Source organism: Bufo gargarizans, chromosome 5 (assembly GCF_014858855.1).
Source record: "Bufo gargarizans isolate SCDJY-AF-19 chromosome 5, ASM1485885v1, whole genome shotgun sequence".
Classification (NCBI taxonomy): Eukaryota; Metazoa; Chordata; class Amphibia; order Anura; family Bufonidae; genus Bufo; species Bufo gargarizans.
In genome coordinates this window covers 326,589,399-326,733,577 of record NC_058084.1, presented here as the reverse complement: position 1 = coordinate 326,733,577, position 144,179 = coordinate 326,589,399, and the positions used below count along the sequence as shown (strand labels likewise).

Here is a 144,179-nt window from a genome sequence, read left to right as displayed (position 1 = left end):
GGCAACACAGGGACATTCCTTCAGTTTTATGAGGCAGTACTCAAGGCCCTGATCTTTTCGGACCGGGAAAGAGCAGGCCGGAGTATCTCGGGAACTGGAGGCGCCTGGATCGTCCCTGGCCAATACTTTCCAGGTGTGGTCCCCCATACTGGAAAGAAGGGAGGGACCCAAAAAAGGTGCAGAGTGGGTCACAGGAGGGGGATACGGAAGGACACCACAACTCAATGTGACACGTGCCCTGATCATCCGGGCCTCTGCATTATTGGTTGCTTCAGGGAGTACCACACTTCCATGGAGTACTAAATTTATATCCCAATTTAGCCACTGACAATCGGATAAAAAAAAAAAAAAATCTATGGTTCTCAGACTTGACACCAAAAGAAAATGTGTTCAAAAAGTTTGTAAAACTAAAATAATTTTGAAAAAGTATACAAATTAGGTATCGCCGCGTCAGTAATAATCTCCTCTATGAAAATACTCTATGACCTAACCCCCCAGATTAACAGGGTCCCAAAAAAAAAAAAAAAAAAAAAAAACTGTGCAAAAAGAGAACTTTTGTCACCTTACATAACAAAACGTTTAATAGCAAGCGATCAAAGTCATATAGCCCCCCAAATAGTGCCAATAAAACCATCCTCATCCCGCAAAAAATTAGCCCCTACATAAGATAATCAGCTAAAAAATGAAAATAAATAAATGACTCAGACTTGAGATACCAAAAATTATTTTTTGTATCAAAAAGGATAATATAGTCTAAAACCTAAATAATTTTAAAAAATTAGACTTATTAGGTATCGCAGCGTCCGTACAAATCTCCTTTATAAAAATACCCCATGACCTAACCCCCCAGATTAACACGGTCAAAAAAATATATTAAAAATCGTGCCAAAACAGCTATTTTTGGCACTTTTCCATTTCAATCCTGTTTTTTTCCGGTAAAGCAAGGGTTAACAACCAAACAAAACTTATTATTTATTACCCTGATACTGCAGTTTACAGAAACGCCACATTTGTGGTTGTAAACTGCTGTATCACTAAAAGGCAGGGCGCAAAAGGAAAGGACCGACATGGTTTCTGGAAGGCCGATTTTGATGGCCTTTTTATTGACACCATGTCCCTTTTGAAGCCCCCCTGATGCACCCCTAGAGTAGAAACCCCATCTAGTGACCCCATCTAAGAAACTAAACCCCTCAAGGTATTCAAAACTGATTTTACAAACTTTATTAACCCTTTAGGTGTTCCTTAGGTGTTTTTTTAACCTTTTAACTCACAGCTTTTGTTAAAGAGGTATTTTCCTCTTGACTTGGCCAAGATGGGAATAACCTGAGTAAGCGCTGGGCGGCAGAAGTTACGAAGTGTCAGAGTCAACTGTGCTCTACTGTACACCCATAAGAGTATGGTGCATGCTGTGCTAAAAAATCCTCCTCGTTTACTCCAAAGCAGTCTACGCAAGGAGCCTAGAAAAGCAAGCTACACAGTTTCCAGTAACCTAAGAGTTACAGAAACCAGTTAGCTAGGTGTGCTATACTGTTTGCGTATCTCCCATTCACTGCTATGGAAATTACAAAAACAGAGGAGCACACAGCCGGATTGAATGTTTCCATAACTCTGCCTATCTCCTGCAAAGATGGGAATAACCCTTTAAAGAAATTTTTATAGGGAAACCCTGCCCATGTGTCCTATTAGGGCATGTGGATATAGCAGATGGGGGCCGCTACTTAGGATCCTCCACTATGAGCCAGAATTGACAGCAGCTTTGCACAAACGGTTCACATTTAGGCAGACTTTAGATATCCTTATTTGAAGACATGCTTTGCATGAACTGACATCACATAATACTACACTTCTGCAACAGATGTGTTCCCAAGCAAAACAGCTGTTTTCTGGAGCAGGAACCAGGTGGCAGATTTTGAAAAGGGTTGTCCCTAATGAGACAACCCCTATAATATTGCTAGGATATCCCAATTTTTAAATGGTTAGTTGTCAAGTTGCTACATTTCCATCAATCCTAAGAATGAAGGAGTAGCAGCACAGGTTGAATGCTGCTTCTTCTCGGATTCTCCCTGTTCAGGGACACTTCATCCATCAGTTGTGCAGGAATCTACTAGGATTCTAGTGATATGCCATAACATTCTTACAAGAGAATACCCCTTTCATGGTATCAGAAAAGGGCAGAATGTGCACATTTACCAAACATAACTAATATTAACAAGAAAGGAGCATTCCAAAATGAATAAGAAAAAAATATATAATATAATATATATATATATATATATATATATATTACACATACATACACACACACACACACACACACACACACGTGTGTGTGTGTGTATAAATTTACATAATTCATGAGCTAGTTTTGGGCTGAATTCATATTTTTTCTCAAAGTGGCAGGATATTGCACAAAAGATGATGCAGTGTTCCAACGGTTTTCACCAGCTCTACCAAGCACAGATATTGAATATATAGACATTTTAAATGACAGAAATGTATTAGAACATAGAAAAAAAAAAGTATATACGTTACCATCATTTTATTTTTAAGGCCTTCAGTAAAGTTTTCAAAAGATGAAATGAAGCTGCATTCTGTTAGGTCTGATTCATGAGAGTCTGACTTAAATACATCATCTTCCATATCTGCTGAAACGGTGGCTGCATAGATATTAACACAAATATTATAACTCACTTGTGTCAGAGGCTGACATTCACACTGCATTTGTCGTATCTGCCGGAAAAACTCCCTATGCATACCTCAAACATTCATGGCCCTTTTGCATTCAAGAGACCTGTGCTGCTTTTTAGTCCACCGCACTTTTTTTTAAAATTGAGAAAGTCATATGAATTGCCTGTCTTAATAAATTCCGCACTTTCCTCCACTAAGGTGGTGGTGGTGGAATGTCAGTGCATCTTATGGGGTGAATACTAATGAGCGCTTCCATTATGAAAGCGCTCATTAGTACAGGAGAATCAGGGAGCGGCAATGCTGCACTCACTGCTTTCTGGTCTTCCTCGGCCTCACACTGTGCCGTGTACTGCAGACATCGCAAGGACGTCGGTGCTCTGTGACCTCACACTGTGCAGCATCGGATCACAGCACAGCGCGCCAGGAACAGCCAAAAGAGCAAGAGATGGGTCTCAGGAGTGGCAGCATCCTAAGCAGGAGAGGTAAGTTGGTTGATTTAATTTTTTTTCGTCTGATCTAAGGTCTGATTAGTATGGGGGTCATTAACATGGCAGTCTGATACGAGGTCTGAATAAATATGGAAGTCTTATTAACAGGGAGGTCTGAATAAGATGAGGGGCATTAACATGGAGGTCTGATTAATATGGGAGTCTGAATAGGGACCCTATTAACATTGGGAGTCTGATGTAAGGTTTGATTTTTTTTTTTTTTATTAACAATGGGGGTGGGGGCTGTTCTGAGGTCTGATGAAAAACAAATTTTCTTATTTTCCGCCTCTAAAACTTAGGTGCATCTTATGGGCAGGTGTGTCTTATAGTGCGAAAAATATGGCACATAGATAAGAGATAGATTTTAATCCAGTTCACAGCAATGTATTTTTTCTTACCAGAAGTAAAAAGTTTACGTGGTTTAAAAGCAAATTCCTCTTCATCCTCATTGCTTGATCGCTTCCTTTTGTTTTTTAAATCCTCATCTTTGCCTGAAGGATTTCCTCCTTTACTATTCCCTAGCAAGATATAAACAGTAAAAGAAAGCAGTGCTGCTACATTGCACAAAGCAAAACAAAATCAGTTTACCCCCAAACAATACAGTAATACTTGAATACGAGATGCACACTAAATAGATTTTATTTAAAAAACGAATGCACTAGATAAAGGGAATAACATGCACTGCATATACACAAACTACAAAGTCGTTTTCAACAAGGGGTTAGCAGATGGTTTCCTATTCTGAGGCTGTCTAATCAGAGCTTATTTCTAAACATAACTAGAACCACAATGCCACACTGGGCTAGAGGTTGTGTGTGGTACTGCAGCTCAGAACCATTTACCTTAAAAGGGGTTGTCCCATGAAAAATATTTTACATTTTCAAAACAATACTTTTGTACTTGCATGTAATTAAAATTCTGTCCTTTACTGCCACCAGCCGTATCTTGTTAGCGGTTGTAACAGTTACAGGAAGAGGGCTGCAGCAAAAAGGACACGCCCCCTGAAAAAATATGTTCCCAGAGAAAGGACATGCCCACTAAGCTGCAAGTTTGGAATACATCTAGCAGAGCAATTCAAGCAATGAATGGGGAGATATCCAGATGCATGTGAGGTTGAGAAATTGTTCTAGCTTTGTTAGAAAGAGATTATGTACAACACCTTTAACTCTATTGGCGTCAGCATTTCAGTGGTCAATAGTATTGAGACAAAATGGTTTGGACTACCTCTTCTATGGAAACAACCACTGACCAAAAAAATAAAAACATAAGATGTTTTTCTACCCAATCAGCATTTTAGTTAAGCAACCAAATCAGGCCAATTACTAGTATACTTCAGAAGCTGGACAGCCCTTCTGATGCAATTGTAAGCATTTCAAACACTATTAGGCTGCCTGCACATGCTGCAGAATACACAGTTTTTCCTTGCGGATTCCCATGCAGAAAAACACAGCGTAATACAATAGCAGCAAAGTGTACAATAAACAAATCTCATGTACACTTTACGGATTGTTTCTGTGCAGAAATTGACCTGTGGATTGTATTTCCCCATCTGCAGCTTTTCAATTATGTTTGCGATTTTACCCTTTTCCAATAAAGTGTGAAATCTGCAGCAAAACCGGACCAGAAAAACACACTTTAGGCTACTTTCACACCTGCGTTCGATCGGATCCGTTCTGAACGGATCCGCTCATATTAATGCAGACGGTGGCTCCGTTCAGAACGGATCCGTCTGCATTATAACTTAGAAAATTTTTCTAAGTGTGAAAGTAGCCTGAGCGGATCTGTTCCGACTTTACAATGAAAGTCAATGGGGGACGGATCTGCTTGAAGATTGAGCCATATGGTGTCATCTTCAAGCGGATCTGTCCCCATTGACTTACATTGTAAGTCGGAACGGATCCGCTCGCCTCCGCACGGCCAGGCGGACACCCGAACGCTGCTTGCAGCGTTCAGGTGTCCGCTCACTGAGCGGAGCGGAGGCTGAGCGCTGGCAGGCGGATGCATTCTCAGTGGATCCGCCTCAGGGCCGCTTGTGAGCCCCTTCAAACGGAGCTCACGAGCGGACACCTGAACGCAAGTGTGAAAGGAGCCTAAACCTGCATGAAAATTGCAGTTTTTTCCTCTAATTTACTTCCACTTTCTTTACAACCCACTCCTAAAGCCAGGAAACTATACCCTACAATAGATTGTAACTCCAATACACAAACCTTGCTGGTCAATACTGACCATAAGTTCTAGGGTCAAAGGTAAACAGTTATCCTATGATACACTGAGGCAGTTTATGGAAAGTCTAAGGGTAGTTACAGCAGCGGTACAAGCTTTACAGCACACCAAACTGAAGTTATTTATTTTCAAAAGAAATGAGCGCACAACTCACAGTAGCCATTATTTATATATTTTAAAAAAAAAAAAAAAAAAAAAGAGAAAAATGCCTTGATACCAAGTGGGTCTTCACTGTTTTCAATCTCCATTTTGCTGGTAGTGTCACTTTGAGATGGCTAATTGGATAAAAAAATAAAATAAATTAGCGCAAGACCATAATCTACATACTTCTGAAAGAAGCAACACTCCACTGCATCCAATTCCCAAGTTCATAAAGCATGAAATTATTGAAAACGTCACTTTATGAACTTGAAACGTAGTCAAACTGCAAAGAGTTAGATGATCCGGCGCTGCCGTCCTCGGGAACCACGAGTTTCAATTTTGTCACTGCTGGGTGAACAAATAACTGGGTAGACTGCCAGTACCCCCTATAATATGCATATAGAAATCGTTAAAAAACGTGAACCCGCACTGACCAATTGAGTATATTATTGTAAGGCACACTAAAATACACTCGTCTTTCAAGCTATAGGATCAGTCTTTTTTTATTTGATCTCCGCCAAAGAGATCACGTGCGGCTCCGGCCGGTAGCACGCACGTGCAGGAAGAAGCTACACTGTAACCAAGAAGACTGGTATTCAGTGTGACGTCACACGCTCTACTGGTGCCTCCTGAGTCCGAGTATTCCGAAACGCGTTTGAGGAAGTGTGGACTCAGGAGGCACCAGTAGAGCGTGTGACGTCACACTGAATACCCGTCTTCTTGGTTACAGTGTAGCTTCTCCCTACACATGTGTGCTACCTGCCGGAGCCGCACGTTGGGGTTAGAAGCCGAATATAGATATATCTCTTTGGAGGAGATCAAAGAAAAAAAAAGACTCACCCAGCTTGAAAGGCAAGTGTATTTTAGTGTGCCTTATTATTATTATTATTAATACAGTATTGTTTGATAATTAGTCAGCGAGTGTTCACGTTTTTAAACTATTTATATATGCACTTTATGAACTTTGTTGAATATACTTCATTTCAGTTGATCAGTGCTGCTTCTTGGGATATTGGAAGCATGGGCACCCCATCTTTTTAGGCGTTTTGCTCCTGTTTGGTGTGAGAGAGAGAGATCGATATATATATTTAAAAAAAAAAATAACTTACCTTTCTAAAGTTAATTATCTCAGGGGAAGACATTTCTTGTACAGGGTCCATGGTGTCTTCATCCAAGTCAGACAAATGTAAAGTGCCTAAAACATTTGCCAATTCACAGATTTAAGATATAGTATATATCTATAAATATGAATTTAGTAAATTCAGATCAAGACAAACCAATCATTCTGGTAGCATTAACAAAGCCATCATAAAGCGGCTAGTAACATTAATGATTTTATTAAAGAGGTTAGCCACTTTCTGGCTACTATTGACCAATGTGTTTGTAAGACTATGAAATGGCACTTACTAGTATGGCTTTTGTTAAAATTCTACTCCATTTTCTATAATTCATAAGGTATGCCCCCTTGTTTGCCAAGTCTATTATGCTGTCCATAAAATGGCGGCAATATGGAGGGTCATGTGACCAGGCAAATCGCCTCTATGTGAGGTCTCCCCCATTCAAATACACTGCATCTGTCCTGTCAGGAGTTTAGTGCAAGTGCAGTGTGTTTAAATGGAGAAGACATCACATAGAGGAGATTTTCCTGGTCACATAACCCTCCATCAGCGGCCATCTTATGGACAACACCTCTCTGGAGAGCACAAAATAATTTTGTGGGGGCATACTTTACGAAATATAGAAAACAGCACGGAGTTCCAACATAGGCCATATTAGTAAGTGCCATATAATTATCCATTCAAAAACCATAGCTAAACATTTTTTGTGGCAACACTGAAAACAAATGCAATTCATCCATTGTTTTTAGGGTCTCTTTTTAGGGTACAGTAATGGCATTTTAACGTTACTCTGTGGGATAGTATGATTCTAGAGATACCACAAATTAAATAGCACAACAAATTGTCTCACCATATTCGGATACCCCCAGCTTTTTTTCTGCCCACTGAGCTGTACAAGGGATCTTGTTTGTGGGGATAGATAGAGTTAAGTGTCTAAAATTATGGCATTATTTTGACAATTTTTTTTTTCTTCATTTTTTGGGAAGGCTAGGTGACAAATTGACAATTCTGGCATTAGCATTTTTTTTTTTTTAGCATTCACTCTGTAGGTTAAATAAAGGGATATTTTTAAGAGATTGGGTTGTTGTGGACAAGACAACACCTTTATCCTTTATATAAACAAATAAGAATTTGGGAAGGGGGGGGGTCGAATTTTTTTATATAAAAAAACAAAAACAAAAACAAAACTCAAACTTAACTTTTTTGCGAACTTACAATCTTATGATTTCTTTACTATACACTGTAATACTCCTGTACTACAGTGAATAGTCATTTTGATAGGCACATAAAGGATCCATTCACACGATCCGTTCCATTCTCTATGGGGCCGGAAGTGATGCAGACATTCGCATTTACGGAGCGCGGCACTGATCTTCCGGTCAGCGGCTCCCTAAAAAAATAGAACATGTTCTAATCTTTGGTGCTGGCCGGGTGTATTGCGGATCCGCAATACACTTTGGACATGTGAATGGACTTTATCTCGGAGGCAAAATGTATTAGTGGCCGGAACATGGCATGGCAGCTGGGGGGCCTTCTGAAGGGCCCTAGGACAGCCAAGTGCTAGGCACACCGCAGTTTCTTTCTCTAACTGCTCAGATGCTGCAGACGCTGAGTGATTAAGCCACCAGGATCAAAGTCATTTCCAACCGCAGCGAGTGTAGAGTGCCTGAACTATAATACAGCCAGCACCTAAAAGCAATGACATGGCCCCAACACCAGCGCCCTATGGAATAAAAATACGTCAGTGAGCAGGAAGGTGTTAACACCGTATATAAAAATTTAAAGCAGTATAACTATTAGATTGGTGAGGATCCTACAACTGGGACCCCCACAGATAATGAGAATAGCCATCCTATACCCATCAGGGCATCCCGAAATCAAATGGCAATTTGGGCATGCAACTCATTTTAGGGCACTCCAAGGGGTACATGGTACCCATTCTCCTACCACTGGGACCTCCACCAGTCTAACAGTTATTCCCTATCCTGCGGATAGGGGTTAACTATTAACCAGAATATCCTTTTAACCGCCTCCGGACCGCCTAACACAGGATCGCTTTCTGGAGGCGGCTCACTCAGGCACAGTCACGCATCTAGGCGTCATCTCACGAGACGCGAGATTACGCTCACAGCCGGGCCGCGCATGCGCATCGCGGGCCAGCAAAAGTTAAAGGACAAGTTCGTCATCAGCCTGCCAGCCAATGATAGAATTGCAGAAATGACTGCTTCAATGCGGCGTGGCATGGAGGCAATCAGCCTGTGGCACTGCTGAGGTGTTATGGAGGCCCAGGATGCTTCGATAGCGGCCTTAAGCTCATCCAGAGTGTTGGGTCTTGCGTCTCTCAACTTTCTCTTCCCAATATCCCACAGATTCTCTATGGGGTTCAGGTCAGGAGAGTTGGCAGGCCAATTGAGCACAGTAATACCATGGTCAGTAAACCATTTACCAGTGGTTTTGGCACTGTGAGCAGGTGCCAGGTCATGCTGAAAAATGAAATCTTAATCTCCATAAAGCTTTTCAGCAGATGGAAGCATGAAGTGCTCCAAAATCTCCTGATAGCTAGCTGCATTGACCCTGCCCTTGATAAAACACAGTGGACCAACACCAGCAGCTGACATGGCACCCCAGACCATCACTGACTATGGGTACTTGACACTGGACTTCAGGCATTTTGGCATTTCCCTCTCCCCAGTCTTCCTCCAGACTCTGGCACCTTGATTTCCGAATGACATGCAAAATTTGCTTTCATCCGAAAAAAGTACTTTGGACCACTGAGCAACAGTCCAGTGCTGCTTCTTTGTAGCCCAGGTCAGGCGCTTCTGCTGCTGTTTCTGGTTCAAAAGTGGCTTGACCTGGGGAATGCGGCACCTGTAGCCCATTTCCTGCACATGCCTGTACACGGTGGCTCTGGATGTTTCTACTCCAGACTCAGTCCACTGCTTCCGCAGGTCCCCCAAGGTCTGGAATCGGTCCTTCTCCACAATCTTCCTCAGGGTCCGGTCACCTCTTCTCGTTGTGCAGCGTTTTCTGCCACACTTTTTCCTTCCCACAGACTTCCCACTGAGGTGCCTTGATACAGCACTCTGGGAACAGCCTATTCGTTCAGAAATTTCTTTCTGTGTCTTACCCTCTTGCTTGAGGGTGTCAATGATGGCCTTCTGGACAGCAGTCAGGTCGGCAGTCTTACCCATGATTGCGGTTTTGAGTAATGAACCAGGCTGGGAGTTTTTAAAAGCCTCAGGAATCTTTTGCAGGTGTTTAGAGTTAATTAGTTGATTCAGATGATTAGGTTAATAGCTCGTTTAGAGAACCTTTTCATGATATGCTAATTTTTTGAGATAGGAATTTTGGGTTTTCATGAGCTGTATGCCAAAATCATCAATATTAAAACAATAAAAGGCTTGAACTACTTCAGTTGGTGTGTAATGAATCTAAAATATATGAAAGTCTAATCAGTACATTACAGAAAATAATGAACTTTATCACAATATGCTAATTTTTTGAGAAGGACCTGTATTTATAAATATAATGTGTTAAATGGCTGCTGTGCTCCTCTGCTAATCCTTTTCGTCGGTTAGTTTCAGCAGAGGAGCACAGATCACAGTGAGTACACAAGACACTTAGCCCCCAGATCACCCCCCATCACCCCCTTGATCGCCCCTGTCAATCACCTCGTGAAAGGGAAAAAAGTGATCAGTGTAAACTGTCACTTTTTTTTACTGGTATTGACTGATAGTTAGCGATCGTTTAGCGCCCAGCCCACCGCAGTCGCAGATTAGCGTATCACTAATCAGCATTTGTACTTTTATAGTATCTGTAAGTGATCAGAACTGATCACAGTCAGATCTATAATAGTATTAGTGTCACCTTAGCTCGCCCTCCACCCAAAACGCAGTGTTTGCCCGATCAGGCCTGATCGGTCGCCCACACGTGCGTTCACCCACGCCCGCCCCGCCGCAGTGACAAAATATATATTTTTTTTTGATCACTGCACAATCACTTTACAAGCGCTGCGGCGGTAAAAAAGAAATAAAAAATAAAAAATAAGTTTTGATATTTTTTATCAATCGCAGCGGCCTCCGGTACTTCGCTAGCCTCCCATTTGTAAGACAGGCTTGCTTTTTTTCTTGGGTAGTCTCAGGGAATACCCCCTAAATTTAGTAGTCCAAATGGCAAACAAGGGGTATTCTTCTGAAGAGGCCTACAGGCGTCTGACCCAGTCGGATGAGGAATGGGAACCCTCATCTGACGAATCCAGCGGGTCAGAATATGAACCTTTAGAAAGCAGTGGGTTTCTACAGTTCGGACAAGGAGGTTGAGGTCCCCGATACGTACCCAGCCCCGTGTTGCTAGACCACAGGTTGCGCAGGATCCGCTTCAAGGGCAGCAGAGTGGGGCTGGCGCTGTCGGATTACGTGGTGAAGCATACACCAGCAGCGCAGCCCATCCTGGACCTAGTACCAGGATGGTGAAGTGGCGAGCACCAGAAGGGCAGTTGAAGCTGGCACGGTGGCACGTGCAGTAGTTCCCCCGTCGCAGCCACCGCACAGACAGGCCCGTAGAGCCCCTAGAGTCCATGAGGTGTTGGCAAACCCTGATTGGCAGCCCCCAACTTCAGCCGCACCAGTAGTTCCCCCTTTCACCGCCCAGTCTGGATTTCGGGTTGAGACAGCTCAGATCGGTTCGGCACTGGGTTTTTTGAGCTGTTCTTGACTGCGGAGCTGTTGGACTTAGTTGTGGCAGAAACAAATCGATATGCCACACAATTTATAGCCGCCAACCCGGGAAGCTTTTATGCCCAGTCTTTCCGGTGGAAACCCATCCAAGTTTCCGAAATTAAATCTTTTCTGGGCCTTCTTCTCAACATGGGCCTAACCAAAAAGCATGAATTGCGGTCATATTGGTCCACGAACCCAATTCATCACATGCCCATGTTCTCTGCTGCCATGTCCAGGGCACGATTTGAGGCCATCCTGCGTTTCCTGCACTTTAGCGACAACACCACCTCCCGTCCCAAAGGCCACCCAGCTTTTGACCGGCTCCACGAAATTCGGCCCCTCAGACCACCTTAACACTAAATTTGCAGATTTGTATACCCCGGAGCAAAACATCTGCGTAGACAAGTCCCTTATACATTTTACCGGGCGCCTTGGCTTCAAATAATACATCCCAAGCAAGCGTGCCCGGTATGGGGTCAAATTGTATAAGCTCTGTGAAAGGGCCACAGGCTATACCCACAAATTTCGGATCTATGAGGGTAAAGATCAGACCCTGGAGCCGGTGGGTTGCCCTGACTACCTGGGGAGCAGTGGGAAGACAGTCTGGGACTTGGTGTCACCCTTATTTGGCAAGGGGTACCATCTTTATGTGGACAATTTCTACACAAGTGTGCCCCTCTTCAGGCATTTGTTCCTAGAACAGATTGGCTGCTGTGGCACCGTGCAACCTAGTCACCAGGGCTTCTCCCAACGGCTCGTTACCACACGTCTTGCAAGGGGGGGGGGGGAGGGCTGCCTTGTGTAACGAAGAACTGCTCGCGGTGAAATGGAGAGACAAGCGTGACGTTTACATGCTCTCCTCCATTTACGCAGACACGACAATACAAATTGAACGAGCAACCAGTGTCATTGAAAAGCCCCTCTCTGTCCACGACTATAATTTGCTCATGGGAGGGGTGGACTTCAATGACCAGATGTTGGCTCCTTATTTAGCGTCCCACCGCACCAGACGCTGGTATAAGAAGGTGTCTGTATATTCGATTCAATTGGCTGTATATAATAGCTTTGTTCTCTACAAGGCTAGGAGAATACGATCCTTCCTCAAATTTCAGGAAGAGATCATCGAGAACCTCCTGTATCCAGGAGGTTCCGTGGCCCCATCCACCAGTGTAGTGAGCCGTCTACACGAGCGACATTTCCCCAATGTCGTTTCTGGTACCTCAACCCAAGCGTCACCCCGAAAAAGATGTGTCTGTAGCAGGAGTGGAATAAGGCGTGACACCCGCTATTTCTGTCCTCACTGCCCTGACCACACTGCCCTATGCTTAGGGGAGTGTTTCCGGAAGTACCACACACAGGTAAACTTAGCATAGGAATTGTATCGCACAGGACAGGCACACAGGACTATTAGGGCCCATTCACACAGAGCTGCAGCAAACCTCTCCTTTCACCTGGGACAAAGTGCATAATGTACTTCGCCACATCTCTGGGCGATTTGCACATTGTCCCATGGGGAAGGAGAGGTTTGTCCTATAAAAAAGGAAAAAAAAAAAAAAAAAAAAATCACCAGTAAGCAAAAAAGTTAATGTTCTGTTCAAAAAGTTAAAGTTTATAAAAGTTAATATTCCGTTCAAATGTTATTATAATGTAAATACATTTATTGTGTTGCAGCCTGGTTTTTGCTTTTTTTACCTTCTAGGTGGACCAACCGATGAACCAGCTGCAGCAATGATGTGCATTCTGACAGAAGCATTGCGCTTCTTTTATGTAATTGTCAGATTACATAAAAGTCGGTGTATGTGGCGCTGCAAGACGCTGCAGTAAAAGATATACGTTTGCAGAGGCTTATGAGCTGAAGGGGGCGATGGTGTTCATATGCTTTGGCAAACACTTTGTATATAAAAAATAAATGCGAATGAAGAAATCTGTGCAAACACACCACAAATGACCCCATTTTGGAAAGAAGACACCCTAAGGTATTCGCTGAGGGGCATATTGAGTCCATGAAAGATTGAAATTTTTGTCCCAAGTTAGCGGAAAGGGAGACTTTGTGAGAAAAAAACAAAAATAAAAATAAAAAAAAATCAATTTCCGCTAACTAAAAAAAAAAATAAAAATCTATGAACTCGCCATGTCATGGAATACCTTAGGGTGTCTTCTTTCCAAAATGGGGTCAAATGTGGGGTATTTATACTGCCCTGGCATTTTAGGGGCCCTAAAGCGTGAGAAGAAGTCTGGAATCCAAATGTCTAAAAACTCCCTTTTAAAAGGAATTTGTGGCCCTTTGCGCCCCTAGGCTGCAAAAAAGTGTCACATGTGGTATCGCCATACTCAGGAGAAGTTGAGCAATGTGTTTTGGGGTGTCTTTTTACACATGCCCATGCTGGGTGAGATAAATATCTCTGTCAAATGCCAACTTTGTATTAAAAAAAAAGGGAAAAGTTGTCTTTTAGAGAGATTTTACATATACCCATGCTGGGTGAGAGAAATAAGACACCGCAAAACACATTGCCCAACTTCTCCTGAGTACGGTGATACCACGTGTTGAAAAATTTTACAACTGAAAGTAAAAAATGTCTTTTTTTGCAAAAATAAAAAAAAAATATAAAAATCGGTAAATTTCGATTAATAACAAAAAAAGTAAAAATGTCAGCGGCAATGAAATACCACCAAATGAAAGCCCTATTAGTGAGAAGAAAAGGAGGTAAAATTCATTTGGGTGGTAAGTTGTATGACCGAGTAATAAACCGTGAAAGTAGTGTAGTGCAGAATTGTAAAAAGTGGTCAGGTCATTAAGGGTGTTTAAGCTAGGGGAGCTGAGGTGGTTAATAGGACTTCTTGATAAATTGGAGTAACAGACACACAAACCTATTATAAGACATCATGAGATTCAAATAAGCTAATAAAACAGTCTCTACATTAAATATGTTTTCCCATATTATTATTTTTTATCACATGCCCGCAGCATGCCTCCTGAAACAGAAGATTCATACCTATGGTACCTACTCCATCTTCCATTTCACATCCGGCTGGCCATGGTAACGTGCACCGCTCCAGCAATGATGTGCTGCTTGTGGTTACATCACCATGAAAGCCAGTCATTGGCTGTAGCAGTGCAGGTGACCAGATATAGACAGCGTGGGGACTGGAAGATGGAAACAGCGGGGGAAGAATGGAGGGCCAGAGAGGTATGGAGCAGGTAAGTGCAATTCTTCTGTTTCAGGGGGAATGCTGCAGGAACTTGATACAAAATATTAACGAAAAATCCCTTTAAAAAGGGCATGTTCACATGTGGGATATTTGTTGCAGAAATGGCTGTGGTTGTCACATCCATGCAAATGCTGCAGAAACACTACTCGTATGTGTGTCACATATGGTTCACAAAAACTAAGTGGCTAATTGCATCATGTTCATACCTATAAAATGCTATTGCCAGGAGCAATGAGTTTTTTTTCTACAAATTTCACAGAAAAAAAAAAGAATATCCCGTCAACTGATCCAAAACAAACCTGAAGTTTGTGGATTTGAGTGCCTGGGAGTTAGAAGGCCCGAGATACCAGGCAGTTTTAATTCTGAAAATGAAAGACTTTCCGCTACACCTTTTCCTTCTCTAGTTCCCTTCAGAATTCCTGTAAATTTCAAAGGTTGACCCTTTATAAATAAAGAAAAAACGTAAAATTACTAATATTATTTACTTTAAACGAGACATTGTCAAAAATAGCTCTGCACACCTTCTTACATCCCCTTGCAGGGATTAGATCCTTTTCTATGGCTGAAAATATATATCGTTTCCACTTCATTGTGTACGTGACTGTAGACTAAGCGTTAGGCTGAGTTCACACTTCAGTTACTTGGTCAGTAATTTCCATCAGTTATTGTGAGCCAAACCAGTAGTAAAGCCTATTCAGAGATTAGGTATAATGGAAAGATTTGCTCCTGGTTCTGTGTTTTTGACCCGCTCCCGATTTGGTCTCACAATGACTGATTGAAATAACTGACCGAATAACTGAAGTGTGATCTCCACCTTTGGCCTCATGCACACGACTGTGCCGGTTTTTTTTTTCGGTCTGCAAACCGCAGATCCGCCAAAAACTGAAGGCGCCCATGTTGCCATCCGCAATTTGTGGAACGGAAGCCAGCAATATAAATGCCTATTCTTGTCCGCAAACGGCGGCTCGGATGCGGACCCAAACAACGGTCATGTGCATGAGGCCTTATTCAGACAAACATACAGAGGTATTTTTGTGGGCCCCTCCTAATATTTGGACCTGAAAATTGGCAAGAACTACAGAGAAGAGAAAAATAATCTAAGTAGGCGAGGGCAGAACATGATTTCAAACAAATTCCTCTGAAAGAAGCTCATCCAAATGGTAAGAATGTTTGTGAGGAAAGTGGCATAATCCTTCAAAACAATGTATGCCTTGGTGTGTCTAGGGAAGGAAGGTGAATGTGTAATTTAATCCCTGTTTAATATCTTGTAAGAAGAAGGGGGTATGATGAGAATGACCCATAAAAGGATTTTCCAGGATATTTACATTGATGGCCTATCCTCAAGATCTGTCATTACTATTAGACCGGTGGGGTCTAACACCAAGCACACCCGATGATCCACTGTTCCAGAGTAGCCCAATCCCGAAATTGCTCCATTCATCGCGTACTGGACAGAGCTGGTTACTGCAGCATTGCTCCCACTAAAGTACATGGGACCTGTGCTGTAATAACCAGTTCTGTCATTGCTGTGTAGTTCCAGTGCTGCAGCTTCTCTGGAACAGCACATCATGGCATAGGGCAGTCATGGCGAACCTATGGCACGGGTGCCAGAGGCGGCACTCCGAGACCTCTCTGTGGGCACCTGCACCCTGGAAAAAGTCTATGGTGTACCAATATGGCTTACTGAACTGTAGTATTCAGGTTAAATTGCTGTGTTAGCACTTTGTGATAAATACGTGGGTTTTGAGTTGCAGTTTGGGCACTCTGTCTCGTTTCACCATCACTGGCAGGGACGTGCACACAGGGCTCAAAGGGGGCTTGAGACCCTGCCCCCTTCTGCCCCTGGCCCCTTTAATGCCCTTTTTTTTTCACTTATGCAAGTGCCGTGTGCGCCCTGCGGCGCTTTCAAGCCGCAGTTTTCAGCGCTGCAGTCAGGGAGGTCACTAGTCACGTGGGGCGGCGTGGCAAGCAGGGAGCCTGTCTGGAGCAGTGGAGCCGAGTTGAGTTGCCAGGCACATGGAGGGGGAGAAATGTGCCATGGGGGGTGGGCACTTTTTACTGGCACATTAGGTGGCACTATGGGGGCACTTCTTGCCAGCACATTATTGGTGGGCACTATAGGGGCATCTACTGAGGCCACAAAAAAGGGGTATGTTATATTGAGGGCTCTGTACAGTGGCGTTTTATACTGGGACACATTATGGTGGGTACTATGGGGAAGGGGGGAGAGGAGTACTATGGGGTCATCTCTGGGGGGCACTAAGAAGGGGTATTTTATGCTTGCAAATTATGGGGACAATGAGGGCATCTTATACTGGTACATTATGGGGGCACTAGGAGAGGCGCACTATGGGGCATTTACTGGGGGCACTATATAGGGGTATTTTATACTGGCACATTATGGGAGAACACTAAGGGAACATTAGCTCAACTGGGGGCATTACAAGGGGGTATTTTTTGCACTGTCTATTATAAGGAGAATTATTACTACTGGGCGGGCATTATGGTGGGCTTTATTACTCCCACATGGTATGACCCCCTAATAGCAGCACCAGCCTCTCCCTGCTCTGCTATCCCTCTGCCCATTCTCCAAATCCTTATTATGAAATCTTTCTCATTAGGATAAAAACACATCAGCTCCCCCGAGCCCCCAGCCAAGTGTTGAAGTGGTGTCCAAGATCCCCAAGGGCCAAGCAACTAAGTTTTCACGTGAAATATGTTTATGTTATACACATATAGCATACACTGTGCCCCACAATGTACCGCTACACTGTGTAGTCTCTTCTATAAGCACCACATTGTTTTCTGTCCGCCACCACAATTTTTAGAAATTATGACAAGTTCCTTTTTTTTTTTTTTTTTTTTTTTTTTAACTTAAGCCCCTGCCCTTCAAAAGGTCTGTGCACGTCCCTGATCACTAGTATAGGGTGTTTGACCCCTAAGGACAGGCAATCAATATAGGTACGAGTGCATAATTTCTGATTTTAAAATGCCTGGCTTTAAAAAAAAAAAAAAAAAAAAAAAAAAATCAATACTAAACACCACAACAAACTTAAAGGGATTCTGTCATCAGATTTGTGCCCTATAAGCTAAACATATGGCCATGTCGGTGCTAATAACATGAATCCTAAACTACCCTTATTAAACCTGCTTGTGGCTCTATTAGCCCAAAAAACAGGTTTTTATAAGCTGTCACTCACCTACCTAAAGTGCCCAAGGGGTTTTACGTTAATCCAGGATGCCCGCCTGCACCCCTCGCCGTCTGGTGCCCAGCGCTGCCTTCCTCACCTCAGCGCCGCCTCCTCAATCCACCCGTCCCTCTGCCAGATCCTGCGCCTGCGCACTAGGCTCAGCCTGATGCGCCGGACTCCTGGCAGCGGCTTCATTGAGCAAAGTGCGCATGCGCCGGCCTGATGCGCATGCGCACTTCGCTCAACGAAGCCGCTGCCAGGAGTCCGCGGCGCATCAGGCTGAGCTTAGTGCGCAAGCGCAGGATCTGGCAAAGGGACGGGTGGATTGAGGAGGTGGCGATGAGGTGAGGAAGGCAGCGCTAGGCACCAGACGGCGAGGGGTGCAGGCGGGCATCCTGGATTAACGCAAAACCCCTTGGGCACCTTAGGTAGGCGAGTGACAGCTTATAAAAACCTGTTTTTTGGGCAAATAGAGCCACAAGCAGGTTTAATAAGGGCAGTTTAGAATTCATGTTATTAGCACCGACATGGCCATATGTTTAGCTTATAGGGCACAAATCTGATGACAGAGTCCCTTTAATGTTCAGGTCAATAAACCTATGTGTAAAAGAAACATTACACTCTGGGCCAGATGAAGAAAATGAAATTTTAACAACTGAAATCAGAGAAGACAACTGTACTACCAGTGCTTTCCAGTATAGTCTTACCTGGTCTCAACATTATAACCTGTAGACCACCTCTATAAGATTGTTGTTTTTCCATGGAGTAAACACATTACCATCAGAATCACAGATTTTTGTACTGCTGCTTTCACTTTCAAGACTTTGTGTCTGTGTCCCCCAATGGAATGTACGAGAAAAGGCTTTTTTTTGTGAAACTCACCTATAAAATCTTTTTCTCGTCTTTTCCATTGGGGGGACACAGACCATGGGTATAGATTAGAGGTATTACTAGGAGGGACACTATGCAAATACAGAAGAGAGCTCCTCCTCCTCGGGCTATACCCCCATGCTCCACCAGGAGGAACTCTGGCATTGCAAAAGCAGTAGGAGAAAAGAAAAAATAATGGAAGCCATCGGACCAAAGACCATGAGGCCTAACCACAAATAGAACTGAACTGAACCCCTCCTGCAACACGCAGAATGGGTGGGAGCTGTGTCCCCCAATGGAAAATACGAGAAAAAGATTTTACAGGCGAGTTTCACAAAAAAAAAAAAAACGCCTTTTCTCGTACATTCCATTGGGGGACACAGACCATGGGACGTCCCAAAGCAGTCCATGAGGTGGGAGAAAACATCAGCACCGCCAGGAGGAACGTCCAACGGTCAAACAGGAACCACAGCCTGCAAAACCCTGCGGCCAAAGACAGCATCAGCCGAAGCCAACGAATGCAACTGATAAAACTTTGTAAAGTTATGCGAGGATGACCAGGTGGCCGCCTTACACAGCTGAGACGCAGAGGCACGATTGCGCCTTGCCCAGGAAGCTCCCACCGCCCTAGTGGAGTGAGCGGTAATTCGAGCCGGGGGAACCCTGCCACAAGCGCGATAAGCCGCGGCGATAGTCGAGCGGATGCATCTCGCCAGTGACCTTTGAGGCCGCCAGACCCTTACTAGGTCCCTCGGGAAATCTGAATGGCGGACGGAAGCAGTAGCCGTCAGATACACCTTCAGGGCCCGGACGACATCCAGGGAATGGAGAGCGCGTTCCTTGGGGTTTGCCGGAGAATGACAAAAGGAGGGCTGGACAAGATCCTCGTTAAGGTGGAAGGGGGAGACCACCTTGGGCAAAAAGGAGGGAACCGGGCGGAGCACCACCTTATCCTGGTGAAAAAACAGAAAAGGTTCCTGGCAGGATAGTGCGGCCAGCTCCGATACCCGCCTGATGGAAGTTATGGCCACAAGGAAGACCACTTTCCAGGTGAGAAAGGTCAGGGAGACTTCCCTCAGAGGCTCAAAGGGGGCAGTTTGGAGGGCGCGCAGGACCAAGTTGAGATCCCAAGGAGGTAAAGGGGGGACGTACGGAGGGATTGAATTAGCCACCCCCTGCAGGAAAGTCCTCACAGGACCCAGGAGAGCAAGGGCCCTCTGAAAAAAGACGGCCAGAGCCAAAACTTGACCCTTCAGGGAGCTCAGCGACAGTCCCATCTCGAGGCCGGACTGAAGAAACGAGAGCACCATTGGGATGGAAAAACGAAGGGGAGGGAAACCTGAGTTCTCACAAAAGGCAAGGAAGGTCTTCCAGGTACGATAGTAAATCCGTGAGGAAGCCGGCTTCCTCGCTCTGATCATGGTTCTAACCACCGAATCAGAGAACCCCCTCTTCAGGATGGTGGTCTCAACAGCCACGCCGTTAAACAAAGTGACTATAAATTCCGGTGGAAGAGCGGGTCCTGAGACAGTAGATCTTCTCTGTTGAGAAGAGGCCATGGGGCGTCCGCCAGCATCCGAGCCACGTCCGAGAACCATGCGCGGCGAGGCTAATCCAGGGCGATGAGAGCGATCAGAATCCCTTCCGCCTCGATCTTGCGTAGAACCTTCGGCAACAGAGGAAGTGGAGGGAAGACAGAGGAGGCTGATGTCCTGCCACGGAGACCCCAGCGCGTCTACCCCGTACGCCTTCGGATCCCGGGCGTGAGCCAGGAACACCGGGAGCTTGTTGTTGAGCCTGGACGCCATCAAGTCAACATCCGGGTGGCCTCACCGGAGGCAGACTTCTTCTAATAAATCCGGATACAGAGACCACTCGCCTGGATCCACCTTGTTGTGGCTTAGAAAGTCCACTGTCCAGTTGTCGACTCCCGGAATGTATACCGCTGACAACACCGGAACATGAGACTCCGCCCACAGCAGAATTCTCCTCACCTCCTGCATCACCGCCCAGCTGCGGGTCCCGCCTTGATGGTTGATGTAAGCTACAGCCGTGGCATTGTCCGACTGAATCCTCACCGGGTGGGCGGCCGGCAAGGAGAGGAGTCCAATGGGAGAGGGAGTGGAAAATCGCTCTCAGCTCCAGGATGTTGATCGGGAGGAGAGATTCTGCCGCCGACCAAACCCCCTGAACCGTGCGGGACAGGAGAACGCCGCCCCAACCCAGGAGGCTGGCATCGGTGGTGACGACGAAAGATCTTCCCGATGTCAGGTTCATAGGAGACAGCCACAAAGGAAGAGCTGCGCGAACCCGCTGAGACAGGCGGATGAGCGCGTCCAGACCACGACAGGTCTTGTCCCAGAGGGAAAGGATCTCCTGTTGTCGTGAACGAGTGTGAAACTGGGTCGGAAGAGTCGTCCAAACGCGCCTCTAGGCGGGGGGGGGGGGGGGGGGCCCCGCAACGGAGTCATCCGATGAGGGATGCTGCCGCTCACGCTGCCTCTTAGCGGTCAAGCGTCCTCCACGGGAACCACCGAGAGGAAATGGAGTGGTTGGAGCCACAGGATTGGAAACTCCCAAACGTTCCATAAAGGACATGGCTGCCTTGGCGACTAAGGCCAAATCAGCGGCCGCACTGGACATGGCAGATGCCCAAGCGGGAACCGCTGGGACAAGGGGGGGGGACTGGGCTGGGCAAGAGAAGGATGATCCTGTCCAGGGGCAGAGCAGGAGGCACAGATACCAGTGACAGAAAGTGGCAGAAGACACTTCATACAGGACCGCATTGGGATCTGAGAAGAGGTCTTGGCAGACTTAAGGGGGGTCCCAGGCTTAGGCATGATGGCAACCACAACCAGCCGCAGCAAAAAAGCTAAAAATCCTACCACCCAGGCAACAGCACAGGAGTCCACCGGAGGAGCAGAGGAGCAGCCACGCGTGCCAAGAGCTTCTCAGCAAGCGGAGAAGATGTCAGAGCAAAGCGCTGAGGCTCCGCCCCCAGGACGCATCATAGAAGCACGCGTGCGCTTTATGAAAAAATGTCCCCCGGCGCCGAACGCGGCGTGGCGGGGGTTAATGAAGGGCTGGTGGTTGTCCCCCAATGTCAAAAGCCCAAGAATAAGTGGTGGGTGCTGCAAAAGAGAAGGTAGTATCGGTGCCGGCACCGGCGCCGTGCTGACAAAAGCCGTGCCAATAGAACATACATCGATGGGAGAGTGTCTCCCAGCAGGGAAGATACCATCATGGAATAATGCCTCCAGATGCTCCAGTACCTCCAGACAGAACACCCATTCCCCAGCTCACTCAGGCGGCCCATAGGTAGCAGGTCGGGGGGGGGCAGAGGGGAAGCCATACTCATCTGTCCAGCAGTCTTCTCCCTCTGTTCAGTACCAGCAGGGCTCACCTCTTCAGACATCTGACTCACCAGAGTACAGTGCTCTGGATGGAGGGCAGCAGCAGATGACCCAGGAGCTGGTGGGATGCCGGAGCTAACAGGTCGAGCCCGGATCCACTTGTCTTCTTGGGGGAAAATGGAGGCAGCCAGGCAACGTCCAAAAGACTGCGGCGTGCACTCCACGGGGGTCCAGGAAAGCGCTATGCTGACCTGTGTCCCCATCTAGAAAGAAAATAACAAAAACGGAGTAGAATCAATAAAGTGTCATCCTCCTTCACCGGACACTAAGCAAAGACTGAGTTCCTCCAGGTGGAGCATGGGGGTATAGCCCGAGGAGGAGGAGCTCTCTTTTGTATTTGCATAGTGTCCCTCCTAGTAATACCTCTAAGCTATACCCATGGTCTGTCCCCCCCAATGGAATGTCCGAGAAACTCAGCTTGTGGAGCTGCAAATTCAGGCTAAAGCACTTAGTAAAGGGAACACTCACTGGGCTCCATGAGCCTATGGCCTCTTTTACACAAGTGCGTCCGGATAAGGACCGGATATGTTGCGGCAAACCCGCGCGAGTAGGTACGCAATTGCAGTCAATTTTGACTGCAATTGCGTTTCGTTGTTCATTTTTTATCACGCGGGTGCAATGTGTTTTGCATGAGCAAGATAAAAAACTGAATGTGGTACCCAGACCCGAACTTCTTCACAGAAGTTCAGGTTTGGGTTCAAGGTTGTGTAGATTGTAGTATTTCCCCTTATAACAAGGTTATAAGGGAAAAGAATAGCATTCTGAATACAGAATGCTAAGTAAAATAGGGCTGGAGGGGTTAAAAATAAAAAATTAAACTCCCCTTAATCCACTTGCTTGCGCAGCCGGCATCTCTTCTGTCTTCATCTGTGAGGAATAGGACCGTTGATGACATCACTGCGTTCATCACATGGTCCATCAACATGGTGATGGATCATTTGATGAGCGTAGTGACGTCAAAGGTAATTATGGGAGCAGCCATTTATCCTGAGCTTTTGCCAGCAGCTTTAGACATATGCTTTACTGTAGCCACAATGGGCCATAGACGACAAACTGGGGAGGGCTCATTGACTTCTATGGGAAAGTTTTTTTTAGGTATGCCATGTGACCTGTGCGGAGGTACAGGGATGAGGAGATCAGCTTTAACAATCACCTACTGGTAATGGTGGATAATGTGGTATGTACACATAGGTGATATTTGTGATGATGAGGTGACTGCTCTGTAAAGTGATCTGTCAGACCAAGAAGCAGCCTAGTGGACAGTGTGAAAACAGACAGCATTTTAGGATTCTTAAAGGGGTTCTATCACCCCCCCAAACAGCAATTTTCAATTTTGGACTTAATATATTTGCTAATGTACGCAGATTCCATATATACCCCTCTTACCTCTGGCTGTGCTGTAATTTCAGTAAAAATCGTACTTTTGTGAAATGCTAATTTCTTCACTACCAGCAAGTTGGGTGGACTTGCTGGTAGCCGCCGCATCCTCGGTATGAAAAAACACCCCCTCCTCCACTTGATTGACAGGGTCAGCGAGCGCTCTCATCCTCCAGCTGGCCCTGCCTGCAGCTCAAATCTGGCGCCTGCGCTGTACCGGTCCTCATTCGGCGATTACGTCAGCCCTACACCCGGAAGAGAAGACTCTTGCTGTGGTAGTGAAAAAAGTTGCATATCACAAAAGTAAGATTTTTACTGAAATTACAGCACAGCCAGGAGGTAAGAGGGGTATATATAGACTCTGCGTACATTAGCAAATATATTAAGTCCAAAACTGAAAATTGCTGGTTTTTTTTGGGGGGGGGGGGGGGGGGGGGTGACAGAAGCCCTTGAATATAGCAAATGGAAAGTTAAAAAGAAAAAAAACTTTCAAGAATTTTAGGTGATGTTGAACAAACATTTAAATGTCTGGTTGTTTCCTGATGACACATTCCCTTAACTTCAAGACTGTTGAATCACACTCCACACAGGGCAGTCTTTACCAAGGGGCAAAAGGGTCAGCTGCCCCGGGCCCAGTTACTCCTGGGGGGCCCAAGGCAGCTGCCTCTTGAGCCCTGCTAGCCACTGCCCCGGGTGTCAGGCTGTCAGCTACACCGGGGGTGCTGCCATGCCATGCCTGCCGGCACTGAGTCCAGGAAGCGTACTGTGAGACTAGATGTGTGATCTAGGACCTTAGATGACATCACCATGTGACCAGTAACCTAGCAATATTACTGGTCACATGACTATGAGGTCATCACAGGTCCTACCAGGAGTGTTGCGGGAGAAGTTTGCCTTAACTGTGGAGCTTTTTTTTTTGTGAAGATTACATCAGAAAAAGGTGACAGGGGCTGTTAAGCTAATTAATATACAGGGTGGGCCATTTATATGGATACACCTTAATAAAATGGGAATGGTTGGTGATATTAACTTCCTGTTTGTGGCACGTTAGTAGATGTGAGGGGGGGAAACTTTTCAAGATGGGTGGTGACCATGGCGGTCATTTTGAATCCAACTTTAGTTTTTTCAATAGGAAGAGGGTCATGTGACACATCAAACTTATTGGGAATTTCACAAGAAAAACAATGATGTGCTTGGTTTTAACGTAACTTTATTCTTTCATGAGTTATTTCCAAGTTTCTGACCACTTCTAAAATGTGTTCAATGTGCTGCCCATTGTGTTGGATTGTCAATGCAACCCTCTTCTCCCACTCTTCACACACTGATAGCAACATCGCAGGAGAAATGCTAGCACAGGCTTCCAGTATCCGTAGTTTCAGGTGCTACACATCACGTATCTTCACAGCATAGACAATTGCCTTCAGATGACCCCAAAGATAAAAGTCTAAGGGGGTCAGATCAGGAGACCTTGGGGGCCATTCAACTGGCCCACAACGACCCCAAGGTCTCCCGATCTGACCCCCTTAGACTTTTATCTTTGGGGTCATCTGAAGGCAATTGTCTATGCTGTGAAGATACGTGATGTGTAGCACCTAAAACTACGGATACTGGAAGCCTGTGCTAGTGTGCCCCTGTGCCAGTGGGGGGCTGTATACTGTGTGTGTGTGGGGGGGGCTGTATACTGTGGGGGGGGGCTGTATACTGTGGAGTGCTATACTGTGTAGTGTGGCGGGCTGTATCGTGTATAGTTTGGGGTGCTGTATACAGTGAGGTGCTATACTGCTCGACTGTATACTGTGAGGTGTTGTATACTGTGGGCTGCTATACTGCTCTACTATGTACTGTATAGTGTGGGGTGCTATACTGCATACTGTGTGGTGCTGTATACTATAGGATGCTATACTGCATACGGTGGGTTGCTGTATACTATAGGGTGCTATACTGCATACTGGGGGGTGCTGGGGTGCACTAACACTAGGGTGAGCCGAGCCCTGGTCTCCTTCCTGCAGAGCGGTGCCCACTTCCAGCCTGCGCCAGAGCACTGATCCTGAGCCGCTGGAGTCTTCAGAACTGGAAGTATTTACAGTCATTCACTGTACTCTACCAGATGTGTGGATTTCTTGTGTGTGTGTTGTGGTGGAGGGCGCGATTGCCTGCTAAGGTGTGGGAAGGCGGGATCCAGGGGGCCCAAGTAAATTTTTGCCCAGGGTCCAATTAATATTAAAGACGGCCCTGACTCCACACATTTGTTTGAAGTAACTAAAGAGCAGTATCTGACGAAAACTAGTGCACAAAGGTCTCAATGGGAACTTCACACAGAACGATCTATTGGCAAACATGTTTTAGTTGCAATGAAGCAAACAAAAAAAAAAATTATGCAAATACTGTAGATGTAATAGCAATAGATACATCTTTATTGGAAAAAATAAAATGTGAATAAAATTGTACCTTCTTTTGGGTTCCTTTGGCTCATCAGAACTTTGTGACGACAAGGGAAGTACTGAAAGAAAAAAAAACACAACATTGTCAATCTGCACTAGATGCTTATAGGTTACCCACGAAACAAAAACAGAATGGGTGGAAAAATAAAGAAAGGTCTTTGTAGAGATTTTACAGGCTAAACTATACAAATGCATTGTACCAAAACAATAAAAAGTATCTAACAGAAAAATGGGTCTAGTTGTCTACAGCAACCACTGGGCAGCCATCATCTTTCAAGAGAAGTTGAAAAAAATGAAATCTGAGCTATTATTGATTGCAAAGGCATCATCACATTTTCGGCGTTGATAAATAATTTTCTCTGAATAAGAACATGCACTATATGGCTTTTACCTATAAAGAGAACTGGGAGCCACACCGAACAGCACTAGTATAGCACTGTAGCCATGCTTGTATTTTACCAGCACTGCACACTCCCAAACCAACTCAAATCGCTTTAAAGAGCGTGATCAACCCTATTAAATCAGTTGTTCTGCCTGGTAGGGCTGATCATTATGATTAAAACAAGCTCTTGTTTTTAGCTCGTACTGCTGCAGAGATTTTATTACTTTTATATTTATGCAAATTAGTTAGTTGGCGCACTGTTGGGAGGGCTGTAGCACTAGGAGCTACACGTCAATGCCCAGCATACTCCGCCCCATATTTGATTGACTGGGCAAGAGATCTGTGTGTGGGCCCTGTTAAAGAGGTGATTTTATGAATTTCATATAATACCAATAAAAAGGATAATTTCATGAACATCAAAAGATTTGTGTCATTTTAAGTTGTCAAATTACCAAAATAAATTGTGTTACCTTTAAGCTTACTTTTACGTCTTTGCCTTTTACGGCTATAGTCTGCAGATATTGAGGAGGGTTTCCTTCGATATTCCAGGATCCAACTCATATCACTTCCCGAGTCTTCATTGTTACCAGCCTGCACAAGTGGAGAGGGGGGAAGTTATGGATAGCAATGAAACAAAGGACACCCTTTATTAAAATAAAAGTAATGAGCAATGCAAACCCTGTGTATGGTCTGTTCATACTAGTATTATGTCTATGATCCAAACCAAGACTGACAGTACCAGCCAACTTTAATCTGTTTCTGTACTTTGACAGCAAGAATTGTGCTGCAACCTATGCCATTTTTGCTAGAAAAAAAAAAAAAAAATGGCAATGGCCAATAGAACTCCAATGGCAGGAGGCTATGAGTGTAAAATGAAATCAGACCACCTGTTGTAATTACACGCAGTCATCTGAACTAAGTAGATGATGCACAATTAATTTTGAGGAGGTAGTAGTGTTCGCAAAAGCCCTGCTAACCCTTCAAACAGCTGGTCGTATCGGGAGGTGGACCCCCGCCAATATGGTAATGATTACCTATAAAATAAAAAAAGTAAAAAAAATAATAATTTATAGAAATGACAAGAATCTGTATAAAAAATGGCACTAAACCACCACACATAGGCTTCAAAAACAGCAGGTGCTCTTTTGAGCTTTATTTACATGGATTTAAAATAAAATATATGTTGGGAGGAAATTCAAGGTGATCAAGGAGGTCATTATTACATACAGTTAAAGGGAATCTGTCACTAGCATATTAGCAAATTTTTTTTTATGAATCCATGTGTAATAAAGTACCTTATTTCCATATGTCTTGTTCTTTTTTTTTCTGCGTCTTGTCATTTCTTAAAAAAAAACAAAAAAAAAACGCTTTTTATGATATGCAAATGAAGCTGTAAGGAGCCCAGAGGGGCATTATTCTTAGTCCACGGTGCCCAGGAACGCCCCTCTGAAGTGCCGTGCCCGCTTAAATTTGAAAACTAAGAACTCCTCCAAGTTCGCCTAAATCGCCTCCCAGAGGCGCGGCTAAGTGCTCCCCCCCCCCGAGCGCAGCGCTCTGCGTCAAACACCCCCGATCCTCCTCTCGCCCGCATCTGAAATTAAATCGCCTCCCAGAGGCGTGGCTAAGTGCCCCCCGCCACGCTCTGCGGCAAACACCCTCCCATCCTCCTCTCGCCCGCATCCGAAATCCCGCACAGGCGCAGTGCCGGTGACAAAGAATAACGCCCCTCTGGGCTCCTTACAGCTTCATTTACATATCATAAAAAGCGTTTTTTTGAAGAAATGACAAGACGCAGAAAAAAAAAAAAAAAAAAGAACAAGACATATGGAAATAAGGTACTTTATTACACATAGATTCATAAAAATAAATAAAAAATTGCCAATATGCTAGTGACAGATTTAAGATTTAATTTAAGATTTAAGATTTCACATTCACTCTCCTGTTGTTCTTGTCCCATTAGGGCTCCAAATATTATTTTATAAGACTTCTATTACATAATCCATATGCATTTAACCTATGGGCGGTAACCAGAACTGCATGCAGATACTGTATGAATCATACTGCAAGGCAGCCACACAAATTAGTGTCCAGATGCATTGTGAATGCGTTCAGTGAAAAATGCCCGATTTTGCAGGCAAAGTCATTCAGTTTTGCCTGCGATCGTGTTCAGTTTTTATCACGCGGGTGCAACGCGATTTAGTGTATTTTGCATGTGCGTGATAAAAAACTGAATGTATACAAACGGCTCTTAGCAACCATGCGTGAAAAACGTATCGCATCCGCACTTGCTTGCTTTTCACGCAGCTCCATTCCCTTCTATGGGGCCAGCTTTGCGTGAAAATTGCAGAATATAGAACATGCTGCGATTTTCACGCAACGCAACAGTGATGCGTGAAAACCAACGCACATGTACACAGCCCCATTGAAATGAATGGGTCCGGATTCCGTGTGGGTGCAATGCATTTGCATCAGGCATTGCACCCGCGCGAAAAACTTGCTTGATTAAAAGGGGCCTATAAGGCGTTGGGGCATGGCACGTGAATTCAAAGAACATAAAAAGCCCATGCACAACACTGTAGTAGACTTTTCTGTGAAAATTACAGTCAGCATAAAAAAATAAATAAAAAAAAGTACAATAAAATCAACATAATACTTTTGATGGAGTTCATACTTTCGGTAAGAGAAAAGTTAGGTTAGGTATGCGATGCAAGTTGACTAACTAAATCATCATTAGCTTACAAGAGTGCAGATTGAAACTAAATTGAACACACATACATCTACATTTGAGTGGCGAGGTAAACATCCAAATGAAAGCCCAGCTATACTAGCCAAATCTGACTCCTTCGATTGATCAAGTGCAATAAGTATTGTCCATCTGAACAGTGTCAGAGCAACAAAGACAAAATAAAAAATATATGGGGAGATAAATTATACCTCAATTATAGTACATCTGCATCTAAACAAGTAAAAGTACACCATTACCATCAGGGCTAAAAAATAAATAAAAATAAATACCTTTTTGGCTTCAGTTATCTGGCAAGACCGTGTTCTTCGCCGGCTGCAGGTATTGTTCGTTTTCCAGTGTTTATGACCAAATCAAACAATTAATTATTATATTCTAAATTTATCATAAGTTGTAAATTGAAATTTTAACAAAATTGTTGTTTTACTCCAAATGGGTTCCTGTAAGCGCATTTACACGTCTTTTATAATTTACAGTGTAAACCAAACTGTGCGAGTATTAAAAGGGGTTGTGTCACTTTAGTAAATGGCATTTATCATGTAGAGAAAGTGAATACAAGACGCTTACTAATGTATGGTGATTGTTCATATTGCCGGCCCCTGTTTGCTGGGACTGTTGGAGTCCGAACAAACTGGCATTTTCTCCTATAGTGTGCAAGCGAGGGCACCACTGTTTGTTTGTAGGGTGGTCGGATCCCAGGATACAAGCAGTGTATAACGTGATTGAAAAATTAATCCAGCCAGCAAAGGAGGCAATATGGACAATCACAATACATTAGTAAGTGCCTTGTATTATCTTTGTCTACATGATGAAACAAGATTTTTGTGGACTCACCTGTAAAATCTCTTGCTGAGTTCATTGGGGGACAAAGGACTGTGGGTATAGCTGCTGCTGCCACTAGGAGGCGACACTAGGCTAAAAAGTGTTAGCTCCTTCCTCCTATATCCCCTCCAGCCTGGAGAGCAAATCAGTTTGTGCCAAGTAGTAGGAGGAAAAGAAATCAGAAATTAAATATCACAACGATAACCAATGGATCCGAACCCAAAACTGAGGACCCTACCAGTTAATCAACTGCAGACACCTGCGGCAAAATTTGAAAAAAAAAAACACTAACAGGTGGGAGCTGTGTCCCCCCAATGAACTCAGCGAGAAAGATTTTACAGGAGAGTTCACAAAAATCCAGTTCTCGCTCGTATCATTGGGGGACACAGGAATGTTTGACGTTCCAAAGCAGTCCACGGGGAGGGAAGAAACCACACACCCATGGTAGACACAGTTGAGGGAGTCTAACATACCGCAGCCCACAAGACCTTGCATCTGCCGACGCAAAGGTATGTACACGGCACTTTAGAAAGGTCTTAACCGGGGCCTTTTGCGCCAGAGGTTGCTGAAAAAATATTGCAAGCGCTGACACCTGCCTCTTTAGGGAACTAAGACCAAGCCCCAAATCCAGCCCCTGTTGCAAAAAGGAGAGGATTGTGGGAAGGGAGAAACTGAGCGGAGGGAGGCAATTGTCCGCACAGAAGCGCAGGAAAGACTTCCAAGTTCTGTGATATATCTTGGACGATGTCGGCTTCCTTAATTATGGTGTGAATGACTCCATCGGAGAAACCCCACCGCTTCAGAATTGCGGTTTCAATAGCCACGCTGTCAAACATAGCAATTCTAAATGCTGGTGGAAGACTGGTCCCTGAGAGAGAAGGTCGTCCATGAGCGGAAGAGGCCACGGAGCGTCTCCTAGAAGAAACGATGAGATCGGTGTACCAGGCTCGGCGCGGCCAATCCAGGGTGATGAGTATCATCTGGATGCCCTCCCTCTTGATCCTGCAAAGAACCCGGGGTAGGAGAGGGAGGAAGATGTACAGGAAAGAAAAGCCGTCCCATTGGGCCACCAGTGCGTCTAATGCGCATGCCTGGGTATCTCTTGTCCGCAAGATGAAGGTGGGAAGCTTGTGGTTGATCCTGGATGCCATCAGATCCACATCCGGATGGCCCCAACAGAGACAGATGGGAGTCGAACACCTCTGGGTGCAGAGACCACTCGCCCGGGTCCACAGTCTTCCGGCTGAGGAAGTCCGCCATCCAATTCTTCACTCCTGGAATGTAAACTGCAGATAGCGCTGGTACATGTTCCTGCGCCCACTTTAGAATTTTGTCTGACTCCGCCATCACCGCCCGAATGGATCCGGAACGACAGTCCAATAAAGCAGGGACAAATGAATAGCCTGAAGTTCCAGGATGTTGATGGCCAGTTTGGATTCCAACAGAGACCATTTGCCTTGGACTTTCCAAGGTGAGAAGATTCCACCCCATTTGAGAAGGCAGGCATCGGTGGTGATGACGGACCATGAGACTGGGAGAAAAGATTTGCTGGAGACCAAGGTTGGAGTCGAGACCCACCACCTGAGCTCCGACTGCACCTGCGGAGGAATCGGGGTAGGCCCAAATAGGGACTTAAATTAGAGGGGAGGGCAGCGGAACACTTCCGGTCAGCCGCCAGAAGGAGATTCCACCCCAAGACACAGCCAAACCCCAAGGGAGGAGGACAATTGGGTCCCAGGGAGGGAAAAAGGGAAGCGGGGAATAGAGGGGGGGGGGGGGGGGGGGAGACACAGGAATACTCACCCAATTCGGCTTACTCACCCCATCTTCCTCCTCTTTTGTTCACCCTCCCTCGACGGGTCCAGCAGGTCACCTCCTCAGCTGCTGGCCCCAAAGTGGCTGGCTGGAAGCAGGGGAGCGAGGCTGCCCTGGTCCTCCCCTCCTTGGAGGAGCTGGACTGGGATGGAGCAGACCCGGGCCATGGTCCCCGGGAGAACAGGGAGGCCAAGTGGCCCTGTTCCTCCAGCCTGAAAAGGAAACTAAAAAATAAAAAATAGCAGAATTGATCCGGCAGAGCAGAGAGGTTTGCCTCCTACGACACCAAGCTAAAAACGGATATGCTCTCTCCAGGCTGGAGGAGCTAACATGTTTTAACCTAGTGTTGCCTCCTAGCGGCAGGAGAAGCTATACTGACGGTCCTGTGTCCCCCAATGATACGAGCGAGAAAACAAGATTTTTGTGGAGTCACCTGTAAATTCTCGCAGAGTTCATTGGGGGACACAGCTCCCACCCTTTGTTTTTTGTTTCCAAATTTTACGCAGGTGACTTCAGTTGATTAACTGGTAGGATCCTCAGTTTTGGGTTCAGATCCACTGGTTATTGTTGTGCCATTTCATTTCTGATTTCTTCTCCTCCTACTGCTTGGCACAAGCTGATATGCTCTCTCCAGGCTGGAGGGGATATAGCCGGCAGAAGGAGCTAACACTTTTTAACCTACTATTGCCTCCTAGCGGCAGCAGCTATACCCACTGTCCTGTGTCCCCCAATGAACTCAACGAGAGAGATTTTACACCCTCTTTAATGAATACTTAAAGGACATATGCACCTCAAGAAGCAATGGGGATGTTGCCTTTACTCCTAGAGGCTCTGCTCTCTCTGCAACTACTGTGCCCTCTACACTTAGATTGACAGAGCCAGGCGTGATGACTTTTACAGTGCCTGGCTCTGTCAAGGTGCAGAGAGCGTAGCAGTTGTAGAGAGCGCAGAGCCTCTAGGTGTAATGGCAACGCCCCTTGATGCTCAAGTTTTATAGGTACAAATATGCTGACAGATGCCCTTTAAAAAGTACAGTGCTTAGATATCATTTCTAAGTATACAATGCAGTTTTTTTTTTAAAACTAAATTAACATAAGACATTTAAAGAACACTGTACGATAGCCCAACATGTACCTGCTGCATGAAGCCATTGGACTTAGAACATCGTCCTTTACAACTGACACCTGAAATGCAAGAGTGTACCTTTGTTTTATTTTTCGTGTTAAACCTTTTAAAAAAATAAAAATAAAAAAAAATCTCTGCTTACTACCGGTTAATACAGATTTTCGACACTACTGCATAAACTGACTGATATTTCTACTACATACCATTTTTTGGGTGGTTGAACGTGTCTGGCACATACACATTAGCTGCATACAACAAACATCCTACCAGGGTTATTATACAGATAGACAGGGAATAAGTGCTTCATCAGAGTTAGTGTCTGATTATCAGGAGTCTGACTGCTGGATCCCCCCCCCCCCAATTAAATCAAACGGTAGGCAGGCATACATGGGACTGCTGGAAATAGGGAATCAAACAAGCGCTGTGCTATCAAGGGTAGTATAAAGTAGAGACTGACATTCCTGATTTTATTAGTGCTTCTCTATTTTGACGATGCACTATTCTGGAGAACTCCTAGCTATATATATATATATATATATATATATATATATATATATATATATATATATATATATATATATATATATATATATATCTATATATATATATATATCTATATATATATCTATATATATATATCTATATATATATCTATATATATATATATCTATATCTATCTATCCATGGGGAAAAAAAAAAAAAAACAATGCAGAAGCACCCTGCAAACCAGATAAAGTACAATAACAATAAAGCCATAGTCACAAAAAATATTATAGTGCTAATGCTATGCTCATTTATAAAGTGAGATGCTTGGCAAATGCATTTTGTACAAAACCATCTGAGCCCGTCTGCCAAACATCAAGGTGATCTCTGTAAGATGGGTCCTAACACTAAATACTACCTGTTATGCACCATACTGGCCGCCATAAAGTTCAGGAAGTGTTGGATCCACATGCATGCTGGGGCCACTCTACTTTTTTACCATTTTTGGTGCCATAATGGCCTCTATTACTTACAAGGGATGCAGGTACCAACATGCATGCCGAGCCCACTCCATACCTTTCCTTGTGTAGATGTGGCACTCCAGCGAGTCGTGCACTCCTGATTAGCTTGTCTGCCCCATAAGCTGATTTTAATTAGTCTCAGTATAAAGCTGTGGGCTGCTCTCAGTATATTCATTGGAAGCTGTCTGGCACAAGGAAAGGTATGGAATGGGCTTGGCATGCATGTTGGTACCTGCCTCCCTTGTAAGTAATAGAGGCCATTATGGCACCAAAAATGGTAAAAGGCAGAGTGGACCCAGCATGCATGTGGATCCAACACTTCCTGAACTTTATGGCGGCCATTATGGCGCATAACAGGTACCACTTCGTGTTAGGACCCGTCTAACAGATCACCTTGACGTACGGCAGACGGGCTCAGATGGTTTTGTACAAAAAGCATTTGCCAAGCATCTCACTTTATAAATAAGCGTAGCATTAGCACTATAATATTTTTTGTAAATATGGCATTATTGTACTTCATCTGGTATGCAGGGTGCTGTTGCATTGAGATATATAGATATATATATATATATATCTCTATGTGAATTTTTTTTTAAAGTCCTTTATTCACCCATGCGACGTTTCAGTCCACTTTCTGGGACCATTCTCAAGCAATACATACATGCTCACTGTGCATATTTATAAGTTGTCGATACATTTATATAATTGCTAATCACTTAATAGTAATAAACAAAATTTTCACATAATATACATTAAAAGACCAGTAATATGAATCATAATACATCGTATACATACTAAAGTGCTCTGTGCTCTCGTGTTAATATATTTTAAAAAATAATTCATATGTAAAACCCAGCATTATCCATAATTAATCAGTGTAATCTATGGGGAACACAGATCGCTCACCTGAAGAACACAATCAGTCTGCATAATTACATAACGTACAGAATATTTCAGTGCGCAGGTCCGCGCATCATCGTCACGTCATGCATCACATGATCGGATAAAACATTGTACGACTGGTATAAGGTTCCCATGCGCATGTCCGCGCGTCACTGTCACGTGATACTTCACATGATCCGTGAAAGCATAACAGCATATCCTAGTAACCAACACTGCTATTAGATTAGAAAGCAATGCAAAGATTTACCGGTGTCCAAACACTTTGTTGATAAAAAACCAAAAAAAACAACAACAAATGTGATCTCAAATTCATGATTATTGATCAGATTCCCCCTCCAAGAACGGGGGGTAATTGTGTCAAATCATTGAAAAAACGGGAAGCAGAGTGGATATTTAAACTTAATACGCCAAGACCAAATGGTCTCAATGTTGATTTTAGACCATGGTTATTTGCTCGATTAGTCCATTCTAACCTGCTGTCTCTTCTCTATCTCATACAGCGTTTGTATATAGTTGTTTTTAGGTCTAACACTATTATTTTTTAAGGGTTGTTCCGGATGGTGAATATATGACCGTCTCGCGAAATAGAAAGAAACACAGTCGGCCGTATTGACTTTTTGGTATTTTTCTTTTCATTTTTCTTTTTTTGATTGATTAAAGTTTTTTATATTAGGTATGACATGTATGATGGATCCTGATGACCTTTATGATCTCGCTGGGAGACCCAGGGGACGCCGCCTTGTGAGATTTCACTTTGCGGCGCCTTCTGTACTTCTCAGTGTATATACAAAAAGTGTCTGCGACTAGGATATTATATTTTGCAATTGGTCATTCCATGTGGGAGGCAGGTGAGATTGATTGGCCTGTATGTGTCGAGTAATGGCCAGTTATCCAACACATGTGCCTCTCGATACGGGATCAGGTTAGGTTTGCTTCATCGCAACACTTCCCACTCCCTCTACATTTTCCCTATGGTGACACTTCATTGCTCGATTTACTATATTACTACCTGGTTACTAGGATACGCTATTATGCTTTCAAGGTCATGTGAAGTATCACGTGACAGTGACGCACGGACATGCGCATGGGAACCTTATACCAGTGATATACGATATTTTATCCGATCATGTGATGCATCACGTGACGATGACGCGGACATGCGCACTGGAACATTCTGTACGCTATGACGACTGATTGTTCTTCAGGTGAGCGGTCTGTGTTCCCCATAGGTTACCACCCCCTGCACCTAATGATCATGTACACCAATTATTGATAATGCTGGGTTTTACATATGAATTTTTTAACACAAGAGCACTTTAGTATGTATACGATGTATTAGGATTTATATTGCTGGTCTTTTAACGTATATTATATGAGAATTTTGTTTATTACTATTAAGTGATTAGCAATTATGTAAATGTATCGACACCTTATAAATATGCACAGTGACCATGTATGTATTGCTTGAGAACAGTCCCAGAAAGCGGACTGAAACGTTGCATGGGTGAATAAAGGACTTCATATTTTTTTTCACTTATTGGAAGTGCTGCAGTCTTTTCCTTTTTGTATATCTTGACAGTGGGTCACGTCTAACTGCGGGCACTCCTGACTTTGGCTACGGTTTGTGCTGCCTTGGATATAGAAAAGAAGCAGCACACAAACTTGTATCGTTGGGTGAATAAATCGTCCACTTTTTCTTCACTACTTGGAGTGCTGCCTTCTTTTTTTGCTATATATATATATATATATATATATATATATATATATATATATATATATATATATATATATAAATATAAATACATACACACACACATACAGTACAGACCAAAAGTTTGTAAACACACCTTCTCATTCAAAGAGTTTTCTTTATTTTCATGACTATGAAAATTGTAGATTCACATTGAAGGCATCAAAACTATAATTTAACACATGTGGCATTATATGCATAACAAAAAAGTGTGAAACAACTGAAAATATGTCATCTTCTAGGTTCTTCAAAGTAGCCACCTTTTGCTTTGATTACTGCTTTGCGCACACTTGGCATTCTCTTGATGAGCTTCAAGAGGTAGTCACCTGAAATGGTTTTCACTTCACAGGTGTGCCCTGTCAGGTTTAATAAGTGGGATTTCTTGCTTTATAAATGGGGTTGGGACCATCAGTTGCGTTGTGGAGAAGTCAGGTGGATACACAGCTGATAGTCTTACTGAATAGACTGTTAGAATTTGTATTATGGCAAGAAAAAAAGCAGCAAAGAAAAACGAGTGGCCATCATTACTTTAAGAAATGAAGGTCCGTCAGTCTGAAAAATTGGGAAAACGTTGAAAGTGTCCACAAGTGCAGTCACAAAAACCATCACGCGCTACAAAGAAACTGGCTCACATGCGGACCGCCCCAGGAAAGGAAGACCAAGAGTCACCTCTGCTGCGGAGGATAAGTTCATCCGAGTCACCAGCCTCAGAAATCGCAGGTTAACAGCAGCTCAGATTAGAGACCAGGTCAATGTCACACAGAGTTCTAGCAGCAGACACATCTCTAGAACAACTGTTAAGAGGAGACTGTGTGAATCAGGCCTTCATGGTAGAATATCTGCTAGGAAACCACTGCTAAGGACAGGCAACAAGCAGAAGAGACTTGTTTGGGCTAAAGAACACAAGGAATGGACATTAGACCAGTGGAAATCTGTGCTTTGGTCTGATGAGTCCAAATTTGAGATCTTTGGTTCCAACCACCGTGTCTTTGTGCGACACAGAAAAGGTGAACAGATGGACTCTACATGCCTGGTTCCCACCGTGAAGCATGGAGGAGGAGGTGTGATGGTGTGGGGGTGCTTTGCTGGTGACACTGTTGGGTATTTATTCAAAATTGAAGGCATACTGAACCAGCATGGCTACCACAGCATCTTGCAGTGGCATGCTATTCCATCCGGTTTACGTTTAGTTGGACCATCATTTATTTTTCAACAGGACAATGACCCCAAACACACCTCCAGGCTGTGTAAGGGCTATTTGACCATGAAGGAGAGTGATGGGGTGCTGCGCCAGATGACCTGGACTCCACAGTCACCGGACCTGAACCCAATCGAGATGGTTTGGGGTGAGCTGGGCCGCAGAGTGAAGGCAAAAGGGCCAACAAGTGCTAAGCATCTCTGGGAACTCCTTCAAGACTGTTGGAAAACCATTTTAGGTGACTACCTCTTGAAGCTCATCAAGAGAAGAGTGTGCAAAGCAGTAATCAAAGCAAAAGGTGGCTACTTTGAAGAACCTAGAAGATGACATATTTTCAGTTGTTTCACACTTTTTTGTTATGCATATAATGCCACATGTGCTAATTGATAGTTTTGATGCCTTCAGTGTGAATCTACAATTTTCATAGTCATGAAAATAAAGAAAACTCTTTGAATGAGAAGGTGTGTGTGTGTGTGTGTGTGTGTGTGTATATACACACACACACACACCACAAAGCAAGGACAGCAGCACTTGTAAATGAAGTCGGGTGCAGAATCCTCTGACCTTAGGCTGCTCGGTCAAAATGGTTTTAGATTTTTCAAAGAGGCAGCACACTCCAGGATAAAAGTGAAGAGCGACCCGCTTTATTTCCCCTGTGCAACGTTTCAACTGCTCATTGCAGTCTTTCCCAAGCATAACAATTGGTGTCACAGCATCTACATTTATACCCACAATGCTTAGGTGGGTCAAATTAACAAAGTGATTGACAATAACATGATCAATAATGTGTAAAAACATGAATTACATTAAAATTTTCCATAGTTGTCTGTGAATTCATTACATATATCATATGGTAAAGCCACGATTTTACATACATAGCAAAACTTCATAGATAATTTTCAAAGATCGCAAACATTGCCTAATTCATTCACACACACACACACACACACACACACACACACACACAGATTTCTATAAACACTGTTCTGCAAATCGAACTGTAAGCACATCTTACCTCTATATCTGATGGAGACTCGGATGATTTTGGAAAATCAAAAATATCAACTACTTTTCTGAAAAAATGGACTAAGGATTAGATACTTTAATACAGTACAAGTACATATAACAAATATAGCATATTGTTGTATAATAAACTGCTTTTTGATTGCTCATTGTTATCCTTACTTATTCCACCATTTTAATGGATTAGTTTTTTTTCCTGGTTTCAAAGAAAATGTGTGCGGTCCTAAAGTAGAATCCACTTGTGGATCACTGCTGTCAGGCTGCAATATATTTTCCGACCTGCGCCTTTACATGACATTTGATAGCAATAGCATATATATGTGCAGCCCAGCAATTAGCTGATCCCACAATGGACTGCGCCATGTACATGCAGAGTTAAAAACATCTAACCTGAAACCCAATTAAATCAAAGATTAAAATTAACATTGATAGAGAAAATTTTACTTTTCTGCTGGCTGCTGCTTCAGGTGATGCCTTCTCGTTTCACTAGTAGTTAATATTGAATTCTGAAAAAAAGCATATAAAAAAAAATATCAATGGGTCAGCATCAGTAGGTCTGTTCTTTAGCCCCGCAAAAATAAAATAGAACATGTCCTATTTTTGTCCGTTTTAGGCACTTTTGGGGCAGTTCCGCAAAAAACACATACGGTTGCGTGCATGTAGCCTTAGCTCACATGTTGCAAATTTCTTGCAGACTTCGAGTGAGGATTCTGCAATGCAAACGTGCAGCAAAATGCATTACAACACATTCTATGGTATTTTCTGATCCCCGTATACATGCTGAATTTTTATTTTTTTTAACTAGCAGATTTAATTTTAATATTGGGTTTTCTTTTTATTTAAATACTGTAATTTTTAGTCCTTACAGGACTTGTACATGCGATCTTCTCATCGTTTATCCCATGGACTGTAATAGAATACTATTGCAGTCTATGGGATTTTCACAGGCTGCCCGATAGGAGATGCCTCAGACAGTTTGCCAGGCAGTTTGATATGATGGCACTGGGAACCTTTGCAAGGCCCAAAGTTGTCAAAGCAACAGATCAGAGCCTTGTTATTTCACGATCAGATGCCCCCTCCCTCTGTCTAACTACCCAGATACTGTCTAACAGCTCATCACTGAGGGTCAGAGAAGCTAGACGCAGGTTTCTTTTCAATAGACAAACCCATTAAAATGATGTTTCTAGAATACACTGTAGGGCTAATGCGGTGTGAAATGCTCCCAACATTTATAGTGATCATGTCTATAGGTTATAATTGCCATATAATAATTGTATTCCACTGTTCCCCCACAGTGTTGTGAAGCACAGATGACTAAGGGCTCCTTAACAGAAAAATAAAATAAAAATTACAGTATATACAGCAATATACTGTACAAAAGCAACCACTAGAATAGAACCCATTTAATGTTGTCTTCAAGAGCTTAGGCAATATTTATCAAATAAACAGAGCTTTAGCAATACATCTACTGTAACAGAGTATAACATCATACCTTGCTCGAAACCTCCGAAGGTTTATTCTCTTCAATGAACTCCAGAACCCTATAGACAAAAGTTGCTTGCGATCAATAATGGAGTGACGTCAAGCCCAGAGCACACATTAAAAAATTCTAGCAAGTTACCACATTTTTTCAGTTTCTAATATGTGACTATTATTGGTGACATGTTTATCAACCATGTAGTAGCTTGGTATGGTGTATCACCACTAGAGAGCAGACTAACATTTAAAACCAACCGTCCTTACTTTTTTTACGAGTACAAAGACGAACGTTTCCCAGATGCTGTTAATGCAAATACAACATAACCCAAAAGGCCCTTTTACATAGAGTGGGCACAAGGATGTTCATTCCTGATCATTGCCCCGATGTTAACTACACGGACATGAAACAATGCTTGATGATGTATGGGTATGATCAATCTTTGGGAAGCAAGACCCTATTTGTTACCAGGTGATGTGCATCTGACAAACAAGGATCTTGGGTTTTGCAGGAAAGATGCACATTTGTCAGTTGATCTGCAGCACTTTAGTACGGGCTAGTTATCGGGAACACGCATTCATACGAGCGTTCCTGATAATTGCTCCAATTGTTGGCCTGTGTAAAAGGGCCCTAAGTTTCAGTGAGACGCGTTTTGTAACAAAATGTCAATATCTTACCTAGTGCTATCACTGACGACTGCGGCAGACTCTTGTTCCTCAATGCAGACTACTTTTTGACAATCTGGAAGCAAATAAAGATTAACTGAAAAAAAAGATTTACAACTTCCCAGTATATAACATTTTTTGTTTTAAATTTTTCAAATTTCATATAAAAGAAAAAAAAATTAGCTGCAAAATGAATTGTGGCAGATTAGAAGAAAAAATAAATAAATCACTAAAAAAATATATGTTCCTCACCCCCCCATCTAAACACACAGTAATAATAGTTCCACTTTTTAATTAAATGTATGTTCTTCAATCCAAAAGTTGTAAGATCACCTCACAAGCGGCATGTAGAGATTTTAGAACACTTGCATTCTTGTTATACAGCACTTGAATCTAGAGCGGTCAGCTCCTCCTATGACACGTTATACGATCAGTATGGAGTCAGGGAGCACAAATATCAATGGCAAAAAAATAAATACAAAAATACACAGTATACACTAGGTAAATATATACTAGGAAATTGTAGAATCATCATACATACCTGTCAAACCAGCTTGTAATTTGTCAGTTTGCTGAGGTGATGCAATATGCACTTTCTGCACAATGAGAAAAAATAAAAATAAAGAATTGTATACAATAAAAGTTGCTTTAAGTCCATTACAGTCCTTTACAGGCCGATTAGACTAATATGCTAGCAGCACACTTACTAAATTTTAATCACATCAACCTTGTATATGATCACCTGTGTGAACAATCCAACTGTTTACTTTAAAAGGGTTTTTAAATTTCCAACCCAGCCTGTGGAAATATTCATACTCCCCATCTGACTTAAGTGCCACTTGGAGACATGTTGCTGCTGAGGCCAGTCATTGGCTGCAGCAACACATGTGACCTCATCCATGCGGAAGTTTACAGAAGAGGACAGGGAGTCCAGTGAATACAACCAATGAGCCAGAATAGAGGAGTGGGAAGCAGGCACGTATGAATTCTTACACAGGTACTGCTGGCTTGGAGGGATGAGGGAGATTGGGGGGGGAGGGGCACACACTCCCTAATATTTCGTTAGACCACCTTTAGCTTTGATTACGGCACGCATTCGCTGTGGCAAGATTTATTTCCATCCAGTGTTCCATTTATTTTTCACCAGGATTTTGCATTGAGCCTGCACTGCACTGCAACTGCACATGAGTCTGACTGCTGCCTTCTCCAGCACATCCCAATGATTCCCAATGGGGTTAAGGTCTGGACTCTGTGGTGGTCAATTCATGTGTGAAAAGAATGTCTCATGCTCCCTGTACCACTCTTTCACAATTTGAGCCCGATGAATCCTGGCATAGTCATCTTGGAATATGCCCATGCCATCAGGGAAGAAAAAAAATCCATTGATGGAATAACCTGGTCATTCAGTATGTTCAGGTAGTCAGCTGACCTCATTCTTGGAGCACATACTGTTGCTGAAACTAGACCTGAGCAACTGCAGCAACCCCAGATCATAGCACTGCCCCCACAGGCTTGTACAGTAGGCACTAGGCATGATGGGTGCATCGCTTCATCTGCCTCTCTTCTTACCCTGATGCGCCCATCACTCTGGAACAGGGTACATCTGGACTCAGACCATATGACCTTCTTCCATTGCTCCAGAGTCCAATCTTTATGCTCCCTAGCAAATTGAAGCCTTTTTTCTGGTTTGCCTCACTGATTAGTGGTTTTCTTACGGCTACACAGCTGACCAGTCCCAATCCCTTGACTTCCCTTTGCATTGTGTGTGTGGAAATGCTCTTACTTTCACTATTAAACATAGCCCTGAGTTCTACAGTTTTTTCTTCAATTTGATTTCATTAAACGTTTAAGTGACAGCCGATCACGCTCATTCAGGATTTTTTTCCCACTACATTTCTTCCTCGAATACGATGGGTCCCCACTATCCTTCCAGTTTTTAATAATGCATTGGACAGTTCTTAACCCAATTTTAGTAGTTTCTGCAATCTCCTTAGATGTTTTCTCTGCTTGATGCATGCCAATAATTTAAACCTTCTAACATCTTTTCCACGACCACGAGAGGAGTCTTTTGACATGGTTGTTTAAGAAATGAGAAGCAACTCATTGCATCAGTTGGGGTTAAATAAACCTATTGCCAAAGGAAAGATAAATCGCCCATGCAGTAATTATCCAATAGGAGGGTCATAACCATTTGCTTAGTTAAATCCAGGTGGCGACAGTTTCTTTTGGACAGGCAATGTATGTATGTATGTATGTATGTATATATATATATATATATATATATATATATATATATATTATAATATTATATATCTCCTAAGGACAGGTCATCAACCTAGGTTTCAAACAGTTGATTAGCGGAGCTGGAAGTCAGACCCCCACCAAGACATTGATGACCTATCCTAAGGATTGGCCATCAATATAATAATAAAAAAAAAAAAGGGTTACACTACATGATCGCTATTCATTTCTATGGGAGTTCTGCAAAAGGAGATTTTATAGGTATAGCTATGTCCTCTAGGAGGCATTGACACTAGATAAAGCTGTTAGCTCCTCCCCTGGCAGCTATACCCCCTCCAGCCTGGAGAGAGAGCTTTAGTTTGTGCACAAGCAATAGGAGAAGCAAGCTAACCAGAGAAAAAAACATGGAACACCAACCATGCCAAAAGACCCAACAGGGCTCTAACCAGCAACTGCCACAACTGTGGCCGAACAACAATACTGGGTGGGTGATGTGTCCCCCAATGAAGAGCGAGAAAGATTTTACTGGTAAGTTATCCTTTTCTTGCCCATATTCATTGGGGGACACAGGAACCGTGGGATGTCCAAAAGCAGTCCACAGGGAGGGAAAAACCACAGACCCATGGAAGCATGCGTCCCTGCAGGCATCTAATAAACTGCCGCCTGCAAGACCATGCAGCCTAAGGCAGCGTCCGCTGATGCATAAGTATGCACCTGGTAAAATTTTGTGAATGTGTGTAAGGAGGACCAAGTAGTCACCTTACACAACTGTGCAGCCGAAGCGCGATTCCTACCGCTCTGGTGAAGTAAGCCATGACACGTAAGGGCGGAACCCTGCCCCGGGCGCTGTATGCTTCAGCACTTGCAGACCGAATCCAACGTGCAATTGCCACCTTGGAGGCCGCCATTCCTTTGAGAGGACCCCCTGGATTACAAAAAGGGGTTCCGTATGCCGGAAGGGACTGGAGGTTGCCAATAATAATCAGAGCCCTGACAACATCCAATGATGTAACTCCCTTCCCTATGGTGTGAAGGAGAGGGAAAGTGAAGGAAGGACAATTTCTTCATCAATATGAAAGTCAGAGACCACCTTCGGGAGAAAGAAGGAATGGGCCGGGGAACCACCTTATCCTTGTGAAGAGCCAGGAAGGGTTCTCTGCAAGAGAGCACCCCCAACTCGGACACCCATCTGATGGAGGTGTCACAAGAAAAACTACCTTCTAGGACAGGAGTCTGCGTGAGATCTCCCGCAATGGCTCAAAGGGAGAAGACTGGAGCGCTGAGAAAACTATATTCAGATCCCAAGACGGTAGAGGACGGTACGGAGGAACCATATGTGCCACTCCCTGAAGGAAGGTTTTCATGGCACCAGGGGAGCCAGAGGACACTGGAAAAGCTGTGTCCCCCAGGATAGAAGCGCCAACACCTGACCCATCAAGGAACTAAGGGCTAAACAAAGGTCAAACACTGATTGTAGAAAGGATAGGACCATGGGGAGAGAAAAAAAAACTGAGTGAGGGGATGTCCCGGCTTTCACAGAAGCCCAGGAAGGACCTCCAGGTCCTATAATAGATCCTGGGCGATGCAAGTTTCCTGGCCTGAATCATAGTGTGGATGACGTCTACCGAAAACCTTCTCCACGTCAGAACGGGGGTGTCAATAGCTACGCCGACAAACCAAAAAACCCTAAATGCTGATGTAAGACCGGACCCTGTGAAAGAAGGTCGTCTGAGTGGCAGTGATTAAGGGACGTCTCCTAGAAGGAGAACAAGGTCGGCGTACCATGCGCGACGGGGCCAATCTGGAGCGACTAGGATTTGTCGGAATGCCCTCCATCTTGATCTTTCATAGAACCCTGGGTAGGAGGGGGATACACGTAAAGGAGGAAGAACTCCCGCCAAGGAGATATCAGGGCGCCCACGCCGCAGGAAGCCAGGTAAGGGGAGTTGCACTGTATTTCTAGCCCCATACCAGCAGAGGAGGGGGCCACCCGCAGAGGCCACTGAATTCAGTGCTAGAAGAGTCCACCACCTGACGAATTAGCTGTGCAGTAAGAACCCAAGTATGTAGTGGTAAAGCAATACTACTCCCACAGAAGTAGCCAGCGCTTGCCCCATCAGCGCAAAACTAAAAAGGGAAACCCGAGACGATCCGTGGAAGCCACGTACCATACTGCTCCAGTTAAGTAGAGCTAAACTTAAAAACTATCTGGAAGGGTGCGGAACAGGAGCAACTGCTGAGCTAGCGCCAGCCCACTGCAGCGATCACCCACTCGAGCAATAGCAGAAAACTGCACCTGTGTAGGAGAACATGTTGTAGTAGCTAAACTAGAGTGCCAGCATAACCACTTTCTCAAAGATGGAGGAGTTGTGGATAGAGAATACAGAGTCTGTGAAACACTCGACTCGCTGGAACGTTCTCACCATATATGTGCAATGGTGTATGCACTACGCATTGATGCGGACAATATCATGACCGACTGGAACAATGGAGGCCCATGGAGATGGGGGTCTCTAGGACACAAGTGATCCTAGCAAACACCCTGAGAAGACACAGGATGTTATAATCATGCGCAAAACCAGAACCAAAAGAAAAGGATACAATGAGGAATAGCCATCGTATCCACTGGCAGCACCCATAGAGAACTAAAGTAAGAGTACAGGGCAGCCGCAAGTACCGACTGTTGCCACGCCCCCTTGTGAAATAAGCGAAGGCACCTAGAGCCGTGGCGCAGTCGAATTGCAGCATCTGAAGATGTTTAGTTATTCCCCCGCTAATGGATCACTTGTGGAAGGGGGTAATGCAACAGGAAGCACGGTGATGTGCAACACTCCGCCTATGGAAGGATAGCGCGACAGTCGGGACCGTATTCAATGGTAGTGCAATTACCCTACCTATGGTGGAAGGTGGAATCACATACGGCAAGTACTTAAGCCAGTGGCAGGGAAAATACTCCACCTATGAAAAGGGGCGAATGCCCATGGCGAGAACTAGTGCATATGGCGAGTCCTGTACCCCTCAGGAGTGCAATTATTGCACCTAAGTAAAGGGGTAATGCATACAGCACACATTGTAACCAGTGAGAATGTCATCGCGCCACCTAAGGAAGGGGCTAATGCATACGGCAGGTACCGAACCCAATGGAGATGCAATTCCGCCACCTGCAGAAGGGGGAATGTATACGTCCGGCACTGAAACCAGTGTTCTTGTACTTAGTCCACCTATGGCAGGGGACAATGTATAAGGCAAGTACTATATCCCAAAGTAGTGCAGTTACTCTGCCTAAGGAAGGGGGTAATGCATACGACAAGTACTGCTTGCCACCATAGACACAATCTAGCGAGATTGCTTCAGACTCATGTCAGGGTCTGAATCAGTGATTCTGCCTCCACCGCTCCACCCCCCCCCCCCCCTTCCCCTCACAGACCCAGGGAGGAAGGGTGGGGGTGCGGAGATATTCAAGGAGAAAAGATTCTCCTGCTGTGGTCGGCTTGCGCGTAGGTCCACTATTCAGAATCTCGCCCCTGGCAGTTGTGGACTGCACAGGTGGGGACTTATCAACCAAACTATCCAGGAGGTTGAATGGGAACTTCTAGAGGTCTCTCCACCGGATTGCGCAGGCAGTACAATATCAACCAAACGATCCCGGAGGGTGGATTGGGAGGTTCCAGCGGTCCCCCACTGGATTGCGCAGGTGGAGAATTATCAACCAAATGACCCAGAGCAGGACTGGCCAACCTGCGGCTATCCAGCTGTTGTAAAACTACAATTTCCACCATGCCATGCTGTAGACTGATACCTGTAGGCTGTCTGAGCATGCTGGGAGTTGTAGTTTTGCAACAGCTGGAGAGCCGCAGGTTGGCCAGCCCTGACCCAGAGGGTGGATTGGGAATACTTCAGCTGTCCTCCACGGGATTTGCAAAGGTGGAGAATTATCAACCAAACTGCCCCGGAGGGCGGATTGGGAACTATGAAAGGTCCTCCTTATCAGAGATAGGACACTGGCCCAGTCTGGTACCACACAGACAGGGTGGTCCTGCCGTGATGAGGGCTGAGGAGGATGACCCGTATGGACGCACATTTTTATTTTATTTTTATGAAACTAGGATGCTGGCCTCAAGTGAACAAGCGGTAGGAAAGGGGTCAAGTTCCTCCACCTTACGGCACACTGCACTAGAGGTAGAACCCCAGATAATCCGTGCCAGCCTAAAGAGGTGGCTGGCCAGAAATGGGTTAAGGCTGTCTTAAAGGAGCGGGGGTGAAGCTCAGCAGGTTTCTGGGGGAGGGGGAAGTAGGGCAGGAAGAATTCGCGCCAGAATGCCCGCCCCAACCAAGCGACGAAAGCTGCGGCCCAGCAGGCCACGAAGCGGCGATCCAAAGTCTCTGCACACAGCCAATCAGGTGCACCGGCCAGAGAGACCGGAGCAGCGTGTGAAATGCAATGGATCGGAACACCAATACGGTGCACAGCCAATCACGCAGCAGTTTTTTTTTTTACACAAAACAATGGAAAATATTTATAAAATTGTATCCAATATGACAACAAAGTGAGTCTTCATGTGGCATAGACACTACACTACACTACAGCACTTTATCCAGTTAAGGCTAGTTTCACACATGGAGCATCGCATCCGACATAGCTAGATACTGTCTTTTCTGCCGGGGCCCACTGACTATAATGGTCCAGCTGAATACTGGCACCAATGCCGGATCTGAGCCGGGTCTGTCCGTTTCTGGCTACGCCAGGATACAATGAACTCAGACCACATGTTCTGGCAGAGGATGTTATGATTAAATTAACGCTGGTGTGAAACTAGCCCAAGTCATCAGGGCCTGCTGATTTAAAACAAAGATCTTCACAAGTGATTCGTGAGTGCCCTCTTTGTACATCCTGTACTACATTTTTCAGCTCTCTTTGGTTTTCTGTTGGCAGGGTTGAAGAGCAGGAAAAACTTAGTGTTGTCAGTTAAGATGTTCTAATGTGGCCATACCATTTGAAGATCCTCTCCATAAGTTTTAATAGCAGCATTTTGAATGTCATGCTCAAGTTCAAATTTTATCATGATGCATTTGATCTCCTTGTTATCGATACAGTGAGGGATCTGAAGGTGAATACTTAAGAGTTTCTGCCCACTGCATTCTAAAAAACAAAACAAAAACAAAAAACACATTTAATGATTTTATCAAACGCACAACTGGATGAAACTTTACATAAATATTACCTCAAGTTAAGTTAAACTAGTACTTCCTGTTCTGGTATTCCAGCTAGTCATGGCCACAACTTTGTTTTCACACAATTTGCTGCTTCAGTGATCTTTTTGTCAGATGTTTCCATGGTATAGTCAGTCATTTAATAAGTTTTTCACTTTTATTGACAAGTATATTGAGGTTATGCAAAGATTCAATATTTACAGTGATAATCTAGTGTGGACCCTCCTTGACAGCTTCTGGGAAAGTTCTCTGACTGTTGGAAACCCATTCTTTTCCTAATTAGTGCTTGGAGTTTATCACAATTTCTATGTTCTTTTGACCACCCGCTTTTTAAAGATTGACAACGGGTTCTCTATGGGATTGAGATCTGGAGAGTTTCCCGTCGGTGGTCCAAACATATGAATGTTTTGTTCACCAAGCCAATTAGTTATCACTTTTAAGAGATAAACTAGATAGACAGCAGCTCAACCGATCTGAGAAATTTGGTTCGGTGCACTCCCCACAACACACCCAATGTCGATAAAGAAAAGACAATAGAAATTATTGGGGGGCACTCACCTATTCAGTACTGCATGGAATTGAAATTATATAAAATATAGAATTTATTAACCACTTCACATACGGGCCATTTCCCCCCTCCTGACAGAGCCCAATTTTGCAAATCTGACAGGTGTCACGTTATGTGGAAAACACTTTGGAATGCTTTTGCTTATCCAAGACATTCTGAGATTGTTTTCTCGTGACACATTGTACTTCACGACAGTGGTAAATTTGAGTCAATATACCCCTTCGGTGCCTGCGCGATCACTATGACGATTACGTCAAATTGCGGGAACTCAGTGGTTCCCATGATGTAAGAGTACATCAAAGGTCGGGAAGGGGTTAATGTATCCATGTTCTGAGAGCCATTTTTTTTTTTGCGATTTTCTTATGTAGGGGCAAATTTTTTTGCGTGATGAGGCGACCGTTTTATTGGTACCATTTTGTGGGACATACGCCTTTATGATCACTTGGAGTTGCACTTTTTGTGATTTAAGGTGACAAAAATTGCTTTGACACAGTTTTTATAAAAAAGAAAATTATGGCGTTTATCGGACGAGGTGGATCATGTCATATTTAAAGAGCCAGTTGTTACGGAAGCGGAAATATCAAATAGGTCTACTTTATTAATTTTTTTCCCCATTTTTAAATTACTTAATTGGGGATTTTTTATTTTTTTTTAAATGTAGCTGTAGGGTCTATAGAAGACCCGACAGTTCCTGCACTCTCCTGGCCCCGGCGGTCACATGGCCATTGAATGAGCAAGTAACTCCAAAACGAGTTTGGTAAATACATTATTAGCAGTGAACTAGCGGTAAGGATTACAGACTACAACCTCTAATTTGGGAAAGAAGGACGGTCCATCCTGATATGTTGGTAGCGACAAGCACCGCAACATTTATCATCAGCAAATCATCCTCCTGTGACTAAATAGCGCTACAAAACAAACCAGCCTCCTGTGATTGAATAGCGTTACGTGACAAGCCAAAGTATTAACCCCTTAAGGACTCGGCCCTATTTCACCTTCTGGACTTGGCCATTTTTGCAAATCTGACCAGTGTCACATTAAGTGCTGATAACTTTAAAATGCTTTGACTTATCCAGGCTATTCTGAGATTTTGTTTTCGTTTAAAAAACAAACAAAAAATAAAAATAAAAATTTACCAAAAATTTGTAAAAAAAATTGCAAAAAACAACATTGCTTACCGGTAATTGTTTTTCTCGATACCCATGACGGCACCCCATGCGACCAGGGACCTCCCATCCGAGACAGGAAACCTGAGAAGATAAAAGGTTCACACCCCCACCAAGCACCAGTGATGGTAATAAACAGTACTCCGGAGGTGAATAAGCGAAAGAGAGAAAGAAAAAGAAAGAGAGAGAGAAAGAAAAAGAAAGAGAGAGAGAGAAAGAAAAAGAAAGAGAGAGAGAGAAAGAAAAAGAAAGAGAGAGAGAAAGAAAAAGAAGAGAGAGAGAAAGAAAAAGAAAGAGAGAGAGAAAGAAAAAGAAAGAGAGAGAGAAAGAAAAAGAAAGAGAGAGAGAAAGAAAAAGAAAGAGAGAGAGAAAGAAAAAGAGAGAGAGAGAAAAAGAGAGAGAGAGAAAAAAAAAGAAAGAAAAAAAGAGAGAAAGAAAGAAAAAAAGAGAGAGAAGAAAAAGAAGAGAGAGAAGAAAAAAAAGAGAAAGAAAAGAAGAGAGAATAAAAAAAAAAAAGAGAGAGAAGAAAAGAAGAAGAGAAAGAAAAAAAAAGAGAGCCCAAAAAGAAAGAGAGAGAAAAAAAGAAAGAAGAGAAAGAAAGAAGAAAGAGGAAACAGAAAGAAGAGCGAAAGAAAAAAAGAGAGGAGACCCGCCCCCCCTCTCTCTCCCTCCCCCCCCCTCTCTCCAGAAAGAAAGAGCCCCCCCCCCCATCCCCTCCCCCACCCTCCCTCTCTCTCCCCCCCCAGAAAAAACGAGAGAAAAACAGAAATAGAGAACAAAGAAGGAGACCCTCCAGAAAGAGAGAGAATAAAAGAGAAAAAGAAGAAGCCCTAAGAAGAACCCTCAAGAAGAAAAAGAACTAATAAAAAAGAAGAAAAGAAGAAAGAGAGTAAAGAGAAGAGAGAGAGAGAGATCCAATACTGGTACATTATATCTCTTCAATACTCAAGAGAGAAACTCTCAGAAACCTATAAGGAAATAGCGGGCTACTCCACATATAACCTAATAAAGGGTAACTAAAGCCTATTAGTTTTTGTTTTGTTTTTTAGGGAAGGGAAAATTTTGGGGGTGCCGTCATGGGTATCGAGAAAAACAATTACCGGTAAGCAATGTTGTTTCCCCCTCACCCATGACGGCACCCCATGTGAGATAGACTATTAATGAGAAACTAGGGGGGGACAACCGCCTGAAGCACCTTCCTACCAAAGGCGGAATCCGTGTGAAGTTGGAGCCTGTAATGCTTTAAAAAAGTATGTCGAGAGCTCCAAGTTGCTGCTCTACAAATTTGGGCCAGGGAGGCATCCGCCTTCTCGGCCCAGGACGTAGCTACCGCTCGGGTGGAGTGGGCTCCAAAACCTGAAGGAGGCGAGAGACCCTGCGCTAAATAGGCTTCGGAAATGGCCCTTTTAACCCATCTAGCAATAACTGCCGTGGACACTTTCCGCCCCTTATTCCTACCCCAAAACTGAATAAGGAGGTTTTCTTCCAACCTCCAAGCCGAGGTAGACTCCAAATAAGCAAGCAGACATCTTTTGACGTCCAGGCAATGATACTCCCTTTCTAAACTATTAGAGGGATTAGGGCAAAAGGATGGAAGGACAACATCCTGACTTCTATGGAAGTCCGAAACCACCTTTGGCTGGAAGGACGGGAGAGGCCTAATAATAACTTTGTCGTCCAAGACCTGGGTATAAGGAGGAAAGGCCGAGAAAGCTTGCATCTCTGAGATCCTCCTAGCTGAAGTAATGGCCAGTAAAAAGGACATCTTAAAGGAGAGCATGTCTATGGGTATGTCTGACAAGGGCTCAAAAGGTTTCTGTGACAGGGCCGTCAAGACCGTGTTTAGGTCCCAAGGAGGGGACAAGGGTCTTATCGAAGGGCGGATCCTGGAGGCTGCTGACAGAAACCTTTTAACTCAAGGGTGCAGGGCCAGCTGGGAATCGAAGTAGTAACTCAAGGCTGCCACATGTACTCTTAGGGTGGAAGCACTAAGACCCTTATCCAAGCCAGCTTGTAAAAAGTCTAGGACACTAGAGACATTTGAAGGAGAGAAGGGGTCAGGATTGATCCCTAAAAAGGAGGAAAAGACTTCCCAGATTTTATTATATTTTCTGGCTGTGGTGGCTTTCCTACTTCCCAAAATGGTGGATACTACAGATTGGGACAGACCCCGACCTAACCAAATCTCCCTCTCAGCCTCCATGCTGCCAGATGCAAAATTTCTGGATTGGGATGCAGGATCAGGCCTCGATATAATAGATCCTCCCGAGGGGGCAGTATGCAAGGGGGGGCTATTGCTAGGTCTAGGAGGCAGGAGTACCAGGACCTTTTCGGCCACACTGGGGCCACTAGGGTAATTGTCACTTTCTCCCTCTGGACTTTTTTCAGGACCTGCGGAATTAGGGAAAAAGGAGGGAAGGCGTAACCCTCCTCCTGAGACCAGTTCTGTGCTAATCCGTCAAAAGCTGTTGGATCGTCCAGACAATTTATGGAGAAGAACCTTTCCACTTTCCTGTTCTTTCTGGAGGCAAATAGGTCGACCGTGGGGAGGCCGAATTTCTGCGTTAACTGGGAGAAGACCTCTGGGTTTAGGCACCAGTCTCCCTGTTTTAGCTGGGTGCGACGAAAATCAGCTACTATGTTCTCTTTCCCCTTTATGTGGACTGCCGACAGGGATAGATGTTTCTGTTCCGCTAACTGAAAGATCTGGTGACAGAGTGTTGCCAGAGAAGGTACCCTAGTTCCGGTTGATTGTTGATGTATGCCACTGTTGTCAAGTTGTCCGAGTATAGAATTATGTTCCTGAAGGATATGTCCGGAGCTATCGCTTTTAAGGCCATTTCTACTGCTTTTAGTTCTTTGAAGTTTGAGGTGGCTTTCCTGGTATTCAAATCCCACCTCCCTTGCCAACCTTTGTTCTCCGAGTGGGCCCCCCAACCCCACGGGCTGGCGTCCGTTGTTAATACTAATCGGATCCTGAAAGGACCATGGTACTCCTGCTGAGAGATTCTCTGTCACAGTCCACCAAAGAAGAGACACTCTCGCCTCTGCGGATAAGTGGAAAATCCGGTCCAACGACTGCTTGCGGCCGTCCCATTGGCGCAGGATGCATGATTGTAGCTTCCTTGTGTGGGCCTGCGCATATAGGACCGCTGGAAAGGTTGCTGTCAGGTGGCCCAGCACCGCCATTGCCCTCCTGAACGAGCAGAAGTAGGATCTGAAAAGATCCCAAACATGCTCCCTGATGGAGAATATCTTGGCGGACGGGAGGAAGGACTTTTCTACTCGGGAGTCTAAAAGGATGCCTAAAAATACACAATTCTGAGATGGTGTTAGGCAAGACTTTTCCCAATTTATTTTCCAGCCCAAGCTCTTTAACAGGGCGCAGGAAACTTTGATGTTTTGAATCAAGCCTTCCTTGGACTGGGAAATAAACAGGAAGTCGTCTAAATATGGCAGCAACGGAACCCCTGACAACCTTAGAAAGGAGGCTACTTCCGCAATCACTTTTGTGAAGATTCAGGGGGCTTGAGAAACCCCAAAAGGCAGGGCTCTGTATTGCAGGTGCAGACATTCCCCCTGAACCCAGACTGCTGTCCTCAAATATTTTTGGGAGGACACATGAATTGGCACGTGGTAGTACGCGTCCTCTAAGTCCAGAGTCGCCATCCAGCAATCCTTTGATAGGAGATCTATGGCCGACCTTATGGTCTCCATGCGAAATTTCTTGTAGCTGGAGGAATCTGTTTAATTTCTTCAGGTTTAGGATTACCCGGAAGGAGCCATTGGGTTTTTTCACTAATAAAAGAGGGGAGTAAAAACCCCTGCCCCTCTCTGCCTGCGGAACCGGGACAACCACCCCTTTTCGCAGAAGCAGCAGGACCTCTGACTCTAAGGCCTGTCTCTTGACTAGATCCGTGGGGTAATCTGTCAGTATGAACGAATCCCGGGGATGGGTCAGAAGCTCCAGCCGGAACCCCTCTCCAATCCCTCCCAGGATCCAGCCGTTCTTGGTTATGTTTTTCCAGGCTGGGAGAAAGAGAGATAATCTTCCCCCTACCTGGGGTTCGGCGTCATTGCTTATGGGATTTAAAAAGGAAACCTCCGGATTTCTTAGGAAATTTATCCTTTTCCCTTCTATCATACTGCCTACCCTTTTGCCTTTTACCTTGGTATCTACGAAAAAAGGAGCTGGAAAACCCTTCTTTTTGTCTGAGGCCTTTTCAAGTATATCGTCGAGGGAAGATCCAAAGAGCCTGTCACCCTCACAGGGGATAGAGCATAACCTAGCCTTAGAACCCTGATCAGCTTTCCAGGACTTCAGCCAAATAGCTCTTCTAGCTGCATTGGACATGGCGGATGATCTGGCTGAGAACCTAACTATATCCGTGGAGGCATCGGCTAAAAAAAATCGACGGCCTTAGGTGGGAAGGGAGGCCAAAACCTCTTCTCTTGGCTTCTTCTCACTGAGATGCTGTTCTAACTGTTCCAGCCAGATATGCAGTGACCTAGAGACCCATGACGCTGCAACCGCCGGTCTCAAGCAGGTAGAGGATGATTCCCAGGCCTTCTTTAAATAAAAGTCTGCTTTTTTATCCAGAGGATCAGACAGGCTACCCAGATCATCAAACGGTAGAGCAGACTTCTTGCCAATCTTCGCCACCGGAGCGTCAACAGTAGGGGCCTTGTCCCAACAGGCTGCTACTTTCTCATCAAAGGGATATTTCCTTTTAACGGAGCTTGGAATAAACTTCCTATCAGGATTCTTCCATTCCTTTTTAATTAATGCCTGAACATTCTCGTGAATGGTGAAAACCCTCTGCTTTCTGGGACCTAACCCCTGAAAGGCAATATCTGCTGTCGACTTAGCCTGTTTCACCTCTTCTAACTGCATAGTTGCTCTGACTGCTTTAAGGAGGTTTTGGGTATCTTCCGGCGAGAAATAGGAACCCCCTGTTTCTTCCTCTGCTGACGAAGTAGCGTCATTAGAGAGTAACTAGCCTGCTTCTCTTTCCTCCACGTCAGAATGGTCTATATCCGAATCCCTAATATCCGGAGATTTTTCCGGAGACCGCGGGTGATTTTTACTCAAGGATTTTAAGGAGGCTTTCACCTCAGATCTTATTAAACATCGCATATTCTTGGAAAGGCTCTGGGATTCCTCCACCACCAATTTATCGATACATGGGGTGCATAACTGCTTAGAATAGGAGGAAGCTAGGGGGGCCTTACATCCTGCACACTCCTTATGCTTCGTCTTAGAGGCCGCTTTTTTGGGGGTCTTTGCCACCTACACAAATCAAGCAGATAACACCCCATTAGTAAGAAAAAGATACATCTCACCAAAGATCCTTTTCTTTTAGCTCCCACTCCTCAGGACTGGTACCGGACTCGCGGGCCTTGAGGGATCCAGGGGTTCGGCGCGTCCGTCTGCAGGCTCTGACATCTTTGCTGGAAACCAAGAGCCTCTTCAGCACCACACTGTGTGCCACATCAGCCGGCTGGGTTCCCCCCCTCTGCCCCATTTATATTTTAAAGGACGCGCCAGGGCACACATCGGCTCTTAACCCGACTTCCGGGTCAAGCCCCGCCCCCCCGCGTCGGGGCGCGCGCATGCGCAGACGCCCCCTCCGACACCGACAGGAAGACTGGCAACCCGGGAGTAAGGAGGGAAGCCGCCTGAACACGGCCACAGCGGCTCTCTCAGGTCAGCGCCGGGATGTGGGGGAAGAAGCCCAGACTATAGGCAGCAGCCCCGGAGAGCATAACGCCACCTGGGGGAGGCCACCCACCGGATAAGAACCTGGGCCTCCCCCCGGCTGCAGGTGAGAACCGACGTGAAGCTTCCCAGGGACTTCCTATCCGGAGGACAGGAAACCTGAACTGGTGCTTGGTGGGGGTGTGAACCTTTTATCTTCTCAGGTTTCCTGTCTCGGATGGGAGGTCCCTGGTCGCATGGGGTGCCGTCATGGGTGAGGGGAAAAAAATGTCTCCACTTCTATAATACATAGTAATACCTCCAAAAATAGTAATTACTTTACATTCCCCATATGTCTACTTCATGTTTGGATCATTTTGGGAATGAGATTTTATTTTTTGGGGATGATACAAGGCTTAGAAGCAAACATTTTCAAAAACCAAATTTTTAGGGACCAGTTCAGGTCTGAAGTCACTTTGTGAGGCTTACATAATAGAAACCACCTAAAAATGACCCCATTCTATAAACTACACCTCAAGGTATTCAAAACTGATTTTACAAGCTTTATTAACCCTTTAGGTATAAATCTGAAGGTGTCGGCCCGTTAAAGAGTAATGAGGGGGGAGTCGCAGAGAGCGACGAGGAGAAAGCAAAGCTGTTAAATATTTTTTTTTCTCCAATGTATTCACTGAGGAAAATAAACTGTCAGATGACATGCCGAATGTTTAAATAAATTCCCCATTATAAGTGTCCTGTCTGACCCAGGAAGAAGTGCAACAGCGACTTAAAAAGATTAAAATAGACAAATCGCCAGGACCGGGTGGCATACACACCCGTATCCTAAGGGAATTAAGTAATGTCATAGCCAGACCCTTATTTCTGATATTTGCAGATTCTATGTTGACAGGGAATGTCCCACAGGATTGGCGCATGGCAAATGTGGTGCCAATATTCAAAAAGGGTCCAAAAACAGAGCCTGGAAACTATAGGCCGGTAAGTTTAACATCTGTTGTAGGTAAACTGTTTGAAGGTTTTCTGAGAGATGCTATGTTAGAGCATCTTAACGGAAATAAGCAAATAACGCCATATCAGCATGGCTTTGTGAGGGATCGATCATGTCAAACAAATTTAATCAGTTTCTATGAGGAGGTAAGTTCTAGACTTGACAGCGGCGAATCAATGGATGTCGTGTATCTGGACTTCTCCAAAGCATTTGACACTGTACCACATACAAGGTTAGTATATAAAATGAGAATGCTCGGACTGGGAGAAAACGTCTAAGTGGGTAAGTAACTGGCTCAATGATAGAAAACAGAGGGTGGTTATTAATGGTACATACTCAGATTGGGTCACTGTCACTAGTGGAGTACCTCAGGGGTCAGTATTGGGCCCTATTCTCTTCAATATATTTATTAATGATCTTGTAGAAGGCTTGCATAGTAAAATATCGAATTTTCGCAGTTGACACTAAACTGTGTAAAGTAATTAACACTAAAGAGGATATTATACTACTACAGAGCAATCTGGATAGATTGGAGGCTTGGGCAGATAAGTGGCAGATGAGGTTTAACACTGACAAATGTAAAGTTATGCACATGGGAAGGAATAATGCAAGTCACCTGTACTTATTAAATAGTAAAACACTCGGTAAACACTGACATGGAAAAAGATCTAGGAATTTTAATAAACAGCAAACTAAGAAGCAAAAACCAGTGTCAGGCAGCTGCTGCCAAGGCCAATAAGATAATGGGTTGCATCAAAAGGGGCATAGATGCCCGTGATGAGAACATAGTCCTACCACTTTACAAATCATTAGTCAGACCACACATGGAGTACTGTGTACAGTTCTGGGCTCCTGTAAACAAGGCAGACATAGCAGAGCTGGAGAGGGTCCAGAGGAGGGCATCTAAAGTAATAACTGGAATGGGGCCACTACAGTACCCTGAAAGATTATCAAAATTAGGGTTATTCACTTTAGAAAAAAGACGACAGAGGAGATCTAATTAATATGTATAAATATATCAGGGGTCAGTACAGAGATCTATCCCATCATCTATTCATTCCCAGGACGGTGACTGTGACGAGGGGACATCCTCTGCGTCCGGAGGAAAGAAGGTTTGTACACAAACATAGAAGAGGATTCTTTACGGTAAGAGCAGTGAGACTATGGAACTCTCTGCCTGAGGAGGTGGTGATGGTGAGTACAATAAAGGAATTCAAGAGGGGCCTGGATGTATTTCTGGAGCGTAATAATATTACAGGCTATAGCTACTAGAGAGAGATCGTTGATCCGGGGATTTATTCTGATTGCCTGATTGGAGTCGGGAAGGAATTTTTATTCCCTTAAAGTGAGGAAAATTGGCTTCTACCTCACAGGGGGTTTTTGCCTTCCTCTGGATCAACTTGCAGGATGACAGGCCGAACTGGATGGACAAATGTCTTTTTTCGGCCTTATGTACTATGTTACTATGTTACTATGTTAGGTGTTCCACAAGAATGAATGGAAAATAGAGATACAATTTCAAAATTTCACTTTTTGGGCAGATTTTCCATTTAATATTTTTTTTACTTTTACAAAGCAAGGGTTAACAGCCAAACCAAACTCAATATTTATTGCCTTGATTCTGTAGTTTACAACCACATATGGGGTGGTTCTGTAAACAGCTGTATGGGCACATGGCAGGGCGCAGAAGGAAAGGAATGCCATACGGTTTTTGGAAGGCAGATTTTGCTGGACTGCTTTTTTTTTACACCATGTCCCATTTGAAGCCCCCCTGATGCACCCCTAGAGTAGAAACTCCATAAAAAAGTGACCCCATCTAAAAAACTACACCCCTCAAGGTATTCAAAACCGATTTTGCAAACGTCGTTAACCCTTCAGGTGTTCCACAAGAGTTATTGGCATATGGAGATGAAATTTCAGAATTTCATTTTTTGGGCAAATTTTCCATTTTAATCCATTTTTCCTAGTAACAAAGCAAGGGTTAAAGAGGACCTTTCACCTGGAAAAACATTGTGAACCAAGTATCTTGACATATACAGCGGTCGCCCAGGGATCTCACTGCACTTACTATTATCCCTGGGCGCCGCTCCGTTCTCCCGTTATGTCCTCCGGTATCTTCGCTCAGTAGGTTATAGTAGGCGGAGACTGCCCTTGTTCTGCTGGGCATCTCCTCCTCCTAGGCTGTAGCGCTTGCCACTCGCAGCGCAGAGTCCACAGCCTGGGAGGTTTTTTCTTCCAGGCTGTGAGCTGTGCGCTGCGATTGGCCAGCGCTACAGCCTAGGAGGAGGAGACGCCCAGCAAAACAAGGGCAGTCTCCGCCTACTATAACCTACTGAAGATACCGGAGGACATAACGGGAGAACGGAGGGCGCCCAGGGATAATAGTAAGTTCAGTGAGATCCCTGGGTACTGCTGTATATGTCAGGATACTTAGTTCACAAATGTTTTTTCCAGGTGAAAGGTCCTCTTTAACAGCCAAACAAAACTCAATATTTATGGCCCTGATTCTGTAGTTTACAGAAACACCCCATATGTGGTCGCAAACAGCTGTACGGGCACACGACAGGGCGCAGAAGGAAAGGAATACCATACGGTTTTTGGAAGGCAGATTTTGCTGGACTGATTTTTTTGTTACACCATGTCCCATTTGAAGCCCCCCTGATGCACCCCTAGAGTAGAAACTCCCAAAAAGTGGACCCATTTTAGAAACCAAGGGATAGGGTGGCAGTATTGTTGATACTAGTTTAGTGTACATATGATTTTTGGTTGCTCTATATTAGACTTTTTGTGAGGTAAGACAAGAAATAGCTGTTTTGGCACAGTTTTTATTTTTTGGTAATTTACAACATTCATCTGACAGGTTAGATCATGTGATATTTTTATAGACCAGGTTGTCACGGATGCGGCAATACCCAATATGTACACTTTATTTAAGTTTTACATAATGATTTCATTTTTGAAGCAAAAAAATAAACATGTTTTAGTGTTTCCATAGTCTGAAAGCCCTGATTTTTTCAGTTTTTGGGCGATTACCTTGGGTAGGGTATGATTTTAGTGTCTCCATATTCCAAGCCATAGTTTTTATTTTATTTTTTGGGGCGATTATCTTAGGTAGGGGCTCATTTTTTGTGGGATGAGGTGACGGTTAGATTGGTACTATTTTGGTGGGCAAACGCCTTTTTGATCGCTTGCTGTTGTACTTTTTGTGATGTAAGGTGATCAAAAAATGGTTTATTTAGCACAGTTTTTATACGGTGTTCATCTGAGGGGTTAGGTCATGTGATAGGTTTATAGAGCCGGTCGATACAGATGCGGCGATACCCAATATGTATACTTTTTTTTCCCCCTTTATTTTTTGTCCCACTTTGGGACTTGAACTTTTGGGGGTCTAATCCTTTACAATGCATTCCAATACTTCTGTATTGGAATGCATTGGCTGTATGAGTAATACAGTGTGAATTACTCAAAAAGCTTCCGCCCTGCGAGATCCAGGGGGCTGGATCTCACAGGCTCTTCCCCGGAAGGCAGCGCAGATGCCTCAGGAAGGCATTGCGCTGCCTTCCATGCCATCGGGTCCCCCCCACAGCCCCATGGGGACCCGATGGCACCACCGCACCAGGTAAAAGTCGCAAAGCGCAGGTCTGAATTTAAGGACTTAAGGACTCGGGAATTTAAGAACTTAAGGACTCGGGAAACCATGCCGTACCGATACGTCATAGGTCCCTAGAGGTTAAGCTGCAAACACACAGTGAGCCTACTTACGGATAGGAGATACAAGCCTCCCCCATGGGATTGGTCACTTCTCAATAGTGCCTTAGAAAGCACTTATTAGCAAGAGATTATCCATCACTCGATTACGTGATTTAAGAAATACTAACCATTGCTTGATATAAAGAGGATCTTCAATTGCTCTCCACCACTTAACAGACATTAGTAAAAAAACAAGTGTGAGGGGGCACACTCAAAAGGGAAACACAAGCGGTAGTAGTGATAATACACTTTAATATATTAAAATATTAAGAACATGCCCCTAAAACATCTAAATAAAATACATATAGCACGTATACAGATAGACATAAGTGTAAACCTGTATGATCGACACTCAGTCTCCCGGTCTTACCAGTCTTCACTGCTTCTTCCACAGCGTAGATCCAGGAAGGGGCGCAAGACCCCGAAACGCGCCTGGCGGTTTTAGAGTGAGCGTTGATCTATCTAAAGAAAGAGAAAGTCGGCAACTAAAGGAGCGAAGTTAAAGTAGCTCTGACCGATTGGAGACCGGTCGCTCAATATCCAAGTCATACGAGCGTGCATCCGGTCCCCTAGGCAACCAGGTCACGTGGGACGCCACGTACAGGCCGAGCACACCACGTGGGATGCTGCTGGTGTGCGGCCACCTGGATCTACGCTGTGGAAAAAGCAGTGAAGACGGGTAAGACCGGGCTCGGTTTTGAGCATTGCTATTGTTTGTGGAAGCAAGTGAGATTTAGCCCACCATCGTGGGCGCTACAACACAAGTGTGTCGGACAGTGAAATGGGCCCTTATATTATATCATATCATTGCATTGGACAGTGAAGTGGGCTATTGGATTATAACATCTCAGTATCACATTATTGCTGGTCAAATTGATTCTGGACAGAGTGTCACAGGACTTGTGATAGAATCCCAAGCGATATTATTTCCCTGATTGGGACCTTTGCCGCTACGCGGTTTCACTGCGATTATTTGGTGTTTGCCGCAGAGACTGAGTTTCGATCATACAGGTTTACACTTATGTCTATCTGTATACGTGCTATATGTATTTTATTTAGATGTTTTAGGGCTATGTTCTTAATATTTTAGTATATTAAAGTGTATTATCACTACTACCGCTTGTGTTTCCCTTTTGAGTGTGCCCCCTCACACTTTTTTTTTTACTAATTTCCCTATCCGGTCCTGAGGATGGGACCTGGGGGTGAGCACCTTTTCCATATAGAGAGGGGGTGAGCCGCTGTATTTCTTCTACTTAATACTTAACAGACATTGTTGTTCTTTATATACAATTATAAATGGTTGCCAAAATACAGCATATAGACACAGTACAGACCAAAAGTTTGGACACACCTCATTCAAAGAGTTTTCTTTATTTTCATGACTATGAAAATTGTAGATTCACACTGAAGGCATCAAAACTATGAATTAACACATGTGGAATTATATACATAACAAAAAAGTGTGAAACAACTGAAAATATGTCATATTCTAGGTTCTTCAAAGTAGCCACCTTTTGCTTTGATTACTGCTTTGCACACTCTTGGCATTCTCTCGATGAGCTTCAAGAGGTAGTCACCTGAAATGGTCTTCCAACAGTCTTGAAGGCGTTCCCAGAGATGCTTAGCACTTGTTGGCCCTTTTGCCTTCACTCTGCGGTACACCTCACCCCAAACCATCTCGATTGGGTTCAGGTCCGGTGACTGTGGAGGCCAGGTCATCTGGCGCAGCACCCCATCACTCCCCTTCATGGTTAAATAGCCCTTACACAGCATGGAGGTGTGTTTGGGGTCATTGTCCTGTTGAAAAATAAATGATGGTCCAACTAAACGCAAACCGTATGGAATAGCATGCCGCTGCAAGATGCTGTGGTAGCCATGCTGGTTCAGTATGCCTTCAATTTTGAATAAATCCCCAACAGTGTCACCAAAAAAGCACCCCCACACCTCCATGCTTCACGGTGGGAAGACACGGTGGTTGGAACCAAAGATCTCAAATTTGGACTCATCAGACCAAAGCACAGATTTCCACTGGTCTAATGTCCATTCCTTGTGTTCTTCAGCCCAAACAAATCTCTTCTGCTTGTTGCCTGTCCTTAGCAGTGGTTTCCTAGCAGATATTCTACCATGTAGGCCCGATTCACACAGTCTCCTCTTAACAGTTCTAGAGATGTGTCTGCTGATAGAACTCTGTGTGGCATTGACCTGGTCTCTAATCTGAGCTGCTGTTAACCTGCGATTTCTGAGGCTGGTGACTCGGATTAACTTATCCTCCGCAGCAGAGATGACTCTTGGTCTTCCTTTCCTGGGGCGATCCGCATGTGAGCCAGTTTCTTTGCAGCGCTTGATGGTTTTTGTGACTGCACTTGGGGACACTAAGTTTTCCCAATTTTTCGGACTGACTTTTATTCCTTACGCTGGGTTCACACCTGAGCGTTCTGAAAGGAGCGCTCTGTATGCGCGATTGTACCTGCGTTTACAATCGCGCTTACAGAGACAAGCGAACGCCCATTGTCGCGTGTTCCTGAAAGTCTATGTACGGGAACGCGCGACAAAACGCCCCAAAGAAGCTCAAGAACTTTGAGCGTAGGGTGTTTTTCAGCGCGTTCAAACGCACTGTAAAACGCTCAATTGTGAACCAGGGCCATAGGGAAGCATTGGTTTTCATGTGTTGAGCGTTTTACAGCGCGTTTGAACGCGCTGTAAAACGCTCAGGTGTGAACCCAGCCTTAAAGTAATGATGGCCACTCGTTTTTCTTTGCTTAGCTGCTTTTTTCTTGCCATAATACAAATTCTAACAGTCTATTCAGTAGGACTATCAGCTGTGTATCCACCTGACTTCTCCACAACGCAACTGGTGGTCCCAATCCCATTTATAAGGCAAGAAATCCCACTTATTAAACCTGACAGGGCACACCTGTGAAGTGAAAACCATTTCAGGCGACTACCTCTTGAAGCTCATCAAGAGAATGCCAAGAGTGTGCAAAGCAGTAATCAAAGCAAAAAAGGTGGCTAATTTGAAGAACCTAGAATATGACATTTTCAGTTGTTTCACACATTTTTGTTATGTATATAATTCCACATGTGTTAATTCATAGTTTTGATGCCTTCAGTGTGAATCTACAATTTTCATAGTCATGAAAATAAAGAAAACTCTTTGAATGAGAAGGCGTGTCCAAACTTTTGGTCTGTACTGTATATAACAATGCCATTTGGAGTTCTAAATAGATGATGTATCTGCCATCAATTAATCATGATCTGATAGCAGACCCAATATATATTGGAGCACTGCATTGAACAACTTGGACACGGCAACATAGCTATATTGTATTTTATTTTTGTATTTTAACAAAATTTTCCAACTGCTCATTTATTTCTATTTTTATTCCATCTATTATATTTTATTTTTCAATCAGCTGATCTACTAGAGACAATTATTATATTAATTGGGGTCTATATCTCATATATATATAAAAATGAGTTTGTCTGTCTATACGTTCTTTATGCGCGACCGGACCGATCTTCGCCAAATTTGGCACACAGATACATCAGGTGTCCAGGAAGGTTTTACAGTTTCAACTCTCTAGGACTTACCATTCCTGAGGTATTCCCAAAAAAATGACCTGCATTAGCCAATAATAGCCAGCAAGCCTTTCACTTAAATCCGAACTGCCATTTACATTGCGCACTGCGATGTCCATTCCTGGTACGGCATCACAATAATTAATGAGCATGCGCCGGCTAACTTTGTCCGTGACGATAAGGCAGAGCTGCCTGGGCTCCTACGAGGTTGACGCTGCCCCTGGGCACTTGCGAGCCCTCGTTTGTATATCCTATTTAGATGATTTTTGCCAGTTTTATAAGTCCGCTATTGCTTATAAAAGGTAACGTTTTTATCAACTGTAATGCTGCTAGAAAGCTACGGGAAGGGTTAAAAAGGTGAAACTGATGACAGATTCCCTTTAAGACTGGCGTTTCATAGGTCACTAATAAAAGGAAGTCTGTCACCAACCTCACCGGTTTTAAACCGATTTCATAGTTCAGTGGGACACAAAGACATGACACAAACGTTAGTGCTACCTGTATAACGTAAACCAGACGGATCCGTTATGCTTGCCCATAGACTTCTATTATGACAGATCAAAACTGAATGACTCTCAAAGGCTTTTGCTTTGATTTCTGTCTTATGGAGAGTAAGAACCCCATTGTATTGATAAGCTTGATGTATTGTGTTTTATTATTTTTTTGTGTATGGTTGGTTTCTCTGGTCTCTGGGAGAAAGGAAAGGAGAGGCATAGACTGACAGAACAATAGAAGTCTCCTAAAGTGCCTACATTGAGGGGTAACCCTGGTGTGTAACCCCAAGAAATAGTAGAAGGGAAGGAGACGGCTTGCTGATAACCCAGTGGTGTGTTAATCTCAAGCTCAAGGTGTTTGTTTGTCAGTGTCTGTGCTAATCCAACTATCAGAGACAGACAGTAAGTGAAGGCTCCAGAACGTGTTGAAGGCTCCAGAACGTGTTGTTTTGAAAAAAAATGGGTAACCGAAATAGTGTCCCGAAGGGCTATTGTTCACCTGAACAGTACGTGGCGGACCGGAGAGGAAAAGGTTATGTCAAAGGATTAAGCAAGTTAGAAAAGAATTATGGTATTGCAAAAGGAGGTGTATTGTGTTCTGCTATGTGGCAGACATTGTTGACTGAGAAAAGAGGCAAATTGAATGATGATAAGTTGATAGATACAGTCAGGGTATGGCTGGACTGTAGCAAAGAATTTGAACAGACAAAAGGAGAAGCAATGTTTGATGAAAAATCAGGACTCCATTATTATCGGCCTGGCCCAGTCTTAGTACAGGAACAGCCACCGCCCTATAACAATGGCGCAGCTGAAAGAAAAAGGGGAAGTTGGACTTGTACACATTGTAGTCAGCAGAACCCTGCCCCCCGTGATACGTGCTTAGCCTGTGGTGCTCCACGCCCACATAATCATGCTCTTTTAGCCCCCCAGCACGTCTCACCAGTCCCAGCAATGACGCCATCTTGTCCTCCGCCAACGCCCAAGGCTGGACTTGTAATCTCCCCAAACCCTGCTCTTTCTGTCATGCCACAAGTCACTACTATATACCCACTTGTAAATCCTGACGGCACCTACATGCTACCCAGTCAGCCCATAGCTCCAGCTCATATAATGGTAGGAGGTAGTGGTGCTGTAGATCAGGAAGATGAGGATGGGGAGAAACAAAAGGAAGATGCAGGGGAAGACTCACAGCAGACAGTGGACTATGCACCTGGTGCTGCAGCACAAACCCCAGGATATCGCAGCCCACCGCACCTTGGACAATTTTCTGATATTACCCTAAGTAGCCAGCAGGGTGCAGCAAGAGCAATGAATGAGTCTTTTCAAAACCAAATTACAGAGCTGCAAAGAGAGATCCATAACATAGGACAAGGAAATCTTGAAGCCTTAAGGGAAATATACTTGAACACTCGCCCAGTCGGGCCACCTAAGTATGTGTCCTTTACCCCCCAGCAGTTGTTCACCATAGTGAACCTCATGCCTGACCCAGATACACACCCTATGCCCTTTTATAGAAAATTGGCACAAGTTTATCAAACCTACGGGTGTACTTGGTCAGACTTGCAAAGTATTGTACAAAATAAAACTGGTGAATTTTCTTCACTTATAATGGATCACATACGCCAACCAGAACTCCCTGGAGCAAATTATGACACTCGTGATTCAGAATCTGGCCGTGATTTCATTCAGCAATTATATAAGTGGGCGAAAGACAGACTAGCAGAGCAGTCCACGACCCTGCAAGACATGGTGCAGGATAAAGCAGAGTCAGTAGAAAAGTTTGTACAAAGAGTTAAACAAAACTATAAAGATATGGGATTCAGTCCAAATGAACCTGTGCACTTAAGACTCCTAGCACGGTCATTTGTAGATGGCCTTAGGCCAGATCTGAACAAAGCTCTTGTAACCTGTCGCCCAGAATGGAAATCATTAACATTGGAAATTTTAGAACAAGTTGCAAAAGGGCTGGAGAGTAGTACAAAGAAATCCCGCATATCAGTCATGGCAGTCATGACGGGAGAAGAAAGAGAGGAAAGACCCCCGCCCCGTGTCTGTTATGGGTGCGGCAAACCAGGGCACATTAAGAGAAACTGTCGCTCCAAACATCTGTGGCCAGCAGATCAGAGCCAAAGAGGAACTTCTCCTCCATGGCCAGCTCCATCCCACTAGGACGTTGGCAAACCAGTGTTGCTGGGAGGGGACACCCCGTGTATGGCAGTCTCTGCCCCTCCTGCAGGCCCCGCCCCTCGAATCACCCTCGATGTGGCAGGGAAGGAACTCTCATTCCTTGCAGACACTGGTGCAGCCCGCAGTGTGTTATGTGAGACCGCCATACTCCCTTCCTGGCTCACAGATATGCATTTACCCTGCTCTGGTTTAGAAGGGGTCACCCAGCACAACCCTGTTACTAAGCCTCTCTTGATTACTCCCTCTACTAAATCCCAAAGCCAATCTCCACAGTTACATCTGCCCACTGGAGTAATGTCACAATTTGTTGTAAGCCAGACATGTCCTTATAACCTATTAGGCTCAGATTTTCTTCAGAAAATACGTGCCAACATCCAGTTCAAGGAAAATGGTACAGTTGTTTTAGGTACGGCATTGAGTCCTGAAGAAACCTGCCTCCTAATGGCATTAAAATCCCAGTCACTTGAATCACATGAACAAGGGGATTCGCTGCAAAGCATTTTGCACCTCATCCCTGATACCCTTTGGACCAAAGGTCCCCAAGACATTGGGCGTCTCAAAGTCCCGCCAGTCACTGTAACCTTGAAGAATCCTAACTTACTGCCATATAAAGCACAATACCCTCTCTCCATTTCCCAGAGAGATGCTATCACCCTCCAGATACAGGCTCTTCTTGCAAATGGAGCTATTAAAATTACCACCTCACCATGTAACACTCCCTTATACCCAATTAAAAAGAAGAGTGTGAAGGGACAGCCTCCTGTATATCGCATGGTACAAGACCTCAGAGCAGTTAATGAGGCTACGGTCTTTGAAACCCCCATTGTACCAAATCCCCACACTTTGCTTGCTAGCATTCCTCCTGTGGCTGCTATCTTTACTGTCATTGATCTAGCTAATGCCTTTTTCTCTGTCCCATTACATGAAGACTCCCAATTTCTCTTTGCTTTTACACATGATGGAAAACAATACACCTGGACGGTGTTGCCTCAAGGAGCTCATAATAGTCCTTCCTGCTTTAGCAAAGCAATGGCATCCATCTTACAACCATGGCAAGCAGATCACCCAGAGGTGGAACTCTTACAATATGTGGATGATTTACTCCTCTGTGCTGACTCACACCCCGTCTGCCTGAACTCATCTGCCTCACTTCTTGCCTACCTGGCGGATGCTGGGTGCAGAGTCTCACGTTCTAAATTACAGTTGTGTCTTCCAAAAGTCGTTTTCCTAGGTCACTGCATCTCACAAGGCAGTAAGCATCTTACGGATGCCAGAAAGAAAGCAGTCTCAGACATCCCACTGCCAGATACCCCTCACCAACTGCAAACCTTTCTGGGACTCATTTCATACTGTAGACCATGGATCCCTGATGCATCCGTTCTGATGCAGCCACTATTTGATTGCATACCCCGTATTGCTACTGTTCCTTTCCAAATGACTGCAGAAGCCATAAAAGCATTCCAATCTCTCAAACAAATCATTGTCACTGCCCCAGCTCTTGGCATCCCTAACTATCAGCTTCCCTTTCGCCTTTATGTCATGGAACGTCAGGGTCATGCCACTGGAGTTCTCACCCAGAGCCATGGAGGTCGTAGTAGACCTCTAGGCTACTTCTCAAAACGTCTAGACCCTGTAGCCAGAGCCACCCCTTCCTGTGTCAGGGCCGTTCATGCTGCTAGTTCTCTCCTGAACGCTACCGCTGACATCGTCCTGGGACACCCACTCACCATCATGGCTCCCCATGACATCTCAGCTATCCTGCAACAAACACAACCTAAACACCTCACTGCACAACGCCACCTCAGGCTCCAGTGTAGTCTGCTTCTGCCAGATAATGTCACCATCCAGAGATGCCACATCCTCAATCCTGCTGCACTCCTTCCTCTCCCAAGGGGGGAGTGTACTGCAGATGGAGATTCTGCAGATTTTATTGATCTACGTGCTGAAGAAGATCTTCAGGAAGAAGAACTATGGGCCTCAACCGACTCTCTTTACAAAGAACAAGAACATGATTGCATTACAATGATGGAAGCTGAAGTAGGAACTCCACCATCAATACAGGATACTCCTTTGCAAAACCCACACTGGACACTCTTTGTAGACGGTTCAAGGTATGCCGATGACAAAGGGAAATTCCATACAGGCATGGCAGTTACTAGTGAGTATGAAGTACTGTGTGCAAGGCAATTGCGCCCAGACCAGTCAGCACAAGAGGCTGAACTCATAGCCCTTACTGAGGCCTGCCACATAGCAAAAGACTCCACTGCTAACATCTACACAGACTCCAGATATGCTTTTGGAGTAGTTCATGATTTCGGAATAATATGGAAGGCCAGAGATTACATTACAGCAGCAGGAACCCCAATTAAACATGCTTTAGCAGTGGAGGCTTTGATGACTGCAGTACTCCTGCCCACCAAAGTAGCAGTAATCAAAGTAAAGGCACATACCCGTGCTGACACACCAGAAGCCAAAGGAAATGCATTGGCTGACCAAGCAGCCAAACAGGCAGCAATGGAAGAGGAAAGAGCACAGCCAGATAAAATCATGTTAGCACAACCGGATGCCAAGCAACAAGAAATATCATGGGATCTACTGAAACAGATGCAGAAGCAAGCCACCCGCTCAGAAAAGGAAACCTGGCTAAAGGAGTCAGCCCTGGAAGAAGAATCCGGACTTTGGACACAAGGGAAGAAAGTGTGCTTACCTAGAGCACTCTATCCTGTAATAGCCTCTGTGGCCCATGGGCCCACTCATCAATCTAAGACAATAATGAAAGAACTCATCGATAAAATATGGGTAGCCCCAGGAATCACTCCTGTACTAGTGAAATATGTCCAGTCATGTTTAATCTGTGCCCAATGCAATCCAGGTAGGACTGAGCCCACGCCCAAAAAATGTCTCCCAAAAGCCTTATACCCCTTCCAGAGGATCCAGATTGATCATATCCAGATGCCAATGTGCCAAGGGTTTCAATACGTGTTAGTAGTGGTAGACATGTTCTCTGGGTGGCCAGAAGCCTACCCCGTCAGGAATCAGACAGCAACAACTACTGCTAAAAAATTGATACAGGAAACTGTCTGTAGGTACGGGGTACCTGAGGTCATTGAGAGTGATCAGGGCCCAGCATTCACTGCTAACCTAACCCAAGAGGTCTGGAAGATGGTAGGGTCACACCTGGCATTCCACACCCCTTACAGACCCCAAAGTAGCGGCAAAGTCGAGAGACTGAATGGGGTATTAAAGTCAAAAATGCTGAAAATGACTAGGGAGACAGGGCTCAATTGGGTTCAGTGTTTACCAATAGCACTCTTTGCAGTCAGACACACTCCCAAACCTCCCCATAAGCTGACTCCACATGAGATATTGTTTGGGTCGGGACCCCGGATGGGGCTGTACTTCCCTCAACAGTTGCAAATGCATTATGAATCTGTTGCAAAGTATGTGATAGCTTTGAGCAAACAGTTGTCTAACATCCATGTACAAGTCTTTTCTTCCATTCCAGATCCTGACTCCCTAGAAGGCAGCCACACTCTGAAACCAGGAGAGTGGGTAGTGGTCAAGAAACACGTCAGAAGTACCCTAGAACCACGCTTCGAGGGGCCTTACCAAGTACTACTGACCACTCCAACTTCTGTAAAGCTCGAAGGGAGATCCACCTGGATCCACGCCTCTCACTGCAAAAGGATAAGGAACCCGCCAGATTCAGAAATAACAAAATGATTTTCTTTTATCTGCTAGCACTGGTGACACTCACCACCAGTGCATACATTCCTCCCCCGGCAGAAATGGATGATGACGGGTGGGACAATAAGTTTGTCAAACATCATCAAGTGTTGTATAAAAGTCTGAAGGAAGGTGATTCTGACACCACCACCTCTTCACTAAAAGATTGTTGGATATGTACACATGGCCCAGTAAATGCTAGAGCTATGCCTTATTTAGCTGTGCCCCTAACCTTCCAAGAGATAAAAGATTTGGCAGGATCAGCTGTTTTCCTTTCTAGCATAAATGAGGTTAATACCAAAAATGGCAACAGAAAAGCTTCCCTAATAGTAGTAGCATGGGATGGGTCCCCATGGCTAATGATAAACAGAACAGGACCCTCAGCTCAGAATAGCAATATGCCCTGGAATGACTATATGTGGAGCAATGTATCCTGCTTCCCAAATTGGACCCACTGTTACTGCCTACAGGTACAAACCCATGGTATGGTTTTCAGTTCCCATAACAGATCAGGCTGTAATGATTCCAACCCAGACAGTCCAGTACAGTGCATTGGTATATATGCTGAAGCAAGGGGTGATCTGGCCTGCGCCCGGCGCAGCGTAAATGACTTGACAATAGGGATGACTAGTAAAACCACAGAGGGTCAAGAAAAGGGTCAAAAACTAGCAGAAGGTATCAAATTAGCCCACTTAATCACTCGTTTGTTCAATAGTACAGTGGTTTCGGTCCCAAAAAATATATACCTAGTATGTGGACACAGGGCATATAAATGGCTCCCTTCGGATTTCAAAGGTTTATGTACAATTGCTAGGCTCACACCAGCCACTTTTACACTGCCTCATGGAAAATTAAATGTCAATGCTATCCCCAAACACACCTTATATAAAAGAGCCGCAGATAACATTCCTAGACCAAATGGAAAACCCCATCTTGTGGAAATGAGTGGTGCCAACAAGTTCTTTAGTACTCTATTAATCTATCCTATGCTTACACAAACATATGACAAACTAGTAATGGCTACCGACTACTTGGATGATCAGATTTGGGAAATTATGAAACTGATGAATACATCTAATGTTGTCCAGAATCAGCTCATCATAGTCACTAATCAACACACTTTAGTATTAGACTACTTGACTGCAAAAGATGGAGGTATGTGTCAGGTAGTAGGTACTGCATGCTGCCATTATATCGATCCACAAGGTAATCTACAAGTAAAAGCTGGTTTGGAAAAGATGAGTGAGATACGTGATGAATGGCTAGAGGCTCACAGTGCAGATAAGTCAACATGGTGGTCTGACACTTTCTCATTCCTTAATCCCAGTAACTGGTTCAAGGGAATTAGTGGATGGACGATGGGAATAATTCAGGGAATATTACAGATAGCCCTAATATTGATGGTAATCTACATATTTATCAAAATTGTTGTTTCCTGCATTAACCGCATCACCAACAGAAAGAAGCCTGCTGAGGAAGCCATACTACTTCTCTATGAACAAATGGCTAGCACCGCAATAGATGTGGATGTGGTCCCTGCATTTCCGACACCCCCGCCTTCTCCAACTCCCGTTGATGAAGCTCCTCCACCCAGGCCTGAAGATCCAAGAGATGATGAGAATTAGGGACAAATGAATCCCAGGGTATTACCAGAAGTCCGCTCAATCGGGAACTTATTCACAAGGGATAAGTTGTCGCCACTGTGGGTGAAGAGGATGCGAATGGTATGCCAGGGGATTCGCTAGGTTTAGGGAAAGTCTACAATCAAGTCTACAATCAAGTCTACAAGGGGGGACTGTTGTGGAATCATATATCTAGTATCAAATGTATACTTGCTTGTATTATATCTAACAGTTTGCTTAACAAACAAAATGGCCCCTGAAGTAGCAGCCAGCTCCCTTAATAATCCCTTACTAAACACTTTATGATATTGAAATTGCTGACATAGTGCTGACATTGCTAAAGTATGGAGTGATAATGTGATACCTTGTCATGGGACTTAGTAATGTGACAATTAGATCATCAAATTAGCCGAGTCATAAAGTTCCTCTTTTTTGCTATAAAAAATCATGTAATCTGAATAAACGCAGCATCTTGCATTGACTGACTTCTCTGTGACAGTCTGTGTGTGATCTCTTTCAAGGCGTACGTATGCCAATCATTTTATACCATTCGGAGCAATACATCAACTCTTCACTGACTATTGGAGTCAGATCCAGAACCATATCATTATTTTCCGTTATAATGGAAAATAACGGAATGCTTAATGGTGATGTTTACCCAGCCTAACAAGTAGGTTAAAGGGGTTATCCCATCTTAGACAATGGGGGCATATCACAAGGATATGCCCCCATTGTCTGATAGGTGCAGGTCCCACCTCTGGGACCCGCACCTATAACTAGAACGGAGCCGGGGAGAGTTGTGGCTGGAGGACCCCGGGTTTCCCAGGGTCCGACCACCACCAGGCGCAGCTCCCCGCCTCTCCCATTGAAGTGAATGGGAGCGCACCGCACATGCGCGGCCAACGCTCCCATTCATTTCTATGGGGCCGACGGAAATAGCCGAGCCAGCGCTCGGCTATTTTCGGCGGCTCCATAGAAATGAACGGAGGGCGGCTGCGCATGCGCAGTGCGCCCGCCTCCACTTTCTCTGCTCTGTTCTCCTTATAGGTGCGGGTCCCAGCGGTGGGACCCGCACCTATCAGACAATGGGGGCATATCCTAGCGATATGCCCCCATTGTCTAAGATGGGATAACCCCTTTAAGAGAGTGGATAGAATTTTTCTTTCAAAACTATGCACAGACTGCACCATCATACCTCAAGGATACGGGGCAGGTCATTAATATCTTAAAAAGTCTAGGGCCAATGGAGGAAGACATCAACCTAGTGACACGTCTCTATATACCATCATCCCCCCAAAAAATGATTTTTGGGGGGTGGACACAGGCTTGACTATGGGTATAGCTGTTGCCACTAGGAGGCGGACACTAAGCCCAAAGTTGTGAGCTCCTCTCTTCAGCTATACCCTTCCTACAGGCACTAAGCTAAATTAGTTTGTGCAAAAGCAGTAGGAGAAGCAAGGCAAAACAGGAAAACCAAACTATGTACAAACCCAGAAACACACAGGCCAGAAAAAGGCCCGTGAACAAGAGAATGGGTGGGAGCTGTGTCTGCCAATGAACGGAAAAGAAACAGATTTTACAGTAAGTACGAAAATCTTGTTTTCTCATCTGTATCATTGGGGGACACAGGCTTGACCATGGGACATGACAGAGCAGTCCCAAGGGTGGGCATAACAAGAAACCCTCCTGCCAATCAGAGAACCACCGTCTGCAAAATCCTATGCCCCAAAGAAGCATTGGAAGATGCAAAAGGTGTGTACCCTGTAAAACTTGGAAAAACTGTGGAAAGACGAACAGGTAGCCACCTTGCATACCGTACCTGAAGGGCCGAAGCCCCGTGATGCACTGCCCAAGAGGCCCCCACTGCCCGAGCAGAATGAGCAGAAACCTGGAAGGGTGGGGCCTGGTCACTGTCGCGGTATGCTTCCACAATGGCCAAACAAATCCATCGGGATGTTTTAGACGCAGCCAACCCTCATCTCGGCCCCTCTGGAATCACGAAACAGCGAATCCGTCCACCAGAGAGATGACGTCTGTGACAGATAGATGCAAACGGCTCGTACCAAATCCAGAGTGTGGAGCGACTGCTTCCAAGGACGAGACAGGTCAGGACAAAATGAAGGGAGAAAAATCTAGTCATTTAGATGGAATACCGACAACCTTTGGAAGGACAGAAACAAGGCAAAGGACTACTTTGTCCTGATGGAGGATCAGGAAAGGCGACAGACATGAAAGAGCCGTGAGTTCCGACCGATAGAATGGATTGCCACCAAAAAGGCCACTTTGTAGGACAGGAAGCCAAGCAACACCTGCTGTAAAGGCTCAAACAGTTTAGAGGACAGAAAGGGAGCACAGCATGCGCAACCCCCTGCAGAAAAGTCCAAACTGCAGAAAGCGATGCCAAGTTCTGCTGAAAAAGAAAGGAGAGCAGAAACTTGCCCTTTGAGGGAGCTGAGAGCTAGCCCCAAGTCCATGCCCGACTGCAGGAAAGACAAGAGCCGCGGCAACGAGAAACGAACGGGAGACAGCTAATGACACTCACACCAAATAAAGTAGGACTTCCAGGTCCGTCCGGTGGTAGATTCGGGAAGACGACGGCTTTCTGGCACGAATCATGGTCTGGACCACAGCATCCGAGAAACCCCGAGCTATTAATACGGCAGCTTCGACAGCCATGCTGTTAAATGTAGCAACCCTAAATTCAGGTAGAAGATCGGTCTCTGCAACAAGCGGTCCTCCTGAAGGGGAAGACGCCAGGGTTAGTTGGCGAGGAGGGAGACTACAGATGCGTGCCACACTCTGCATGGCCAATCGGGGGCCACGAGAATGACGGGCACACCTTCGGACCTGATCTTCCCGAGGAGACGCGGCTACTGACTACATGGAATCACTAGAGCGTCGCACACCAGGGCCATGTGATTCCTGGACTGTGCAACTAAGTCCTTGACCTTGTGGTTGAAGCAAGAGGCAATGAGATCAACGTCCGGCCGACCCCATCGCTCACAGAAAAATCTGCAGGTGAAGAGCCCACTCGCCAGGATCGAGACACTTACTGCTGAGGAAGTCTGATCCACTTGTCGACGCCGGGGATGTGAACTGCCGACAGTGCCGGAACATGGTTCTCCGCCCAGCTGAGGATCAGAGCAGTTTCCACCACAGCCGTGGAGTTGTCGGACTAAACTCAAACCTGACATCCCCGGAGATGGTCGGACCAATACTGCAGAGAGACTAATCGCTCTTAACTGCGGAATGTTGATTGGGAGGGGGCGCTCCTCAAGTGACCACACGCCTTGAACGGATAGATTTCTCCCCCCCCCCCCCCCCCGGAGGCTTGTGTCCATTGTCAACACTATCCAATGGAGAGTAAATGTAGAAGAGGATTGCGCTGCAGGAAAGGAATCTTCTTGTAAATGTAAGTTCCCTTTTGAAAGTCTTAAACCAATGGGATCACAGACCAACTTTACAAACCTTCACTGGTATGGAAATCTGTGGTATAGAAAAAACGCACTATGGTGTAGCGAGTTCAAACATCTAACGCACCATGTGAACAGGATATACTCACAAGATTCCAGATAGGTAAGTGCACGTAGAGATCTAAAAGATGTTTCCTATAGGGCTCTGCTGAGAGGAGAAAACTATAGTGTAATATGCAAAGACACGGTGCACGCCTGCAAGACAATTGTACTCACAGAACTTCACTGGAAAAATGCATGAAGGATCCTGGCCAAAACTTCACAGGCAGCTGGGCAGATCGAACAGACGGGGGTCCAGGGGCGTCGGTATAGGAAATTTCGAATATCAATCAGCAGATTGAATACTCCTACACCTGGATGGAATCGGACCACAGCTTTCAGAAAGATCTCAGTAGAGGAATCGCAGATGTAATACGCACCAAAGGGTCAGATGAAAATATATTTAATATGTTTGATAAAAACAAAAAGTTACAGCTAAAACTGTTTTAAAATATCTCTGTAAAGCCCGACCCGGGTTTCGCAGTGCTGCTTCGTCTGGGGCATTATGGAGAGGAAGGAATGGAGAGGAAGGAATAAGCAGCCGGACGTCAGCATTAAGGAAACCAACCACCAGAGAGACGTATGGGCCGATCCAGGGAGGCTGGGGAACGTTCCCAGTTGGATAGAATGGCTCGCTGAAAAGTTCTGGTATGGAACCGAGCATGGGTAACTACTTCGAAGGCAGCGACCAAGTGACCCAGAACCCGCATGCAGTGACGAATGGGAAGAGGACGGGCCGCAACAAGGAAAGAATCTGAAGACAGAGTGAATAACTTCTCCGAGGGCAAGAGTGCCTTAGCCTGAAAGGTGTCTAGCACCATACCCAGATATGTTAGCCGCTGCGATGGATAAAGACAGGACTTCTGCCGGTTCAGGATCCATCTGAAGAGTTCCAGGGTGTCCATGACTATGCGCAGGCTGTCCGGCCGTCGCCCGGAATGACTGACCCTTTACCAGGATGTTGTCTAAGTAAGGGATCGCCATAACCCGCCTGGCATGGATCAGGGCCATGACCACCGCCAGAACCTTCGTAAAGACTCTGGGAGCTGTGGCCAGGCCGAACGATAGGGCTACAAACTGGAAGTGAAAGGGACCCACTGCGAACAGGAGAACATGAAGATAAGCGTCCTTGATATCTAGCGAGGACAGGTACTCCCCCTGTTCCATGGACACAATGACCGATCTCAGGGATTCTGAAGGAAGTGGTTGCGTGCTTTGAGGTCCAGAACGGGATGGACCGTTCCTGCCTTTTTGGGGATCACAAAGATGTCGGAGGAGACTACCAAAATAAATCAGGATGGAGGGGAGGACCCGAATTCCAGCTTGTAGCCCCCTGCGATGACTTCTCACCCAAGCAACAAATAAAGCAGGCCGTCCACCTGATCGGAGGGTGCTGGAAGCTGCACGTCATGCAGAGGTGGTCTTGGGGATTTAGGACTTGGAGCCCTGTTGGCAGGGAAGCCAGGAAGGGGTGAGGTTTGAAGGAAGGCTTGTGCTTCTGATCTGGGGCAGACTTGTCAGCTGTCCTCTTGGGGCTGGAAAAACTCAGAAAGGGGAGAAAAAGAGGCTTATGCTTTTTTGACTTGTTGAAACTAACCCTGTTCTGTGGTAAAGGAGTGCTCTTACCACCTGTAGCGTCAGAAATGATATGCAGGCGCTTACCAAAAAAAAAGTCTGCTGCCACTAAAGGGGAGAGCCGTCAGGGCCCGCTTTGAAGCATTATCTGCCACCCAGCAGGAGAGCCATAGGGTAAGGCGAATAGCCACCAACAGGGCTGACAAGCGGGCCATAAGCCTGGCTGCATCCAGAGAGGCTTCAAATATACGCACTGGCATTAGAGAGCTACAGGGCAATATCGGCCAGTTCCCCAGAGGGGACCCCCGAGGAGAGACCCCAACGTAAATTATTTGTCCACTCCCCCGTAGCTTTGCTCACCCATTTAGAGGCAAACACCGGTTGCAGTGCTGTGCCCACTGCTTCAAAGGACAATTTAGCAAAAAGCTTTCAGTTTCTTATCCCTGACATCAGAGAAAGAAGCCCCAGCCGCAATTGGCAAGGCAGTATGTTTAGCCAAGCGGGAAACTGGCAGGGTCCACTATAGGCGAGGAAAACCATTTCTTAGTCAAATCCTCCGGAAATGGATAAAGAATGTTTAACCATTTTGGCAAGGCAAAACGTCTATCAGGAAAATTCCACTCCTTGAAAAAAAGAGAGGAATCAAAATCCTCATGGTTGGGGAAACACTTGTGCGAGCAACAGGACTTGATGAGAGTGAGCAGTCCTTAACCTGTAATGTCTCGGCAACTGCTATAATAAGATTGTCCACCATGAAGGACAGTTTGGACGACTGACCCTCAGGAGAGACAAAATCCTCATCGGAAAACCTTTCCTCAGAACATGGACTTACACGGAGGAGATGAGGCAGAGAAAACGGGAGACAGACACCCTTTTGGGGGGGAGGATGGTCTGGCCCGTTTAGCGGGATTGCGGCAATGGGAATGAGCCCCAGGATCCCCAGAGTCGGACTGGTCAGGACTGCCTTGCCGACAAACACCCCAATATTTCCACAATAGCTTTGTTGCTATTGGAGATGTCCTGTATGATCCTTGACGGGGAACATGCCCACTCCAGCTCAACCATCGGCTGGGCAGTAGGGGCGATTGGGTCCGGGGCAGTGCCACTTGACGGTGGAGCAGCGCACGCAGAGCAGAGGGGATCTGACTGAGCAGATGGAAATTTTGCGCGACACGACGCACAAGCAAAATGGAGCACAGAACTGACCGCCTGCTTTGGGGCCTGGGCTCTGACATAATGAGAACCCTGTAGTGACAGGAAGGAGGATGAGGGGGGTAGGTTAAACCCTGTAGGAAGGAGAAACAGCGCTTAACCGGCCTGCATTTAAACACAGTATGTGGGCGGAGGCAGAAAACAGCGCCCAGATTCGCCCCAGCTAACGGCGTGGGGAACTCCTGCCCTGCCCCCAAAATAGAGTATGCCCCCGGCACAGGGCCAATTCTCCTGCTAGCCTCCCCCCTGCCCCTTGGGAAACGAGGTAGCGCTAAAACCCCGGCGGAATGGAGACGCCGGCCGGGAGACAAGAACCCACGGGGAGCCGATGAGGTAGTATGCCACAAAAAAGCTGGGGCCTTAATTAGTAGCGGCCCCGGCAGCACCCCGGAGACAACGCGCAGAATAAGAAAGGGCCTCTGGAAAAGGGTGCTGAAGCTGCAGAGGGATTTAGGCTACAGGGAAAAAAAGATGTCTCACAGACACAGGGCTGGCCGGAGAACACTGAGGGGAGGAGTTAGGTGTGAGTAAGGCAGGGGGAACCTGGGCACCTGCAGTAAACTCTGCCCCTGGGCACTTGCAATGACTCATTAACATATAATAAAAACTACTTTTGGGGCGATTTGAAGGAACTAAAAATCTAAACACAGGTAACATCTGCGTCATGTCTGTGTCCCACTGAAATACGCAATCGGTCTTAAACCGGTCAGGTTGACAGACTCCCTTCAACCCCTTCAAGACCAAGCTAGTTCTTACCTTAAGGACTAGGCCATTTTTAGCAAATCTAATGTGTCACTTTATGTGTTAATAACTTTAAAACACTTTTACTTATCAAAGCCATTCTGAGATAGTTTTCTCGTCACATATTTTACTTCATGACAGTGGTAAAATTTAGTCAAAAAATATTTATAAAAAAATAAAAATACAAAATTTCAATTTCTCTACTTTTATAATAGACAGTAATACCTCCAAAAATAGTTATTACTTTACATTTCCCATATGTCTACTTCATGTTTGGATCATTTTATGAATGCCATTTTATTTTTTGGGAATGTTACAAGGCTTAGAAGTTTAGAAGCAAATCTTGAAATTGTTCAGAAAATTTCCAAAACCCACTTTTTAAGGACCAGTTCAGGTCTGAAGTCACTTTGTGAGGCTTACATAATAGAAACCAATAAAAAATTACCCCATTTTAGAAACTACACCCCTCATTGTATTCAAAACTGATTTTCCAAACTTTGTTTACCCTTTAGGTGTTCCACAAGAATTAAAGGAAAATGGAGATGAAATCTCAGAATTTCACTTTTTTGGCAGATTTTAAATTTTAATCAATTTTTTCCAGTAACAAAGCAAGGGTAAACAGCCAAACAAAACTCAATATTTATTACCTTGATTCTGTAGATTACAGAAACACCCCATTTGTGATAGTAATGTGCTGTACGGGCACACGGCAGGGCGCAGAAGGAAAGGAATGCCATATGGTTTTTGGAGGGCCATGTCACATTTGAAGTTGCACCCCTAGAGTAGAAACTCCAAAAAAATGACCCCATTTTGGAAACTATGGGATAAGGTGGTAGTTTTGTTGGTACTATTTTAGGGTACATATGATTTTTGGTTGCTCTATATTACACTTTTTGTGAGGCAAGGTAACAAAAAATAGCTCTTCTGGCACCATTAAAATTTTTTGGTATTAACAATGTTCATCTGACAGGTTAGATTATGTAGTATTTTTATAGAGCAGGTTGTTACGGATGCGACAATACCAAATAAGACTACTTGTTTGGGTTGTTGGTTTCCGTTTTACATAATAAAGCATTTAATCTGAAAGCCATAGTTTTTTTATTTTTGGGTGACTGTCTTATGAAGGGTCTCATTTTTTGCAGGCATGAGATGACAGTTTTATTGGTACAATTTTGGAGTGTATAACTTTTTGATCGCTTGGTATTACACTATCTGAAGTAAGGTGTCAAAAAATGGCTTTTTGACTTTTTTTTTACGGTGTTCACCTGAGGGGTCAAATCGTGATATTTTATAGAGTAGGTTATTACGGACGCAGCGATAACTAATATGTATACTTTTTTTTATTAAAGTTTTAGACAATAACAGCATTTTTGAAACAAAAAATAATCATGTTTTAGTGTCTTCATAGTCTGAGAGGTAGGGGCTCATTTTTTGCGGGATGAGGTGACTGTTAGATTGATATTATTTTGGTGGGGAAATGCCTTTTTGATCATCGCTTGATCACTTAGTGATGTAAGGTGACAAAAAAATATTTTTTATTTTAATTTTTTGACAGTGTTCACCTGAGGGGTTAGATCATGTGATATTTTTAGAGAGAGACAGTCTATACGAACGCGGTGATATGCAATATGTCTACTTTTCTTTTTTTTCCCTATTTTTTACTTTATTTTACTTTTTATATTTGTCCCACTTGGGACTTCACCTTTTCAGGGTTTTAGATCTGTTTCACTTCAGTACAGTACATTCTGTATTGTACTGAATTGAACTGTGAGACGCTGACAGTTGCCTAGGAGACCCAGCGATCAGGCTGGATCTCCTGGGCTTCCGTTGCCTGTGTAAGGCATCAGGGCTGCCATGGCAACCATCGACCCCCTGCCAGCGCAGTGCGTGGGGGGGGGGGGGGGGGGGACAATGGAGTCAGAGGGAGCACCCTCCCTCTGTATACCCCTTACGTGCAACGGTCAGCGCTGACCACTGCACGTGAAAGGGTTAATCCGCTGGCATCACCGCACACAGCGATGCCGGCGGATGCAGCAGGGACCTGGCAGAGAGCCGCATTCGCTCACGTACATGTACGTGAGAATGCGGGAAGGGGTTAAGAAGTGAGCTGGTGTAAGATTAAGGCGAAGGCCTCCTAATAAATTAGCCTCATCCGCTGGCAGATAGTGTGCAAGACAATTTTAGGCCACCAATTTAAAAGACTGGATAAGCCTGTAACATTAGGTAATGTCCTGTCTAACTGTTGGCAGGTCTTATTGAGCCTTCACTTACATTTGCATTTCTAAATATCCTACATTATAGCTCCATTATGTTTGTATCCAACAAGTGATAGAATTGCACAATACTACCTTCTAAGCTGTAACCACTTAGAGATTCCTTTTGAAGTCTGACCGATTCCCAAAGATAATCCTAGAATAAAGAATCTTGGAGTTAAATACTCTGCCTATTACATATCTGGTAAGCCAGAAGATCATATACTACACCACAATATATTACTGAATGGCAAGAATTTGGAACTCAAGGAATATAGGGGCTGTGCCAAGTACAAACAAGAAAAGTAGGCTGTCTACATACAATATGTACCTTATTTTGGTGTATGTAGAATGAGATACTCTCGCTTCCAACATTGAAATCAATCCAGAAGTGTTCAAGTTTATCATCCTGAGGTTTTGTCAGCTAAAATAGACAAAGCAGAATTAAATCATTCAAAAGGTTATGTTTAGAACAAGATTTACATTTAAAAGTTGATGGGGATCTCTAAGATAAGTACATTAGCACTTCACTGCAGTACCTGGCATGGCCACTAATACAGACTATATGCTGTGGCCAGGTAAACCATGAAAGCAAGCTTGTTCTGACTGGCAGGGATCCTAGAAGTCTGATCCTACCAAGCAAAAACTGATTGCTTCCACAACTAATATTTCCTTCATAATTCTTCAGTTTGGATCCCAAAACAACATTTATATAAAATAATTGTATTTTTCAAGACTGGGGTACTGGGGTTTGATTAGCAGTTCTCAATCCCGATATCTTCTAATTAGGCCTCTTTCACAGACTGTGCCAGGATCTGTTCATGAAAAAAAACCTGGTTTTGCACGCAAATTCAATTAGTTTATACTGCGATTGTTTTCACCTTTTCCCTCCGAATTGCATCCATTTTTCACACCCATGGAAAAAATAAATAAAACGAATTACCATCTACATCTCTTTGCAACCATCCTGATGCCTTCTGTTTTTCATGCGAGCCCTATTCACTTCTATTGGACCATGGTTGCGTGAAAAACGCACAATATACAACCTGCTGCAATTCATCCTGAACACATACATGATACGTGAAAAACGATGCTCATGTGCACAGACCCACTGAAACAAATGGGTCAGAATTCAGTCTGGATGCTAAGCGTTAACTACACACATCACGCCCAGATGGAAAAGTTGCTTGTCTGAAGGAGCCCTTAGGAGTTCAAAAATGCATTAAGGAGGAGTGTGGTACTTGTGGAAACAGCCAATTTTAGTCCTCCCCTACCAAAACCTTACTTAGGTACTTTATACTTGAAGAATGGTCTGGGGTGAAGGAGGTTCTCCAAGAAAGGTATATTAATATCCTCCAGCAACCAGTGCTAGAATGTGACTAGGATGGACAGTCTCCACTTTTACAGCTGCTTGGAGAGGAGTCGACTCATCACACTGCCCTCTGTGTTCATTTTACACAGGAACCGAAACAGAGTTCGGAAATTTTTTTATTTATTTTTTTACAGTATGAATTTATGAAGTTATCGAGACGTCGCGAAGCAATAACTTCAGCTCCTCTAAGCCAATACATTCTAATACTGTATGGAGCTCCTGCTCTGTACAGTATTAGAACAAAATTTTAAGCAAACCAGGACGGAGCATGCGCCGGTTTGCTCTCCGGTATGAGAACGGAACGGAATGCATTTTGGAGCATTTCGTTCTGTTTAGTTACGTTTTGTCCCCATTAACAATGAGTGGGGACAAAACTGAAGCATTTTTTTCGGTATTAAGACCCTATGACAGATTTCAATACCGGAAAATATTAACGCTACTGTGAAAGTAGCCTTAATTATGTACACAACCTGGTCAAAACTCCAAATAATCAATCAATAACTGATTACCTCAGGCTGTGAAGAAATAGAATGAAAGCTTACCTCACCCATATCTGTTGATACGCTAATGCATGGAAACGTGTGGACCCTACAAATACACAAGATTTATGTCTAATCAAAAGAAACCATATTACAATTCAAATTGATTGATGTCCAATAATGTTCACAAATTGTCAATTGACTCATTTATCTCAACTTCCATAGAGCACACACACCCTGCTGTATAGACAATACAAGATGCATTGTGTCTTCAATTTGGCCTTCCCAATGGACTTTTAAAAATAAATAGCTATATTCAAATCACAAATTCTCCGCTATAGAATTAGATTTAATTCCATTGCTAGATTTAGCATACAAGTTGTTCAAAAGAGTACGAAACGGATAACCCACATTTTGAATCCTGTTAGACACTGAAGTTGTTATAGTGCTTTGCTGCAACTATACTAAAATCTACTTATGCTATTCTACTGGTTAACATATATACATACCTTTTGGTTTCTTCTAACCTCGAATTAACAGAGTTCAAAAATTTACGACAGTCCTTATAAAAAATAAAATCAGGCATAAGTTTACAGTTCAACTTTTTCACTACTAGAATATTAGACACTTTAATGTTTTAGGTGGACAGTCTCAAACTGGTATGAAAGGTTTTTTGGTCCATTTAGATTGCTGGCCTCTCCAACACCAAAACCACAATTAGCTGTTCTGTAGCAATTCCATCCATGTGTGTAGTGGACAGAGCTGGTTACCCCAGAGCTGCTACCATTTACTTCAAAAGGGAGAAATGCTGCAGTAACCAGCAATGTCAAACTATACAATGGATGGAGGCTGTGTAGTTATTACACCAGAGCAACGGAAAAACAGCTGATTGGCGGTTGGGCGGGGTGTTGGATTGCCCCAAATCAGAAATTGGTAGCCTACCCTGACGATAGGTTATCAATATAAAAAAAAGGAACGAAAAACTTAAAACCTAAAAATTATAAAATTCAGCTTTCAAAAGCCAGTGAAATAAAACAGTTATAAAAAAAGGTCACAGAGCACATGGAATATACCGTTTCAAAATCCTTATCATTGATTTCTTTGAAGGCTTCACCAAAGAAACGATCTTCAAACCACTTTTGAGCAAAATTCTCTCTTAACTTTTTGGTTGTCATCCTGCACAGGGCTTCAGTAATGGTAACTTGAATGTTATAGTCTATATTGAAAAAGAGAAAAACATCAATACAATGCATTTTCCAAGTGAAAAATTAGATTTTTTTTAAAACTTACTAGTAAAATCTCTTTCTCGCTCTTCATCGGGGGACACAGGAACCGTGGGTATAACCATGTCCTCTAGGAGGCATTGACACTAGATAAAGCCGTTAGCTCCTCCCCTGGCAGCTATACCCTCTCCAGACTGGAGAGAGAGCTTCAGTTTTTTCTAGTGTCAATAGAATAGTGTCCCTTTTTTATATATTTTTTTTATTTATTTATTTTTTCTTCTTTTTCAGGAAACAGTGGTTGCCTAGCCTTCTTGTTATCCCAGGGAGCATGCCAGCATTGGTCCGTCACGCTGCCTCCTCCCCCACAAGAAGACTAGGTGGACCAGGGCAGCCTCGCTCCCCTGCATCCTGCCAGCAGAAGGGTCACCCATCCAAGTCCCTCTTCCAGCATCCTGCCACTACCGTGCCAGTGGATGAAGGGGTGACCCTGCTGGAGAAGAGGAAGGGTGAAGATGGCGGCCGGACAGATAAGCAATGCCTGCTCCCGGCCACAGACACCCCAACCCCACCCCTCCTCTCCCCGCCCCATCCAGTCTCCTGCGTGACTCGACCATCGGCGCTTCGGCGGCACAGCTGGGGGTTATTTTATTAGACATGAACTACTGCCACTGCAGTAGGTTGATCGGGGCAAAGAGGGAGGGTGCGGGACTATCGGGCGCTCGTTCTGGCCACATGGAGGAAGCGGGTGGACGAGTGGAGGTCCACATATCAGCCGACGGACAGAGCCTAGTCACATACCTATTCAGACTATTTGGGCGCGCTGTGGGGGGTTGCAGCTCGACGTGCGCGCACCGCTGAGGCTGAGCGGGTTATCGCAGGATGGGGCGGGGCTTTCTCTTCCTGCCACAGCATTCAGGATCCTGGGAATGCGGACTTTGCTCCTGGCTCTGATGGGAACTGTTGTCTCCTCTCCTCAGGTCACTGTACCCTCTCCAGCTGATCACCCAGATGGGGAAGTTAATCTGCGAGTCGTTCTCCATGCTTTCTGGCCTGAAACACCTGCTATGGGTTGTGCGGGCTGAATCTTCCAAGCTTTATCTAGTGTCAACGTCTCCTAGAGGACATAGCTATACCCACAGTTCCTGTGTCCCCCAATGAATATGGGCGAGAAACCATAATTAAACTAGACATTTAAAATTACATCATTCATTCTACTGAAGATACAAATTGAAAATATGACGACAATAGGCAAGCATTTGAGGTCTCTTCTTCGAGCATGGTGAAACACTATCTGAAGAGCCATATTTCTATACAAATGATATAAAAAGTTTGCTACATAAAGACAAGTGATATAAAGCAGAACCCATAATTTCAGAAGGGTTAGTAAACACTAGGTGAGAAGTGTAAAAGTCTTATTGCCCTGTGACTGAGCTGTTGTCTAAAGACTACTGCTACAACGGAGTACTTTTCTGTCCCCATACCAGTACGATAGTTATGCTTTACATCACTTGCAGCATTAAATCTCAAAGGTTCCCTCATGATAGAGGAATTTGGAAACTAGGGTGTTTCAGGGGAAAAAAAATAAAAAAAATATATAGTTAACAAACAAGCGAATTTCAGGAAGAAGTATCCACTGTGCAGCTCCTCTGTTCTGCTCTGCTTCCAATGCCTGGACTTACCTCCCTATACCTGACTCATTTTTAAAACCATGGGGGAATTTATCATAGCCTTTCCATCCAAAATCGGTTGCAAAAGTGTTAAAGTTGTGCACAATTACCATTTGTACAAAAATTGTGTTTTTATGCCACTCAAGTCACTTTTTTAAAAGGTAGGAAGGGATTAGCGGTATGGCCTCCCACTGTCTGGCAAATTTACCAGGGCTGTGGAGCTGGAGTCAAATTTAATTTATTAACTTTCATATTAGTTTACAAAACTTTAGCAATGTTAATCAACTATGGGTCTCAGACTATGGAAACACTATAACATGATTTTTTGGGTTCCAAAAATATTATTGTGTAAGACTTACATAAATAAATAAAAAAGCATACATATTTGGTATCGCCGCGTCCGTATTAACCAGCTCTATAATAATATCACATGCCCTAACCCCTCAGGTGAACACTGTAAAAATAAAACCGGTATTAAAAAAAGCCATTTTTTGTCATCTTAAGTCACAAAAAGTGTAATCGCAAGCGATCAAAAGTCATATGCACCCCAAAATAGTGCAAATCAAACAGTCATCTCATCCCACAAAAAATGAGACCCTACCTAAGATAATCACCCAAAAACTGAAAAAAAAAATAAAAATAAAATAAAATAAAAAATATGGCTCTCAGACTATGGAGACACTAAAACATGATTTCTTTTGTTTCAAAATAGAGATCATTGTGTAAAACTTACATAAATAAAAAAAATTGTATAAATTAGGTATCGCCGCGTCCGTGACAACCTGCTCTATAAAAATACCACATAATCGACGTGGTCCCAGATGAGTGTGCGGGGGTTGGGTTGCATAAGGGGGGGTGGTTGGGGGATGGGAAAGGGAATTCGGGGTAAGGTATTGGGTTAAAAATGAAAATTTTGATGATTTGAGAATCACTGTGCAGATGCCTGCTGCTTTATACATCATCAGTCTGTAACGAAATGTTATCCATGATTTATTGATTGAATGTATAACCTGTGATAACTCATTTCAATAAAGAGATTATACAAAAAAAAAAAAATATACCACATGATCTAACCTGTCAGATGAATGTTGTAAATAAATGTAAAAAAAAAAGGAAAAAAAAAAAGAAAAAAAAAAAAAAAAAACAGTGCCAAAAAAGCTATTTCTTGTTACCTTGCCTCACAAAAAGAGTAATATAGAGCAACCAAAAATCATATGTACCCTAAACTAGTACCAACAAAACTTCCACCCTATCCCATAGTTTCTATCAGGGGGGCTTCAAATGGGACATGGTGTCCAAAAAAAAAAAAAACAGTTAGCAAAATCTGCCTTCCAAAAACCATATGGCATTCCTTTCCTTCTGCGCCCTGCCGTGTGCCTGTATAGCAGTTTACGACCACATATGGGGTGTTTCTGTAAAGGACAGATTCAGGGCAATAAATAATGAGTTTTGTTTGGCTGTTAACCCTTGCTTTGTAACTGGAAAAAAAAATAGTATCTCTATTTTCCATTAATTCTTGTGGAACACCTAAAGGGTTGACAACGTTTGTAAAATCAGTTTTGAATACCTTGAGGGGTGTAGTTTCTAGAATGGGGTCATTTTCGGGTGGTTTCTATCATGTAAGCTTCACAAAGTGACTTCAGACCTGAACTGGTCCTTAACCCCTTAAGGACACGGCCCTATTTCACCTTAAGGACCAGGCCATTTTTTGCAAATCTGACCAGTGTCACTTTAAGTGCTGATAACTTTAAAACACTTTGTTTTTTCGTCACATATTGTACTTCATGACACTGGTAAAATAAAGTCAAAAAAATTTATTTTTTTGCATAATACCCAATTTACCAAATATTTGGAAAAATTTGCAAAATTTCAGAGTCACAGTTTCTCTACTTCTGTAATACATAGTAATACCGCCAAACATTGTGATGACTTAACATTCCCCATATGTCTACTTCATGTTTGAATTATTTTAGGAATGATATTTTATTTTTTGGGGATGTTACAAGGCTTAGAAGTTTAGAAGCAAATCTTGAAATTTTTCAGAAAATTTACAAAAAACCCATTTTTAGGGACCACTACAGCTCTGAAGTCACTTTGCGAGGCTTACATAATAGAAACCGCCCAAAAATGACCCCATTCTATAAACTACACCCCTCAAGGTATTCAAAACAGATTTTACAAACTTCGTTAACCCTTTAGCTGTTGCACGAGAGTTATTAGCAAATGGGGATGAAATTTGCGAATTTCATTTTTTTGCCTAATTTTCCATTTTAAACCATTTTTTCCACTAACAAAGCAAGGGTTAACAGCCAAACAAGACTGTATCTTTATTGCCCTGACTCTGCGGTTTACAGAAACACCCCATATGTGGCCGTAAAACTACTGTACGGCCACACAGCGGGGCGTAGAGTGAAAGGTGCGCCGTTTGGTTTTTGGAAGCCAGATTTTGCTGGACTGGTTTTTTGACACCATGTCCCATTTGAAGCCCCCTGATGCAACCCTAGAGTAGAAACTCCATAAAAGTGACCCCATCTAAGAAACGACACCCCTCGAGGTATTCAAAACTGATTTTACAAACTTTGTTAACCCTTTAGGTGTTGCACAAGATTTAATGGAAAATAGAGATACAATTTCAAAATTTCACTTTTTTGGTAGATTTTCCATTTTAATATTTTGTTTCCAGTTACAAACCAAGGGTAAACAGCCAAACAAAACTATTTATGGCCCTGATTCTGTAGTTTACAGAAACACCCCATATGTGGTCGTAAACTGCTGTACGGGCACACGGCAGGGTGCAGAAGGAAAGGAATGCCATATGGTTTTTGGAAGGCAGATTTTGCTGGACAGTTTTTTTTACACCATGTCCCATTTGAAGCCCCCCTGATGCACCCCTAGAGTAGAAACTCCAAAAAAGTGACCCCATTTTAGAAAGTACGGAATAGGGTGGCAGTATTGTTTGTACTAGTTTAGGGTACATATGATTTTTGGTTGCTCTATATTACACATTTTGTGCTGCAAAGTAACAAGAAATAGCTTTTTTGGCACTTTTTTTTTGTTATTTACAACATCTGACAGGTTAGATCATGTGGTAATTTTATAGAGCAGGTTGTCACGGACGCGGCGATACCCAATATGTATACAATTTTTTTTTATTTATGCAAGTTTTATACAATAACTTCATTTTTAAGACCAAAAAATTGTTTAGTGTCTCCATAGTCTAAGAGCCATAGTTTTTTTCAGTTTTTGGGCGATTATCTTGAGTAGGGTCAAATTTTTTGCGGGATGAGACGATGGTTTGATTGGCACTATTTTAGGGTGCATATGACTGTTTGATCGCTTGCTATCACACTTTTTGTGACGTAAGATGGCAAAAAATGGCTTTTTTTACACCGTTTTCTTCTTTTTTTTTTACGGTGGTCACCTGAGGGGTTAGGTCATGTGATATTTTTTTATAGTCGGTCGATACGGACGCGGCGATACCTAATATGTATACTTTATTTTTATTTATGTAAGTTTTACACAATGATTTTATTTTTGAAACAAAAATAAATAAATCATGTTTTAGTGTTGCCATAGTCTAAGAGCCATAGTTTTTTTCAGTTTTTGGGCGATTATCTTGAGTAGGGTCTCATTTTTTGCGGGATGAGATGACGGTTTGATTGGTACTATTTTGGCGTACATGCAACTTTTTTGATCACTTTTATTACTTTTTTGGGAAGTAAGGTGGGCAAAATTTCAATTTTCTCATAGTTTTTTATTTTTATGGCGTTCACCGTGCGGGGAAAGTAACATGACCGTTTTATAGATCAGGTCGTTACGGACGCGGAGATACCTAATATGTGTAGTGCATTTCTTTTTTTTAATTTTTATTCAGTGATGTTTTTTTCAAGTTTTTTTTTACCCAGACCCACTTGGTTCTTGAAGATCCAGTGGGTCTGATGTCTGTAAAATACAGTACAGAACCCTATAGGGTTCTGTACTGTATTTTACTTACACTGAACAGATCTATGCTTTTAGCATAGATCTGTTCAGCACCATGGACAGCAGGACGCCTGCCACAACTTCGCAGACGGGGAAGGGTAAGGACGGGGCTTCGGGGGGCTGCTTGGGGGCTCTCTCCCTCTCCATCGGGGGGCTGCAAAGGCACAGCAGCCCCCCGATGGAGAGGGAGGGAGCTCCCTGACCGATGACAGTTAACTTTTTCCATACAGCGGTCCATACGGACCGCGGTATGGAAAGGGTTAAACGGCTGACATCGCATCAACGATGTCAGCCGTTTATACTATGGTGCCAGCAATGTGCTGGCACCCTGGTATACCCACTGTCCACCAACGATTATTCAAGGGGAGGCGGGCGTGGGATCACGATCCCGCCTGCCGCACCGCCCGCCTCCCGCACCGCCTGCGACACCCCCCCTGCACCACCCGCCGCCATCAAATCGTGCAGGGGTGCAAAATCTCTAATTTAGGCACTCTAAAGTTTCTGATCCCCGCGGATCAGAAACTGCAAAAAAGCGCAGCAAACCGCAGGTCTGAATTGGGGGCCCTGGCATCCTGTTCAGATTAACCCCTGGGGCGCCGGAATCCTGATTTAAAGTTAGGACGTACTGGTACGTCCTGTGTCCTTAAGGACTCGGGAAACAGGGCGTACCGGTACATCCTATGTCCTTAAGGGGTTAAAAAGTTGGTTTTTAAACATTTGAGAAATTTCAAGATTTACTTCTAAACTTCTAAGCCTTGTAACGTCCCCCCAAAAAAATATAATTCCCAAAATGATCCAAACATGAAGTAGACATATGGGGAATGTAAAGTGATAACTATTTTTGTAAATAGTAATATGTATTATAGAAGTAGAGAAATTGAAACTTGGAAACTAAAACTTTGCAAATTTTTCCAAATGGAAGAAACTGAGGAATAAAGTCTGGAGGACCCTTTTAAAGATCTGGGAAGTTCCTGTTTCCTGTCCGGAAGGGGGAGGATCTCTCACAAGTGCTGTCATAGGGTGTAATGGAAAATATATTCTGTGCAGAAATGGCAAATGTAGACAATTTTAAATTCATCTAATAGCATACACTAAACTTAAGACCACTGCCGCCATTACGCTGACATACATGGTACCCACATAACTCTGCCATATACAGTGCTTTTATATGCAGTTGCCCCATATGAATATTTCGTATGTAGTGCTCCCATAACAGCTCTGTTACTTATCAAGCATATACAGAGCTCTACTACATGATTATTCCACACACACACACACAAACACACCTCTGCCACATGGTGCATATTGCACTAATCTGTGTGGGAAAAGTGACTGTGCAGACTGCACACATACTGTATGCAGAACAGAGTGCATGTTGTGACCACATGAAAGCTGTTAGTGATATCTTTATCATGATTATAATGCCATGGTTGTGACTGTAGAATGCTGCACTAATGTTATCAGCAGCAATATCTATTGCCATCTACAAATAATGGACTTTACAGAATTGAAAGTGATAAATAGATCTGCTGATTACAAGTTGTAGCACATAAGTGGCTGATAGCTGTGCTATGCAACAGGATGTGGGGAGGGGGCTTTGTTATCTTAGAGAAGGGAGGGGGAGCAGAGCTGTGCTGGTGCATGTGAAAAACAGACTGGGGAGAGGCCATGTGACCAGAGAAAAAAACATCACAGAGCCTCACAGGAGAGGAGAACCGTGAGTAAAAATCATAAGAGCATTTCTGAGGGCATGTGAAGCAAAGCCAATAAACAAACAAGTGTGATTTTATTATGTGCTGCATTACAGTAAGATATGGGTTTATTGCTTTTTTTAATGCACAAATAAGGTGTCCAGGGCCATGTATACCTTCGGGAGCAATTTTTTTAAAGATTATTTTTAGCCCAAAATGAGTAAAATGCAGTTTTTTTTCAGTTGGTCTTTTTTAAAATACTGAGCTGTTCTGTCACAAAGGGTTACACATTTTTCTAGCTGTTAATGTTACATTCACTTTGTAAAGGTCATCTAATAACCCTTTAATGGTCATGAACACTTGACACATTCTTATCAGCAAGATAAAAACTGAACTATAATGGGTGTTTATAAGGTCAAAGATCAGGAGCAGTCAGCTCCCTGCCTGATTGAGCAGAGACAATTCAGAACCAACTACTAGATAAACTCAAAGCTGTGCAAGGAAAACTGCTCAATATTTTTGATAAAGACTATTGAAAAAAAAGATTTTTAGCTCAAAATGAGTACACTGCAATAATAAAAAAATAAAAATAAAAGTTACCAAATTGTGTACATAGCCTTTAAGTGCATTTCTGCTTTTAGTATATATAAAGGAGATGGGCCGTAGCCTCCTTGATTGGTAGGTTGAGACATTTCGATTTTCAGGTGTCCTGATTTTTAAATGAGTAAGAACTGTATCCACTGGGCATTCTGGATATTTGTTCTTTGTAATAATCTTGCCAGCACTGACTAATTCTTTGTAATGGATATTATATTCGTTTCCTAAAAAGGGGCTAACAGTTTCAGGCTTTGTCTTAGTTCCAGCAAGCTTTAGCATTAAACTGGCAGGCAAAACACAACTCTGCTGTACTGACAAGCTGACTTGGTATCTTGGCTTCTTTATGCTGCACTTCACTTTTTAGTCAGACTTCAGTCAAGGAATAGGTTAGAATCCCGACAGCTCCAACATGGAGTCTCAACCAGCACTAAACAGAACTGGCCCACCTTCTTCTGGTAGCAAGCAGGACTGACCGACTTCTGACGAAAGGAAGGGGGGAGAATGGAATGGGGAGTTCCACTCTAACTATAGCTCTGCCGTGTTTGCTGTCACATTCAGGGGCGGATTAAGTGCTTGATAGCCCCGGGGCTGTCTACCCAATCCATATGACATTGTTCACATGGTCTAGGTGCAGCTCTGTCCCATATGAGTGATTGGGGCTGAACTGTAATACCAAGCGCAGTGCTATCAAATGGACAGCGCTGTGCTTGGTAACGAACAAAGAGGCTGCGGCGCTCACTTTAACCGCCTCCGGACCGCCTAACGCAGATGTGCGGTCCAGAGGCGGCAGCGCTGCGCAGAGTCACGCATATACGCAGCATCTCGCGAGATGCGAGATGACGCCCTTTGCCGGCCCGCGCATGCGCAGTTCGGGCCGGTATTTCGTCAAGGGAGGTTGCGTCATCAGCTTGCCAGCCAATGATCGCGGCTGGCAAGCTGATGATTTAAAAAAAAAAAAAAAAAAAAAAAAACACAATCAAGTGCCAGATAACAGATCATATTAGTAAATATGATCTGTTATATGGCTGCCCTGCTCCTCTGCTGGTCCTTTTCGTCGGTTGGATCCAGCAGAGGAGCAGGCTTCACAGTGAGTAGCACCAACACCACACTTTAGCCCCAGATCACCCCCTGCACCCCAATTAACCCTTTGATCACCACTTTGATCGCCCCTGTCAAATCACTGTTTTTTCACTGGTATTGACCGTTAGGTTTTAGGATAGTTTAGGCCCCTTGGTTAGGTAGTTTAGGGATCGGTTAGCGCCCAGCCCACCGCACCGCAGTCACTGATTCGCTGATTAGCGTATCACTAATCAGCATTTGTACTTTTATAGTATCTGGAAGTGATCAAAACTGGTCACGGTCAGATCTATAATAGTATTAGTGTCACTTTAGTTCGCCCTCCACCCAAAACGCAGTGTTTGCCCGATCAGGCCTGATCGGTCGCCCACACGTGCGTTCGCCCACACCCGCCCCACCGCAGTGACAAAAAATATTTTTTTTTTTGATCACTGCACATTCAATTTACACGCGCTGCGGTTGATAAAAAATATCAAAATAGATTTTTTTTATCAACCGCAGCGGCCTCCGGTACTTCGCTAGCCTCCCATTTGTAAGACAGGCTTGCTTTTTTTTCTTGGGTAGTCTCAAGGAATACCCCTAAATTTAGTTGCCCAAATGTCAAACAGGGGGTATTCTTCTGAAGAGGCCTACAGGCTTCTGACCCAGTCGGATGAGGAGTGGGAACCCTCATCTGATGAATCTAGCGGGTCAGAATACGAACCTGTAGAAAGCAGTGGCTCTCTGACCCAAAGTTCGGACGAGGAGGCTGAGGTCCCTGATAGCACCAGGCGTACCTGGCCCCGTGTCGCTAGACCACAGGTTGCGCAGGATCCGCTTCAAGAGCAGCAGAGTGGGGCTGGCGCTGTCGGATTACGTGGTGAGGCATACACCAGCAGCGCGGCCCTCCCTGGACCTAGTACCAGCACTGCCGTACAACCTGGTGAAGTGGCGAGCACCAGAAGGGCAGTTGAAGCTGGTACGGTGGCACGAGCAGTAGTGACCCCGTCGCAGCCACCGCAAAGACGGGACCGTAGAGCCCCTAGAATCCCAGAGGTGCTGGCAAACCCTGATATGCAGTCCCCAACTTCAGCCGCACCTGTAGTTCCCCCTTTCACCGCCCAGTCTGGAGTTCGGGTTGAGACAGCTCAGATCGGTTTGGCCCTGGGATTTTTTGAGCTGTTCTTGACTGCGGAGCTCTTAGACATAGTCGTGGCCGAAACAAACAGGTATGCCACACAATTTATAACCGCCAACCTTGGAAGCTATTATGCCCAGCCTTTCCGGTGGAAACCAGTCCAAGTTTCCGAAATTAAAATTTTTCTGGGCCTTCTCCTCAACATGGGTCTAACTAAAATTCATGAATTGCGGTCATATTAGTCCATGAACCCAATTCATCACATGCCCATGTTCTCTGTGTTGTGGAATCATATCTAGTATCAAATGTATACTTGCTTGTATTATATCTAACAGTTTGCTTAACAAAATGGCCCCTGAAGCAGCAGCCAGCTCCCTTAATAATCCCTTACTAATCACTTTATGATATTGAAATTGCTGACATATTGCTGACATAATGCTGACTTTTGCTAAAGTATGGAGTGATAATGTGATACGTTATCATGGGACTTAGTAATGTGACAATTAGATCATCAAATTAGCCGAGTCATAAAGTTCCCCTTTTTCTGCTATAAAAAATCATGTAATCTGAATAATAAACGGAACATCTAGCATTGACTTCTCTGTGACAGTCTGTGTGTGATCTCTCGTGGGTGGCGTACGTATGCCTATCATTTCATACCATTCGGAGCAGTACATCAACCTTCCCTGACTAATTGGGTCAGATCCAGAATCAGAGCCATATCAGTTGGTGCCCAAACGACGTGGGGCCTGAGGATTGGACCTCCTGCTGGCGTACCCCCAGAGACTGGACCCAGAGAGACAAGCCAACGGACACCGGGACCGCGGCCCGTAATAAGAGGTGAGAAAATATATTCATCTTACCTATTCTGTGTCCCTTGGCTTAGTCTATCCATATTTGTTCTAGGGAGGGGTGCACCGACAGTGAGGCATCCTCAGGGGCATGAAAGTAAGAACCCCATTGTATTGATAAGCTTGATGTATTGTGTTTTATTTTTTTTATTTTTTTTGTGTATGGTTGGTTTCTCTGGGAGAAAGGAGAGGCATAGACTGACAGAACAATAGAAGTCTCCTAAAGTGCCTACATTGAGGGGTAACCCCGGTGTGTGACCCCAAGAAATAGTAGAAGGGAAGGAGACAGCTTGCTGATAACCCAGTGGTGTGTTAATCTCAAGCTCAAGGTGTTTGTTTGTCAGTGTCTGTGCTAATCCAACTATCAGAGACAGTAAGTGAAGGCTCCAGAACGTGTTGAAGGCTCCAGAACGTGGTGTTTTGAAAAAAAATGGGTAACCGAAATAGTGTCCCGAAGGGCTATTGTTCACCTGAACAGTACGTGGCGGACCGGAGAGGAAAAGGTTATGTTAAAGGACTAAGCAAGTTAGAAAAGAGTTATGATATTGCAAAAGGAGGTGTATTGTGTTCTGCTATATGGCAGACATTGTTGACTGAGAAGAGAGGCAAATTGAATGATGATAAGTTGATAGATACAGTTAGGGTATGGCTGGACTGTAGCAAAGAATTTGAACAGACAAAAGGAGAAGCAATGTTTGATGAAAAATCAGGACTCCATTACTATCGGCCTGGCCCAGTCTTAGTACAGGAACAGCCACCGCCCTATAATGGCGCAGCTGAAAGAAAAAGGGGAAGTTGGACTTTTACACATTGTGGTCAGCAGAACCCTGCCCCTCGTGATACGTGCTTAGCCTGTGGTGCTCCACACCCACATAATCATGCTCTTTTAGCCCCCCAGCACGTCTCACCAGTCCCAGCAATGACGCCATCTTGTCCTCAGCCAACGCCCAAGGCTGGACTTGTAATCTCCCCAAACCCTGCTCTTTCTGTCATGCCACAAGTCACTACTATATACCCACTTGTAAATCCTGACGGCACCTACATGCTACCCAGTCAGCCCATAGCTCCAGCTCATATAATGGTAGGAGGTAGTGGTGCTGTAGATCAGGAAGATGAGGATGGGGAGAAACAAAAGGAAGATGCAGGGGAAGACTCACAGCAGACAGTGGACTATGCACCTGGTGCTGCAGCACAAACCCCGGGATATCGCAGCCCCCCACCGCACCTTGGACGATTTTCTGATATTACCCTAAGTAGCCAGCAGGGTGCAGCAAGAGCAGTGAATGAGTCTTTTCAAAACCAAATTACAGAGCTGCAAAGAGAGATCCATAACATAGGACAAGGAAATCTTGAAGCCTTAAGGGAAATATACTTGAACACTCGCCCAGTCGGGCCACCTAAGTATGTGTCCTTTACCCCCCAGCAGTTGTTCACCATAGTGAACCTCATGCCTGACCCAGATACTCACCCTATGCCCTTTTACAGAAAATTGGCACAAGTATATCAAACCTACGGGTGTACTTGGTCAGACTTGCAAAGTATTGTACAAAATAAAACTGGTGAATTTTCTTCACTTATAATGGATCACATACGCCAACCAGAACTCCCTGGAGCAAATTATGACACTCGTGATTCAGAATCTGGCCGTGATTTCATTCAGCAATTATATAAGTGGGCGAAAGACAGACTAGCAGAGCAGTCCACAACCCTGCAGGACATGGTACAGGATAAAGCAGAGTCAGTAGAAAAGTTTGTACAAAGAGTTAAACAAAACTATAAAGATATGGGATTCAGTCCAAATGAACCTGTGCACCTAAGACTCCTAGCACGGTCATTTGTAGATGGCCTTAGGCCAGATCTGAACAAAGCTCTTGTAACCTGTCGCCCAGAATGGAAATCATTAACATTGGAAATCTTAGAACAAGTTGCAAAAGGGCTGGAGTGTAGTACAAAGAAATCCCGCATATCAGTCATGGCAGTCATGACGGGAGAAGGAGGAGAGGAAAGACCCCCGCCCCGTGTCTGTTATGGGTGCGGCAAACCAGGGCACATTAAGAGAAACTGTCGCTCCAAACATCTGTGGCCAGCAGATCAGAGCCAAAGAGGAACTCCTCCTCCATGGCCAGCTCCATCCCACTAGGACGTTGGCAAACCAGTGTTGCTGGGAGGGGACACCCCGTGTATGGCAGTCTCTGCCCCTCCTGCAGGCCCCGCCCCTCGAATCACCCTCGATGTGGCAGGGAAGGAACTCTCATTCCTTGTAGACACTGGTGCAGCCCGCAGTGTGTTATGTGAGACCGCCATACTCCCTTCCTGGCTCACAGATATGCATTTACCCTGCTCTGGTTTAGAAGGGGTCACCCAGCACAACCCTGTTACTAAGCCTCTCTTGATTACTCCCTCCACTAAGTCCCAAAGCCAATCTCCACAGTTACATCTGCCCACTGGAGTAATGTCACAATTTGTTGTAAGCCAGACATGTCCTTATAACCTATTAGGCTCAGATTTTCTTCAGAAAATACGGGCCAACATCCAGTTCAAGGAAAATGGTACAGTTGTTTTAGGTACAGCATTGAGTCCTGAAGAAACCTGCCTCCTAATGGCATTAAAATCCCAGTCACTTGAATCACATGAACAAGGGGATTCGCTGCAAAGCATTTTGCACCTCATCCCTGATACCCTTTGGACCAAAGGTCCCCAAGACATTGGGCGTCTCAAAGTCCCGCCAGTCGCTGTAACCTTGAAGAATCCTAACTTACTGCCATATAAAGCACAATACCCTCTCTCCATTTCCCAGAGAGATGCTATCACCCTCCAGATACAGGCTCTTCTTGCAAATGGAGCTATTAAAATTACCACCTCACCATGTAACACTCCCTTATACCCAATTAAAAAGAAGAGTGTGAAGGGACAACCTCCTGTATATCGCATGGTACAAGACCTCAGAGCAATTAATGAGGCTACGGTCTTTGAAACCCCCATTGTACCAAATCCCCACACTTTGCTTGCTAGCATTCCTCCTGTGGCTGCTATCTTTACTGTCATTGATCTAGCAAATGCCTTTTTTTCTGTCCCATTACATGAAGACTCCCAATTTCTCTTTGCTTTTACACATGATGGAAAACAATACACCTGGACGGTGTTGCCTCAAGGAGCTCATAATAGTCCTTCCTGCTTTAGCAAAGCAATGGCATCCATCTTACAACCATGGCAAGCAGATCACCCAGAGGTGGAACTCTTACAATATGTCGATGATTTACTCCTCTGTGCTGACTCACACCCCGTCTGCCTGAACTCATCTGCCTCACTTCTTGCCTACCTGGCGGATGCTGGGTGCAGAGTCTCACGTTCTAAATTACAGTTGTGTCTTCCAAAAGTTGTTTTCCTAGGTCACTGCATCTCACAAGGCAGTAAGCATCTTACGGATGCCAGAAAGATAGCAGTCTCAGACATCCCACTGCCAGATACCCCTCACCAACTGCAAACCTTTCTGGGACTAATTTCATACTGTAGACCATGGATCCCTGATGCATCCGTTCTGATGCAGCCACTGTTTGATTGCATACCCCGTATTGCTACTGTCCCTTTCCAAATGACTGCAGAAGCCATAAAAGCATTCCAATCTCTCAAACAAATCATTGTCACTGCCCCAGCTCTTGGCATCCCTAACTATCAGCTTCCCTTTCGCCTTTATGTCATGGAACGTCAGGGTCATGCCACTGGAGTTCTCACCCAGAGCCATGGGGGTCGTAGTAGACCTCTAGGCTACTTCTCAAAACGTCTAGACCCTGTAGCCAGAGCCACCCCTTCCTGTGTCAGGGCCGTTCATGCTGCTAGTTCTCTCCTGAACGCTACCGCTGACATCGTCCTGGGACACCCACTCACCATCATGGCTCCCCATGACATCTCAGCTATCCTGCAACAAACACAACCTAAACACCTCACTGCACAACGCCACCTCAGGCTCCAGTGTAGTCTGCTTCTGCCAGATAATGTCACCATCCAGAGATGCCACATCCTCAATCCTGCTGCACTCCTTCCTCTCCCAAGGGGGGAGTATACTGCAGATGGAGATTCTGAAGATTTTATTGATCTACGTGCTGAAGAAGATCTTCAGGAAGAAGAACTATGGGCCTCAACCGACTCTCTTTACAAAGAACAAGAACATGATTGCATTACAATGATGGAAGCTGAAGTAGGAACTCCACCATCAATACAGGATACTCCTTTGCAAAACCCACACTGGACACTCTTTGTAGACGGTTCAAGGTATGCCGATGACAAAGGGAAATTCCACACAGGCATGGCAGTTACTAGTGAGTATGAAGTACTGTGTGCAAGGCAATTGCGCCCAGACCAGTCAGCACAAGAGGCTGAACTCATAGCCCTTACTGAGGCCTGCCTCATAGCAAAAGACTCCACTGCTAACATCTACACAGACTCCAGATATGCTTTTGGAGTAGTTCATGATTTCGGAATAATATGGAAGGCCAGAGATTACATTACAGCAGCAGGAACCCCAATTAAACATGCTTTAGCAGTGGAGGCTTTGATGACTGCAGTACTCCTGCCCACCAAAGTAGCAGTAATCAAAGTAAAGGCACATACCCGTGCTGACACACCAGAAGCCAAAGGAAATGCATTGGCTGACCAAGCAGCCAAACAGGCAGCAATGGAAGAGGAAAGAGCACAGCCAGATAAAATCATGTTAGCACAACCGGATGTCAAGCAACAAGAAGTATCATGGGATCTACTGAAACAGATGCAGAAGCAAGCCACCCGCTCAGAAAAGGAAACCTGGCTAAAGGAGTCAGCCCTGGAAGAAGAATCCGGACTTTGGACACAAGGGAAGAAAGTGTGCTTGCCTAGAGCACTCTATCCTGTAATAGCCTCTGTGGCCCATGGGCCCACTCATCAATCTAAGACAATAATGAAAGAACTCATCGATAAAATATGGGTAGCCCCAGGAATCACTCCTGTACTAGTGAAATATGTCCAGTCATGTTTAATCTGTGCCCAATGCAATCCAGGTAGGACTGAGCCCACGCCCAAAAAATGTCTCCCAAAAGCCTTATACCCCTTCCAGAGGATCCAGATTGATCATATCCAGATGCCAATGTGCCAAGGGTTTCAATACGTGTTAGTAGTGGTAGACATGTTCTCTGGGTGGCCAGAAGCCTACCCCGTCAGGAATCAGACAGCAACAACTACTGCTAAAAAATTGATACAGGAAACTGTCTGTAGGTACGGGGTACCTGAGGTCATTGAGAGTGATCAGGGCCCAGCATTCACTGCTAACCTAACCCAAGAGGTCTGGAAGATGGTAGGGTCACACCTGGCATTCCACACCCCTTACAGACCCCAAAGTAGCGGCAAAGTCGAGAGACTGAATGGGGTATTAAAGTCAAAAATGCTGAAAATGACTAGGGAGACAGGGCTCAATTGGGTTCAGTGTTTACCAATAGCACTCTTTGCAGTCAGACACACTCCCAAACCTCCCCATAAGCTGACTCCACATGAGATATTGTTTGGGTCGGGACCCCGGATGGGGCTGTACTTCCCTCAACAGTTGCAAATGCATTATGAATCTGTTGCAAAGTATGTGATAGCTTTGAGCAAACAGTTGTCTAACATCCATGTACAAGTCTTTTCTTCCATTCCAGATCCTGACTCCCTAGAAGGCAGCCACACTCTGAAACCAGGAGAGTGGGTAGTGGTCAAGAAACACGTCAGAAGTACCCTAGAACCACGCTTCGAGGGGCCTTACCAAGTACTACTGACCACTCCAACTTCTGTAAAGCTCGAAGGGAGATCCACCTGGATCCACGCCTCTCACTGCAAAAGGATAAGGAACCCGCCAGATTCAGAAATAACACAATGATTTTCTTTTATCTGCTAGCACTGGTGACACTCACCAGTGCATACATTCCTCCCCCGGCAGAAATGGATGATGACGGGTGGGACAATAAGTTTGTCAAACATCATCAAGTGTTGTATAAAAGCCTGAAGGAAGGTGATTCTGACACCACCACCTCTTCACTAAAAGATTGTTGGATATGTACACATGGCCCAGTAAATGCTAGAGCTATGCCTTATTTAGCTGTGCCCCTAACCTTCCAAGAGATAAAAGATTTGGCAGGATCAGCTGTTTTCCTTTCTAGCATAAATGAGGTTAATACCAAAAATGGCAACAGAAAAGCTTCCCTAATAGTAGTAGCATGGGATGGGTCCCCATGGCTAATGATAAACAGAACAGGACCCTCAGCTCAGAATAGCAATATGCCCTGGAATGACTATATGTGGAGCAATGTATCCTGCTTCCCAAATTGGACCCACTGTTACTGCCTACAGGTACAAACCCATGGTATGGTTTTCAGTTCCCATAACAGATCAGGCTGTAATGATTCCAACCCAGACAGTCCAGTACAGTGCATTGGTATATATGCTGAAGCAAGTGGTGATCTGGCCTGCGCCCGGCGCAGTGTAAGGGACTTGACAATAGGGATAACTAGTAAAACCACAGAGGGTCAAGAAAAGGGTCAAAAACTAGCAGAAGGTATCATATTAGCCCACTTAATCACTCGTTTGTTCAATAGTACAGTGGTTTCGGTCCCAAAAAATATATACCTAGTATGTGGACACAGGGCATATAAATGGCTCCCTTCGGATTTCAAAGGTTTATGTACAATTGCTAGGCTCACACCAGCCACTTTTACACTGCCTCATGGAAAATTAAATGTCAATACTATCCCCAAACACACCTTATATAAAAGAGCCGCAGATAACATTCCTAGACCAAATGGAAAACCCCATCTTGTAGAAATGAGTGGTGCCAACAAGTTCTTTAGTACTCTATTAATCTATCCTATGCTTACACAAACATATGACAAACTAGTAATGGCTACCGACTACTTGGATGATCAGATTTGGGAAATTATGAAACTGATGAATACATCTAATGTTGTCCAGAATCAGCTCATCATAGTCACTAATCAACACACTTTAGTATTAGACTATTTGACTGCAAAGGATGGAGGTATGTGTCAGGTAGTAGGTACTGCATGCTGCCATTATATCGATCCACAAGGTAATCTACAAGTAAAAGCTGGTTTGGAAAAGATGAGTGAGATACGTGATGAATGGCTAGAGGCTCACAGTGCAGATAAGTCAACATGGTGGTCTGACACTTTCTCATTCCTTAATCCCAGTAACTGGTTCAAGGGAATTAGTGGATGGACGATGGGAATAATTCAGGGAATATTACAGATAGCCCTAATATTGATGGTAATCTACATATTTATCAAAGTTGTTGTTTCCTGCATTAACCGCATCACCAACAGAAAGAAGCCTGCTGAGGAAACCATACTACTTCTCTATGAACAAATGGCTAGCACCGCAATAGATGTGGATATGATCCCTGCATTCCCGACACCCCCGCCTTCTCCAACTCCCGCTGATGAAGCTCCTCTACCCAGGCCTGAAGATCCAAGAGATGATGAGAATTAGGGACAAATGAATCCCAGGGTATTACCAGAAGTCCGCTCAATCGGGAACTTATTCACAAGGGATAAGTTGTCGCCACTGTGGGTGAAGAGGATACGAATGGTATGCCAGGGGATTCGCTAGGTTTAGGGAAAGTCTACAATCAAGTCTACAAGGGGGGACTGTTGTGGAATCATATATCTAGTATCAAATGTATACTTGCTTGTATTATATCTAACAGTTTGCTTAACAAAATGGCCCCTGAAGCAGCAGCCAGCTCCCTTAATAATCCCTTACTAATCACTTTATGATATTGAAATTGCTGACATATTGCTGACATAATGCTGACTTTTGCTAAAGTATGGAGTGATAATGTGATACGTTATCATGGGACTTAGTAATGTGACAATTAGATCATCAAATTAGCCGAGTCATAAAGTTCCCCTTTTTCTGCTATAAAAAATCATGTAATCTGAATAATAAACGGAACATCTAGCATTGACTTCTCTATGACAGTCTGTGTGTGATCTCTCGTGGGTGGCGTACGTATGCCTATCATTTCATACCATTCGGAGCAGTACATCAACCTTCCCTGACTAATTGGGTCAGATCCAGAATCAGAGCCATATCATCTGCTGCTATGTCCAGGGCACGTTTTGAGGCCATCCTGCGTTTCCTGCACTTTAACGACAACACCGCCTCCCGTCCCAGAGGCCACCCAGCTTTTGACCGGCTCCAAAAAAATTCGGCCCCTCATAGACCATTTCAACCAGAAATTTGCAGATTTGTATACCCCAGAGCAAAACATCTGCGTAGACAAGTCCCTAATACATTTTACCGGGCGCCTTGGCTTCAAACAATACATCCCAAGCAAGCGCGCCCGGTATGGGGTCAAATTGTATAAGCTCTGTGAAAGGGCCACAGGCTACACACACAAATTCCGGATCTATGAGGGAAAAGATCAGACCCTGGAGCCGGTCGGTTGCCCCGACTACCTGGGGAGCAGTGGGAAGACAGTCTGGGACTTGGTGTCACCCTTATTCGGCAAGGGGTACCATCTTTATGTGGACAATTTCTACACAAGTGTGGCCCTCTTTAGGCATTTGTTTCTAGAACAGATTGGCGCCTGTGGCACCGCGCGAGCTAGTCGCGCGGGCTTCCCCCAACGGCTCGTTACCACCCGTCTTGCAAGGGGGCAGAGGGCTGCATTGTGTAACGAAGAACTGCTCGCGGTGAAATGGAGAGACAAGCGTGATGTTTACATGCTCTGCTCCATTCACGCAGACACGACAATACAAATTGAGCGAGCAACCCGTGTCATTGAAAAGCCCCTCTTAGTCCACGACTATAACCTTCACATGGGAGGGGTGGACTTCAATGACCAGATGTTGTCTCCGTATTTAGTTTCCCGACGCTGGTATAAGAAGGTGTCTGTATATTTGATTCAATTGGCTGCATATAATAGTTTTGTTCTCTACAGTAAGGCTGGGAGAACAGGATCCTTCCTCAAATTTCAGGAAGAGATCTAGAACCTCCTGTACCCAGGAGGTTCCGTGGCCCCATCCACCAGTGTAGTTAGCCGTCTACACGAGCGACATTTCCCCAGTGTCGTTCCTGGTACCTCAACCCAACCGTCACACCGAAAAAGATGTCGTGTCTGTAGCAGGAGTGGAATAAGGCGTGACACCCGCCATTTCTGTCCTCACTGCCCCGACCACCCTGCCCTATGCTTTGGAGAGTGTTTCCGGAAGTACCACACACAGGTACACTTAGCATAGGGATCACATCTCACCAGGACAGGCACACAGGGCTATTAGGGCCCATTCACACACAGAGCTGCTGCAAACCTCTCCTTTCACCTGGGACAAAGTGCATAATGTACTTCGCCACATCTTTGGGCGATTTGCGCTTTGCACATTGTCCCATGGGGAAGGAGAGGTTTGTCCTATAAAAAGGTAAAAAAAAAAAAAAAAAAAAAAAAAACGTTCAGTTTCAAAAGTTAAATAAAGTTTATATGTTCTGTTCTAAAGTTAATAAAATTTATTGCGTTGCGGCCTGGTTTTTTCCCTTTTGTTTTGTTTTTTTTACCTTCCAGGTGGACCAACCGATCGACTAGCTGCAGCACTGATGTGCATTCTGACAGAAGCATTGCGCTGCTGTCAGATTACACACAAGTCGGTGTATGCGGCGCTGCAAGACGAGATTTCTCCTCTGCAGTAAAAGATACGTTTGCCGAGGCATATGAGCTGAGGAGGCGTCGGTGTTCATATGCTTTGGCAAACACACACATATATATATATATATATATATATATATATATATATATATATATATATATATATATATAATATAATAATCCCGGCAATGATTTATTCATCCACATCGATTGATGTGAATGGAGAAATAGTGTTTGCCAGGGCATACGAGCTAAGTGGGTATGGATGTTGGGCGGAGCTCCTATGTCCTGGCAGACGCCTTTCCCCTCTTTTTTGGCAGAGATTTTTTCATCCACATTGATTGATGCGAATGAAGAAATCTGTGCCGTTCATTTTTTCTTTCAGCCCAGAGGCTGAACGGAAAAAAAATAATAATCTCATTACCCGTATGCTCAATATAAGGAGAATAGCAGAAACGCCTAATGCTGGCCATACATGTAATGATTGCGGACACCCTCAAATGCCAGGGCAGTACAAACGCCCCACAAATAACACCATTTTGGAAAGAAGACACCCCAAGGTATTCGCTGAGGGGCATATTGAGTCCATGAAAGATTAAAATTTTGGTCTCAAGTTAGCGGAAAGGGAGATTTTGTGAGAACAAAAAATAATCAATTTCCGCTAACTTGTGCCCAAATTTATTTTTTCCTATGAACTCTGCATGCCCCTCATTGAATACCTTGGGGTGTCTTTCCAAAATGGGGTCACATGTGTGGTATTTATACTGCCCTGGCTTTTTAGGGGCCCTAAAGCGCGAGAAGAAGTCTGGGATCCAAATGTCTAAAAATGCCCTCCTAAAAGGAATTTGGGCCCCTTTGCACCCCTAGGCTGCAAAAAAGTGGCACACATGTGGTATCGCCGTACTCAGGAGAAGTTGGGGAATGTGTTTTGGGGTGTCATTTTACATATACCCATGCTGGGTGAGAGAAATCTCTCAGCAAAAGTCAACGTTCCCTTTTTTTTTTTTTTTTTTTAATACAAAGGGGAACGTTTACTTTTGCTGAGATATTTATCTCACCCAGCATGGGTATATGTAAAATTACACCCCAAAACACATTCCCCAACTTCTCCCGAGTACGGCGATACCACATGTGTGACACTTTTTTGCAGCCTAGGGGCGCAAAGGGGCCCACATCCCAAAGAGCACCTTTCGGATTTCACAGGGCATTTTTTAGAGATTTTGATTTCAAACTACTTCTCACGCATCTGGGCCCCTAAAATGCCAGGGCAGTATAACTACCCCACAAGTGACCCCATTTTGGAAAGAAGACACCCGAAGGTATTCCGTGAGGGGCATGGCAAGTTCCTAGAATTTTTTATTTTTTGTCAGAAGTTAGCAGAAAATGATGATTTTTTTTTTCTTTTTACAAACTCTCATATTCCACTAACTTGTGACAAAAAATAAAAACTTCCATGAACTCACTATGCCCATCATGAAACACCTTGGGGTGTCTTCTTTCCAAAATGGGATCACTTGTGGGGTAGTTATACTGCCCTGGCATTTTAGGGGCCCAGATGCGTGAGAAGTAGTTTGAAATCAAAATTTGTAAAAAAAAAAATGGCCTGTGAAATCAGAAAGGTACTCTTTGGAATGTGGGCCTATTTGCCCACCTAGGCTGAAAAAAAGTGTCACACATGTGGTATTGCCGTACTCAGGAGAAGTTGGGGAATGTGTTTTGGGGTGTCATTTTACATATACCCATGCTGGGTGAGAGAAATATCTTGTATAACTACCCCACAAGTGACCCCATTTTGGAAAGAAGACACCCTAAAGGTATTTCATGATGGGCATAGTGAGTTCATGGAAGTTTTTATTTCATGTCACAAGTTAGTGGAATATGAGAGTTTGTAAGGGGAGGAAAAAAATAATAATTTTCCGCTAACTTGTGACAAAAAATTTAAAGTTATATGAACTCACTATGCCCATCAGCGAATACCTTAGGGTGTCTACTTTCCGAAATGGGGTCATTTGAGGGGTTTTTCTACTGTCTGGGCATTGTAGAACCTCAGGAAACATGACAGGTGCTCAGAAAGAGCTGCTTCAAAAAGTTGAAATTCACATTTTTGTACCATAGTTTGTAAACGCTATAACTTTTACCCAAACCATTTTTTTTTTTTTTTTTATCAAAGACATGTAGAACAATAAATTTAGCTTAAAATTTATATATGGATGTCTTTTTTTGCAAAATTTTACAACTGAAAGTGAAAAATGTCATTTTTTTGCAAAAAAACATTAAATTTCGATTAATAACAAAAAAAGTAAAAATGGCAACAGAAATGAAATGCCACCAAATGAAAGCTTTTTTAGTGAGAAGAAAAGGAGTTCAAATTCATTTGGGTGGTAAGTTGTATGACCGAGCAATAAACTGTGAAAGTAGTGCAGTGCAGAAGTGTAAAAAGTGGCCTGGTCATTAAGGGTGTTTCAGCTAGGGGGGCTGAGGTGGTTAAGGACACTGCAATACCAATTATGTTGTGTTGTAATACTCCTTGGTTGTTTTAGACAGTGCAAAGTCATTCTGCCAGAAAACACCCATGGAACATGGGTGGCTTGGGACCCTTTAGAGGGCTGCCATGACAAGTACAAAACATTTTATTCCTGGGGTGCTGATGAGAAGAGGAGGACAGAGGGTGCCCTCTCCCTATCTAACTGATCAGATGCTGCCCTCACTGTTGAATCCAGCATGAGGGGTTAAACTGCCAGGCCCACCTCTGGAGCCTGTGCCATCAAAGTGACAAACTATTATGGCACAGAGCATTATACCAGCGCTCTGATGTAATAAAACGTCAGAGTAAGGAGTTAAAGGGTTTGTCCACTCCTTTACTTCTCATGGGCATCAATATCTAATGAGCATGTAAATGCAGTGCTGATCCCATTCACTTTAAAAAAAAGTCAGGTGTAAAACCACACTTAAGGTGGTTAACACTCAATGCCGTACTATTTTAGCACTGAAATGCCGTGGGTTCAGGAGCTGTACCTATGCCATCACTTGCAAGTGCCAGTTGTGTGTTACAGAGCTGACACATAACATCCGTGTAACGTCCGATTATTTTTTTCTGTCCCATAGAAATTAATGGCTATAAATGAGCAATTATGCTATGGGCAATGGCAACCATTTTTACTTTTGCACTTTATATATACACTCATCAACAATATAGCTGCAGAACTAGTATACCTCCAACGTCAAACAGTTCTCTCGCCAAGGCTTGCCTGCAGAAAAATAATGAAAAGCATTAAAAATAACAAAAAAAAAAAAAACACACACACACACACACACACACACACACAAACACAAACATAGATATAACTAAAGTCACCAAAATTAATCAGACGCAACACAAGTGATTTTATTTTTTGCTCAATCACTACTAAAAGTCTCTAGTATGCTCACAATCACCAGAAGAAGCAAAATTTCCCAACATGTATTGAGAAAAAATATTAAAATTAAAAATAAAATAAAAGTAAATCTCTTTCCTCATTATGAAGAGCAGGGGGTTCTGCTTTTAGCTACTTAATTTGTGATTAATTTGGGATATTGAGGTACGCCTGGCAATTGTATCAAGAGGTTGACCAGAATTTTAAAACTGGATAAAAGCCAGAAATGTGACAAAAAAAATAACCAATATTCATTTGTTCAATCCCCTGAATCTCCAACGCAACCCTCTATTGGAAATCTGTGTTTACTTCCTGGCAGCAATGACATGTTGTACATGAACTTAACCACTGCAGCCAAGCATTGGACCACTGAGGCCAGTAATTGGCTGCAGTGCTCAGCACAGATGTATATGACATCATTGCTGTATAGAAGTGAAGACCACCTGATCTACAGCAGGTTGGGGAATCACCCTTAGGCCTCATGCACATGTTCATATATTGTATCCACACCAGATCTGCATTTTTATTCCGGATCGCACATTCCCTGGGGGCGCAGAAAGTGTGGACAGCACATGGATGTCATCCATGTGTTCTCCACAACTGTGTGGCCGTTCTGCAAATTATACAACATGTCTCATCTATCTTGTCCGTTTTGCAAACAGGTCCTGAGGAAAGTGCAGGATGCACATGGCCAGTATCCATACTTTGTTGATCCGCGGTTTACGGATTGCAAAACGGCAACGGGCGCGTGCATGAGCTCTAAGAAACTGAAATGGATGTAAAAGATTAAAATTGCATTTAATACATTCCAAGGGGTTTTTCCAGAATTTAAAAATATTGATGACCTTATCCCTTGCTCAGCTGTTGAAAGAGTCCACAGAAAGGGCAGACTAAGCCATAGAGCCCACAGGGAAATTTCCCAGGATGATGATAGTTTCATAAGGTGGTGTGGGTGGCAGGATTTTGTGCTGCACTGTAGCATTTGATTCTGCTGGGGCAGTATTTTGTTCTGCTCTACAGTATTGCTGGTCCTACCTACTTCTCTTATCCAGCTCTCTGTCAATTTGGACCTGCCTACAACATGGGACCACTTTTAGACTTTTCCCAGGGCCCAAGTCCTTCCCTGGGCCACAACACTGAAGAGAGTTCCTCCTCCTAGGCCTGTAACATCACATCCATTTGTCACATCTCCTTTTGCAGTTCAGCCTCATTCTAGTGAAAGGGACTAAGCTGCAATTCCAAACACAGCTGCTCGTCCGAGTGGGGTGGCCCCTTCAAATAGCTCATCTGCTGGGGGGCCCATCTATCTGATACTGATGACCTATAATGCAGTTACCATAGCTCCTATAAGTGTAGTAACTGCAACCAAAAAGGGGTCTATAGACTTTCGTTGCATATCCTTATAAGATTTTAACCCGATGCGGACAAGCCAAGCACCCCTCTAATGCACCAACAGGATCATTGAATTACCAGCTGGGTTGTGGTGAGCATAAACAGAAACAGTCATATTTTTTTCAATGTCTAGTATATAACTTTTTATGCATCCATGAACCACAGCACTGGTTAAAATAAAAGCAGCAAGGAGCTCAGCAGCCATTTTGTTTTACTGATCAGTGGAGGTGTCCGCACCAAGACCCCACCAATGAAATTTTCTTTAAAAAAAAAAAATATATAAAAATGGTTAAAATAATAGGTACTCTTAAACAATATAGGTAAATATGTTTCCAGGTAAATTACACAAAAAATAAAAATGAAAAAAGTGCCAGCACTTACATTAAAGTACACACTTCCTCTGAAGAATTCAACTTTTTCTTTTCTTCCCTTGAGGTTTGATCAAGAATGAAGTTAATAGTCTTTACGGCCTGTCCCCATGATCAGAGTGTTTGGTGAACAAAACAAAAAAAAAAAAAAAAAAAAACACACAACATGGCATTAACAGGATGTTTTCAAAGGAGCTACTGAACAGGACATCCAAAGCAGAAAACACGGCTCACCTCCAGTCTAACCTGATAAGGGGGCCACTTTTGCATGATTATAAAACCAAGTGTAAATAAAAATGCGTCAAGCAACTGCTTTACTCCTACAGAAAAAGACAACAATTTTACACAAAAGCAACAGAAATCTCGTTTCACATAGGCATATACTGATATCATATACCAAAAACTGCAATAAATATTTTCAACAGATTTCTTGCCCAGCATTTAAAGGGGTTCTCCAGTAATCAAGATTGTCACGATACCAAAACTTTGATTCAATGTAAATACCATAAAAATTTTTTTATATATATATATATATATATATATATATAACAACAGTTGTATCCTATTTTTTAGGGGGACAAAGAAAAAAAAAAAAAGCGAACAACGCGTTACGCCGTTCACCGCATAGGAGATTTTGTTTGTTTTTTTCTGGCGATAAACATATTACATATTTATTGTTTATATATTTTATATGTAAAATTGGGAAAGGGGGTGATTGAAACTTTTGTTTTTTGTTTTTTCAACTTTTTATTTAATATTCATTAGTCCCCTTAGGGGTTTGAACATGGGATCTTTTAATTCCTTATCCTATTCACCCTAATAGAGCTCTGGCTACCATGGTAACTGATCAGAGCCCCACCATTTCACTACTGGGGCTCAGATTGGAACTGCCACCAATGAAAGGGGGGGCCCCCTTTGGTCACTGCCACCAATGACTAATACTGGGGGGCACACTGCGCCAATGTTTATAATACTAGGGTTGGGGGGGGGGGGGGGCACTGTGTCACCAATGAAGATAACCAACTACCCGGCACTCGAACTCTATGACAAGTCGTTGCAATCTGTGGCAGTTAACCCCTCAGGTGCCACACTTGAGGGGTTGATTGCCACGGATCGCAGCGCCTGGTCATAGAAGCCACGTTCCGGGTATGCGATTCTACTGCCGGCACCCACCTATATTTGTATTAATGGGTTAGTTACCTTTATTTGTGGCGCAGTGACCACAGCCCCTCCCCCTCCTCCCATCTCTAGTCATTGGTGGCAGCTGCAGCAGCGGCACAGTGCGGAGGGAGAGACTCCCAGCGCAGGCCATGTTCTCTGATATTAGGCTGCACAGTAGTGCAGCTTAGTATCTGAATGGCAAATCCTGGTATCCAATTGATCCGCGTACAAAAGTATTGATTGGGTATCGATAATTTGATACCTGGTGCAACCCTACAGGGAATTAAGGAAATGAAAATACTTAAGTTTAATTAGTTATAATGGCTCATTTGGTCAAAAGAGCAATCATTAGAAGTAAAATGGCCACACAAAACCTTTTCTAATCACACAGCAGATCAAATTACTTCACAACACTGAGCAAAGGAGCTGCCTCATCCTCCTCCCTGCCCTGCTTTTCAGGGATCATGATCCTGAATACAGCTGATAAGATTTTTTAGCTCAACCTCTGTGGGAATGGAGTTCATGAGGAGATATGAAGTACAAGAGAAGACGGACAGGACATGGGGTCATAAAACCCAAATATGATCAATCCCCGTTTAACAGAATAATAAAGTAGACACATCTTGAGCAAATAATTAAGTTTATTTATTAGTGGAATATAATTGGTCCATGGTGCCTAATGTTACCTGTATTTATTACATAACTCAATTGTTAAAACCAATTAATACATCTGAATAACCAATAACAAATTAGTCCGCCCCTGAGGGTGACTTTACCCCATACAACCATATAGCAAAGCAAAATTGCTAACCGGCACCGCAACCACCTTCAATCACATTTTGGAATCAAACATTAAGTATATCTAAACCAATTTCAGATAGTAACTTTCTGGAATCATCGTACAATCCATTGACAAATCCTTCTAACTCTACCTGCCTGTAAGTTTTACCTTTAAAAGATCCTATGAATTTTCCAAAACTCTTAATACGGATTCTGATCTTTTCCATGAAGTTCATATTCTTACCTCTCCAGGCCCATCTGGGTCTTATTTCTGAAAAAATTAACTTGGCTATTGGGAACTGAACGTGTATATCTTCCTGTATTTAAGCTGAAATACATTCTGAGTAAACGTTTTTTTTTTTTTCGCATTCCAGCTGTACTTGTCCAAAAAAATGTAACCTCATGATTGAAGCCTCAGTTGTACGAATTAAATTGTATTTTAGATCGTTTAGCTGCCGAAATGAGTTACCGTAATTTCCAATAATCCAGAAAAAAATGAAAATAAATCGTGTCTAATATACAATATATATCTATTTAATGTCCATTGCCCTATTTACTTTATCGTTTTTCTTTTAAACCAATTTTTTATTTCACAGTAGCTGCTCCAATTCGGAAAGAATGAGCAGAAATTCTCATTTAACCCAGCTTTGTTTTTTACATTCCTTTAGAATAAAATTTAACTGAAATTTAGGTGACTTATTAGAATGAACAAATAGAGGGCCTTGGATGCAAGACCTTACCCTTAAAGAGGACCTTTCAGCGGGCAAAAAATTATGAACCAAGTGTCAGGATCTGTACAGGGATTGTTCTCCTGGGCGTCTCCTTCACCCAGGCTGTAGTGCTGGCCAGAAAGCTCACAGCCTGGGAGGAAAAAATCTGGGTGAAGGTGACGCCCAGGAGAACAAGGGCAGTCTCTCCTCCTACTATAACCAAGTGACCGAACATACCGGAGGGTATACCAGGAGAGCAGAGCGGCGCCCAGGGATAATAGTAAGTGCAGTGAGATCCCTGGGCGACGCTGTATAGATCATGACACTTAGTTCACAATGTTTTGCCAGATGAAAGGTCCTCTTTAACCATTCTTTCAAAGATAGAACTGGACAAATAGATGAAGTGAATTCATTTAATTTTTTCCAATTGCCAATTCCTGATTGGTCTCTTTTTGATCTTTTTATGAACAATTTTATGTAATTAGCATGGATCTCCAGATCATTAATTAATAATGGTGCATCTGCATTTTTATTCAGTAGATATTGAGTACTCCAAAGAAAGAAAGTACAAATGAAACTTTAACCTTACAAGATCATATGAGTGCAGGACAATAGCCCCGCGGGCAGCATCATTGCAATCTATGTGCTGTATACTCCCGTGTGCACGATCAATGCCGCTCCGGGACATATGGCCCGCTCACGGACCGCATGTTGGAGGGCATACGGTCGTGTGCAATATCGTAGAACAGTTGGAAATTTCCTTCCATAGCTGATGAGAGAAAGGGATTCCTGTCGGTTCTGCATCTGGTATCAATTGCCTGAATAGTGCGAAGTTCTGCCAGGATAAAGAATCAGCTATTATATTGTTCTTCCCTTTATATATTTAGCTTTCAGCCAAATAGGCAAGTTATAGTAATAGGTCTCAAAATGTTTATGACTGCTTGAGATTTTGCAGCTAAACAGTTTATTGCAAAAACACCACCTTTGTTGTCAGAAAATAGTAAAATACGTTTATTGCGTAATTCATTATGCCATATTGATAATGCTATTAAGACTGGAACAAGTTCTAAGAAAACTATAAGTTTTGTCTAGCCAATATTTTGGCCATAATTCAGCTGGCCATTGTTTATTGTAAAATGCACCGTAGCCCAGATGCGCCCACATCTGTGTACAGTTGCATGGCATCTGAGTCTATAAATTACTTTTGCCAGATTGTTCTACCATTAAAAGTTTTCCAAGAAGTGAAGCCATATATTTATATCGTCCTTCATTTGTTTTGACAAGCGAATGTGGTCAAATTGAGTTTTCCCTAGTAGCAGCGTACATACGTTTTGAAAAAACTCTTCCCATTGGAATGACTCTGGCTATGAAATTTAAACGAGCCCAGAGCAGATTGTAATATTTTTAACGTAGTTTTCTTAGACGATAATAAATTCTGCAATATTTGAGATGCCACAATTCTTTCCTCTGGTATTTTACATTTCATATTTACCATATCTATAGAGATACCTAAAAAAATTATATTAGTGGGAAGAACTGTCTTTTCTTCAGCTAATGGGGAATTGAAATAACCTGCAATATTTTTGAACATATTTAGTAAGTTGGAACAATAGTTAGTGCCACATCTACCTACAAAACAAAAAACATCCAGGTAGTGGATTATAAAACTACCCTTTGAATGACTTTCTACCATCTATTGCAAAAAACTTAAAAATGCTTCAAAGTAAAAACAGTAAAGTGAAAATCCCATTGGGAGTGCTTTGTCATAGTAATAATTTCCTTCAAAATGAAACCCCAGTAAATTATAGCCCTCAGTGTTAACTGTTAGTAATCTGAAGGCCAATTTTATATCTGTCTTTGCCAAGAAAGCATTTTTACCTGCCTTATTTAGGAATTGCAAAGCTTGATCAAAAGACGTATAGTGTACTGAAGTGATATTATCGATTAGATCGTTTAATGAATGGTCTTTTGGATATGATAAAGAAAGGATAAGACAGTAACTGTAAGGCTACTTTCACACTTGCGGCAGTGTGATCCGGCGGGCAGTTCCGTCGTCGGAACTGGCCGCCGGATTCGCCGATGACTGAAAGCATTTGTGAGACGGATGCGGATCCGTCTCACAAATGCATTGCAAGGACGGATCAGTCTCTCCGCTTGTCATGCGGACCGACGGATCCGTCTTGTACATTTTTTCTCATTTTTACCAATCTGCGCAAGCCGGAACGACGGATCCGGCATTTCGGTATTCTGAATGCCGGATCCGGCGCCAATACATTCCTATGGGGAAAAATGCCGGATCCGGCGTTCAGGTAAGGCCTCTTTCACACTTGCATTGTCCGGATCCGGCGTGTACTCCACTTGCCGGAATTACACGCCGGATCCGGAAAAACGCAAGTGTACTGAAAGCATTTGAAGACGGATCAGTCTTCAAAATGCTTTCAGTGTTACTATGGCACCCAGGACGCTATTAAAGTCCTGGTTGCCATAGTAGTAGTGGGGAGCGGGGGAGCAGCATACTTACCATCCGTGCGGCTCCCGGGGCGCTCCAGAGTGACGTCAGAGCGCCCCATGCGCATGGATGACGTGTCCATGTGATCACGTGATCCATGCGCTTGGGGCGCCCTGACGTCACTCTGGAGCGCCGCGGGAGCCGCACGGACGGTAAGTATGCTGCTCCCCGCTGCACTTTACCATGGCTGCCAGGACTTCAGCGTCCCGGCAGCCATGGTAACCATTGAGAAAAAGCTAAACGTCGCATCCGGCAATGCATCGAAACGACGTTTAGCTTAAGGCCGGATCCGGATCAATGCCTTTCAATGGGCATTCATTCCGGATCCGGCCTTGCGGCAAGTGTTCCGGATTTTTGGCCGGAGCAAAAAGCGCAGCATGCTGCGCTATTTGCTGCGGCCAAAAAACGTTCCGTTCCGGAACGGAAGACATCCTGATGCATCCTGAAGGACGGACTGTCCATTCAGAATGCATTAGGAAAATCCTGATCAGTATTCTTCCGGCATAGAGCCCCGACGACGGAACTCTATGCCGGAAGACTATAACGCAAGTGTGAAAGAGCCCTAAGTCTTCAGTTTTTTTTCGCCGGAGAGAAAACCATAGCATGCTGCGGTTTTCTCTTTTGCCTGATCAGTCAAAACGACTGAACTGAAGACATCCTGATGCAAACTGAACAGATTACTCTCCATTCAGAATGCATGGGGATAAAACTGATCAGTTCTTTTCCAGTATAGAGCCCCTGTGACGGAACTCTATGCCGGAAAAGAAAAATGCAAGTGTGAAAGTACCCTTAGTCTCCTTTTTTGGGGACCAACCCCAATGGGGATATTCTAAAATTTTTGAACGGGGGAGATTTAAAATGGACCTGCTACCCTATTTTCAAGAATTAATTAATTTTATCTAAAACTGCATATTTATTCTTGCTTACAGATTTCAAGTGGTCCACAAACGAACAACCCGAACCTGTAAACGAAGGTACGTAAACCAACCCCCAAAAAAAAATAAAAAAAACTGTCAATTAGTATTTGGGCCATAGTTTTGTTTGGATAGAAGTTTAAACATTGAATGATTCTTGGTATGATCAATGGTGTCACTTGATCTATTGGGTTCATTGTTTTTTTGAATCTTGCCAATTATGCTTTTTATAACATTTTGTTGCTGGGTGATTCCCTGAGCAAAAGGTGCACTCATGTTTGTATTTGCAATTGTTTTGCCATCTGCATACTGACCCATTATAAGCAAAGCAGATTCCTTGTTTTGGGAATTTGCTGACGAAAGATTCAACCTCTGTGGTAACATAAGATTAATCCATAGGCCTACGTCTTTTGACGGAAGGACTCATCATATTTATACCATGCGGTACCTCTGAAATTTTTGTAGGCTTTCAATATGCCATCTAGATGATGAAACAATCCACAATCCAAACAATGTTTCTCACCCAGAACAGCCGAGTATATGCAGAAGGCTTGCAACCAATTAAAGAAAGTTTTTTGCCGAATTCTTTTTCTCTCATCCTCATCTATTTTGTCTGTTTTTAGCATTCCTTTTGCCGATGGGAGGCGAGAAAACATTTCAATTAATTCTTTATTCCAAATGTTTTCTTTTATCCGGTTAGATAGATGAAAGCTAAAATGGAGATAATTGGCACGGAATAATTTATTTTACTGATGGGATAAAATTTTTGTCTCTGCGCTTTGTTTTGACTGAATGATGTGTCATAGGATTGAAGTAATCAATCATTCTCTTTAGGCTGGGTTCACACTTGAGCGTTGCGCAAACGCGCGTTTCACGCGCGTTTTTGACGCGCATTTTTATGCGCGTTTTTGTAATAGTAAACGCGCGTTTGACGCGCGTTTGTGTGATTCACTACAGTGTCCTATGGCCACAAACGCCCCAAAAGTCGCTCATGTACTTTTTGGAGCGTCGGGCGTTTTACAGCGCGATCGTACGCGCTGTAAAACGCCCAAGTGTGAACCATTCCCATAGGGAATCATTGGTTTCTCCTTGTTGAGCGTTTTACAGCGCGTAGGAACGCGCTGTAAAACGCTCAGGTGTGAACCCAGCCTTAATACTATCAATATCAGATTTTCTGTCTGGGAATGACCAGACAGGGATGGTATTTCGGATAGTATCTTTTTGCTCCATGAATGAAATGCATTCTGAGAAGAAGATGGATGCTTGAAGCTGTCCCTCGCGCTGACTGACACTGACTTTTCAACCTGCGCTTTGATGGCTCCAAAGGAGGTAACTTTTTTGTTTTCTGGCTCTTCTTGGAGGAATGGGAGAGATCAGTGCATCGCCGTGCAGAGGCACAGCGATGATGTCATCATCTGTGTCCGGCTCTGCACTCCTGCTTAAAGAGGACCTTTCATGGGTCCAAACATTGTAAGATAACTATGTGGCGCCCAGGGATCTCACTGCACTTATTATTCCTGGGCGCTGCTCCATTCGCTCACTGTGGCCCCGTTACCTTCTCCCACGCTGTATGGTAATTGCTACTATTGGTTCACCAGGGACGAGTCTGCATTCCTTCTCCCTGGCTGTAGCGCTGTTCAATCGCAGCGCAGAGCTCACAGGGAGAAACAGGGCAGACTCCTCCCTGGTGAACCGATAGTAGCAATTAACATACAGCACGGGAGAAGGTAACGGGGTTACAGTGGGCGAATGGAGCAGCGCCCAGGGATAATAGCAAGTGCAGTGAGATCCCTGGGCACCGCTCTACATGTCCAGATAGTTATCTTACAATGTTCGGACCCATGAAAGGTCCTCTTTAAGGCTGGTGCGCAGACCGGATTAGTTGAAGAGGCTGATCAGTGCTGGATCCTTCCTGCTACAGACATCTGAGGAGCCACTGATCACCCCCATGAGTTTCAGCTTTTTTGATTAACAGTTTTAATAATTCTTCCATTTTTCGTGTAAGTGCAGGTTGCTTTTTCTTCCAGGTTTCTTCACTGCTACTTACTTGAGAGCGCAGTAATGGTCTTTTCTCCCCTTTTATAGGTACCGTCATGTGACCAACAGATGCTGTCTCCTCCAATCAAGATTCTCCATCGCTGACTTCTGCCTGTACCATCCCATCTGTATCCAGGTGAATAATAAAAAAACTAATACTTCATGACACCATGACGCCCCCCCCCCCATTTGCATCCGCAAACATGAATTAGCCAGACTGTAATAATGTGGGGTCCTGTAATGGAGACTGCATACAAGAGCTGCTGCTCATTATCCACCTCCTCTCTGTACTTCATGTCTCCTCATTTCCTACAGAGATCCAGCTCAAGATGTTATCAGCTGTATTCAGGATCATAATCACTGACAACCAGAGCAAAGAGGAGGAGGGGTGTAAAGTAACCTGCTGTGTGAATAGGACAGGTTTTATGTGTACGACTAGGATGGCAGCTGTTTTAATTTCTCCTAATGAATGCTCTAGAGACAACATGAGCCATTATAATTAAATGAAAGATATTAAAAAATGTATAATAAAGTATTTAAGTATTTTATTAATTCCCAGAGAACCCCTTTAATGTATATAAATATGATTTTACAGCATGCGTCAACCTTGGGCTCCACTTTATAAATACAAAACATACATTTAACGTTGTGTCTTTTTTTTTCTGAACTCTGCAAGATGGAAAAGTATAGTATATTACACTTTTGCATTTTTCCCCCCAATGCAAATGTGGGACAAAAATGTTATGTGACCACAGCTTAAGTATAATATACTACCATGTCCCTAATGTCACCATTAGATCAGAACAACTAAGCTAAAGAAGAAAGCTTTCCATACTAAAGTGAACATCTTTCACGTCACAAACAAAATAAAAATTGTCGGCTTGCTTACAACAATATTTGTGCAAAAAGTTTTAATAGAAGCACAAGTGGACAGCAAGTATTATTCATTTACTGTATATATCAGCCACATGCTGTGAAGCCTCTTACTGCATCCGCTTTCATTCTACACTATAGCTAGCATCTACATCTAACCAGCTTTGTTTAAAACAGAAAAAGACCAGAATCAATATAGAAAAACAGTACTCACCATCCTTACTCTCACATTTACAGATCACCTAAGTCATAAGAGAAAACATGTCACCTTGTTTGCCTGTGAACAGACTTTCAATGACATTCGTATACTTTACTAGCCCGAATGTATAAAAACTACCTGGCTTCAAACTAACAGCAGGAGAAACATATCCACTTTAGTATGAGATTCAGTACTGACCTGAATTATAATAAATACTCAATTGATTGAAAAGTATTTCTGCTGTAAACAATATTGCTTTCATAATTACCGGTATGTACTGTGATCATGTGACCAGGCATGAGATAACAATACACTCAAGTAAGCAAATCAGGGGGCACACCACATAATCTACAGAGTGCAAGGGGGCGGTGAAAACGAACATTAAACCAAATTGAACCAAGAGAGAGTCACCAGAACCACCCCATAAATGCACATCCGACAATGAATCATTATCAAAAATATATAAAGTTTATTAGACACACCAACAGACACATTAAAAAATTGTATACAATTCAGACAAAGTGCGGTATATAATGAATAATATGTAACCAGCACATACAGGTCCACTGAATGGCCCCACCGTGGGCAAAAATAATGTTCACCTAGGCTGCACAGGTAAACGTTATTTGTACTAAATGTATTATTCCATATAAAGTGATGCCCCAGCATTGGACCTTTTACCCCTGAGGAAGCCGGATTGCTCCGGCGATACGCGTTGGGCGCTTTCTCATCTTCTCAGGTCCACTGAACCAGCTGCTCATGTAGGTTTGGCCCCTCTATTGTGACCCTACTCAGGTCTGTTTGTATTTCTAGAGGTCTTACCCTATGTTATATTTGCTGTATACTCTACACTGAATTTTTTAATGCTGGTGTTTTATATTTTTGCCCACGGTGGGGCTATTCAGTGGACCTGTATGTGCTGGTTACATATTATTCATTATATACACCGCACTTTGTCTGAATTGTATACAATTTTTTAATGTGTCTGTTGGTGTGTCTAATAAACTTTATATATTTTTGATAATGATTCATTGTCGGATGTGCATTTATGGGGTGGTTCTGGTGACTCTCTTGGGTCAATTTGGTTTAAGATAACGATATACTATTATTGCAAGTCCCCCTATCAGTAGAGCACAGCATCTAAAGTCACCCTGTAGGTTAGGGTCCTTTTACACAAACAGATCCTGGACCATAATGAGCATTAATAGACCATAAAACCAGTTGATCGCCACTCGTTTTTACACGGGCGATGGAAAGTGCATGTGGGACAAACAATCACTACTATGATCATTAATCCCCCATACTTTTTACATTACGCCAGCATCCCCCCAGGACAAATGTGCTGCCGACCAGAGAGGATTTTCTGGCTCGCATAAACAATTTGTTTGCCCTTTTGTCAGCTGATCAACCGCACATTCACAGAGGCCAATTAGGAATGAGCATTCATGCAAACGTACATTGTTTTATCAACTGCTGGTATAAAAGGTCACATGGAGTTACAGCATCTTTCAATCTCCTCTCATGCCATTTGCTTTGTTTCGTGGGCCGTAGAAAATATCACCCAAGCTAGCAAGTGGAAAGGCGATGAGCAATGAAGGATTCTCATGATTTGTATTGGTGTTTGTGTGCATTCAGAGATGAAGGTCTTGGGTGACACCAAAGGCTGATCTAATGTAAAAAGATATGTAATGATCTTTCATATCCAGGGTTAATCCAGTGAGAGTGTGAATCATATTAAAGGTATCCCATACAACAGTAATGGATGGGGTCATCCCAAGAGCAAAGGAGGCAATTTAAAAATTGCCCACAAACTCTCAAGGGCGGTGGGCACACAGTTGGAGGAAGAACAGAGGTGACGGTAGGGGTGTGTAGCCTTAGGTCAAAATATGAATTTCATAGATTCACTGCCCAACCATGATCAGTCATCGATCATGGTTGGGCAGTGTAGTTATGCCATCTACATAGACCAGTTGCAGAATGTGCCCCACTTTCACCAACTCACAGCAGACTGAAAGAGGCCACTGCTATAAAAGGCAGACTGAGAAAGGGATCCTTTCTTGATGATCCTGCAGATGCAGGTGATGGCAGCAGTCCATCAAGAGATATAGAACGCAGGGAATTTGGACAGGCAAAACCAGCAGAAAGGTCCATGTCCAATGGCGGGGTATGGTTAATCACTGACTGGATCCAGCATGTTCAGCAACCCAAAAACCAGGAGACAAATAAAGTGGCAAAAGTGGACTTCAGCAGCTCATCACAGAAGGAGACCTCTTTGTAGAAGAGGAAAGAGCACTGCTTCAGTAGGAGAAAATACAGCCACCGATTATCCTCCACACAGTCACCCATGAAAATGTCTACACCTTAGGGGTGCCTCCTTAATGAATTCATGAGTAGCCATTTTATTTTAGAAACCACAATGAAAAATGCATTGATACCAGATGCTATTAAATACCCATATTCTTTTAGAAACACGCTAAAAACATACCAGTGTTGTGTCAAAAAAGTCTTCCACCAGTGCTGAAATGATGGAGCTGCTTTCCTTGCAAATCTTGAGAAACTCCAGGGTTCTTTCAAACCACAAGACCATGTAATGGTAAGAAAAGAGCATGGGAGACATGCAAATAAGAACACATTTACACTACTAAACTACTATATTATGTACCATGTAAAACAGCCAAGAGCACTTGGACTACAGAAATAGTATTGTTCTCTGACATATCTCTGAATACTAGTGTGAAACTAGCCTTAGAAAACAAGATTTGATCTAGTGTTAGCCATATCAGACAATACCTTATGATTCACATTTCAAGTACATTCTTCCATCTAAGGACCCTTTTACTCAAGCGAAGGCTAGTTTCACATATGCGTTAAGAGATCTAGCAGGCTGTTCCAGCAAAGAACAGCCTGCTGAAGCTCTCAGGATCCGGAATTGCTGGGCTGTACTGAAATGGGGTCTGGCAGAGATCGAGCTGCTATCTGGCAAATATGCAGAGAATGGCCAGACCAAAAAAAATAAAAAATCTGCATGTGGCCAGATCTACACCGGACCCAGACACAACCCCTTCTACCCCACTCAGCTCCTTTGACATCAGGATCAGAGCACAGAAAAGACTGAGTGAAAATAACCATTGCATCAAGCAGTGAATTATCCCCATCTCGGCCATGAAGTGGCAAGATAGGACAACCCTTTCCCGACATGCGACATACTAGTACATCACATGTCGGGTCTTTAAAAGAGGACATCCGCTCCAGAGCAAAGTGGGCCCAATAACAACCGGGTGGCTGCTGTTTGCTGCGGTTAATGTCAGAGACCGATGGTAATGCCAGTTGCAGACTTAACCCTTCGGAGGCTGTGGTCAAATGTGTTGATCATGCTGAAGAAAATGATACCTTTCTTTCTTTTGTAGCTTGCATGGTTGTGGAGAATGAGTACTTTTAGCTTTATGCAAATCAGCCATTGGGACAGGCTGCAGTGTTTGAGCAGCGCTATAGCTAAGGTAAGTATTATCTCCTTCCTGCACAGTGCTCGCTCTGCTGCCAATGACTCCATATAGCACTGGACCACTAATTATCAGTGTGTCACAGGCAGTATTATAGGGGCATGGCTGTAGAGGTGCTTGAATGCTAGAGCCCACCCTTTGATGCTCCAACTGCTGACTTGCAGAGATTAAAGTGCTCATTTCTCCACAACCATGCCAGTTACAAAGGAAAGAAAGGTGTTTTCTTTAGCGTGATCAACTCTATCAGACCAAGTGCCTGGTTTAACCACTTTAGTGACTACCCACTCAAAAGAAAGAAGAAATAAGAAGGAAGCAAAACTTGGTCAGTAAGGACCATAACAGGCTGGTCACTAAGGGGTAAATAGTGTTGGTTGTGCCGACAGAGGCTCTTTAATGTCGGTGTCATATGTACACCATAACATTATTGGTAACACATATGTGAAACAATTGTTACAAGGTGAGGTGTCAGAAAGAGTTTAAAACAGCACTTATCTTAGAAACCAGTCCTTGTTGAATCAATGACCAACCTTCATGACAGCAACTCTTGCAGAAATGCTGAATGCATTTCATTAATAAAGATACATGCTTGAATTCATTCCGATCTAACTCCTATGAGGCAAAAAGAGTACTTTTACAAAATGAAGACAAAAGACAGCTGGGAGACGCAAAAAAACAAGAATATGAAGTCAAGATTTGGTGGAAATGTGCATTGTTCTACTGCTAAGGGTTAAAAACATGCTTTAATATGTGAAATGCCCATTTTCTGTATGTATGAGGTCCAAGGGGATAATAGGCCTTAGATACAGTTATTAGATGTGGCCGTTTCCACCCTCACCCACAGGGAGTGGTTAAAACTCAGAGTAGAGGAGTCAGTTTCCAGTGATGGAGAGGCAACTGATAACAGCCCTGGATTACAGAACCAGCCAGAGATGACGCAAAAGGAGGCGCATGCAGAAGTTCTGTGGAGATAACTTGTCTGAAAACAATCTTAGAGGCTACACAGAACTTGTTAAAGGGGTTCTGCAGTTTGTTTAAACTGATGATCTATCCTCTGGAGAGATCATCAGTATCTGAACTGCAGGGGTCCGACACCCGGGACCCCCGCTGATCAGCTGTTTGAGAAGGCAGCTGCGCTCCATCAGCGCCGCGTCCTTCTCACTGTTTACCGCTGGCCCAGCAACGTCACAAATAGTATCACTTGCCCGGGCGCAGCTAAGCTCTGTTCACTTAAATGGAGCTTAGTCCCGCCCAGGCCAGTGGATGCTAGTCGTGACATCACTGGGCCAGCGGTAAACAATGAGATGGACGCAGCGCCGCTGCCTTCTCAAACAGCTGATCAGCGGGGGTCGGACCCCCGATCAGCAAACTACAGAACCCCTTTAACCACTTCACATCTGGGCCATTTGCCCCCTTCCTGACCAGGCCTAATTTTGCTAATCTGACATCTCACTTTATCCAAGCGATTCAGAGATTGTTTTCTCGTGACAAATTGTACTTCATGAGAGTCAAATTTGAGTCAAAATATTTCACCTTTTTTTTTTAGGACGTGAGAAGGCTTAGAAGTTTAGACGCAATTCTTAAAATTTAAGAAAATTGCCAAAATCCACTTTTTAAGGACCAGTTCAGGTCTGAAGTCAAATTGTGGGGCCTACATAGTGGATACCCCCATAAATGACCCGATTGCAGAAACTACACCCCTCAAGTTACTTAAAAAACGATTTTACAAACTTTGTTAACCCTTTAGGCATTCCACAAGAATTAAAGGAAAATGGAGATCAAATTTTTAAATTTAACTTTTTTTTGGCAGATTTTCCATTTTAATCCAATTTTTTCTTTAATACATCGATGGTTAACAGCCAAAAAAACCTCAATATTTATTACCCAGATTCTGAAGTTTACAGAAACACCCTACATGTGGTCATAAACTGCCGTATGGGCACACGGCAGGGCACAGAAGAAAAGGAGCACCACATGGTTTTTAGATGCCATGTCCCATTTCAAACCCCCCTGATGCACCCATACTGTAGAAACCCGCAAGAAGTGACCCCATTTTGGAAACTAGGGGATAAGGTGCCAGTTTTATTGGTACCATTTTTTGGGTACATATGATTTTTTGATCATTTATTATAACACTTTATGGGGAAAGGTGACCCAAAAATTGGTTGTTTTTGCACAGTTTTTATTTATTTATTTTTACAGCGTTCACTCACCTAGGGGGTTCGGTCAAGTGACATTTTTATAGAGCAGATCGATACGGACGTGGCGATACATAATATGTATACCTTCTTATTTAAGTTTTACACAATAGCAGCATTTTTGAAACAAAACGTGTCCATGTTCTGAGAGCTATATTTTTTTTTTGAGAGATTTTCTTATGTAGGGGCTCATTTTTTGCGGGATGACGTGACTTATTGGTACCATTTTGTGGGACATGCACCTTTTTTGATAACTTGGTCTTGCACTTTGTGATGTAAGATGACAAAAATTGCTTTTTTTGACAGTTTTTTTTATGGTGTTTATCGGACGATCATGTGATATTTATAGAGCCGGCCGTCAGACTCGGCAATACTAAATATGTCTATTTTATTCATTTCTATTTTTAAACTTTTTTTTATTCCTTACTTGGGGAATTTTTATTTATTTTTTTCACATGTGAAATTTAATTTATTTTTTTAACCCAAATTTTTTTTTCACACTTTTCCTCCCCCATAAGGTCATACAAGACCTCTGGGGGACATTTAACTTCACTTTCCCCCACTGTTGATTTCTCCTGTAACGGGCTGACATAGTAGCCCCAGTTACAGGGGAAATAGAGCCCCGAGAGGCTGTACAGCAGTATACTGCGCTGTACAGCCTCAGAGCAGGGCTGATCGAGGTCTCTGAAAGACCTCACAGCTCCTGCACTCATCCAGCTCCGGCGGTCACATGACCGCCGTGCCGGAACAGGAAGCGCATAGCGATCTAGAAGGCAGGGACACCTGGGCACTGTCCCTGCCTTCACAATTAGCACGCAGCTGTAGTTTCTGAATGGACGTCCAGGAATGTCCATTCAGAAATAGAAAACCACATCCTGGACGTTTATAGTCTATAGGCAAATGGGAGGTGGTTAAGGAGATTTAAGTCTTAGGATATCTGGACATACTTTAAAAACTTTCAAAAGAGAAAAAAAATAAAAAAATCTGAAAAGATCCACTTCCTACTGAAGAAATTGTGGAACGATTTCCTGTGATTACAGCAAACTGTGAAAAGGCTGCAGAGCTTAGTCTGACATTGAGGTCCACCCAATGGCTGCATAGTTAAGGAAGTGTTGCACCCCCATTTCTGATATTTAAAAGGGAAATAGTTGAAAATGGTATCTGAGCTGAAGGCAGCATGTTACAGAGCAGGAGAAGCTGAGCAGACGATACATAGTTTTTTGTATTAATGATCATTCTGGGTTTTGAAGTCAAGGAGGCAGTCCCATCAGGAAAGGCTGTCAATCACTGAATGAAATACAAGTTAGGCTACATTCACACGACCACTGTCTGGGTCCGCATCCGAACCGCAAAAAATCTGTCTCGGATGCGGACCAATTCACTTCAATAGGTCCGCAAAAGATGCAGACAGCACTCAGTGTGCTGTCCGCATCCTTTGCTCCATTGCATGGCCCCGCAAAAGAGAATACAGCATGCCCTCCATTCATTTTATTGGGGCCGCCGAAAATAGAGAGCTGACGCGGCTATTTTCCGTCTGCCCCATAGAAATAAATTGGAGCAGGGGCGGCGAGTGCGCGGTGCGCTCCCACTCACTTGTATGGGAGCAGCGTTTGGTGGTGGACGGACCCCGGGAAACCTGGGGTCCTCCAGCCACAACCCTCCCTGCTCTCCTTGTAGGTGCGGGTCCCAAAGGTGGGACATGCACCTATCAGACAATGGGGGCATATACTAGCAATATGCCCCCATTGTATGCGATGGAAATACCCCTCTGTTGGAAAGAAAATTACATTGCCTATTAAATACATAACCACCATGAAAACAAAATTAGTCTTACCAGTAATTCCTTTTTCATGACGGCACCTTAACCATGAGAACATCCTCCTCCCACCAGGCAGGGACAGGAAGCTTGAAAAGAGCCCTCCATCTTCTCAGTGTATTCCAAACCTGACAGGCCCTAAAGACTCACAGCATACAAAGTTTCATTCTCTCTAGGAACTTGCTCTTCTAATTACATATATACAAACCCATTAGGCAGTGCTGTTGTGAAGGTTTCACGAAAAGGGAATCAGTAAAGCCAATTAATTTTTTTTCCACCCAATGCTCCACAACGGCACATTCACCATGAGATCTACCAGATAAATCCAACATTTTAAGATGGGGCCATAGCTTGTAGGACCTTCCTTCTGAAAAGGCAGTTAAATATCTAATATCTACTCTGTAGTGTTTAACCACTTCAGCCCCGCTAGGTGAAACCCCCTTCATGACCAGGCCACTTTTTACACTTCGGCACTACACTACTTTCACCGTTTATCGCTCGGTCATGCAACTTACCACCCAAATGAATTTTACCTCCTTTTCTTCTCACTAATGGAGCTTTCATTTGGTGGTATTTTATTGCTGCTGACATTTTTACTTTTTTTGTTATTAATCAAAATGTAACGATTTTTTTGCAAAAAAATGACATTTTTCACTTTCAGCTGTGAAATTTTGCAAAAAAAACGACATCCATATATAAATTTTTCGCTAAATTTATAGTTCTACATGTCTTTGATAAAAAAAAAATGTTTGGGCAAAAAAAAAATGGTTTGGGTAAAAGTTATAGCATTTACAAACTATGGTACAAAAATGTGAATTTCCGCTTTTTGAAACGGCTCTGATTTTCTGAGCACCTGTCATGTTTCCTGAGGTTCTACAATGCCCAAACAGTAGAAAAAACCCACAAATGACCCCATTTCGGAAAGTAGACACCCTAAGGTATTCGCTGATGGGCATAGTGAGTTCATAGAACTTTTTATTTTTTGTCACAAGTTAGCGGAAAATGATGATGATTTTTTTTTTTTTTTTTTTCTTACAAAGTCTCATATTCCACTAACTTGCGACAAAAAAAATAAAATTCTAGGAACTCACCATGCCCCTCACAGAATACCTTGGGGTGTCTTCTTTCCAAAATGGGGTCACTTGTGGGGTAGTTATACTGCCCTGGCAATTTAGGGGCCCAAATGTGTGAGAAGAACTTTGCAATCAAAATGTGTAAGAAATGACCGGTGAAATCCGAAAGGTGCACTTTGGAATATGCGCCCCTTTGCCCACCTTGGCAGCAAAAAAGTGTCACACATGTGGTATCGCCGTACTCAGGAGAAGTTGGGGAATGTGTTTTGGGGTGTCATTTTACATATACCCATGCTGGGTGAGAGAAATATCTTGGCAAAAGACAACTTTTCCCATTTTTTTTATACAAAGTTGGCATTTGACCAAGATATTTTTCTCACCCAGCATGGGTATATGTAAAATGACACCCCAAAACACATTGCCCAACTTCTCCTGAGTACGGCGATACCAGATGTGTCACACTTTTTTGCTGCCAAGGTGGGCAAAGGGGCACATATTCCAAAGTGCACCTTTCGGATTTTGCAGGCCATTTTTTACACATTTTGATTGCAAGGTACTTCTCACACATTTGGGCCCCTAAATTGCCAGGGCAGTATAACTACGCCACAAGTGACCCCATTTTGGAAAGAAGACACCCTAAGGTATTCCGTGAGGGGCACTGCGAGTTCCTAGAATTTTTTATTTTTTGTCACAAGTTAGCGGAAAATGATGATTTTTTTTTTTCTCTTTTTTCCTTACAAAGTCTCATATTCCACTAACTTGCGACAAAAAATAAAAAATTCTAGGAACTCGCCATGCCCCTCACGGAATACCATGGGGTGTCTTCTTTCCAAAATGGGGTCACTTGTGGCGTAGTTATACTGCCCTGGCAATTTAGGGGCCCAAATGTGTGAGAAGTACTTTGCAATCAAAATGTGTAAAAAATGACCGGTGAAATCCGAAAGGTGCACTTTGGAATATGTGCCCCTTTGCCCACCTTGGCATCAAAAAAGTGTCACACATCTGGTATCGCCGTACTCAGGAGAAGTTGGGGAATGTGTTTTGGGGTGTCATTTTACATATACCCATGCTGGGTGAGAGAAATATCTTGGCAAAAGACAACTTTTCCCATTTTTCTTATACAAAGTTGGCATTTGACCAAGATATTTCTCTCACCCAGCATGGGTATATGTAAAATGACACCCCAAAACACATTGCCCAACTTCTCCTGAGTACGGCGATACCAGATGTGTGACACTTTTTTGCAGCCTAGATGCGCAAAGGGGCCCAAATTCCTTTTAGGAGGGCATTTTTAGACATTTGGATCCCAGACTTCTTCTCACACTTTCGGGCCCCTAAAAAGCCAGGGCAGTATAAATACCCCACATGTGACCCCACTTTGGAAAGAAGACACCCCGAGGTATTCAATGAGGGGCATGGCGAGTTCCTAGAATTTTTTTTTTTTTGCATAAGTTAGCGGATATTGATTTTTTTTTGTTTTTTTTCTCACAAAGTCTCACTTTCCGCTAACTTAGGACAAAAATTTCAATCTTTCATGGACTCAATATGCCCCTCACGGAATACCTTGGGGTGTCTTCTTTCCGAAATGGGGTCACATGTGGGGTATTTATACTGCCCTGGCTTTTTAGGGGCCCTAAAGCGTGAGAAGAAGTCTGGAATATAAATGTCTAAAAATGTTTACGCATTTGGATTCCGTGAGGGGTATGGTGCGTCCATGTGAGATTTTATTTTTTGACACAAGTTAGTGGAATATGAGACTTTGTAAGAAAAAACGAAAACAAAAACAAACAAAAAATTTCCGCTAACTTGTGCCAAAAAAAATGGCTGAATGGAGCCTTACCAGGGGGGGGAGTGATCAATGACAGGGGGGTGATCACCCATATAGACTCCCTGATCAACCCCCTGTCATTGATCACCCCCCCTGTAAGGCTCCATTCAGACATCCGCATGATTTTTTACGGATCCATGGATACATGGATCGGATCCACAGAACGCATGCGGACGTCTGAATGGAGCCTTACAGGGGGGTTATCAATGACAGGGGGTGATCAGGGTAATCACCCCCCTGTCACTGATCACCCCCCCTGTAAGGCTCCATTCAGACGTCCGCATGATTTTTACGGATCCATGGATACATGGATCGGATCCACAGAACGCATGCGGACGTCTGAATGGAGCCTTACAGGGGGGTTATCAATGACAGGGGGTGATCAGGGTAATCAGGGTGATCACCCCCCTGTCACTGATCACCCCCCCTGTAAGGCTCCATTCAGACATCCGCATGATTTTTTACGGATCCATGGATCGGATCCACAAAACGCATGCGGACGTCTGAATGGAGCCTTACAGGGGGGTTATCAATGACAGGGGGTGATCAGGGTAATCACCCCCCTGTCACTGATCACCCCCCCTGTAAGGCTCCATTCAGACGTCCGCATGATTTTTACGGATCCATGGATACATGGATCGGATCCACAGAACGCATGCGGACGTCTGAATGGAGCCTTACAGGGGGGTTATCAATGACAGGGGGTGATCAGGGTAATCAGGGTGATCACCCCCCTGTCACTGATCACCCCCCCTGTAAGGCTCCATTCAGACATCCGCATGATTTTTTACGGATCCATGGATACATGGATCGGATCCACAAAACGCATGCGGACGTCTGAATGGAGCCTTACAGGGGGGTTATCAATGACAGGGGGTGATCAGGGTAATCACCCCCCTGTCACTGATCACCCCCCCTGTAAGGCTCCATTCAGACGTCCGCATGATTTTTACGGATCCATGGATACATGGATCGGATCCACAGAACGCATGCAGACGTCTGAATGGAGCCTTACAGGGGGGTTATCAATGACAGGGGGTGATCAGGGTAATCAGGGTGATCACCCCCCTGTCACTGATCACCCCCCCTGTAAGGCTCCATTCAGACATCCGCATGATTTTTTACGGATCCATGGATCGGATCCACAAAACGCATGCGGACGTCTGAATGGAGCCTTACAGGGGGGTTATCAATGACAGGGGGTGATCAGGGTAATCAGGGTGATCACCCCCCTGTCACTGATCACCCCCCTGTAAGGCTCCATTCAGACATCCGCATGATTTTTTACGGATCCATGGATACATGGATCGGATCCACAGAACGCATGCGGACGTCTGAATGGAGCCTTACAGGGGGGTTATCAATGACAGGGGGTGATCAGGGTAATCACCCCCCCTGTAAGGCTCCATTCAGACGTCCGCATGATTTTTTACGGATCCATGGATCGGATCCACAGAACGCATGCGGACGTCTGAATGGAGCCTTACAGGGGGGTTATCAATGACAGGGGGTGATCAGGGTAATCAGGGTGATCACCCCCCTGTCACTGATCACCCCCCCTGTAAGGCTCCATTCAGACGTCCGCATGATTTTTACGGATCCATGGATACATGGATCGGATCCGTAAAAATCATGCGGACGTCTGAACGGAGCCTGACAGGGGGGTGATCAGGGAGTTTATATGGGGTGATCAGGGGTTTATAAGGGGTTAATAAGTGACCGGGGGGGGGTGTAGTGTAGTGTAGTGTGGTGTGGTGTTTGGTGGGACTGTACTGACCTACCTGAGTCCTCTGGTGGTCGATCCTAACAAAAGGGACCACCAGAGGACCAGGTAGGAGGTATATTAGACGCTGTTATGAAAACAGCGTCTAATATACCTGTTAGGGGTTAAAAAATTCGGATCTCCAGCCTGCCAGCGAGCGATCGCCGCTGGCAGGCTGGAGATCCACTCGCTTACCTTCCGTTCCTGTGAGCGCGCGCGCCTGTGTGCGCGCGTTCACAGGAAATCTCGCGTCTCGCGAGATGACGCGCCGATGCGTCCAGGAGGAGAAAAGCAACCACCTTCCGGACGCATCGGCGCGTTAGGCGGTCCGGAGGTGGTTAACAAAAGTATGAGTGCTGAACCAAGTTGCAACCCTGCAAATCTGCTCAAGAGAGGCAGAAGCTCTCTGCCCATAAGGTTGAAACTACTCTAGTTGAATGAGCTCTCAGTCCTTGAAAGGTGGTTCTTTCTCCATGGTTATGTAGGATTCATAAATGGTTGACATTAACTACCTAGCAATTCAAAGATTTTGAATCCTTCATCCTATTTCACGTTCAATGAAATTGAATGAAAAGACTATTGGTCCAAGATTATGTGGCTGCCAAGCATTGAAGAATACATCTCCTAACTTACAATTTATGGAAAACATTTTACGGCTGTTTTTGGATTCTCACAGAAAAGAAAAAATAATAACTTTCACCAATCTAAAAATTGGTTACTACTTTAGGAGGAAAAGAATGATCAAATCTCAAAATCACTGTCTTCCCTAACAGACAAAAAAGCTCTTTAACAGAAAGCCTAAATTTCATCTATCCTCCTAGCTGAGGTTATAGCAACAAGAAAAACATGTTAAGTGCTAAATATTTCAATCCAGTCCCCTAATGGATGGAATAGTCAACCCAGATAAGACTATAAGATTCAAATTCCAAAAGGATAAATATAAGTCCTAACCTTAGGTCCAAGCCTATATGTTCCTTACAAGAACCTATTATCTATGGGATGTTCCACTAGTCTCATCCCCCCCCCCCCCCCCAAAAAAATAATAATCCCAAAACAGAAGAGATATGATATCACGCGCATGCGCAGTTCCTTCCCCGAGGCTGATGCCAGCACAGGGAAGAAACACTATACCGGCACTGCGCATCGCGAGATTATGGCAATCTACCTGAAGAAAGGAGGAGATTCGAGGACACAGGCGGTGCTGGGCTCCTTCACAGGGGATCGTGGCTGGGCACCAAGGAGGTTAGTACAGCCCCTTGGGCACCGTACCAGGCTCACTTACATATCTATAACTCCTTTTTTTAAACACAATAAAAAGGACACTGCTAGCGGCGATCAAGTCGTGCATGTCCGCAGCTCTATAAGCTAAAACGAGGCGACAGAATCCCTTTAAAAAGAGAGGGGAGAAAAAGCCTTCTGATTGTTCCTTGTGAGGGACAGGAATTAAGACCTCTTTCTCTAGCGATTCTCAAATTTCCTTTATTATGGGGAAGGACCCCTTTACAGCACAATTTTTTGTAGTTACAAATCTTTGAGGTGGCAAGGTGCGAAATTTTCAGGTCGTGATTAATAACTTCCAAAACCCATGGCACTGCTACCTTTTCCCATGCAGAGAGGAAAAACCTTAACCTTCCTCCCACCTTTGGCTTGGCGTCATTGTTGGAACGTTTTTTTATTTGATGAGGAAGAGTTTCCAAAGAGGAAACCTCTCCCTGCCAAAATTCTGGACCTGTATCTCTGGTCTTAATCTCTAAACTGCCTCTTTCCCGTATTTCCTCCCAAGGACCGAAAGGACTGTCTAGGACTAAAAGAAGAAAGTGCAGAATGATTGGGGGGGATCTTTTCTTCCCATCGGCAGCCTTCTCTAACAGATCATCTAGATCTGGGCAAAAAAGAAATTCACCCTGACAGGGAATACCGCATAACTTTTGTTTTGAGGCCACATCTCCTCCACTCCAATTCTTAAGCCAAAAGGGCTCTACCAGCGGAGTTAGTAAGAGATAAAGCCTGAGCGCCAAGCCTAATCGCATCTACAGAGGCATCCACCAGAAAGTCAGCAGCTTTTGCAGCCTTCTTATCCAAAGGGTTTATCTTCCTTAACCTCTTCAATGTTCTGGAGGAAAAAAGGCTCTTCCTTCAATTTCTTCCTCCGAGGGAGAATCCGAAGAAAAGGCATCCAGAGGGGAGTCACTGCCATCATAATAGTCTTGGGATAGGACAACCCTTTCTGCCACCTTATGATTCTTACTGGATTTAAGAGCCTTTTTAAATTCCATCCGAATGATCGTTTTTATATTCTTTAAAAAAGGACGGAAATTCCTCTAACCGTTTTGTCAATACAGTGCTGACAACTTTTTTTTGTCAAATGAGGATGAAAGAGTTGTCCTACATAAGGCACATTCTTTATCCTTTCTTTTAGCCAGCATTTTCTTAGGCTTACACTAAAATACAATCTTAGAAAAAAAAGAGAAAAAAAAAAATGCCACAGTAATACAACTCACCCAGCAAGAAAAGCCTGCTTATGGGTCAGGAACTATAATTCAGACCAGCATTGAGCTTCACGTTACCCCTTTCTAGCAGAAGTTATAGCCAGGGAAATGGGGAGAGAGGGGGACACAGTTATCATGCCTCCACCTACCGGAGGCTTTTAGCACACCTTTTGGGATATGGTAACAGGTGAATCAATCATCTCCTTATCATAGGAGTCACATGTGATTCCTTCTCTGCACATCCATGCTACAAGCCTCCGCCACGTAACGTAATATATAATTATTTTGGGCATCTTTTAGTCTGAGGGGCCCAGTATAAATTTTTGTATTTCCCTAAGCAACCCTCTGATGAACCCAGGTGGGAGAAACACGTTGGGGGAAGAGGGAAACAGTCTGTCTGAGGGCCTACTAGGGTAACCCAGGGGAGGCACAAGAAAGAAGAGATTTCACCTTCAGGAGTCATCCCCGGACAGAGGTATTAGTAAGGAAAAACATTAGGGATAACAGTCCCTCCTTTAATCACTAACTCTGCTCATCCTCCCTCCACAGTGTCTGGTGATCCCCAGTGTTCCTTTCATATTGATCATTTAGCTACTCGTTAGTTATCGACATTCCTTTACGTTTAACAGGATTACACTTTCCCTGTTATACAGTTGTGTTTAAAATAATAGCAGACATCACTAACCTGATCAATCACCGTTTTTTGGTAGAAATTATATTTCTACATGGCAAATAATTTACTAGCAGGTGTAGTAGAGTAATATAAACCCAACAGTCATGACATACATGCTGCCAATTCTCTGTAATTCAAATAGCTTATTGAAAGGGGCATGTTCAAAATAATAGCAGTGTTGCGTTCAATTAGTGAGGTCATTCACTCTTTGAAAAATAGGTGGCAATTCTAGCCCCTAATTAAGGAAGGAAGGCAGCAAATGTTGTACATGCTGGTTACAGTGCATTTCTCAGTGAAATTCTGAGGAATATGGGTCGTTCCAGACATTGCTCAGAAGAACAGCATACCTTGATTACAAAGTTGATTGGAGAGGGGAGCATATAAAGAAGTGCAGAAAATGATAGGCTGGTCAGCTAAAATTATCGCAAATGCTTTAAAACGGCAACCAAAACCTGAAAGACGTGAAAGAAAGTGAAAAACTACCATTCGAATGGTTAGAAGAATAGCCAAAATGGCAAGGACTCAGCCAACAATTAGATCCAGGAAGATCAAAAAAGGTCTAAAGTTACCTGTGAGTACTGTTGCTACAATTAGAAGACTCCTATGTGAAGCCAAGCCATCTGCAAAAAGCCCCTGCAAAGTCCCACTTTTAAAACAAAAATACATGTGCTGAAGAGGTTACAATCTGCCAAAGAGCACATTGACTGGCCTAAAGAGACATTTTTTGGACTGATGAAAACGAGATTTTTGTATAACTTACCAGTAAAATATTTTTCTCGCTCTTCCTTGGGGGACACAGAAGACCTTGGTATAGCTCAGCTCCCTAGGAGGCGTGACACTAAGTGAAAACTGTTAAGCCCCTCCTCCAGCAGCTATACCCTCAGCCTGGAGAGAGAGAGACTGCCAGTTGCGTGTCCAAGTAGTGAGAAAAGGCAATGTCCAACAAGCCAACTACCCAACGGGGTAAACCAAGAATTAATGGGTGGGTGCTGTGTCCCCCAAGGAAGAGCGAGAAAGAGATTTTACTGGTAAGTTATAAAAAAATATAATCTCGTTTTCTCGCCAATTTTCCTTGGGGGACACAGAAGACCTTGGGATGTCCAAGAGCAGTCCAAGAGGAGGGGTACCACATCTCCAAGGCGAAGCACCCAAAGGCATCAAGGAACCTGTTGTGCCTTTTCATAGGTAAATGCATTGATATCCAATTATTTTAGTCAAGATGAATGTGCATTGCCTTAAACCCTTTCAGGACCAAGCCATTTTTCACCTTAAGGACTAGGCTATTTTTTGCAAATCTGACCAGTGTCAGTTTATGTGTGAATAACTTTAAAAACACTTACTTATCCAGGCCGTTCTGAGATTGTTTTTTCGTCCCATATTGCAGTGTTTTTCAACCTTTTTTGTGCAAAGGCACACTTTTTTCATGAAAAAAATCACGAGGCACACCACCATTAGAAAATGTTAAAAAAAAATTAACTCTGTGCCTATATTGACTATATATAACGTAATTCTCTTGAATAGGAATCAAATAAACACAAATAATTTTATAATTACTTTATTATGAAATAAAGTATTTTATAATTGTTCATATTTCTGTTTACTTAGTCAGTGCGAAACCTGGGCCTGTTTGGCTGAACACAAAGCTGATATTCTGGCAGGAATCGAAGAAAGACACACACGTAGCTCTTCGTCAACAGCTCTCAGTCTCTCTCTGTCTTTAGTTTTTATAGCAGTCAGGCTTGAAAAGCTCATCTCACACAGATATGTAGTGGAAAATGGGAGCAATGTCAAAATAGCTTTGTTTGCCAGAACGGGGAACTCCTTGGCAGTATCCAACCAAAAACTGTCCAAAGGTAGATCAGCAAATCTTAGCTTGAAACCACGATTTTGTCTCAGTTCAGTTAGTTCCTCCTGCTCCTGTAAAGTCATGTCCTTTCCACCAACTGATGCTGAGCTATAAGGGTCCCTAACCCAGTCAAGGCATTCAGTGGAGACTGAAGAGAAATAAAATGACAGCTTCTCCTCAAGAGTTTTTAAATGTTTAACTATGATCTCACACAGTGCAGCAGTGTGAACACCTTGCCATTGCTTGGCGAGTGTGAACATTTCAAGATTGCCACTTTCCACATGTTGATGCCAGAGTTGCACCTTTGAACGGAATCCATTTATTTTATCTGTACTTGTAAGCAGGTTTTCATTTCGGCCTTGCATTCGTGTGTTCAGTTCATTCAGATGATGAAAAATATCTGCCAGGTATGCCAGCCTTGCACACCACTCATCACTTGCAAGCAGCTTTGCGTAATCTGACCTCTCATTTGTCAGAAACACTTTAAGTTCCTCCCGCAGCTCATATACACGAACCAAGACTTTGCCACGCGACAACCACCGGACCTCCGTATGAAACAGCAAGGTTTTATGCTTCGCTCCCATCTCCTCACACAAAGCTGCAAATATGCGACTTTTCACGGGTCGTGACTTAACAAAGTTTACCATGCGCACAACATCATCCAACACAGGAACTAGGTCTGCTGGTAAAGTCTTGGCTACGAGGGCCTCACGGTGTAAAAAACAATGCGTAACAATCACATCTGGATTTCTTTCCTTCACTCTGCTTACAAAGCCTTTGGTGCGCCCGACCATGGCTGCAGCTCCATCGGTGCAGACACTTGTGCAATTTTCCCACTTAAGTCCTCCTTGTTCAAGGTATTCTGATGTGACCCTAAAAATTTCTTCTCCTGTTGTTTTTTCTGGCAATGCCTTGCAAAAAAAAGTTTTCTCTAATTGCATCACCATCCACAAAACGCACATTGGCCAAGAGTTGAGCATGTCCACTGATATCAGTAGACTCGTCAAGTTGCAATGCAAATTTCTCACTGATACGGATCTTTTCCAAAACCACACTTTCGATGTCTGCAGACATGTCATTAATGCGTCTGGAAATTGTGTTGTCTGAGAGAGGGACTTTGGCTATTTCCTTAGCTGCTTCAGGTCCGAGCATCTCCTCTACAATAGCTTTGCAGGCGGGAAGTATTAATGTCTCTGCCACAGTGTGCGACTTTTTTGACTTGGCTATAAGTTCAGCAACTTGATAGCTAGCTTTAAGAGCTCTTTCATTTACCTTTGTGGTTTTTCTCATGAAAGTTGCCTGTTTCTCCGTGTTTTCACGCAGGCGAACAAAATAGTCCGCATTCTTGTTTTGAAGCGAAGGGTGTTTCGTTTGGAGATGGCGTTTAAGTTTACTTGGGACCATAGCACTGTTAGATAGCTTTTCACCACACACCACGCACAGTGGAGTGGGTTTCTTTGCATCTCCGGTGAAAGTAAATCCAAATGAAATATAGCTTTCGCTATATTGCCTTGTGCCAGAGAATTTGCTTGAGCTATTCATCTTTGCTTTCTTTTGATCCCCACTCATACTTGGGCTCTCATCTGGCTCTGAATTTTGTTCAGAGTCCAGTTCTTTCCTTTTCAAAAACTTGTCCATCACTGCAGTATCTGCTCCTGTCTCACTTTCACTCAGTACTTACTGTGCTTGTCTCCTCCAGATAGCCGCTGTCCGTCACACTCAGCACTCTTCTGCTCATGTCTCCTCCAGATCCATCACTCAGTGCTCTTCTTTGCTGCGTCACGATAATCCTCCAGAGTCCGGATCCATCGGCGCTCTTCTGCACATCGGCGATCTACTGCGATGTCTCCTGTCAGTGTTACAGTGACACCGGAGCTATTTATAGTCCGAAACATGCGCTTCGGCTCACAAATAGACCAATCATTAGAATCTAATGATTGGTCTATTTGTGAGCCGAAGCCGCATGTTACGGATGAAATTGGAATTTTTCCCACGGCACACCAGACAATATCTCACGGCACACTAGTGTGCCGCGGCACAGTGGTTGAAAAACGCTGCCATATTGTACTTCATGACACTGGTAAAATGAAGTCAAAATAATTATTTTGTTTGCACAAATACCTAATTTACCCAAAATTTGGAAAAATTAGCAAATTTCAAAGTTTCAGTTTCTCTACTCCTGTAATACCCCCCAAAATTGTGATGACTTTACATTCCCCATATGTCTACTTCATGTTTGGATCATTCTGGGAATTACATTTTATTTTTTGGGGACGTTACAAGGCTTAGAAGTTTAGAAGCATTTTTCGGAAAATTTCCAAAACCCATTTTTTAAAGGACCAGTTCAGGTCTGAAGTCACTTTGTGAGGCTTACATAATTGAAACCACCCAAAAATGACCCCATTCTATAAACTACACCCCTCAAGGTATTCAAAACTGATTTTACAAACTTCGTTAACCCTTTAGGTGTTGCACAAGAGTTATTGGCAAATGGGGATGAAATTTGAGAATTTCATTTTTTTGCCTAATTTTCCATTTTAACCCACTAACAAAGCAAGGGTTAACAGCCAAACAAGACTATCTTTATTGCCCTGACTCTGCTGTTTACAGAAACACCCCATATGTGGCCGTAAACTACTGTACGGCCACACAACGGGGCGTAGAGTGAAAGGTGCGCCGTATGGTTTTTGGAAGCCAGATTTTGCTGGACAGTTTTTTTGACACCATGTCCCATTTGAAGCCCCCTGATGCACCCCTAGGAGTAGAAACTCTATAAAAGTGACCCCATCTAAGAAACTACACCCCTCAAGGTATTCAAAACTGATTTTACAAACGTTTAGGTGTTCCACAAGAGTTATTGGCAAATAGAGATTAAATTTCAGAATTTCAAATTTTTGGGCAAATTTTCCATTTTACTATTTTTTTTTCCAGTTACAAAGCAAAGTTTAACAGCCAAACAAAACTCATTATTTATGGCCCTGATTCTGTAGTTTACAGAAACACCCCATATGTGGTCGCAAACTGCTGTACGGGCACACGGCAGGGCGCAGAAGGAAAGGGATGCCATACGGTTTTTGGAAGGCAGATTTTGCTAGACTGTTTTTTTGGGCACTATGTCCCATTTGGAGTTTCTAACCTAGGGGGGCTTCAAAAGAGTGACCCCATTTTGGAAACTATGGGATAGGGTGGCAGTTTTGTTGGTACTATTTTAGGGTATATATGATTTTTGGTTGCTCTATATTACACTTTTTGTGAGGCAAAGTAACAAAAAAAAAAAATCTGAAATTTCATCTCCATTTGCCACTAACTCTTGAGGAACACTTAAAGGGTTAACAAAGTTTGTAAAATCAGTTTTGAATACATTGAGGGGTGTAGTTTCCAAAATGGGGTTACTTTTTGGAGTTTCTACCCTAGGGGTGCATCAGGGGGGGCGTCAAATGGGACATGGTGTCAAAAATACCAGTCCAGCAAAAGCTGCCTTCCAAAAACCATATGGCATTCCTTTCCTTCTGTGCCCTGCCGTGTGGCCATACAGCAGTTTACGACCAAATATGGGGCATTTATATAAACTACAGAATCAGGCCAATAAATATTGTTTTATTTGGCCATTAACCCTTGCTTTGTTACGGGGGGAAAAAAAATGATTAAAGTGGAAAATTTCCCCAAAAATAGCTGTTTTAGCACTTTTTATTTTTTATTATTTGCAATGTTCATCTGACAGGTACGATCATGTGCTATTGTTATAGAGCAGGTTCCTACGGATGTGGCAATACCTAATATGTCTACTTTTTTTAAATTTATCTAGGTTTTACACAAGAATATCATTTTTGAAAAAAAAAAAATCATGTTTTAGTGTCTCTATAGTCTGAGAGCCATAGTTTTTTCAGTTTTTAGGCGATTGCCTCATGTAGGGGCTCATTTTTTGCGGGATGAGATGACGGTTAGATTGGTACTATTTTGGGGTGCATATGACTTTTTGATCGCTTGCCATTACACTTTTTGTGATGTAAGGTAACAAAAAATAGCTTTTTTGACACAGTTTTTATTAAAAAAAATTTACAGTGTTCACCTGAGGGGTTAGGTCATGTGGTATTTTATAGAGCAGGTTCTTACGGACGTGGCAATACCTAATATGTCTATTTTTTTTAATCTAGGTTTTACACAAGAATATCATTTTTGAAACAAAAAAAAAAAAAAAAAAATCATGTTTTAGTGTCCATAGTCTGAGAGCCTTAGTTTTTTCAGTTTTTAGGCGATTGCCTCATGTAGGGGCTCATTTTTTGCGGGATGAGGTGGCGGTTTGATTGGCACTATTTTGGCGTACATGCAACTTTTTTGATCACTTTTATTATCCTTTTTGGGAAGTAAGGTGGGCAAAATTTCTATTTCCTCAGTTTTTTTTTTTTTTGGGCGTTCACCGTGCGGGGAAAGTAACATGATTGTTTTATAGATCAGGTCGTTACGGACACGGCGATACCTAATATGTGTAGTGTATTTTTTTTTATTCAGTGATTAAAAAAAAAAAAAAAACATTTATCTTTTACTTTTTTTTACATTTTTTTGACCCAGACCCACTTGGTTCTTGAAGATCCAGTGGGTCTGATGTCTGTATAATACAGTACAGTATATATTGTACAGTACTGTATTTTACTTACAGTTTGCCTGAACAGGTCTATGCTTTCAGCATAGATCTGTTCAGCACCATGGACAGCAGGATGCCTGAGAAGGCATCCTGTTGCCATGGGAACCTTCCCCGTCTGTCACAACTGCGCAGACGGGGAAGGGTGAGGACTGGGGTGTCAGGGGGCTCTCTCCCTCTCCCATCGGGGGGCTGCAAAGGCACAGCAGCCCCCCGATCGGAGAGTGAGGGAGCTCCCTGCGCTGTTAACCTTTTCCATATAGCGGTCCGTACGGACCGCTGTATGGAAAGGGTTAAACAGCTCACATCGCATCAACGATGTCAGCCGTTTATACCAGGGTGCCAGCAATGTGCTGGCACCCTGGTATACCCACTAGAAACCAATGATTATTGCCTCCCGCAACCCTCCCCCTGCACCACCCGCCCACATAATAAAAACGTTATTTTGGCAATTTGAAAGTTTCTGATCCCCGCGGTCAGGGACCGCGGGGATCAGAAACTATATAAAGCGCTAAAAAAAACGCAGGTCTGAATTGACCTGCGGTTTGAAGCGATCGCCGATACGGGGGGGGGGGGGGGGGGGGGTCACAGGACCCCCCTCGGCATTGACCCTGGGTGCCTGGCTGTGTGTAACAGCCGGCACTCAGCGCTGTCACCATGTCTGCAGACATGGTGACAGTTTAATGCCATGACGTTTATACTCGTCATGGAGCACTAACTAGCAGTGCTCCATGACGAGTATACACGTCATAGGTCGGGAAGGGGTTAAAAGCCATGCTCGACTACAGTTAGAATTTTGTATGTCTTGAGTAGGCCAAATTAAGGTTGTACAAAGGTTTCTGCTTTTTAGTGTTATTCTTCTCATGAATGTACCAGTCTGAGAAGAGGCCTCCTTGTCTACTTTATAAGCTTTATATAAGCTCTATGCAGCTGGTGATAATTACCTATACAATTATAGTATGTATGTATTCAAAATATGTATGTATTCATTTAACGAGCCTTAGTCCTTAGCATAAGACAATCAGTAGCAATATATATATAACTTTATATTGTTATATATTATGAAGACATGTATCCAGTATATTATATATATTTCTCATTAGGAGAATATTTATCTCTAAAAGAGTGTCTGAAGATGTGCGTTTTGTAACAATTATTCTCTCTGAGAAAACAAAGCCATTGAAGTTATTTATGAAACACAAATAAACCGTGTGAGAAACATTCAGAGAGATGCCTAGAGGTCTGTCTCTAATTGCTACAAGTGTCAGAATTAATCCCTATAGCTTTGAATTAAAGCTTTTAAGGTCAAAATGTATAGAATACATTTTATTCAGACTTCCATAAGTTAACCCTTTATACTATGATGTAAATAGCTTACACGGCAGTGCCACCTAGGTATGAGTAGGTGACATTACAAAAGTAGCAAAATTGCATACTGGGTAAGGTTATGATGTCATATTTCGTATCAATAGTCACACCCATCCGACAGTGATTGGAAAGTTCCAAACTAGGAAGGTGTGTCTAACTGATAAGTTTGTGATCATAAACCATACACAGGGGGGGGAGAAAAGGGACACACACACACACACACACACACACGAGAGGAAAAAGAAGAAGTTAAGCTCTTTAGAGGAGTCTATCAAGATGAAAGCCATGGTGAGATGCGCCATGATGGACCACCCAGCTTTCCTAAGAGCAGAAGTGAGATTTCTACTAGGACTTGGTAAGAGACACAGAAAATGATATTTCATTTTATTAAGACTAATTTGATAGTGTGGGTGAAATTATACCATCTAGATTGGCGAATAAATACATTAATCGATCATCTCCATATTTGAGATGTAGTCTTAGGATATTGTGAGACTTCATTCTACCTGCAGAAGAATCAAGACTCATAATCTAGCAAAGCATTAAATATATATATATATATATATATATATATATATATATATATATATATATATATATATATATATATATATATATATACACACACATATACATACACACACACACACACACACACACATATACATATCATTCTTCGCCAAGCTAAGTGATGGATTACCACAGGAAAGACTTTTTTCAAGTCCTTCCCATTTAAGATATGATCTAGCAATGATCCTAGATCCCTGTTTGTCTTAATAGTCTTACCAAAATTATGTGTGTGAAAATAGTCCAGGATGGGGCGGAAGGATACAGTTATTTCTTCTAAGTTATATCCTTGAATGGATTTTCCCATCTTGAGGTCATGTGATGTATAGTTGGTTAGAGGGGGTGGAATGTATTTAGCATTCCATATTGATGTCTAGGATTAGACATGCCCATCCTGATATCATGAGGTTTTCTCTGAACAGGAGTGATGTATATAAATGATGTTCCTATTTGATATCCTAAACTAATAATAGCTTGGTTATAATGTGACAAGTTATTTCCACTCACATGTATTGTTAAGCTTGTAATGCTTTATATTAACACTATATATATTCATTTGCATGTATCATTGTGTTTATTTACTTATATATGTTTATAATCTTGTAACCAATAAATCTGCATATTTTTATAATACCTGTGTATTATTGTATAATGCAGAACTACATGTTTTATCATTAACGTCATCTCACGTCAAAAATAAACTTATTTATCTGAGGAAATAGTCGGACTCAGATGTGAATTGTATCAATTAGGTTGTCTACAATTCACCAGGTCAGGATTAAGAATTAGATAAATTTAATGAAATTTTTTTTTTTATGGTTAATTATTTTTATGACCATAAAAAATTCTTAATTGAATTATTACAACCCGACAAACCGCCGCCTGCAAACCTAGGCGGCCCAAGGCAGCATCCGCCGAAGCCCGAGTATGCACCATGTAGAACTTGGTAAGGCATGTAAGGAAGACCGGTGGCCGCCTTCCACAATTGCGCGGCCGAAGCCCAATGTCTCTGGCCTAGGATGCACCGACCGC

General features: G+C 43.6%; 2 protein-coding genes across 2 annotated transcripts; both read right to left on the bottom strand.

Annotated features, from left to right (window-relative positions):
• Window positions 1-39,083: 39,083 nt before the first annotated feature.
• LOC122939440 (synaptonemal complex protein 2-like) lies at window positions 39,084-85,935 on the bottom strand. Its single transcript, XM_044295509.1, has 11 exons — window positions 85,878-85,935; window positions 84,247-84,389; window positions 83,683-83,735; window positions 83,237-83,282; window positions 81,654-81,746; window positions 81,419-81,479; window positions 48,018-48,166; window positions 41,327-41,381; window positions 40,798-40,861; window positions 40,136-40,184; window positions 39,084-39,149 (listed from the first exon to the last, which is right to left on the bottom strand). The coding sequence occupies exons 1-11, from the start codon at window positions 85,933-85,935 to the stop codon at window positions 39,084-39,086; spliced, it is 837 nt and encodes a 278-aa protein (XP_044151444.1).
• Window positions 85,936-108,219: 22,284 nt separating this feature from the next.
• On the bottom strand, window positions 108,220-121,988 carry LOC122939439 (synaptonemal complex protein 2-like). The gene is made up of 5 exons (XM_044295508.1): window positions 121,877-121,988; window positions 119,407-119,434; window positions 110,443-110,528; window positions 110,222-110,310; window positions 108,220-108,283 (listed from the first exon to the last, which is right to left on the bottom strand). The coding sequence occupies exons 1-5, from the start codon at window positions 121,976-121,978 to the stop codon at window positions 108,220-108,222; spliced, it is 369 nt and encodes a 122-aa protein (XP_044151443.1). The 5' UTR covers window positions 121,979-121,988.
• Window positions 121,989-144,179: the final 22,191 nt, after the last annotated feature.

Bases quoted from the DNA above. Each gene is read 5' to 3' on its own strand.
- LOC122939440 (XM_044295509.1), bottom strand. From the start codon at position 85,935: ATGAGGGAACCTTTGAGATTTAATGCTGCAAGTGATGTAAAGCATAAC. The intron at 81,747-83,236 runs GTAAGCTTTCAT...TGTCTATTTTAG, and splicing joins TATCAACAGATATGGGTGAG to CTGACAAAACCTCAGGATGA. The intron at 81,480-81,653 runs GTACATATTGTA...TCTTTATTCTAG, and splicing joins TCTACATACACCAAAATAAG to GATTATCTTTGGGAATCGGT.
- LOC122939439 (XM_044295508.1), bottom strand. From the start codon at position 121,978: ATGGTCTTGTGGTTTGAAAGAACCCTGGAGTTTCTCAAGATTTGCAAG. The intron at 110,311-110,442 runs GTGAGCCGTGTT...TCATGGGGACAG, and splicing joins CTTATCAGGTTAGACTGGAG to GCCGTAAAGACTATTAACTT. The intron at 108,284-110,221 runs GTAAGTGCTGGC...ATTTTTCTGCAG, and splicing joins GAGGAAGTGTGTACTTTAAT to GCAAGCCTTGGCGAGAGAAC.